At 49.1% G+C, this 140,633-nt stretch overlaps 5 protein-coding genes and 1 long non-coding RNA gene across 10 annotated transcripts; 4 read left to right on the top strand and 2 right to left on the bottom strand.

Annotated features, from left to right (window-relative positions):
- The first annotated feature begins 24,873 nt into the window (after window positions 1-24,873).
- Window positions 24,874-37,499, top strand: LPAR4 (lysophosphatidic acid receptor 4). 2 transcript variants are annotated; one of them, XM_069015087.1, is made up of 2 exons: window positions 24,874-25,347; window positions 35,831-37,499. In XM_069015087.1, exon 2 carries the CDS (start codon window positions 35,984-35,986, stop codon window positions 37,028-37,030), a length of 1,047 nt encoding a protein of 348 aa, XP_068871188.1. In that variant the 5' UTR covers window positions 24,874-25,347; window positions 35,831-35,983; the 3' UTR covers window positions 37,031-37,499. The 2 variants fall into 2 exon arrangements, with proteins under 2 accessions (XP_068871188.1, XP_068871189.1); XM_069015088.1 differs by lacking the exon at window positions 24,874-25,347 and adding an exon at window positions 25,792-26,294.
- An 8,581-nt stretch (window positions 37,500-46,080) lies between these two features.
- LOC138110341 (uncharacterized) lies at window positions 46,081-57,079 on the bottom strand. The gene is made up of 3 exons (XR_011150896.1): window positions 56,953-57,079; window positions 46,959-47,072; window positions 46,081-46,628 (listed from the first exon to the last, which is right to left on the bottom strand). It is a non-coding gene; the product is annotated as an uncharacterized lncRNA (long non-coding RNA).
- Window positions 57,080-62,985: 5,906 nt separating this feature from the next.
- On the top strand, window positions 62,986-75,138 carry LOC138110339 (putative P2Y purinoceptor 10). 2 transcript variants are annotated; one of them, XM_069015085.1, is made up of 2 exons: window positions 62,986-63,170; window positions 71,901-75,138. In XM_069015085.1, the coding sequence occupies exons 1-2, from the start codon at window positions 63,131-63,133 to the stop codon at window positions 72,923-72,925; spliced, it is 1,065 nt and encodes a 354-aa protein (XP_068871186.1). In that variant the 5' UTR covers window positions 62,986-63,130; the 3' UTR covers window positions 72,926-75,138. The 2 variants fall into 2 exon arrangements, with proteins under 2 accessions (XP_068871186.1, XP_068871187.1); XM_069015086.1 differs by lacking the exon at window positions 62,986-63,170 and adding an exon at window positions 66,250-66,734.
- Window positions 75,139-78,679: 3,541 nt separating this feature from the next.
- LOC138110188 (putative P2Y purinoceptor 10) lies at window positions 78,680-84,228 on the top strand. The gene is made up of 2 exons (XM_069014898.1): window positions 78,680-78,828; window positions 82,049-84,228. The coding sequence occupies exon 2, from the start codon at window positions 82,099-82,101 to the stop codon at window positions 83,212-83,214; it is 1,116 nt and encodes a 371-aa protein (XP_068870999.1). The 5' UTR covers window positions 78,680-78,828; window positions 82,049-82,098; the 3' UTR covers window positions 83,215-84,228.
- Window positions 84,229-89,049: 4,821 nt separating this feature from the next.
- Window positions 89,050-97,320, top strand: GPR174 (G protein-coupled receptor 174). Of its 3 annotated transcripts, none has more exons than XM_069015082.1 (3): window positions 89,050-89,114; window positions 90,491-90,560; window positions 93,153-97,320. In XM_069015082.1, the coding sequence occupies exon 3, from the start codon at window positions 93,534-93,536 to the stop codon at window positions 94,506-94,508; it is 975 nt and encodes a 324-aa protein (XP_068871183.1). In that variant the 5' UTR covers window positions 89,050-89,114; window positions 90,491-90,560; window positions 93,153-93,533; the 3' UTR covers window positions 94,509-97,320. The 3 variants fall into 3 exon arrangements, with proteins under 3 accessions (XP_068871183.1, XP_068871182.1, XP_068871185.1); XM_069015081.1 differs by lacking the exon at window positions 89,050-89,114 and adding an exon at window positions 89,250-89,343; XM_069015084.1 differs by lacking the exons at window positions 89,050-89,114; window positions 90,491-90,560 and adding an exon at window positions 92,814-92,931.
- Window positions 97,321-104,541: 7,221 nt separating this feature from the next.
- ITM2A (integral membrane protein 2A) lies at window positions 104,542-114,305 on the bottom strand. The gene is made up of 6 exons (XM_069015080.1): window positions 114,162-114,305; window positions 110,492-110,623; window positions 110,086-110,274; window positions 108,913-109,023; window positions 107,674-107,824; window positions 104,542-105,619 (listed from the first exon to the last, which is right to left on the bottom strand). Exons 1-6 carry the CDS (start codon window positions 114,243-114,245, stop codon window positions 105,531-105,533), a joined length of 756 nt encoding a protein of 251 aa, XP_068871181.1. The 5' UTR covers window positions 114,246-114,305; the 3' UTR covers window positions 104,542-105,530.
- Between the last annotated feature and the right edge of the window lie 26,328 nt (window positions 114,306-140,633).

Raw genomic sequence — 140,633 nt, 5'->3', positions numbered from 1 at the left:
GTCCCTGCTGGGAGCAGCTGGGGTTTGTGGCAGTGGTCAGGCTTAAAGGGAAGGAGATGCTCCACAAGGAAATTCCGGGTAAGAACAGCAGGCTTGGAGAGATCTGCACATCTGGGACACTCAAAGCACTTTGCAGTCAAGGACAGACCCTCCATGCCCTTTGTTTACATCCTCATCAGAAGTTTCCAAATCCCTGAAATAAAGAGGGCTTCTCTATAGCTCAACTAAAACACATGAGCTATTTTTATTTTCCACTTGGATACGATTCCCTGCGTGGTTTTGGCTAGCTCCTGGTGCTTGATGTAGCTGTGGCTGGGGAGTTAGGTCATTCTCTGAAAAAGAGTTCATAGTCTGCTTTTTGCCAAGAGCTTGGAATCACAAAATCATGGAATGGTTTGGGTGGGAAAGGATCCTTAAAGTTCCTCTAACCTACCCCCTGCCATGGGCAGGGACACCTTCCACAATCCCAGGGTGTTCCAAGTCCTGTCCAACCTGGCCTTAGACACTTCCAGGGATGCAGCCACAGCTTCTCTGGGCACCCTGTGTTTATCTTGGAGCTATTTCCTGCACCAAACCCCCCAATCCATCCTCTCCAGAACCACAAAAGCCTTTTCTGGGGTGCAGGGAGAGACACCCATCACTGCAAGAGGGAATTCCAATGGAAGCACGGATGGGCAGGACACAGCTGGCATGGGGCAGCTGCAGGAAGGCATTTCCCTATCACAAGAGGCTCTCCCAGGACATTTGTGTGAACTGGATTTGTGTAAACTTTGCCTCTTGGAAGAAAAGTTGTTTAGATTTCACTGCTTGTAAGTGAGTGTCAGCCAGGATTTGCATCACTGCGGCAGCACCATGTGAGCAGAAAGGTGAAATGAAAGGATTTTCGGAACAGATACATAATGGTGCCCATGAGAGGGAAATTCCCGTGTCATAGGAATGACCAAAATCCTTAAATTACATGGCTGAGGTTACACAGCATGTTTACCTTACTTAATGATTAAGGCAAGAAGGGAACTTTTCTCCTACTTTTTCTGGGAAGCCTCTTTCAAAGGAAGTTTGATAATAATCCAGGGAGAAGGAAAGATTGGGACAGGAAGGTGTTTTTCTACAACTAAGTCATTCTTAGAGATGAGTTTTCTGAAGCACCGATAATCCAAACACTTGGATTTAGACCTCACACAACTCACAGAGCAGGCTGAACTGAGGAGATGGGTTTGCTGCCTGCAGTAAATGACGGTGTAGAAGACATTGAATGTTTTTGGGAAACATTGCTCTTTTGAGATCAAAATTCCGGAAAATTAGGGGCAGTTTGGTTTCTTCTAACAGATGCTGGCTCCATTTGCTCGAATTCACAGCTGTTTCTCCAAATGCCATTTAAAGGACCTACGGGGCTGTTTAATAACGAAACCAAGCGCTCTTGAAAGTGCAAGAAGGTGTTTGGCCCCGGGCTGGGAGCAGTGAGCGGCCCCGGCCACCCCAAGGACACGCCGTGTCTGACGCGTCCCGTCTGGGGGGTTCTGGCTCTGGGTCCTGTTCGCTGCATCGCTCCTGGCCCCGCTCCTGGCCCCGCTCCTGGCCCCGCTCCTGGCCCCGCTCCTGGCCCGGGATCGCCGCTCTCGCTTGCACATCGTGCCCTCTGCTGGGCCAGAGATGGAGCAAACCAGCCCTGAGGAAAGTCCTGCTTGGCTCTGGCACCTGCCGGAGACTTCGGACAAAAGCAGGCAGGCACAGGACGGGGGGAGCGGTTTTGGGATGAAGGAGAACAGGGTTAGATGGGATATTGGGAACGAATTCTCCCCTGTGAGGGTGGGGAGGCCCTGGCACAGGGTGCCCAGAGAAGCTGTGGCTGCCCCTGGATCCCTGGCAGTGTCCAAGGCCAGGCTGGACGGGGCTTGGAGCAACCTGGGATAGTGGAAGGTGCCCCTGCCCATGGCAGGGGTGGGAGTGGATGGGATTTAAGGTCCCTTCCCAAGGGATCAATCTGTGACAATGTGGCACAGGAGGCAGCAGGTCATGGCCAGCTCCACATCTGATCTCCAAATACACCTTTCAGTGCCCACACAATTCCCCTTTATTCAGACCTGGTTTTGGGACCTCTCCCTTGCACGGTGCAGCTGTGCCAAATAAATCCCCCAGGGGCTGTTTGTCCACTCCTCTGCCCCCCAGGACGGTTTGAGCCAGGACGAGCCATTGCCACACGGAGTCAGCCAGAGCCCTGCACTGCTCTGCAACCCTCTGGCCCAGCCTCTGGTCCTGCTGGAGGTATCCTGGATGCATATCTTACAGCAGAATTAGGGAAAACGGGATTGTGGGTGCAGGGGTGGCTCTGGAGGCTGTTGCTGGAGAGCTGAGCTTTGTGTTCAGGCACACAGGGCTGCGAGGATGTGACAGGGATGGACAAGGACTGTCACTGGGGGTGACACATTGAACATTTTGATTCCATCCTTTCCCTCACACTGACCCCCATGCTTTCCTGAAACTAGGCTGGACAGGCATCCAAACCAGAAGCATCTGCTTCTCCTTTTGGCGTCAGCAGTGTAAATAAATTGCATTTGTGATGTTTGGATTCCATAAATCTATTGCTCTTGGCTTCTCCCTGAGCGTGCTGAGGAGCAGAGGGATGGAGTCCCGGGCTGTGATCTGTCTCCAGGCACACTGAAGTTTGTTTACAGAGCCGGGTGACCATGGGGAAGTGTGGGACCCTGCCTGTCCCTCACAGGAACTGTCGGGGACAGGCAGGGTTTCCCTCAGCCCTTTGCAGAAGCAGCTCCTGGAACAGCAGCTGGAGCTCCCAGGGGCTGCTACTCCCAGTGCCCAGTTGCCACTGGCCACCATGGAATGGTTCTGTTGGAAAGGACTTTAAAGGTCGCCTAATCCAACCCCCTCCATGGGCTGGGACACCTTCCACGAGACCAGGCTGCTCCAAGGGCCGTCCATCACCTTCCCGTGCAGCTCCAACCTCATCACCCTGGGCTGCCTCCTCTGGCACATTCCCCAGCCCAACTCGTGCTGTTGCCACGGTGGGGAGCCAGAATCCTTCAGGAAGGGCTTTGTCTGTCCAGCACAGCCCTGTTCCCAGAGTGGGCTAAATCCCTCCTGGAATTCAGAAATGATGATCTGGGGCACCCGACCTCTTGCCAGCTCCAAGCCCTGGCAGGGCTGAGTTTGTTCCTGTTTGCTGCAAGGCTGCGTTTGGTGGAAAACCCAGCACCTCGCTGGTTTAAAACTCAGAGCAGATGCATCACCACAGGAGGTACCAAACAATTACTTAAAACTGATTTTAGTGAATTTCTTTTTTCTTTTATTTTTTAAAACAGTGGGGTAGGAATATATTTTCCCTCAACTTTGCTGGGTGAGGCATGAAAACTCTCCAGCTTCTGCCCCCAAGGATGTTCTCATGGGCATGAAAACACTGAAAAAAGGCATTTTCCTTGTAAACACCGTGGTTTGCTGGAATTCACCCCAGAACAGAACCCCTGCTGAAGTGAAGAGGTCACACTATAAGCAGATACTTTACCATGGTTTACATTTTCAGATGGAGGAAGATGCAGAAGCACAGGAGATTTTCCTCTGCCTGCTAAACAAAACCAGGGGATGTGAATCCCAGTGGACACTGACCTCAGGGCTCCACTCAGGGCTGGTTTGGGGATCTCCAGGGCTTGGGGACCTCCAGGGCTTGCAGACCTTGATCCCACCTTGCCCCAGTTCTGCTCCTTGTTACTTTCCTTAAAATCCCCGACACCTTGTAGACATCAGAGCCATGACCTGGCAGCTTTTTTCCAGTCTCCTTTCCTCATGATGGGCTGTTTGCCCAGGTAACTCCAAGGAAGAGGAGGAGGAGGAGAAGGAGGAGGAGGAGGAGGAGAAGGAAGGGATGCAAATCCCATTTTCCTTCTGGGCTGGAAGGTGGGTTACACTTCAGACCACCCCACCTGAGCCTGGGAGTATTTTCTACCCAGTTTTCAGTCTTAGGGCTCCAAACCTCACTGCTGATCACCTACATGAGAAAATGCAGATTTGCCTGTTCCGTGGCTGATCCAAGATGCAGGAGAAGCTCAGCCCCAGGAACACAGAGATACTGCTGTGTGGAGGGGTGTTGTTCCAAGGGCAAGCTTTGCCCAAGGAGATAAACAACAAAGAATGGGAAAAACATCAAAAGGAGAGGGATTTTCTATGCAGAAAGTGGGCTTTTCTCCGACGAGGCTGCAGTGAGAATGAGAGGGAGGAGGCACCAGGAGCCTCGTGGAGCTGCTGGCCTTGCATCCAGGCAAAATCTGCTCCTCACTGAGGTCAAAAGTTGTATTTGCTTTTGTGAAAAGCCTCGGAGCTGCAGCTCCTTAATCCAAGAGCAACAACCCCGCATGTCCCGGGGAGGAGGAGGAGGGAGAGCTTTTCAGGCCGAAAGTGGGATGGAATAACTGCAAACCCCCACTCATGCAACCCGCCCCTCCCAGCAGGGTGAAGCTGCCAGGACCTGCTGTGCCAGGGCTCAGAGGCAGCTGCCAGGACCTGCCGTGCCAGGACTGAGATGTTTTCATGCCAACCGGTGCCAAAGGCCAAGGAATCAGGGATTTGTGACACCAAGGCTGGATGCTTGACCACAAGGAGCTGCTCTCCCGGGAATCCCAATGCTCCAGAGGTGGATCCAGGGCTCAAAGGCTGAACCACAGCTTGGGATCTGATTGCTCCATGTGCACAGAGGAGGGGCTGGGAAAATGCTTAAAGTCCATCAGCTAGAAAGGTGGGAAAACACCTCAAATTGGAACTACAGAATGGCTTCAGCCTCCTTTCAGGTTCCTGAGAAATTTCAGGCTCATCTTGCTCTTTTTCCCCATCTTCCTTTGTGTGGAAGGCAGCTGACATTAGTCCTTTAATTATTTGGGTGTAAAAGACTCAATAACCTGTTTTAAAGTGATTTTTGAATTCAATTATCTGCACGTTTCATTGACGAGGCAGGAGGCCCAGAAAGCAGCTGAAAGAAGGAAGGCATTTTTGAATACCTACATGGACAGAGAGCAGAGATGAAAAGCAGATGTTGGAGGCAGCTGCATAAAACAAATATTGAGGAGGCCAGAGAAGAGATCATAAAGAAATAATATCCCCTGTGATGCTTCCCCAGAACCATCTCTATTGCTGGTTAGAGAAGGTTTTTTGGCAGACAGGTTTTAATCCAGTCAGGATTTATCTGGTCAGGTTTTTAGGCAGACTGGTTTTTATCCAGTCAGGTTTTTAGGCAGTCAGGTTTTTAGGCAGTCAGGTTTTTAGGCAGACAGGTTTTTAGGCAGTGAGGTTTTTAGGAAGTCAGGTTTTTAGGCAGTCAGGTTTTTAGGCAGACAGGTTTTTAGGCAGACAGGTTTTTAGGCAGTCAGTCAGGTTTTATCCAGTCAGGTTTTTATCCAGTCAGGTTTTTAGGCAGACAGATTTTTAGGCAGTCAGTCAGGTTTTTAGGCAGACAGGTTTTTAGGCAGTCAGGTTTTTATCCAGTCAGGCTTTTAGGCAGACAGGTTTTTAGGCAGACAGGTTTCTAGGCAGACGGGTTTTTATCCAGTCAGGTTTTTAGGCAGTCAGGTTTTTAGGCAGATAGGTTTTTATCCAGTCAGGTTTTTAGGCAGTCAGGTTTTTAGGCAGATAGGTTTTTATCCAGTCAGGTTTTTAGGCAGTCAGGTTTTTTTTTAGGCAGACAGGTTTCTAGGCAGTCAGTCAGGCTTTTAGGCAGACAGGTTTTTAGGAAGTCAGGTTTCTAGGCAGACAGGTTTTTATCCAGTCAGGTTTCTAGGCAGTCAGGTTTTTTTTTTTTAGGCAGTCAGGTTTTTTTTTAGGCAGACAGGTTTCTAGGCAGACAGGTTTTTATCCAGTCAGGTTTTTAGGCAGTTGGGTGTTTAGGTTTTTGCCTCTCTCCTAAAGCTCTGCCAGTTTGTAGCCACATCAATACCCCAAAACTGCCAAGAGCCCCAAAAGGCATCAGATCTCCATCCTCCTCTGGGGCTGGGTGATGGCTCCACCTGCTAAATCTTGGGAATCTCACCCTCTCCCCTCACTCTTCTCCCCTCACTCCATGGGATGTGCTCATGTGAATTATGGCCTCCCTGAATTTTCATTAAGGGCAAGGAAATGAAAGAAGAAAAGAATCCCAACTTCTACTCTTTTCTTCCCTGGGAAGCAGAAAAAAAGCCAGAAAGGGGGAAAGAAGGGATTAATTAGTTGCAAAATAAAAAAATCTTTGTTTTCTCTACAAAGCAAGCCATGTTTTGTAACCTTTCTCATTAAATCACTCAAGATTATTGCTGCTGTTGATTAATTATGAGCAGACACCTCCAGGCAGCCCTTCCCTGCCCTTCGTCAGAGGCCACTCTGGTGGTGACAGTGGCAGATGTCACACCCACACCATGTCCTGCCCTTCTCCCCTGCTCAGTGCCCTTCTCCCTGTCACAGAGCCAACCAGGAATGCCCACACTTGGGAGGAAATTGTCCCCACATTGTCCCCACAGCCAGTGGTCCATTAGGATGGGGCACGTTGCCCTCTAAACCCCAGCCCAGACTCATGGAATCATTTAAGCTGGAAAAGCCCTCTGAGATAATCAAGTCCAACCATTCCCCCAGCACTGCCAAGCCCACCCCTGACCCATGTCCCCAGGTGCCACATGCACATGGCTCTTAAATCCCTCAGGAATGGAGACTCCACCTCTGCCCTGGGCAGCCTCTGCCAAAGCCTGACCACCTTTTTTCATGGAAAACCCAAGGGGAATGAAACCCAGCCCAGCCCTATAACGGGGATAATGCCCAATGCTTCCAGAGGCTTTGGAGTTTCACTGTAAATCACCTGCAGAAATCAAAATTAGGGCTTGGAAGGAAATAAAAATGACCGGTTTTGGTCAGATTCAATTCTTTTCTGGCTGATAATGCTCCCTTGCTCTCACAAATGGAGCACAAATGTCTCATCTGTTCAAAATCCAACTTTGGAAAGTTCTGTTTGCTCCTTCCTCTGAGCAAATCAGAATTCCCAATCAGACAAACCATAAGTTCATCCTTTGAGCATTTTTCATCAATCTCCACCCTCAGTGCAGAGCTGGCACAGGCCTGATGCAAACTCCAACCTCATTTAAGCTCCCTCAGCTCCTTCCTCAAGCAAAGTGATGGTGAAAGGGTATCACAGAAAGATCTTAATTCCTTTTTCCCAAGTATGAAATTGAGAAAAGATAAAACCAAGCTGTGGCAAGATCCAGCCTTGCTCAGGCCTTATTATTCCACTGTTGATTAAGGCCTGACCCAAACCACCAAGGAGCTCTTGCCCTGCCTTGGAGAGGCTTTCACTGCAAAGTGATTCCCCACAGCTGGGTGTGAAGAAAGGAAAAATCCACTTTTCTCTCAATTTGTCCCATTTGCCTTCCCCAGCCCTATGGATGTTCCCAGAGAGGGAACGTGCCCTAAGCACGAGGGGCCATCAGGCCTTCCCCTGCTTCATCCAGGCCTGTCTAAGGTCTACAGATGGTTTCAGCCCAGATTTAATACAAAACTCAGCAATAAAACCATTTTTCCCTAATAATTAAAACATATAATAATCACAATCCTGCTGCAGAGATTAAATCCATTAAATTAAAGTAAATTAAATACTGCTGCTGGTGATTAAACACATCCTGAGACACTTGGTCCTACTCAATATAAACAAAACTTTAGTCAAGTTCCTGAGCCACAAAAGTGCTTGTCAAGGCAGGTTTCTCTTTGACACAACTGCTGAAGATGACACATTTCCTTGTCTGCAAGCATTCTCCAAAGAGAAAACTTCAGGCAATGAAAATATTTTGGCATTTCACCAAGTATTTAAAATATTTAACAGTGACCTTGAGAATTAGACAAGGATCCAGTTAAAGCTCTGGTTTAAGGAAAAAAATAGGACAAAAATATGTTTCCTTGCAGAATCTGGTCCTGATGTGTGTTTACTGCAGAGCTTATCTCAGCTATGCTCTGGACACAATGAAAATGAGCTTAAAAACAAAGGAAAAGGAAACAAGTTTAACTCCTTGTCTTAGAACTACCCTGGGACCCAGGGAATTAATTGAATTTCCAGAACACCTGATCACTTCCTTCCAAAGAGTCAAACAGTTGCTCAGAACAAGGAGAGGGACTAAATCTTATGCTGATGAAGGAATGGGAATTTTTTATTAATGGAAAGGATCTGTGTGGCTCATTGCTGGCCCAGTAAATGAATCGTGGGTCTGCCTTGGACAAGACCACTCCAGGCAATCCCAAGGGAATATTTCAAAGGCATCAGCTCCTGTACTTTGTGGATGAGGGTAAAGTGGAACAGCCCAAAGATGAGACCATCTCTGCTGGGTGCATTTCTCTGCCATTTATTATTTCTAAACAAAAGTACAACCTCAGCCCATTTTAGGCTGATTTTGCACAAAGAGTGGAACTTAAGAGGTGTGTGCTGCCCTGGGTGCTGCTGAGATGCGTTGTCTGTGTGGTAAAACTGCTCCTTTCCTCTTTTATCAACCTGAAAAACAACCCCTGGAGCACCAGGTGTTTCTTCTGCCTGGGTTTTGTGGTCCAACAGACCAAGGGTTTTTGGTGGGGAGATCCCCTAAGTCCTCACACACCTGTGTGACTCTGTACTCAGTGTGTGTCCCCCTTTCATGCTGAGAAGCTGGCTCACCTCTTCTTCCCATGTTATGGGGTTCTACCACGTTTCCTTGTACCTCTTAGCAGGTGCATCCCTGGAGGGAGAACCCCCACAACATTCCCAGGGGGTGAAGCTGGGCTTGGTTAAACGCCAAGGAAATGGGGGTGTCTCCAAGGTGGAAAGCACAGAACAGGGAAAGAGGATGGATGTGATGGCCCTGGGTACTCTGTGCTTTGACCTCTGCTACCATTTTGTGGATTATTAACTGACAGTTCCTAAGTTATTTCCCATAAACCCAGGAATTAGAAAGGAAAACAGAACCATCTCATTTTTGCCAGCACATGGAGATTTGTTTCAGACTCTGCATTTAGGTTTAGCTTTTCACATTGAGGGGATTTTCCCCAGCTCCCAATCACTCAGTGGTGCTCTTCCCATAAATTAATGCATTTAGGAAGTGCCCAAAAGCTCCTAGACTTCCAGCCACCAAGAAAAATAAAAAATAATTTAAGTTGTAATTGCCACAAAATGCCCTTTGTGTGTTTAGAAGACGAGTGGCACTTGGGGACATGGTTTAGTGGTGGCCTTGGCAGCGCTGGGTTAATGACAGAAATTAGAGAATTCATTAAAGAAACCTCTAAACTCAACAATATCTTTTTTATTATCTTGTACCTCTTTGGAGGCTGTAGGAAACCACGTAATGGATCAACACTCCAAGTATTATTCAAACAAAGATCAAAACAAGCACTCCAGACCTAAAGAGCACATCCAAAGTTATGCAAACAATTCCAAGGAGATCCAGCCATGCCAGCAGCCCTGCCAGGGGGGTGCTCTTCAACTGAGAAGGGTTTGGGGTAAGTTGGGTCAAAAAGAGGTAGAAAAGGAAAAAAGTTGGTAGAACTTAATTGAGGTTCAAGACCTGAAACTGGGTGAGATCCACCCAAGCTCCCAGCAGGATTCCTCACCATCTTCATAATTCCATATTTTCAGTCTTACAAACCCAGTTTGGACAGGGCTTTGCACAACCTGGGATAGTGGAAGGTGTCCCTGCCCATGGCAGAGGGTGGCACTGGATGAGCTTTAAGTTCCCTTCCAACCCAAACCATTCTGTGATTCCATGATTCTTATTTTCCTTTTATTTCCATAAAGCACGTGCATGCTCTGCATTTATTTTCTCCCAGATGTGCGTTATTTTTCAGCTCATTGGGTGTGTTAATGGTTACTGTTGTCAATAACAGGGTTTCCAAACAATTTCTGGATGATTTTGTGAACTGGCTGCCAGCTGGACAGAACGTGGAGCCGAGCTCCAACTTTCTAGTAAATGTTTGTCAAAGAAAATGAGATTTCTTAAGAGATGTGGAAAGTTATTCTAAGATTTTCATTGATTTTCCCCTCTATCCTCAATTTTGGCATCAGACATGGATCCACCAGGACTTGCTGATGGATGGCAGGACATGGAGGGTCACAAAGAATGTGCTCAAGACCAAAGCCACCCCGGGCATCGCTCAGCGAATGAGAAGTGACACAAAGACTGCACAGAGCAGGCAAAGACTGTGCTTATCTTGGTTATTAAAGCCACACATTTATCATCAGGAGAAAATCACTAATTCCCAGCTCCAGGGGTGTGGAGAGGAGCTGGTGCTCTCCCTGCAGCTGGCAAAGCCGGCGGGTCCAACGTGCCAAACACGTTCCCCTCATGCTGGGAGATAAAGCTCACGTTGAGGGAGCACAAACAACAAGGACCAGCCACACAAGGCTCCGTTAATCACTTCCATGTGCCCATTATTAGCTGGGAAGGCTGAAAGGGAGGGAGAGATCAAGCAGGACTAGACTGATTCAGACTTTTCAGCAGCAACACTATGGATCTTTATTAAATCCAGAGTGTGTGAGCTGGGCTGGCACCTGCTCCGCTGCCGTGGGCAGGATGAGCATCCATGTGCCGGAGAAGGATGCACGAAATCATCCCAGCCCTGGAGTACATCCATGGGCTGAGACCTACAGCCACCCAAAATCGGAGAGCTCTCTGCCCCCAGGAGGTTGTCCCTTGTCCCAGCCAAGCTGTTGTGTTCTGGCGCGGCTCCGCCACATCCGTCACTCCTACAGGGAGCCAACACCCGGACAACAAGAACTGACTGGGAGCAGCTCAGTGAGGCCAAACCACCCCACTGCTGGTTGTCAGTGCAGCTCTGCCCTGCACAGTGACGTGCAAGCACAAGGCAATGCTCTCTTCAAGCTATTCCAGCAATTTATCCCTTAGGAAAAATGTATCACCCGGAAAACCACCAGTGTTTGCTGCAGCTGTGGGGCCAGCTCTGGGAAGCGCTTTATGGCTCTGCATAAGTATTTGGGTTTCTGCTCTCTCCATGTTTCCATCAGCCTGCTAATCACCCTGTAAAACCAGGAATTCCTGCTTTGAGGAGATAATGAACCCACCCCGAGCAGCTGCAGGGTATCAAACATGGCAAAGACACCCAGTGCTCGGAGGCAGCTGCCCAGTGTTCCTGCTTCCCATGGAGGTATTTGCTCCACATGAGGCAGAAGAAGAGGTAAATGAAGATCTAAAGCAAGCAATGTCCATTTGCTGTTTCCTGATTTAATTTAGCGTGGACCTGGCACAGTCCAACTTGTTCAGGAGTTTGGGTGAGCTCCTTGCTTTGCACCATCTCTGCTGAGAAGTGACTGGTTCCCATATTTCAGGTAAAAATCTCCTGTGGCATCACAGCACAGGTGAGGATATGGGATCATGGAACGGTTTGGATGGGAAGTGACCTGAAAGATTGTCCATTTCCAACCCCCTGCTATGGGCAGGGACGCCTTCCCCTATCCCAGATTGCTCCAAGCTCCATCCAGCCTGGCCTTGGAGACTTCCAGGGATCCAGGGGCAACCACAACTTCTCTGGGCAACCTGCTCCAGGGCCTCCCCACCCTCACAGCCAAGAATTCCTTCCTGATATCCAACTTAAATCTAACTTTCTTCATCCTAAAACCATTCCCCCATGTCCTGTCCCTCCATCCCTCACCCAAAGTCTCTCTCCAGCTCTCTTGGAGCCCCTTCAGGCCCTGGAAGGAAGGTTGCTCATACATTTATTAATTTAGGGGGAGATACGTCCGTGAGACCAAGCTACACGTTTGCGTTAGAGAGGCCTCCAAGCTAAAATTGCAGGAATAGTTAAGGAGTTGCACAACCACATTGTATGAAAAGCAGGAGAGCACATTTGCAGTGACCCTCAGGAGACAGAGTTTGGCAAAGCACTCAGTGCTCTTGGTGAAATAAAACATGCCCTGCAATCCTTTTGCTGATGATATCAAGTGTAATATTCAATGGTCTTCAGAGGCTGAAAGCTGCTCTGCTGCTTTTGGATTAAAATGAATCGATTCGACTTTAAATTAACAGCAGATGACTTGTGGGAATGTCTATTCCCATATTTACAGCTTTGCACTAGGTTTTTTTCTTTAAAAGTGTTAGAGCTGAGGGCAGCCAGCATTCCCTGGAGCTCCAGGTAGGCAACAAAACCCATCATGACCAACATCCAGCTTGGCCATCTCAAGGCAGCACCACCCCAACCCCCCAAATTTAGAAGTGCAGGCTTAAAAATAAGCAGATGCTCAGCTTCTGCCAAGGGCTGGGTGTGACTGAGCATGTGCTGGAATGTTTTGCTGACTCCAAGCCCTGCTCTGGCAGAGGTCAGGTATTTATAGCACAGGTGATCCAGCTGACCCAGCACTTCCTAAAATGCTGGCGGATCTGGGAGCTGCCAAGAGCAGCAGGAGTTCCTCAGGCTGGGATGAGGGAGTCAGGGCTGTGTCCTGCTCACCCACTCCCTGCAGCAGGGACCTTCCAGACCATCTCATTCCAGCTCCCTGCAATGGGCAGGGAACCCTCAACCGGACCAGGCTGATTGAAACCTCTTGGCTTGGATTTTCACTGGGGCAAGGTCAGGGAAGGGTTGTCCCCCACCATTCCATCACCTCCTGCCTCAGTCATTCCCAAATTATTCATTCCCACATGGTTTCAGACCTGCACCTGCCAGAGTCCATCTCAGGCTGCTTTGAATCCCATCCCAGCAGCATCAGGCTTAGGGATGCTCCTGTGGTGCCACAGCTTCACCTGGCTCCAGCCCTTCCTTAGCCAAATTCCTGCTCGACCGTGTCCAAGGACTGAAATAACCCAGCAGAACTCCCTGGCAGCTCTGCAGGGAGGGTTTTATGCTCCTTGCACTGCCTGTTGTGCAACCTGGAACTTCTACACTTGCAGGGGCGAGCAGGTGACATCTCCCACTGCCCCTGGCCCCAGAGGGCAGGAATTTACTGAGCATCCACACAACATTGTGGGCCCAATCCAAGTTTCACAGAATCACTGAGGGTGGAAAAGCCCTCCAGGATCACCAGCTCCAACCTGTGACCGATCCCCACCTTGTCCCCAGCCCAGAGCACCGAGTGCCACGTCCAGACCTTCCTTGGACACCTCCAGGGATGGGGGCTCCATCACCTCCCTGGGCAGCCCCTTCCAATGCCTGACCACCCTTTCCATCGAGAAATTCCTCCTGCTGTCCAACATGAATCTCCCCTTTTTCTCAGGCCACAACAATTGAAGGCAGGTAGCACCTCTTGGCTACCCTGCCTGTCCTGCTCATCCACAGGCTCCCCGCTGCTCCTGGCAGCTCTGAGACCCCTGGACACCCCCACCACTGAGCCAGGAAAGTCACCAAGGGCATTTTATCATCACAAAGGCACCTGTGGGCTATACGTGGGTGATGACACTCATGGTTGAGGACAGCAGCACAGTCTGTTCTCTCTCCTGGCATTCCGTGCCTGCCCACAGGGTTTGTGCTCCCTGCCCTCGGCACGGCGGCTGGCAAAGCAACCAGAGGCAAGGCAGGAAGAGCTCCTGCTCTCCATGGCAACATCCAGCAAACTCTGGGAGCTGGGGCGGCTGCCAGAGCTCCGTGGGCTCGAATGGTTTGCAGGACGTGACCTGGGCTCCTGGGCGAATTCCAGGGATGCCCAGAGCGCGTCCTGCCTGTGCAGGGACACCTGGGCTGGACAGAGTCCCTCAGTGTGGGAACAGAGCAGGGCTGGCACAGCACAGCCTCCCCTGCTTCATTACTCGTCAGAGTTAATTAGCACAGGATGAGCTGCCTTGTTAGCAGCAGCTCCAGCCCTGGCACTGCCAGGGGACGCAGGAACCCATCATGGCACTGGGAATATCTGGAGAGTTTGTTTCTAACACAAGGCCATGTTTGCAAAAGCAAACATTCAAATGAACACAAATCTCCCAGGAATCAGAGAGTCGTGGGATCACTAAGGTTGGGAAAGCCCTCTAAGATCATCGAGTCCACCTGTTAATCTAAAACTGCCACTTCACTACTAAACCATGTCCCAAAGTGCCACACCCACACGTTTTTTGAATGCTTCCAGGGATGAGGACTCCCTGGTCAGCCTATTCCAAAGCCTGACCACCCTTTCCATGAAGAAATTTTCCCTAATATCCAAATTAAATCTTCCCTGGCACAGCCTGAGGCCGTTCCCTCTCCTCCTGTCCCTGTTCCCTGGGAGCAGAGCCCGACCCCCCCGGCTGCCCCCTCCTGTCAGGGACTTGTGCAGAGCCACAAGGTCCCCCCTGAGCCTCCTTTGCTCCAGGCTGAGCCCCTTTCCCAGCTCCCTCAGCCACTCCTGGTGCTCCAGCCCCTTCCCCAGCTCCGTTCCCTTCCCTGGACACTCTCCAGTCCTTCCATGTCTTTCTCATCATGTGAGGGGCCCTGACACTGCTGTGAGCCTGTAAAAATGTGTTAAACTACCTGCCTTCCACTAATATAAAAAGCCAGGAAAAAAGCTCCTGGAGAAGTCTAAGTTTACCTGAAAATCAAGCCAAACAGGTTTTTCTCCCCTTTTTTTGCGTGCTGCTGTCATGAAACAAGTTTGAATGTGGAGGTATCAAGTTCACAGCAGTTTAAAAGTTAAACGTGGCCTGGAAAAGCAGAGCTTTCTAAAAGCTTTCATTGAGCCTTGTTTTCCCCTGCGCCGTCTCCCCGCTTGTGGCACGGGAGGCCTTCCACAAGTGCTCTATTCATGGGGACCCTGGCCACCAGAGCCCCTAAAATTGTTGGGCCAGCCCCAGTGGCTCAGCCTCATTAAAGGGTTTGTGTTTGGGGACGTGCTGTGGGTGCTTTCATCTCCCAGACTCTGCTCGGGTTATTTTTACCTGTCAGGTTGGAGAGCTGAGCCTTGGCCTGGCCACTTCTCCGTGCCCTGGGTGTTTGTGGAGCTCAGCCCAGAGCCAGAGCAGCCTCAGTGCTTAATACAGCTCCAGAATCCTCCCAGATGAAGGAAAACTCACCCAAATAAGCAAAGCCAAAGGTGCATGGGCTGAGGGAAAGCCTGGGGACAGAAGGCAGCCACCAGCCCATCTGCTCCTGGTGGTGCCAAGGGGAGCTCTGCTGGGCAGAGATTTTGCTGTATTTATGTTCCATGGCTCATTCTGTAGGGTTTTTATATTGTTTGTGCTGGTTTGAGTAGCATTCCCTTCTGCTTCTTCCCCAGGAACTTCTCCCTGGGAGACAAGGGAGCAGAAACTTCCTTTCTCCCTTTCAGCTTCCAACCTCCCTTCAGCGAGCAGGGGCACAGGCATTGTCCTCTGTGCTTCTGCCAGGCTGAGGACAGCTCTGCCTGGAGCTGGGAATCACATACCACTCCCCCAGAGACCTCTCTTCCCAGCTCTGCTCCCTGAAGGTGCCTTTCCCTGGATTCTGGCCCTGCAGCTATGCCAGGCTTGGTGCCAGATGATTTATTTTTGCCTGTGGATCTCTGGAACAAAGACAAGCCACGTGCCAGGAGCACAGGTTGAGGTTTTCCAGGTGAGGAGCTTGCCCCAGCCAGGCTGCTCCCAGTGCTTCCCTGGGGCTACAGGGATCCTGAACGTGCTTCCTGTTCTTAATGTGTTCAGACAACTCCAGGAGTGACACAAACAGGCACTGAAATCAGTGGGGAGAATTGTGACCTGCATCTCAAACCTCTTTTTCTCTGCACTCCAAAGGTCAGTGATAACAGCTCCCAAATTTAATTTAAAATGTCATTTTTTCAGCTTGACCCAAGAATCTGCATTACTGTCATTTGAGGAACCCTTTGACCCCTGGCAAGTTAAAAAACCCTCTGAACTAGAGAAACTCTTTCTTTACAAAGACTTAGGCAGGTTTTCAAGCTCTGTTTTTCATCCTGTGCACCAGAACAGAGTGGCAGCTTGTGGAGAAAACGGTATGAAGAAAATATAGAGAAAACATAGAGAAAATATATTTTCTGGTGCAAAAACCCTGCAGACAACAGAAACTGTGGCATTTCTGAGTTTTGGAGGGCTCTGTTTGCAGCCTAAATCAAATTCACTGCTCCCTCAGACACCAGGTAGGACACAAATTCTACATGACAGTGTGTGAAATCATTGTTATTTGTAGAAAAAACTTGTACAAGCCAACAAAATGGTCTCAAATCCTCATTTGAGCCAAGGCAGCTATGTAAAATATATATATTTTTTTTTTTACAAAACCCTCCTCATCTTTTACCAAGGGGTTCCTACCACACCTGAGCTCTTGCCTGGGCTGTGCAAATCCGATAATCGAGGCTCAAACCCCGATTTTTCAGTGTAAGATGGGTGGGGAACCATTGATTTGAATCCCAAACAGCACAAAGAGTTGCCAGTTGTCCTTATCCTAATCCATGGATGTGGATAAAGCTACATCATCCCCTGGCAAGGCCAAGGGACACACAGCAAGCCAGGGAGCCTTTGGGAGTTATCCCAAACTTTGGGAACGTGAATGCCCACCTGCCAATGATAAGACTCAGGCTCTGGTTGTGACAACTCCAGGATGTGCTCCTTGTGCAAAGCTTTCCCTCAGAACAGAACAAAGGGAATCCCAAGGAATATTCAGGAATCTCACAAGAGGAAATACACACTTTTACAGTCGGGTTTCCCCTTGTTTTCTCTAATCCAACACCAAAATCTTCCATTAAGATTTCTACAAGTCTTTTTCTGGGGGCTGAGTGTGTAAAATGCTGCTTGTATCTGTTCTGCCTGCCGTAAATTTGGTCAAAACAGTAAATTGGGATTCCCTACTGGATCCTGCCCTGGGCAGAGGAAAAGCCTCGTGGGCTACCTGGCTACCCCCAGCACGTGGGATGACAAACACGGCAATGACGTCTGGACTGGGAAAAAGAAAACATCAGGAAATGTCAGAGAGCAGCAGCTGGTAAATCCATACGTAGGAAAACAAACAAGGCCAAGCTTTGATTGTCCAAGTTCACAGCAGAGGTTACTTTACCTTGGCAGAGCCACATCCACGACTTTCGGCTCGGAATTCCTTCGGCAGAGCTAAGCAAAACCATGTGTTCTCCTGGAACCAGGGGAAAGTTTAACTCCAGCACTGGGCAAAGGCAGGGCTGGAGCAAAGGAGGCTCAGGGGGGACCTTGTGGCTCTGCACAACTCCCTGACAGGAGGGGGCAGCCGGGGGGGTCGGGCTCTGCTCCCAGGGAACAGGGACAGGAGGAGAGGGAACGGCCTCAGGCTGGGCCAGGGGAGGTTCGTGTTGGACATCAGGAGGAATTTCTTCATGGAAAGGGTGGTCAGGCACTGGAAGGGGCTGCCCAGGGAGGTTTGGAATCCTCATCCCTTGGACACATCCCTTGGAGGTGTCCAAGGAAGATCTGAACTTGGCACTCAGTGCTCTGGGCTGGGGACAAGGTGGGGATGGGGCACAGCTTGGACTCGATGGCCTTGGAGGGCTTTTCCACCCTCAGTGATTGTGTGCATTTGGGAGAAGTTCAGTAGGATTTTGGGAAATGGCAGGAGGGGTGTTTTGGGAAAGCTAAAGAGAAAAGAAAGAGGCAAAATAAGGTTTGCAGAAGAGGTGTAACAAGGACTTGACAGAGAAGGGTGAGGCTCTGGCAACTCCTGCTGGTCAGAAAAACGTGGGATCAAAGCAGTGTTTAGGGAGGATCTGCTCCTTTTCAAAGTGCTCCAAGGAACCAAGCTCAGGGAAACTGAGAGTGGTGAACTCTGTGACCAGGGACCTGCCACATATCCGTGCTATTTAAAGATGTGTCAGGGTTAGGATAAATATAGGATCTGCTGGGCATGGTCTGACAAGTCACCTTGAGTTCTCATGGGAATATTTATTGTAAGCTTCAGCTGAGTGTAGCCACAGCCAGAGCTCCCAAGGGAAAACCTCCCTGTGCCGCCATGGAAAGCTGCCCTGCTCGGGCTGGAGCTGGCCCAGCACCCAGGAACACCTCCAGCACTTGTCCCACTGCCCTGCACCTCTCCCAGGGGACACAGCACAGAGACAAAGGCCACTCATGGTCCTTTTGCAGGAGATGGGGTGACAGTCCCGAGGACCTGGACAAATTCCAGGCTATTTAATTGCTTTCTGTCTCCCTGAATTCCTCCAGTGCTTCCCTTTGGGCGTGCTGGTTTCTGCTTCCTGTCCTGGATCCCAGTGCAGCCGGAGCCCGACCCCTCCAGGCACGGAGTGAGAGCTGCTGGAAGGTGCTGCCTTGATTGGGAACTCATTGTATTCCAGCCCTGCGAGGAAAATCCATCTGCAGCTCCTGGGGAGCTCCTGGGCTGGGATCTGCCTTCAGCTCTGCCTTCAGCACTGACAGGGGTCGGCACAACCCAGCAGCCTCCACATCCCATCCTGCTCTGATCCCACCTGGAGTCCAACTGGGGACCAACTGCGGTGTCTTGGAGCCCACCAGGCACTTTGCTCCCTGACCTTCCCAACCCTGCCCAGGACAGGCTGGGGAAGTCTGGAATTGGGCCATTTGGAAGCTTTTTGGCTGCATGAGGTTAATCCAAGCCTTTTCCAACAGATCCAGAGTAGCTCCATCAAAACTTCAGCAAACCCTCAGCCGTGGCTGCATCACTGCCCAGCTGAAAATGGGGACAATCCTCCCAAATTTCTTCTTGCTGAGCAGCAGATCTGTGCTGTGACAGGGCAGGGATGGGAAGGGGATGGATGAAGGATCCTCAAGCCCACAGGACACACTCCAGGGCAGCAGGTCCCATGGAGCTTGGGCTGCAGGTGCTGTTATAAACAAGAAAAGCATCCTATTACTCCCCATTCCACAGCCAGTTTGGCTTGGGGGAGTCCAGCATGATTAATAATTCGTGAAATTGCATTGCAAGAAACAAGAAACCAGCAGGAAAGTCTCTAATCAGAGTCTGTAAGACTAGAGGGGTTGATTTGCCTCAGTCTATTCACTCCAGTCGATACAACCACTATTAAATGTTGAGTGAAATCCTTGCTTTACGTAAATCCTCTCCCAGAGGAAAAGCAAGACAGTGAAGGAGGGAAGACACGAACCCAGGAGAAAATCCTGTATTGCCTCCAATCACAGGAGGTGCAGTTGTCCTTCCCTGGCCACTTAGTGGTGATAAAATGGGAGTGCCATGAATTATGAGTGAGGGTCTCATGTTTCATGGAGAGCTGCTCCCTGGAGCGGGGATGTGACGGGGCAGCCACACCTTCCCCAGGCTTGGAAGGACATCAGGAGTCAACAGAGGAAAGGTAAAAGGAAAAAAATAGAGGCATTGCCCTGTTGGGGTTGCTTTCCTCTTTAAAACAAAGCTCTGGTAACAAAGGGAAATGTTATACAAGGAATTCCAGCCTTATCTGGAGAGCTCCTGGACAGGGTGGCCTTTCCCTGGCATGGTGAAGCTGCTCGTCCCTCAATGTCAAATGCTTTTAGGAAAGCAGCTTTTATTTGATTTATCTCCTGGGTTTCTGTGCTTGTTGCTCTATTTCCAACCCGGTGGCCCTGCAGGAGCGCCTCCTGTCAGGGGATCCTGGTGGGACACCAGTCAGCCTGGGCAGGAATTCTGGGTCATGAATTACAAGCTTTGGGATGAATCTGAACTTCAGGCTGGATTTCCAGTGGATGCCAAGTGTTTGTTACAGGCTGGAGAAGGGAGGGCCGGGAGGAAGAAGGTCAGGTCCTGGTGTACCAGGGTTGGGGGTGTGAGGGCTCCCTGATGAGCACTTTGGGGTCATTTTGGAGCCATTCTCAAGGAAATGCTTATCTGCATCTTCCAGGGGTATGGAGCAAACCCAGAGCAGGCAGCCTTGACTGCTTTGCCAAAAGCTTAATTGCAATTAGTGAGGCGAGGCCAAAGTCCCAGCAACAACTGGAGAGCAGGAGTGAGGTGGTGGTGGCTTAACTCGAATAAACCTGCTTGGATTTGCATAACACTGGGAGTTTGTGCCCCAGCAGAGCTCGGGCTGGACAAGATTAGCTTTGCTAATAAGCTTTGCTGATGCAAGTCTTACAAGAGAGGCACAATTTGGGCATTTGACCCTGGCTGGGCACAATCACAGAGCTCCCTGTGAGCCCTGGGCTCCAAACTGCCTCATTTTGGGGTTAAGATACAGAATCCCAGACTGGTTTGGGTGGGAAGAAGCCTAAAGCTCACACAGTCCCACCTCCTGCCACGGGCAGGGACGCCTTCCATTAGCCCAGGTTGCTCCAACCTGGCCTTGGACATTTCCAGGGATGAGGTAACCACAGCTTCTCTGAGCAGTCTGCGCCAGGGTCTCCCCACCTCCCTCCTTTGCAAGAAATCTCCAATCTGTGACTCCAACCCGGTCACTTACAGACATTATTAACACACCAGCAATGCTGTGCTCCCTAAGGATTGAGAATTCCCCCTGCCTGTGCTGAAGGATTTCTCTCCATGACATGCACACCATGGTTTTGTCTGGTTTTCCATTATTCAGCCCATGTGGCTTTTACCACTTCCCTTGGGAGCCTCCAGCGAAGCCCAGTCTCTGCATTGTTCCAAACATTTCCTGATATTCAGCTGCTTCTTCCTTCTATTCATGCCCAGCAGAATTGTGCTCCTGCCTGGCTGTGCCCTCGATTGTTTGGGGTGCTCCCAGCCCTTTGAAACTGGGAGTTTTTGCTGTCAGAACACGGAACAAATTCCCTGACTTCTCATGTCCTTGGGGTTTGTTGACATTTAATCTCCCTCTGTGCTCTCACCCAGGAGCAGCAGCCAGCCCTGGGCTCGTCCTCTGTTGGTGTCTTCTCCCTTCATTTCTGCCCTGTGGTGGCTCTTCCTGCCTGTCTGGTTCTCCATCCTTCCCAATGTTTTTGTGAAACTCGTTTTCCTCTATGAAAACACTAGCACTTGCTCATGTCATGTTCCATTTCACAGCCTCAGCCAGGGCAGCTGTGAGGGATGAAATGTGGATATGGGACCTCGTGCTGGCACTGACAGCTTGGGTTGGGAGGGACCCTAAGGATCATCCAGTTCCAACCCCTCTGCCATGGGCAGGATCACCTTCCAATCCACTATCCCTGCCTAAAACCAGGCTCCACCATGTCTGGACTAGGAGCTGTCACCAGGATTCAGAAAAAAAGCAATAAACCAACTCTATTTCCCCCGATTTTCATTAAAACCCTGCTCTGCAGAATGGGGACACAAAGGGAAATGTTTTGGTGTCCCCGTGGACACTGTCAGGCAGGAGCAATGTCACATCTTAGGAATCGGGCTCTGCCCAGCTGGAGTGGGCGGGCTCTGCTGGAAAACACCTGCTCCATTTTCCAGGGATCAGATTTCGGAGTGCCTGGATCCTCCTGTCAAAACAGGATCTGTCCCAGCAGAACTGGGGAAAAGGAGCCAACAAACCCAGATCCCACAGCAAATATGGACACAGCGAGTTTCTGAACTCATTCTGGAGGAGGGAATAACCAGGAATTTCTTTCCTGGATGCGGTTTCTGCAGGGAGACATCGCAGGCTTGACGTGGTCATGCTTGGAAATCGCTCCATGTCATGGGAAAGATGAGGTATGAGTGGGAAGTCTGCAAAGTTAATCCCTTCTCCATCAACAAGAGAAATTAAAGGCTCTGAAACAACTTAGACAACCTTGGAAGAGCCGGACTAAACTCCTGTAGGACATGGGAAGCAAAGGAGCGAGCAGTGCTGGAGACTGGGAGAGGACTCTGTCCTGAGGGATGACTCTCCTGGCTTATTGGGGATAAAATAAAAGTGAAGGTTGAGGACAAAATGGGAGGTTTGGAGGGATATTCGAGTCCAAGCCTTGGTGCCAGCAGAGCTTTGGATTCGCCTGACCCAGCAAACAGCACAAACTTTTATTTTACCTTTTCCCCAATTTCAGCAGCTCATGATCCTGCCTTTGCTTGAGTGCATTAAATACAGAAAGGCCTAAACATTTGGAGAAGAAAGATCCTGGCATCCATTGGCAAAAAGTCCTCTTGGATAGGAAAGTAATGGAACGTTAAGTGCTGATAAATAAACAAACCAGGATTTTTAAATGAGGCCTTTTTAAAATTGCAAGGGGACGGATTCAAATGGGCACTTGCCTTTTGTTTTTCTTCTTTGTCATCTCTCTGCAGCACTTAAAATTATTTAAAAATTCTTCTAAATGCTTATTTAAAAACCCCCAAAACTGAAAAGATTATGCTTTGCACTTCCATTTGATTCCAAAGGGATTTTTGGATGCTGTGTTATAAAACTTTTTGCAAAAGGTTTCGAATGGAAGCCCTGACAAGCCACAGAATATTAGGAAATCCCACAGCATTAATGAGCTCTTGTAGGGTTAGAGAATCATGGAATCGTGGAATGGTTTGGGTTGAAGGGACCTTAAAGCTCATCCAGCTCCACTCCCTGCCATGAGCAGGGACACCTTCCACTATCCCAGGGTGCTCCAAGCCCCGTCCAGCCTCGTTCTGCTCAGGATTTTTCCTTTAAAATCTTTTCCAGCACTGACTGTGGTTCCTGTAAAGTGAATTTTTTTCTCTTTTCCCCCAGGACAATGCTACTATTACTGATTTTTTCCTTTAGTTTTCCTGGGAAAACCCTCAATGAAACACCCCATTCAAACACAATTAAACCTGTTGGTTTAATCACCCCAGCAATGATCCTTTGGGGTCACCCAGACACTAAACATTATTCCACAGGAGTTGTGGTCCTAAAGCTGATGCCTTAAAAGTATGAGACCTTTAGAAGCTGCGTCACAGGATGAGAAACGAGACAGAATATCGTGGATGCATTGCAGACAGGAAAAAATTCCCAATACAACAATTTGAGGCACAAAGTTGATGTTTTGGGCTCATGGGGGTACCCCCTTCCCCAGGCAGGGTTCCTAAACCACTCAGATGCCACAAAGCCCCCCCTGGATGCTCCATTTGTGCCCCAGCATCCTGTTCATGGATTCTATGGATGGAAGGCTCCATGGAAGCCTCAGGATGAACCAAAGCCATGCAATATTTAAGGCTCAAATGACAAATGAATTCTGCTGGTGCAGGAAAGCACAGGAAGGGAAGGAGCAATAAAGGAACAAAGTTAATGCCTTGATCATGTATATTCCAGGGGCCTTCAAATGCCAGCTGGATTTGGGTTCCGCTCTTTGGCTCCTTGGAGGGCTCCTAAGTGCCCTGAGGTAGGAAAATTGGCACAAGAAAGCCTCAATTGACTGAAAATACCTACTGAGGTTTGACAGCAGAAGAATTAAATGTTAATCACCAGGAAATGCAAAATGTTCATTTTCCGGGCAAAATTATCCCATAAATTCAGGTGTTCCTGCCTGGCTGAAATCAATAGGAATTGCACATCCCAGTCCCAAAGCCACTCCAGCACTGACACAACCAGAGACAGCCCAGAAGTATCATTTCTGTGGGGTTTCTGTGCACGGGCAGCAAATTCTGCAAAGAGGGGGTAAAACTTCTGCTTCAACACTTTGTGCCTTCTCAGCAGCCACGCTTCCCAATGAGATAACAGCCCAGTTTCCCTTGTTTTCCAAAATAACTCCAGATTACTGATGTCCTGCCAATGTTTTAACAAGGAGAGTTCACTAAATCCCACCCTGTCCCAAGTCTAGGGCGAACACCATGGGATCAGGGTGGGGACACCAAATGGGTAGTGCAGAGATGAAGAGCCCAGGAGGCTGCTCCTTGTTTTTCCATTTTAAAGCAAACACTTTTCTGTAACTGGAACCAAGAAGAGAGGCAGCCTCCTCCTTTCTTCATGTTTGGCAAATAAACCTCTCTTAAGGGCACTGTGTTGGAAATGTTTGTACTTGATTTATTTAAAAAAAAAATTCACAGAGTGGGTTGATAGCACAACATTTGGCCTGTTCACGGGAGAAGGGTAAAGGCATCCATGCAATCCTTTGAGTGCTTGGAGGGCAGCAGGAGTATGTTGCTCTGGGGATGTTTTCTTTCTCATCAAGGCCAAAAATCTTTTGTTCCATAGTGAAAAAGTTGGAATTTAAATTTTTTTTTGTGATCTCTAAAGGTTGGAGAGCAGCATTATGGCTGAACCTATAGATTGCACTTTTCCAGCTTTCTAGTGTTGGCTGTAGCAGGAAAAATGCTCCTTTTAAAAGAAAAAAAAAAAAATCCTAAACCAAGTGGGGACTGAATAACCTGCTCAGTACAACTCCTGCCAACCACACACAGGTGTGAAGTTGGAATCACTACGGTGGTTTAAGAAGGATGGACTCCACAAAGGGCGTAGATCCCATTCCCAATCTCCTGTAACATTTTGAGGAGTTGTTCTCCCAGCCCTTGAAGTTCCCAACAGCTGAAGACTTTTGTCAGGAGAGTTTAATTAAACCAATAACTGCGGAGAGAAAGCTAACATCCCAGCCAGGCACAGCTGCCTGGGTCCGTTCCAGCAGCAGCAAAGTTGGCACAACCACCACATTCTGCCTAAATTCTGTAAGAGGCACAGAAGTTTTGGGTTAAGATTTATGCTGTATTTAATCTTTAAGGAGCCATCAGTCTCCTTTCTAATGGGTTTGCCCAGCCCGGGCAGTTTTGCAGCTCAGACTCAAGATGTTAATCTGTGAAAAGGTTTCAGTGAGCTCATCCTAATCTGTGGCAGCACACCCAGCTCCCAACATTCTTTTTTCCCTAAAAAACGCTTCCAAACGCCGCGGTGTTGGTCAATGGGTCCCCACTGAGCTCTCACCCTCGCATGAGAATGGGTGTGAAGAGCAGCCGCATCTCCCCAGGGATCAGCATTTCCATGCAGCCTCCTGGAAATGCCCACAAGCCACGAAACCGGGTTTCTGGATAAGTTTACTGGCGATACTGGTGGGTTTTCCACCCTGAGCCTTCTGCCAGCCCCTACACTCAGTGACAGCGATGCCTTTGGCCGCCCCGCCACCATTCCCCCACATTTTCTGCCTCTTTTGTGACTAAACAAATAGAATGGACCTTTGCCCATCGGGAGCAGGAAACATCTGCACCGCCACCGTTCTCGCTCCGAATCCACGCTCCTGCTTTTGTGTTTCGTTAAACCGAGAGCTCGCAGAGGCTGGGGTTTAGCAGCCTGGAGCTGCTGGGCTGTTACATGAGATATTCAGGAAGTTATTTGCATGGAGGATAAAAGCCTGTGGCAGCAGCCGGGCGCGCTGCAGAGGCGACTCAGCCACGGTGGCCACCAGCCCCAGGAATTACACCCATCCCAGCCTCACAATGAGTTGTTTACTGGCCTTGGCTGCCTGTGGGAAGAGCCAAGGAGAGCGGAGGAAGAGGAGAGACAAACACAATGCGAGCGAGACGCGTTAGGGGGAGGCTGGGCTTTAGCAGCAGCCCCGGGATTTCAGCCCTATGGAAGCAGAGAGAGCTGAAAAGGGAATAAAATGAACCATCCGCCGCCTCGCTCCTGCTGCCAGAAGAGCCTCGTCCCTACCTGAAGGGCTGATATCGAAGGTAAGAGGGGGAAATGACCAGTTTTTAGGCAGAGGGCAGATTCACCGCGCGGCGCTCGGGGGCAGCTCCCAGGCAGACGCAGCCACGCTTCCCTGAGTATTTGTAATTACGGCCCTGGAGAAGGAAAGCTGACCGGTTTTCCAGCAGGAATCTAGCGCTTTCAGGGCAAGAGCTCAGACTGTTCCAGTCAGCTCATTTGAGAAGATTTAAAACAAAACAACAACCCCCAGCCTAACAAACAGCGCCTTTCTAAATCTGCTTAGGGAGATATTTTCTTTTCACGGCCAGCTTTGCTCTGCAGCTTCCCAGCGCTTTCCCGATCCTCAGCTCCCCCCTCTGCTCCTCACTTTTTTTAATTGGAAGGCAAAACAATTACTGCCGCGGGAAGGAAAATCCGAGCTTTGAGGAGCTTTTCCCGGCTCCTTCCCATCGGGCACGCTCTCCCAGGCTGGGTCCCCCGGCTAATTGCTCAGGAAATCCGCGCTGCTCATTGTCGGGCTGTCCTTAAGCTGCTAATTCCGAACTGGGAGAGGCTCTGGAAGGGAATCCATGGATAGAGCCCCGCGAGAGGGACCCAGCGGAGACCCGGGGCGGGGCGGGCTCCGGCGCTAATAACACATCCCTGTCCAATGGAAAGCGTTTCCTATGGAGACCCCCAGGAGTTCCCCCTGCCCACAGCCCCTGCCCAGACATTGGGCCCATTCTTGCGTCCCGTTTTCCCAAGACGCGATGGCAGCAGCGCTCGGCAGCCCCGATCCCGCTTGGAACAAAGGCCGGGCAGCTGCCACCCAGCGCGGAGTTTGAGGATGAGCGGCTGAACTTGGACAAAGTGGGATTTTCCGCGTGGGAATAACGCGGCTCGTGTCCCAGGGACACAAAGGATCGCTGCGGGCTGTCAGGGAGGGATCCCGTGGAAGCACCGAGCCGCGGGAATGGTGGCGGTCCCGGTAAGTCCCTGCTCTCCCCTTCCCGAGGCAGGAAAAGCGGCCGGATTTCATGGCAGCTCCGGGAGGGGGTTCTGGAAGCTGAAGGCTCGGATGGATGTGGGGGATGAACCCAGCCGGGTTTCACTGGAGATCAGCGGTGTTTTCCCTGCGCTGGCAGCTCCCACTCCTCCCGCTCCAGCCCTGCCATGGCTGGGGCTGCTCAAAGGCAGAAAGATGAGCTCCAACTTTTGGGAAAGTAATTCCTGTGTGAGCTACTCCTCCAGTCGCATGGAAATGGTTCTAACTCCCACCGTAGTTCTCCATTCCCATCGAGATTCTCGTTGTGGCACTGCAGGTGACAAGTTTAGGACTTTTCTCTCCTGTTGTTTGTTGTGTGTTTGTGAAAACGGTCCCTTGGTTACAGCTTTCTTTTGTACTTGGAGTCAGTGTCATAAAGACACTTTAAGCTTAAAAAGGAGTTGGGTATAAATGTGGCATAAATTAGACTTTCACCTTCGTTTAATGGAGGGCTGGTTCCTACAAACTCTATTAAAAATTAGGAATTAAGTTATAAATATTATACTGAAGACCTTAAAAATTTATTTAATCACTTCGGCTTTCATTCATGGCCAAAATCTACTCCTGTAAAGCAGCAAAATTCAATGAGAAAAATTCAAAGACAGCTCTAAAAAACCGGGAGTCAGAAGTAAAATGAACGATGAACAACATAATTTAAAGATTTGGCTGTTTGGAAGAGAGAGGCTTTAACACGATATAAGCACATGGCAGAAGAATTTGCAGGAAGAGTTCGGAGGTTTTAATGACAATCCCAAATCATTGCTTGAGAGGAGACAATTGTGTGTGGTTTTTGTATTGCTGCCCTATAGGAACAGAACAGTCAAATCCAGAGGGTGGGAAGTGCAAAGTTCACAGCGATAAGGACATTCCCCCCCTTGTAGTACTTTTCCATCTTCTTGCCCTTAGGAGCATTCCCTAAAAACAAAACAGGCAGGAAACCCTGGTACTTTGGGGGGTTCAAAGCCTCTGAGTTTTAAAAGTGTCAGGACAACCCACCAACGCTTATGTCCAAAAGGGAGACAGAGGAGTCCTTCAGCTTTCTTCGAATAAAGGGAGAGAGTCCACTGGGCACACGCCCGCGGGGTTTTCTCTCTCGAGGTTTCGGAGGGCACAGCCTCCCTTTTATCCCAAACTCCCGGCCGCATGTTGCAGTCTTCGTTTCCCCCTTGCCTGAGGTACCAGGAAGGTGCAGCCTTCCCGAACCGCCCATCCCATATTCCCCCTTGAACCTACTGCTTTACCCCAAAGTTCAGAAGTCCAGCCTTGTGCAGACCCGTGCCTGTTTCAGGAGCCAGGCTGTCTGGGCCCGGTAAGGAACCTGCTGCCCCAAGAAAGTAGAGGCACTAAGACCCATTTCAAAGACCTTAACTCCCATCAAACTGTTTGTAAAGACATCGGCACAGATCTTTCCTCTCAAAAGAAAGTCCTGAAACACATGGGAGGGAGGAAGGGAATGGGACAGGAGGCTGAACAAACATTTCACTGGAATCCTTTGAGGCTAAAAATGAGAATCCTCCTCAACTGATAAAAATCGATGTCCTCCAAATTCCAGGGTCGGGAGCTCAGCTCCACACGGACAAACACAACAAATGCCCCAATTCCCCACTCACCTTCATTTAGGGCATTGCAATGAGGCACAGAACTGCAAAGCTGGGGTTGCTGAGGAACAGGGATGGAAACATTCCCTGGGCAGGGGGAGGATGCTCTCCCAGCTGGAAGATGGATCCCTCCTCCAGCTGTGACCTCACGGCTGGAGCACAAGAGCAGGAATTAAGGCAGTTTTATCCAAAGCTTGGGCCAGATCCTGGGGACAGGGTGCACCGTTGGAGGGGACGTGGCAAAGCAATTTGGGATTCTGTCACTGTGGCACTTGGAGCCATCTGGATGGATGCCATGTCCGTGATCCACGGGTGCCAGCTGCCCCTCACCCTGCTTAAGGCTTATTTGGGATTTGGGGCTCTATTTCCCAATGTCTAAGCGTTACTGGCCAGGGCTGTGTGGCTGGAGCGGCGTTCCCATCCTGACGGAGCTCCAGGATCCCAAAGGAGCCGTCCCCACGGGATGGGCTGGGTGGGGATGCTCCTGGAGCACTCAGCCACCCTCAGCAGGTCTTCCCAGGTCAAGTGTGCGTGCAGAGCCTCACTCTGTTCCTCCACACGTTGCTCCTCCTCCCTAAATAAGGATCCGATTTAGTCCCGGGGAAGGGGAGCCACCACCTTCCACAGAAGGGAAATTCTCTGCCTGAAAAGAGGAGCTCTTTATTCCCAGAGCAGACAGTGGCTCTGCGAGGCTTCCTCCTGCACCAGCTCCCAGCTCAGCCCCATAAAAGGGGTAAAGATCCACCCTGCTCCGGAGCCAGACCAGCCTGAGCTGACCCTGGCTGCAGGGAAGTGTGCTGGATCCTTTGTAAGGGGTTTGGTTGGTAGGAAAAGGAAAATCTCTTTGTCTTGGCAAGTGAAATTAAGGGACATTCATCAGTCTCTGAGCCCCGAGACAAAGGTGTGTTCTGGCAGCAGAGCAGATCCTGTCTCTGGACAAAACATGAGCTCATCAGGCTGTGAGACCCTGTAATGCTGTAAACACACAGCCACAACAGACCTCTTCTTTTCCTCCTATAATATTCCCATTTTCCTTTCTTGAACCTGCAGACAATCCACCCTTTTCCTCCCCAGCATGTGTTTTACAGAGGGATATAACCATATTTAGCAGGAAAAGCAGCATCCAACCCTTGCACGATGCCAAAATGTCATTGCCTTGCCCTCATCTCATCATTAGAAATCTGATTTCTAAGAAGCAGAAACACTGCTGGGTGTCTGAGATTGGATATTTCTGCATTGTGGAGTCATTTCTTATTTTAACACTTTACAGAAAAAGCCAGGTTGGACAAGGCTTGGAGCACCCTCTGGACGCTGTCTCTGCCCATGGCAGGGATGGAACAGGATGAGCTCTAAGTTCCCTTCCAAACCAAACCATCCTGGGATTCTACAGTCCCCAGAACTTCCCCTTTTCCTCACAGGACAAAGCCATTTAAGAGAATAAAACCCTATTAGATCAGCCCCCTGCAGTAAATAAACGCAGGGCTCAGGTCCCTCAAGGTCCCAAACACAGATTGTGTCCAGCCCCATGGAAGGACTGGCCCAGCACCCAGAGGAATCCAGACACAGCCCTTCCAGCCAGGCCACCTTGCCAAGGTGAAATCGGTGTTTGTGCTGCTGTGCTGGCACCTTCTTGCTACGAGGGAAGGGGAAAAGTCCATGATTTTTGGCTAATCAGAGGAGAAAGTTCAGCTCTCCCATTTCAGCCAAGGGAGTGCAGAGGATCCAGCCCAATGGGATGAGGATGGGGTGACAGGAGAGCTCCATGTGGCTCAGAGGAGCTGAGGAAAGGCAACAAGGAGCCAAAAAGCCAAGGAATGGCCAAGGAGCCACTGGAAATTGTGTCAGGGAAAGCGAAGAAAGGCAGCTTGTTGGGCAGGCTGCTGACTGGGAACCTTTTGGAACTGTGAGCAAATAAACCCAGGCCTGTTGTTGGAGTCCCCAGTGGCTCAGGGAAACAGGAGTCGCTTATTTTTTATGTTGGTTTTTTTTTTTTTTCTTAGCCACGCTTTGTAAAGAGCCAGGGCTACATCAAGGACGCAGCAACCTCCACCACAAACATTATTCCTGGGTGAAAACAACCTGGTCAGACAGGGTAACTTTGCTTTTCAGCACTTCATCAGCTTTTCTTTGCATCTAAATCTTCTCCATTGAAGCCAGCGCTGCCATTATCCAGCAATGCCCCTTCAGTGAGAGACCTGGCGCTCCAAACAAGCGGCATTCCCGCACTCCTCCAGCACCAAAGGCCGAGCAAAAAGCCCCTCTTACAAGTGTTAAATAATGCAAACTTCGCTGGGAAGCTTGGGGTGGATTCCATTGTTTCCTGGCTGCGGCCCAGCCCCTCCGGAGGCTGCTGGGGATGGGGAAAGGCAGAGCACGCCAAGGGTTAAAGGGTGATGTAAATGGAGAGAGACATTCTCAGTGCAAACAAAAAGAGAGTCATGCCCTGAGGATCAGTGGCTGAATATGGGGTAAGGCAGTTCACGATTCTCTTCTGAAGGAAACATTTTAATTAGCTCAATCCAAAACAGATACAGCCCAGAGAAGGCACCACGAGCAGGAAATGCTTTGTAAGTCTCAGAGGACAGTGAGGAGACAACGGCGGTGCTGAGCAATTAAAAACAAAAAACAAAAAAAAAAAAAAAAAAAAAAAAAAAAAAAAAAAAAGGGAAAAGAATAAAGGAGAGCGCCTTTAGGGTTCGGCCTAAAGGAGAGGCTCAGGTTTCCTTCCCTGCTCCATCCTGGAGAGGAATTCGTGCACGACAGAGAGGAGCTGTTGAACTTGGAGGGGTGTGAGGGTCCCCAAGAGCCAAAGCCAGCTCAGAGCGGGGACGGGAGCGGCCGGTGGCTCCCGCCTCATCCCGGCGCATCCCTGCGCTCACTCCCGGCTGAGGGAGAGCCGATGCCTCCTCAAGCGGTCCCATGTTTGGGGTTTTTCGCTCACAGAGGACTGGAAAGCAGCTGCTGAAACCTGACTGAGGCGAGTAACTCCCAACCCCACCTTCCCACAGGTACAGGAGACTTTGTCGCACCCGCAGCAAGGGCTGGGGAGTGCCAGGCCGGGTGACACTGAGCACAATAAGTGTCAAAGCCATGAATAAGAGCCTTCCTGCCTTGGCTTTTATGCTAATCACCCGCGAACGTCCCCTTTCCCCGGCATACCGGCCGGGCATTCACTCCGATAAACCAGGCAAGAATGGCCCTTTGAAGCTCCACAAACCTCCGTGGACTTCAAAGTCCCACTTCTGTCTGCTCCTTTCCTACTGTTCTCCAATACATCATTTAGGATTAGGAAATGAAAGAGATTAAAGCATTTCTCCTTTCCAGAGTTTCGGATCGTCAATAGAGCTTTGTTTACAGGCAGCTGCTCCGCTTCCCACCCTCTAATCCCAGCCTTTCCCTGCTCCTACCGCACTGGGCAAGAAAACAGGCGAAGGTTACTGGGAATCTGCGAGGAGTTTCGGGGAGGATGGAGCGCTCACAGGCACTCAGCGAGCTGAGCCAACCCCAAAACTGGTGTCCCAAGCTATTTCCCATCCCTCCACCTTTCTCTGGAGAAGCCAGATCCAGCATCACCTACTCCAGCTGGTCCAGCTTTCCATAAACCCACACAGCTGACCCTGGGAGAACAGAGGCAGCATCACTGTGCAGCCCCAGCTCCTGCCCTGGCAGCCTCCGGACAGGGAAAAATCATCCACCAGATTGCCCCAAACTGGAGGCTTGTCCTTAAAGCTGCTTCCAGTTCACGCTCTCTGAGCCCTCTGTGACCAAACCCAACTTTTATTGAAAAAAGAAAGTAGAAGTAAGTGCAAATTCCATTGCAGGAACTGAGATGTTTAATTTTTTCAGGCAGAAAAAGGGTTTTTTTTAATATAATAGTTCTGATTTTATCTATTCAAACAATAGCAGTTTAATCTCATTTTATCTCTAGTCAGCAGTCTGGAAGAACCCAAGTCCTACAGCCTTACACAGAATTATCATCTCTGCAAAAATCTGCCAAAAACCCAAACATCTCCCCCCACAAACCCTCTTTTTGAGCCTTCTGCCTAATTAAAGTGGACCGAAGGAAGTAAATAAACCCCAAGAAATTGCAGAGCAGAGTTTGTTGTAAAGCTGTAACCCTGGGCTCCGTGGTGGGAGTAAGTTACACATCCCACAGGCATTGTAGCAGTGGGGTGAGGAGCAGGGAGCTGCAAACCCTGGAGTGAATGGAGTTCTTGTCAGGAGAAGGCAGAAATAAAGCTCTTGCTGTGCCCCAGGAAAATCCCAATTTATTTCCAAGGTCAGGAGCTGAGACCCTATGAAAACACAAAGGGTGGTGCCACAACCTGGAACAAAACCCAGAGAAACCTCCCCAAACCCCACTGTCCTGCAGGCTTTGGCTTCTCTACCTATAAACCTTTGTTTCTCAAGATTTAAGAGATAACCTGAATACACACCGTGATAATCCAGCAAAGATCCTTCAGCTTTGGGAGGTTTTCCCATCAGGGCTGTGCCAGCCCTCCCAAAGCCAGTGTTCAGTGGTTTAAATGAACACACAGGATGTCCCTCACGTCCAGACTGATAAAGATCCACTCATCTGACATCTCACATGACTAAAAAGAAAATGTGACGATGCCAAAAATGCCAGGCCCAAACTCTGTGCTGGTTTTTCTGACCTCAGTTTGCTGCACGTGTGGAGAACGGGATCAGTGCGGAGCAGGAAGAATGGGATAATGACAGGGGCTGGTTTTAAATTTGTTTTTTCCCTGCAGTAATTCCTGTTCTAACAAACAGTTGCTCTGGATGGAGCTGCAGTCTGGCAGTTTGGAGGTGTCTTGGGGTGCTGGGAGGAGGAAATACAAGAACTGTAAACAGGATGCTCAAGGCACCATAGGAAATAACACCAAGTTTTCCTCTCTTTTCAGTCCATGGAGGATGGGATACTTGTGCAATAAAAGAGTAAATCCTCTGCTGAACCTCACTCTGAATAACAGGGTTATGTGAGGGATGGCTGCTGGAGGTTTGCTTGTACCACCCCTGCCAGGAGAGAGAATATTCTGAATTTTATCACATTAAACAGGGGGTTTATTCTGTTACATTCCTCCCCTCCTGGACTCACCCGCAGTTTAAATATAGGATCTAAAGCTTTGCCCTGCCTGAAATATAAAGAAAACCCCTTTGTCATCCTGTATTTACTTAACTTTCAAAAATATATTGCTTTATTTTCCCAGCAAGGCAACAGCAGTGGTGACCGTGGTGTCCATGAAGAGCATCCCACTGCTTTAATCCATGGTGGAAAGGAAGGAAAGGGAATTTTACACTCGGAAAACTCAATCTGTGGACTCATCCTACAGAATTTAAAGCACATGGCTGGGTTTCAAAGCCACTTGTCAGCTTGTTTAAACACCTCAGGGTTCCATAGGTAAACAAGCCAGGCTGTATTTTAAAGCCCATAAGTTAACTAGACAATTGCTGGCAGACAATTCCCAGAGATTAGACACTGGAAAAAACGGGATTTGACCTTGGGGCTGTCTGGAGCAGAGCAGGGAGAAAAGAATCAGGTGATGAAGCATCTTTTTTCCTGTGTGAGGAGTATCTGGGTCAGGCTACAGGCAACGAGCACTTGGTCAGGAGCAAAGGTGAGAGTTCCAAAGGCACCTTCCACACCTGGGTCTTGAGGAGCTGCCAAAACCCAGGCCAGGTTGGAAAGCAGGGTTTCCATCGGGCTCCCAGGCTGTGTGAGGTTTCAAAGGACACCCAACCCCTCTGAGATCTGCACAGCAGGACCCAGAGTGAAGCCTGGACCAGGAGAGTGTGGCACACCTGGGGTTCACACACCCAGGGAGTCACATTCCAGCATAAGCACAAACTCTCCTGATGGAGATAACAGGGAGTGTCTGCACTGGGAGGGAGCTCCAAGGATTTAATGCTTTAGGCTGAGGGTTAAGCCAAGGCTCGGCTATTCCTGTTGGAGCTCGTGAGCTTTCCAATCCAACTTAGCTCTTGTTTAAAGGCATTTAACGTTCAGGCAAGACCTTTCCTTACTTACACCACCACAGAGCTAAAGAAAGCGAGTTCAATCCCACATTTGAGATTTTACTCCTGTCCTTCTCATAAATTTAAATATTTGTTATCTTTATTTAGCTTGTTTCCCACTAAAGTTCATCTAACCATGAATTTAGAAGAAAAACACTTCCACAGGAGGGACCTTTGAGGTCCAACTCATCTTTTTGGATGTCCAAAGGTTGAAATAATTTGAAAGTCATTTGTGTGGGCATCCTCCTTTCCTGCCACTTCGCCAGGTGCAAAGGTAAGGTGCTGCCTGCTCCCAGGGTCACAGCATCAGTTTTTGGGAAGCCTGTAGTTCTCCAGGCGTTCCCAGGTGAGGAACTTGCCCCTTCCACCCAGCAAAGCCATGGCTAGTCCAGCTTTCCCAGCACTTGCCATTTTACCAGCAAGACTGACAGCTTGCATGTGAGAACAATGGTCAGCATGAGCTTTCCCAGGAGGAAAACATATGGAAAACATCTGATTTTGATCGTTTGCACCACAGATTATCCCGAATCCATGCTTTCTTCTCCATTCTGTTTGTTTATATGTTGCCATTACAACCTTTAACACAACTAGTGACAGGTTTGGAGCTGAAACTCCTCTGTCAGGGCATGACTGTGGAAAGGATCCCACTCTTCACAAGGGTTTCGCCTCCAAATTATTCCCAGTTGTAGCTCCTAAATTTCTTAGATTACAAGGAGATTCCAAACTGGTTCATATTTGGTTGGCTGGAGTTTGTAAGGAAAAGGTCTTTCCCTTCATGACCCAATTTTGCTCCACATTTCCAAGAAGTGCTGATCCAACTCACAAACGAGGAGACTTTCCAAGGCAATATCCTCACAGGAATTAAAAACACTTAAAGTAGCTGGGAGAGATGAGCCAGGCAGTTCAGGAAGCACCTATGTCCAAGTAAAAACATGCTCCCTTCAACTCCACCTGTCTCCAAACCTTGTTGAGCTGGGACAAAATCTCGTTAAGAGTGTAGTCCATGAGATTTCCCAAATTTCACATTCCAAACCTCAACAAAGATCAGGAATGAAAAGCAGCTGTTGGTACAGCTTAGAGGAATCTTTCTCGGGAAGGTTTTACACTTGCAAAAAAATCCCTCTTGGAAGTAATACCATATTTGCAGACATTTTTAAGGGGAAAAAAAGTGAACGTGGCTTTGGGAAGTGTTTTTGATAAACATTTCTGAGGTACAACTGTTTTCTACTTTGGAAAACGTGTAAAGATGCTCCTACTTTCAAGTAGAAAAAAAGGCAAAGCAGCTCTTTGTTATCATAGATTTTGTGGATTTAAAAAATACTTTTGCATCAAAAAAGGTTGAAAACGCATAGAACTTTCCTTTGTGCACAGTTTAAAGCAAACACTAAAACTTTCAGCTTTTCTCCTCCTGTTACAGGTTTAGGGGAATATTTCAGATATTTCATTCTGTTAAATTTCTTTCCAAACACACTGGGCCAATTCCATCTCAGATTTTAAACAAAAACCTTTCCAAGGGGAAAGTTGGAATTACCATAGAATGGTTTGGCTTGGAAGGGACCTTAAAGCCCCTCTTGTTCCACCCCCTGCCGTGGACAGGGACACCTTCCATTGACCAGGCTGCTCAGAGCAATCACTCTCCTTCAAACAGGAGGATGAGGGAGTGATGGAAAGAAAGGCAAGGCCAAATTCAGTAAATTCTGTCTTCAACTGTGAAAAATCCCAACAATAGTGGAATTTGTAAATTACTCGCTTGAAAACTAAATCCTGCTCTTGTTTGCACATCCGTTGACTTGGGAATTTCTCGTGCACAGCCACTTTGGGTGACAGGTTCAGGACTGATGGCAGTTCTCTCTCTCTCTCCTTCAGGATGAAAGGATCCATGAGGGAGATGCGGTAGGAAGGAGACCAGCCACCTCCCTGGAATGTGTTCCTTCGGGAAGGGACGAGCTCCCTGCCTTATTTTATGGATGTCACTGAAGTAGACTTTGAAAGCCTTTGGAAGCCCATCCCAGACTTGGCATGGGAAACCACAGCAACAACCATACCTGCCTGACAGATGATTCCTTCAAGTACAACCTGTACGGAGCCGTGTACAGCGTGGTCTTCATCCTCGGCTTGATCACAAACTGCGCCTCCCTCTTTGTTTTCCTCTTCCGGATGAAGATGCGGAGCGAGACGGCCATTTTCATGACCAACCTGGCCATTTCAGACTTGCTTTTCGTGTTCACTTTGCCCTTTAAGATTTTTTACAACTTCAACAGGCACTGGCCCTTCGGGGACAGCCTGTGCAAGATCTCGGGCACGGCGTTCCTCACCAACATCTACGGGAGCATGCTGTTCCTCACCTGCATCAGCGTGGATCGCTTCCTGGCCATCGTGTATCCCTTCCGCTCCCGCACCATCCGCACCAGGAGGAATTCTGCCATCGTCTGTGCCGGCGTTTGGATCCTGGTCCTCAGCGGCGGAATTTCAGCCTCGCTGTTCTCCACGACCAACGTGTCCAACACCAGCACCACCTGTTTCGAAGGGTTCTCCAAAAGGATCTGGAAAACCTACCTGTCCAAGATCACCATATTTATTGAGGTGGTGGGATTCATCATCCCTCTGCTGCTCAACCTCACGTGCTCCTCGCTGGTTCTCCGGACTTTACGGAAGCCGGCCACCCTGTCCCAGATTGGGACGAACAAGGAGAAAGTGCTGAAGATGATCATTGTGCACGTGGCCATTTTCGTCGTGTGCTTTGTCCCCTACAACTCCATCCTGTTCCTGTACGCGCTCGTGCGCTCCCAGGCCATTGCCAACTGCTCCCTGGAGAGGTTTGCCAGGACCATGTATCCCATCACGTTGTGCATCGCCACCCTCAACTGCTGCTTTGACCCCTTCATCTACTACTTCACCTCTGAGTCCTTCCAGAAGTCCTTCAACATCAAAACCCAGATCAAAATGGATTCTCTTTTCAAGACGGAGATGCCGCTCACAAAGACGGCGCTGCCGGCGCCGCAGGATGAGATCAGTGATCAGGCCATCACCAACGGAGGAGATCCCACTTCTGAATCCCATTTCTAGGGAGATGTTTACACAGGGAGTTATCCCCCATTAACTCCTGATTAACACCACGTGGCAAAGAGCTGTTCCAGAAAATGGGGGTTCACACGTGGGGTTAATGAAGAAAAGCTGCTGGGGGATGGCAGATCCTCACACTGGGATGGTCCCTTCATATTCCACAGGTGAACACAAAATATCAAAATCCCAATGGATCTCCCTTTGGAGATTATGGGTAGGCAACACATGCATCAGCTCAGGAGGGAACAGAACAACTTCTTTAACCAGAAGATGCCAACATTTGGCATTTTTCCCCCTCAGCAGTTGACATGGGACCAGTTGGGAAATAGCAAATGTCATTTTCTTAGAGATTCCTGCCAATATTTCCTGCCTTCTGGAGGTGCATCCTCATCCTCATATGTTAACTCAGTAACTTCCCACAATATGTATGTTTGCTTTCAAAGGCATAATAAAAGCTTGTGGCTTTCCCTTACTCCACTGCCAGAGTGTAGAGCCTGGTTTTCCTAGAGACTGGAATTTATGGAGAGGTTTGAAGTGTAAATAACTGTTTAGCAATTAGGCAGAAGAGTTGCTTGGTGATGGCAAAGATAAGAAAAAAAAAGATAACTAATACTACAGTTTTGAAATCTGAAGTTTCATTTTTATCAGATTAAGCTGTCGTTTAATTTATTTGATTATTTTTAATGCCACGTCTGGGGAGGAGTAAAGAGCTCATTAATGATCTGTCGCACCTGGGCTTTTATATCCCAGGGAATTATATGACTATTTCTGGGAAGGGCTGGGCTGTAAGGTCAGCTGGAGAAGCACCTGAAACCCCAGAGTTCTTCCAAGGGCAGAGCTCCCATATGGAACTGAGGCAGCTGAAGGCCCAGGAGTGCTGATCCCACTGAAATACGGACAAGTGGTGTCAGAGCACCCAATTAGGGGATGATCTGTGATTTTTTAATGGGTTTTTAGGGCCTCAAAGTAACTCAAAAACCAATTTTCTGCACTCTTTTCTTAGCTGGTTACAGCAATATTGTCTTGTTTTCCAATTAATTTATTACCTTTCCTTTTAGAGATTACAGAAATATATGGAAAATTAATTATTTGTATGTGTTGCATTTTACCACCTGGTTCCTTTCTCCAGCTCTTGGCTCATGTTTGAAGCTCTACAGCCCTTCCCAGGCTGGGTCATTCTTAAGTGTAAGACACAGAAATGAGGAGAACAATTTAATTTGAAAAAAATATAAAGTTACAAGTTGTTAGCTCAGCAATCTACATTTCCACGGTAAAGCTACTTCTAGGACTGTATTGCCAAAAAAAGAGACAAATTATTAATTGGACAGATTTTTTCCACTCAACTCTATTTTAAGTCTCTCTGATGAAGCCTCGTGAGATACGAGAGCAACACCTCAAATGTGATCATTTAAAGCAACAGAGGTTTAAGTGTGAGAAGAATTCAGCTGTAAAATGTTAATGCTTCCAAGGGAATATTTATTTAGCACTGCATTCACTTTGAATAAAGAAGTCAGTGGCTTACCAAGGCTGGGAGACCCCAGAAATTATTCTGTTTCAGCCCTAAAATGTCACTTATTGAAAAAAAAGCTTATGATCAACCCATTATACACAGAGAGCACGAGAGTAGCCCAAATACTCTGTTTCAGCTCTGAGTTACAACAGTATTTACTGGAAACTTGCACACAGGACTGGCCTGGGAGGCTTTTCTGGACATTGAGCCCTCAGAGAACAGCACTTTGGAGCAGAAAAAAGTGAAAACAAGGAGAGATCACTGGGAAAAGGTGGTGGAATGAGGTCGATGTGGTGGGACAAGGGACAGGCACTGACAGGGAGCTTGTCAGCAGCTGGGAAAGGTTAACCTCCAGCCCAGGGGCTGAGCTGGGCTTTAGGAAGGAGCAATATTTGCCATTTAACCAGAGGCAGTGTCAGGCAGTGCACTGCCCCTTTTCCTGCCCGTGCCCCTTTCCTGCTTGACCCAAACTCTTCAGAGGGGTTTTTAAAATCCATATTTGCTTTGGCTGATGAGCCCATCTCAACCCTTGCCATGAAATGTGTGTATTTCAGAGCAGTCGTTCCTGTAACGTCAGCTCAAAAGGCAAAGTGAGGGATTAGCCAGGCTTCCCTACAGACAGAGCTCTCCCTACGGAACAAATCCTTCACCCCATGGCAAACAGGAGGGTTGGGGAACCATCAACAGCTCTGACACACCCCAAACCCTGTGAGAAATGGGGCACCCTATCCCAACACCCTGCCAGGAACTGGACTTAATGAGACACAAGCTGTGTTTTTAGGGATGAGAGAGAGAAGGGAAAGAGCAGGAAGAGTTCACTAACAAGCTCCATTTCTAGAGGTGGGAGAGGGAAGGAATGAGAGTGAGAAGGATCTGCTAAAAAACTGAGGGTGCGTTTAGAACCACAGAATATCCTGAGCTGGAAGTGACCCACAGGGATCATGGAAGCCCAGCTCCTGGCCCTGCAGAGGACAGCCCCAAGAATCCCACCTAGGCCTAAAAACACATCTTCTTATTCACAAGAAAAATATCTGGAACATGAGAAAATGCTCTTCTCTGAGGCAAACCCCTGATTAATTCAGATTTACAAAGAGATGAGAAACCTGTTTACACTCAGCTTGCTCTCAGTGGGCAAAATCCAACTGCCAGCTTGGAAATCTTATTTTAAAGCTGCTGTTTCCACTTGCAAAGCAAGAAGAGATCCCAGGGTTTGTGGGATTTGGGAGCTTTGTGGGACAGGGCTATTCTCGTGTCTGGTGGCTGTGGAATCTCTCATTTCCAGAGCCCTGAGACACCTTCTGCTCTGGGTGTGCTCCACGGGCCTTCCTCTGGTTAAATCCAAGGGAAGAAAGAAAAATCCAGGCTAGAAACCACTGTCTGGCCTTCTGAAGGAAATGTTAAAAGAGAGGAGGGAAAGAACTGCCTGGGACTGGACAAGCTCCAGGCTCCACATCCATGGCCTGCCTGTAATCCCAGCATAATGGGTGTCTTTTTGGGAGCCAAACCTGTGCCAACGCTTACAAATTTCTGTTTGCAGTTTTATGGGGCAAGAGCTGTGGTGGATATTCTCACATAAAATGTAATCCTATCATCCTGTGCCAAAATGCCAACTGAAAAGATCCATTATTTTGTAATTTAAGACCTCATAAATTATATGGAGATCACATGATGACTGACACTCACATCTGCCTGGGACAGGTCTTGACTAATCTGTTTTTTTCTAGGTCAGGTACACTGAGTACACACTCCATGGTTTGTGGATAAATAACCAATTATGCATTCAGAGAGAGGAAAAGTCATTTTTCAGATGTCAGCAAAGCCAAGCTGGGAGGAGAGGGTGGCAGGAAAATGGATTCCCAGTTTTTCTGGCTGAGGGGCAGCTGAGTGTTCCTCCCCCCCTACGAAAGGCTGCTGTCAGCAAGGACAACGCCTCAACTTCAAGCTTAAAAACAAAATCAAATGAATTAAAAGTCACTGCCTTTAGCTGAGGCTGAGACGGGACCCAGAGATCCTAAACAAACATTAATCATGGATTTCCTTGCTCCCAGCCAGCTCCCTGTTCCCATTCCCCAGTCCTCCCACAACATTCGCTCACCAGCTTTGCAACCCATTGCCCAGCTGGAAAAGCTGCAGCTCCAAAAGGCTCCTGAGCCCAAACCCACCCTGGCGTGCCCACACCTGGTGAAATTCTGTGCCAGTCTAAGCTGTCACGACAGTGGCAAGCACGGCCCTGTTCCACAGTCCCAGGGAAGCTCCTCTCGGTGCCACCACGGGCCCTAGGATGGGTGAAAGGTGCCAAGTCCCGCGTAAATCTTGGGTAAATCTTGTGTAAATCTCCAGCAGCTTTGCACAATCGGCGCAAACTACCCAGAATTACATCTAAGAAACACAAGGGCAAAGAGGCAGCACAAGTCATGTATAAAAGCCATGGATTAGCTCTTGGGTGAGCCAGAGGGATGGAAGGTTCCTGTGCTGCACGCACACATCAGCCAGCCAGCCTCTACTCCTCCTATCCCTGCTCCCTGCATGGATCCAGCCTTGAAATCCCTCTAAAACTATCCCTGGGAAGTTTTTTGTTGGTTCTCCCTGGAGTTCTGCATGGATGAGGGAGGGAGGCTCTGCTCCCTACCCAGCACAAAGACACGGATGACCCAGGAGGAATTCCCATGTGCCAGAGAGATACAGCACTTCTGATAACCTTCCCAAAAGCCCCCACAGACATCCCATGCCATTCCCAGCAGGAAGGGTTGCTGTCCACAGGCAGGAAATTGTCCCCTCAGGGACAGCAGTGGCTCCTGTGAAAGTGTCCTTTGGTGTGACCTGCTGGCCACAGGGAACCCTCAGCACAGGATAACCCCAAAGCTTTGCTGTGCCAAAGAGCCTTGGGGCAGGATTTAGGGACAGGAACAAAGCAGCCCTCACTTCACTAAGCAGGTTTTGGTGCTCAGCGTTAACTGAGGAAGAAGGCAGAGCTGTTCTCCATGGATTAGCAGCCCAAGCCTTGTTTCCCCTGTAATTCCAGGAAAGCTGGAATTTTTATTTCTGAATGCTGACCTCAGAGCCCAGGCTGGGTCTGAGCTGTGCACTCACCCTCTGACACTCCAAGGACCATAAATCACCCTTAGAATCATGGAATTAAGGTTGGAAAGACCTCCAAGATCATCAAGTCCAACCATGAACCCAACCCCACCATGTTCACCACAAACCCATGTCCCTGGGTGCCACATCCACACGTGTTCTGAACACTTCCAGGGGCCTCCACTACTTCCCACTGTTTCAATGCTTGACAGCCCTTTCTGTGAAAAAATGTTCCTAATATCCATTCTAAACTTCCCCTGGCACAACTTGAGGCCATTCCCTCTCATCCTGTTACGGTATTTGTACATAACCTGTATCTCCATGGAATTCTGTCCCATTGAGATGCCACTTGGAGAAAATTAAGTTTGTTGGAGATTCAAGCACTCAAAGAGCTTAGAAAGTGAGGAAGATCTACCCAAAACATCTTTGAGTGGTCAAAGATCCTTTTCTCTGAGCACAGATTCCAACCATGGGCATCTCCTCCCTTTCCTGTTTGTTCTGTCAGGATCTGGGTATGATTAAAGGCTCGTTCTGCCTGATGTGAAATCCCTGGAAGTGTCCAAGGCCAGGCTGGACAGGGCTTGGAGCAACCTGGGATAGTGGGAGGTGTCCCTGCCCATGGTCTTTAGGGTCAATTCCAACCCAAACCATTCCATGATTTAAGACAGTGATTTTAAGCCCTATAAAATGTGCACATTTCACAGCAAAACATGGAGCTATTCCTGGTTTTTTCCTCTGGAAAACATCACTTCACTTAAAACTGGCATTTAACGCTGCTGGCTGTTCTTGATTTTAATTCTTAAATTTAATTTCCATGCAAAACACCAGGACACTCACACCCCTAAAACACTGGGGCAAGCAAGGAGGGCGGTGGTTTCTTTTTGGGATCACTTGGCATATGTTTTCCAAGAAAACTGTCCAGTTCCTAAGAAAAACCTGGGCTGGCTTTTCCCTGCCTGAGGGATTTGAGCAATGTAAATATTGTATAGAAGTGCCAACGCCCATGTTTTGCACTGTTTGCTCTTTTCTGTATCTCTGTGGATGTGTGTGGATCATGAAAAAGGAAAGTTTTTTCCGGAAAAACAGAACGTGTGAGTGTGCTCATTTACCCTGACTTACATAAATACACAATATTAGCTGGAATAACATTTAAATTTCACTTTCTCTGCAGCCCTCTCAAATCCTGAGTACATCCAGCACACATGCAGATTTTCCTGGAAACTCTCAGCAAGGAAACTGGTCATTCCTTTTTCTTGGTTTGTACAAATCCCCCCATTTCTTCCATCATTAACCCAAATCACCTCTGCAGTCATGGAATACTTTCTTGGAACTCATTCCCTAGATCACTTCCCAGACCACAACACACAGAAAAAGCCAAAGCAGTTGCACTGAACCTGTTTTAATTTCTATTTCCCCAAGTTCCCATCTTTCCTGCCCAGGATGACACATTGCTAATGGAATAAAATTACCTTAAAAATATCTTTTGACCACTGGAAGGGCTGTGCTGCTTCCAAAGCTGGTCTCATGTGTTATCCCTGGAAGTGAGGTGGAATAAAAGCCCTCTCAGCACCACAGAGAATTGAAACCTTACTCAAGGAGTCTGAGAACCTCACAGACAACACTGAATTAGCAGCAGATCCCCAGGGGAGGTGTTATTTTTTGTCCTAAATCAATATTAGCTGCATTAGGGAGCTGAGGAAAGTGCTGTAGAAGAGATGTCTCAGATCTCCTGCTGCACAGATGAAGAGTCTGGGGAAATAATTTACAAATTTTACATAGGTCACACAAAGAAAAAATGATCCTGTTTAAACAGTGGCATGGTGGCATTAGTAACATTATAAACTCTGGGTGCTCTGTAACAGCCCATTACACACTGAAAGCCTGGACTAAAGAAAAGCCCCCCAAAATAAAGCTTGGTGTAAGCCCAGGCCGTGATCCAGCAAGGCCAGGTGTTGATTGTGCAGCTCCAGGGAATATTTTGTTACTTATAACATGATCAGCACCACTCAGAGCTCGAGGTCTCAGCAGAGCTGAGATTTGCTCACACAACTGCAGAGCCATCAGAACCCAAATTTCCAGCACACGGGCAAAACGTCCTCTTAAAACCAGGATTAAGCCAGGCCTGGAATTGGCTGAAAGGCCCAGGAAGGGATTTGAGACCTTGCTTCATTTTCAGGTTTGGACAGGAAAAAGGTTCAGATTTATTAAAGGGCAAATTTCAGTCCTAAGTCCAACAATCACATCCTGGAATACCGGGAGGAGGAATTTTCTCTTTCTGGCTTAGGGCTGCAGTTTTCCCCCTGGCACAGGGAGAGCTGGAGGCCACAGACAGGGGGCCAAAGGATCCCACTGAAGTTCCTGCACTCACCTCCAGATTCTGCATGGCAAATGATACCATTTGAAAAGCTCCTTCCCTCAGGGTTACTCAGGAGAACAATTTGGAGTTTTCCAACCCCATTCCCACTTGTGAGAGATGACATGGATGATGGAACCACCCCAATCCAAAGAAAAAGGGAATATTGGGGAAATTTGTCATGGTTTAGGCATAAAAGTAGCTTTTTGGCAATTCCTGCATTTTCCCATCTATTTCCTCTTCATTCCAAACCAGCTGAGCAGTGAGGGATCACAGTAGGATTGAGGATGGGGACATACCCATAAAACACTGTCCTGCCACAGCCACTCCTTCCCAAATATTTATCCTACAATTCCCCCTTTAAACACAACTCCTGGTTGTTCATTGATACTCTCTAAATCCAAGGCTCACAGGACATTTGTTCCTCTCTTTTTTTGGTGGGGGGAGGACAATGACCTTGATTTTGGAGGCTGCCATCCTTTCTCCTCTCCACATCCACCTCTGGCTCCCCCATTGCCTTGAGCTGTTCAACACCTGCTTGGGAGGGCACGTTGTCCCCCGAATCTCTGCAATACAAGTTCAAATCAAATGGAACTCTAATTTCCACCACCTCCCCCCAAATAAGGTTTATTTTATTATTAACCAGGATCTTTTAACCAGGATCCTGGGAACAGCTTTATCCCATCCATCCCTGTGCTCCACAGAGAAGGTGTCCATAGAGGGAGGACAGTGGAAACTTCTAAGCCAACTTTGCAGCCTCACAGAGCCCCTCTCCAGAACAAACAGCAGGGACATGCTGAAGGTGGACTTTTATTTCCATGTGAAGTCTTAAATCCAACTCCTAAACATTGAAACTCCCTGGCTGACACCAGCAGCCCCTCAAAGCCTCCTCATCCTCATAGACCTGTGGTTTAAATGAGAATTAAAGGGTGATTCCCACACTATTTCATCTCTTACTCCCATTTTTATTGCATTATCTGAACCTGTTTGGGTTTGCACTCCAGCCCTCACAAGAGCAGAATTCTTTCTGCTAATGGAGCACCTTGTCCTTGGGAAAGGAATGAAAAACACTGCTAAAAACATCATTTAGTTTTTGGGAGCCAACAGCTGAGGAGAGACAGTTATCTCTGCATTCCTGTTAGACAAAGCAGGACAGATTGTGGGGATCAGTCACAAGGCAAAGAGGGAAAAAATAATCAGGATAACCCCTGCCCAGCAGTGAGAACAAGTGCCTGAATTCCTGGGAAGTCCTTGACTTGCCATGGCCTTCAGCCAGACTGGGGCTAATGTTAAAAATGCAGGACTGGGCATTTTGGCTATTGAGGGATTTGAAATCACACATGGATTTTTCTGCTACCAAAACTTCACCAGAAATGCTATAAGGTTTTCCCACCCCTATGGATGATGGCCTGCAAGCACATCCTTGTTGTATCCCTGCCTGTCTCCGACTGCATGCAGTGCTGGAAGAGCCAAAAGGGCAGAAAGGGAAGCAGGAAGGAGCCCAGGATAACTCCATGTGCATCTCCAGGAACCAATTCAGGGAATTCTAGAAGGAGTAGCTCGTCCTACAAAGGAAGGTGAGGATACGGGGACATGGTTTATGGTCGTGCTCTTGGCAGTGCTGGGTTAACGGCTGGACTCGATCTCAGATGTCTTTTCCAACCTAAACAATTCCACGATTTGGAAGGAGGAAGGCTGAGGGAGAGGAGGGAGGCTGTGTGCTGGAATTAGATCATAAATTTCTTCAAATAACTCATGGACCTGAATCTTCCACAGGGGTCAGCTCCCCTTGCCAAGCTGGCCAGGTGCCCAGCAGCTCACACCTGAACCTGATCCTGCCTCAGCACAGCTCCACGTTTCATAAATCCAGGGATTTCTGGCCAGGGAACAGGGCTGAGCTCACACAGCCCCGCTGTTTCCATTCAGAGCTTGGCTCACACCTGGCCAGCCCCGAGCAGAGCAGCCCCAACATCTGCAGGAGCCCCCAGCCCCAAAACCTCAGGTGCTTTTCAAAGACTGCAACAGTGTTTTGATTACAAACAGGACTTTTTTAATCAGAAGAAGCTGGGAGCTTGTTCTGCAAACAAGTTTTATTGTCTTTAACTGGAGGTTTTTTCGTCAACATCTTACACTGGAGGAGAGAAAAAAATCCCAGTGCATTGCCAAAGCCATTCCCCCTCTCCTGTGAGTCACAGGTTTGACCCAGCCTGGTGGGGCAGGAGCCATCTGACAACAATGGGAGTCTGGCACTTTGCATCCCAGAGTTAAACGAGCGCACGGGCCCTAAAAATAAACCCTGCTAAGCTGCTGGAGCTGTATTTTCCTACCAAATTTCCTGCTGAGCCGATCCAACCATCATTTGATCACATGGATAGACCTCCTTGGTTATAGGCAGGGAGATTTAATTAGGAAGGAAGGAAGCAAGCAGGGAATTCCTGTTCGGGTTTTTTCTTTTTTGAGAGGGGAGCAGGAGGGAAGAACAAATGAGACAAAAGGAATTACGAGCAATGGACACATTTTCCTGGCATTGGGGCTGCTGCAGAGTAAAGGACGCTGTGAAACATCTCCTTCCTCCTCCGGGGGCTCTCTTTCCTTCCTTCCCTTCATCCAGCATGGTTTAAATAAAGAAACATCTGCAGCAACTCCCCAACAGATGAGCCCTAATCAGGGAAAGATAAATATGAGTATCTGGGATGTGTACGGAGGTGTAGGATGCCAAGGGGCTTTGTGGGAATTGGGTGCCAAGTCACTTGAGCTGCAGATTAGAACTGGCAGGGATTCCATGGAGCCTGGCCCCAGGAAAATGTGCTGCAGGACAGCCAGCCATGGGAATACTCACAGGAAAGGACACACTGAGGTACCACAGCTCAACAAGGACTTCTGGGTACAAGGAAAATGCTACAAATGGATCTACATCGCAGAGGGATGGAAAAATCCCTGATTAGGCAGAGAAACCTATGGTGTGTGGAGTGGACAAGAGCTGGAATTACCCTTGAGTTCAGGATCTCATCTCACATGTGGGAGCTCTCAGAAGCAGCTCTGTGCAATCTTTCCATCTCTGTATTTAGGGAGAATCCAAGAGTTCCCACTCTGACTGCAGCTGTCTGGGAAACAAGAGCTGTTAAAATCCCCATCCCAGCCAAAGGTGGTCCCTGGAAGCTTTACAGAAGGAGGCAGGTTGGACAGGCCTTGGAGCAACCTGGGCTCTGGAAGTGTCCCTGCCCATGGAACGAGATGGGCTTTAAGGCCCCATTCATCCCCAGCCATCCTGGGATCCTCTAAGGGGGACACATGCTCTGCTCCATATGGATGTGCCTGATGCTTCCCATCTTGGGAGCAGCAGCCTGTGCACTCTCCCTGATTCCTGCAGAGCCCCTTGGCTGAGCTGTCTCATCCTTACAAATGACCTTTATCTGGTAACAGAGATCACCCCAGAGCTCTCTCCCTGCTCCAAACAGGAAATCCCAAGCCAGCACCACGCAGGCTCGGAGCAAACAGGGACTTTGCCAGCAGCAGGATTTTCACACCTCTGCTGGGCTGCCCTTTCCCTTTGCTCTCCTGCTCAGTATTTCAGGGCAAAATGGACAACGCGGGAGATTTAAAGCAGTTCCCAATAAAACCAGCTCCGTTTCACAGCTCCAGCAGGAAAATCTCCTCTGCTGAGGCTGAACAGGCACTTGCAGCTGGAGCAGGGGGAGACCAATGGCTACAACAGGATCTATTTTTCCTGGCTTTGTCTCACTCGGCTGCTCCAGAAAGCAACCTAAGGGCTCTAGGCAAGGAGCAGAGATCAAATTCACTTCCTTTCCTTGCAGGGTTTGAAGTGAGAGATCCTATTCCACAGCGCTCTCTTAGGAAAACATATCCTGCATATTTTTACTCCTTTTTTTCCTCCCCCTCTCTTTTTTCCTTTTTGCAGTAAGCTCTGGATGAAGCCCAGAGCCAGGCCTGGTGTCTGTCTGGATCAGTGACATGCACTGGATGAGCTGAGCCTGTCCCAGTTTGAAGGATGCATTCCCAGGAAGAATTCAGCTCATTTTTGGGCTCTGGGAGAGGCCTGCAGGCACCTCCTGGAGCTGCTGAAAGCTGTGGCTCAGCTTTGTAACACCCTCTAAGCCAGACCTGAGGGGGGTTTATCACACCCAGGCAGATTGGGCAGCTCAAGGTCACATCTTGCTCTTCCTGGAACAGCAGAGCCCAACCACAGCCTCACACCAGGGAAAAAAAAAAATCCTCCCACCTCAGTTATTTCTCTGTTTTTTCATCACTTTGTTCTTCCCAAACCTCCACCTGCCCAGGTAACACTGGAGCTCAGCATCCCAACATCCCCCAAGGGATCTCAGAGGCTGCCACTTAATTCCTCAGGAAAAAAAAGGTGGCAGCAAGTGCAGATTTCTGATCCTGCAATAGGAAGGAAGCTCCATCCCCGCATGGAAATGAACATTTTAATTAAGGAAACACAGGATCAATCGAAACACAAGGGGATGCAAATAATTCAGGGGTTGAACTGTGTGCTAGCCAGCAAGCCCCAGTGGTATTTTGGAGACCATCCTAAGAAAAAGGCTGTTTATTCTCAGCTCCATAGCGACCAAAAATCACTCGTGTGAGCTCTGCTTGTCCTGCAGCCAGCCTGGTGTCTCCAGCAGGAAATCAGGGGAGGAATTTTGATTACAAGCGATCACTGCTGAAGATGTGTATTCAGATAAAAAAGACTTTTCATCCAGTCCCCTTTGTTTCTCGATTCACAGTCAAACTCTGATCCTATGGCAAGTTGGAATTCCCATAGCAACTCTTTTAAAGCAGGAAAAGCTGGCAAGGGGGAAAGGGCATTATTTAAATAGCTGATTACTGACTTCTGCAGCAAAGCTGCTGCCAAACACCCAAGAACAACTTCTTTTTAAGCTTGGGCTAAAAGTAAAAACCCTTCTAAGGTGAACATCCAATGTGAAAATCCTTCCTTTTAGGAGCTGCACATTCTTGGTCTGCTCCCACTGCCTGTGTATCCACACATCGCTCAACACTCGTGCTTCCTAATGCAAGAGGAGAAATGGCAATGGAAATCTTCCTGGTGAAGATGCAGGGCAAGAGAGGAAATGAGGATTTATTTTCAAGGGAATCTTGCAGAAATACTTTTAATTAGTCTTCTCTGCCCTAGTCCCTGATGTCAAAGCAGTTATTTTTTGTAGTCCCGCTGAGGGACAGAGGAAGGGCCAGGGCAGGTTGCTGACAGAAATCTGATTTCCCTTTAAAGAATCCAGATTTTCTCCATTAATTGGAGGGCTGGAATTTGTACTGATTGTTTAGAAATACGCAGAAAAGAAGAAAACCAACCCACGCTGCTGCCCAAATTCATTTGGTTTTGAACACAGCCCAGCAGTGGCCTCAGCTCAGAGCTGTGCCACAGGACTGGTGTGACCCCAGCACAGCCTTCAGAGGGATCCTGAAGCCATCCCCAAATCCCGAGGGATGAAGCAGCCTTAAGGAGCTCTGCTGAGTGGCCCTGAGCTGTCAGGACTTGGAAGCAGCGCTGGCTCAGGGCTCAGCCCAGCCCTTCCCCACAGTCTGGGTTTCTCCCAAACCATGGAAATGACATGGACAATTTTCCCTCAAAACAACAACAACTTCCCCGGACACGGAGCTGTACAACCAAGCCAGAAATCCACACCTCCAGAGTCTGCAGATTCCTGCACTTTGGATACCTGGAGCACCAAACCACCCCTGCACCTGCACAGGGCCTCCTGCACAGGGGCTTTCATGGACACACTGGTGACAATCCTGTTCTTCCCCTCCAAAAACCCAGCTCAAGTCAAATCCAGCAGTGGGAAGGAGGCTGTGAACATCCAGCTGGGCCCTGGGGGTCATTCTGGGTGGCCACAGACCCAACCACAGCCATCAGCCTGCCTGGCCTCGAGATGCCAAACCAGCACTGCCACATTGGATTTGGTGTTGGAGCTCAAGACGAGCTCTGAAATGATTTCAAAATAGCAACACTTTGATTTCTTGTCACTCTCAGTGTTTCTCTTTGGGCTTTGACACTCTGGGGCACATTTCAAGTGAGAACTGAGGTTGAAATACCTTGTACAGGCTCGGGGTTAACTCGGCACACTCCCATGTGCCTTCACCAGTTCCCTCATGTCACTGGGATGGCTCAGGAGACACCACAACAAACAGAAATGCAAATTATCCCATCTCAGATAAGACTCTGGAACAGGAGCCACCTTTTCTTCCAGCTTCCATGAACAACTCAAACATGGCACACCCAAAATGGGTCTTTGCATGCTCAGCAAGGGGCTCTGACTCCTCACCTGTGATCCAAGGGGCTCACAGGGAGTGGGATGTGATCAGGGATCTGTGGGCAGGTGATGCTCCTGGAACACCGCAGGGCTGATCAGCCGCGGTCAGGCTGGAAGGTCATCCCAACCCTTCCTTCTGTGGTCTGGAGTGGGACCCTGGGAAGGAACAGGTTCATCAGGAGCCTGTGTTTGTGCCCTGGGGGCACAGGGATGGCACCTGCTCCAGGCAGGTCCTGTTCACAGTGCCTTAGGGCTCTTTTCAAGGTAGGAGCAGCCTTAGTTCTGCCTTTCCAGCATCCACCTGCCCTTGGAAATCCACCTGGATGTTGCCTGGCACCTGCTGCTCCCCAAACATCTCCTCAACCTACCCTGAGCTTGGTTTTACCAGCTAAACGTGATACCCTGTGTGAAAAGTCATAGGCTGGGATCAGCTAAGATGGGCTGAAGGCTTTACCTAATTAAAAAATAGAGGAGACAGAGTTCAAAGTCCTTCTGCGATCCCAAGGGAATGGAGGATACAAGGAACAATGGATAGAGATGAAAAGAGGATGTGCAGACAGCTGGGGGAAAGACATGAAGGGGTAAAAATAAAGAGATAAAAGGAAGATTCTAAGAACTAGAGGGAAGGAGAGAGCTGCCTAGGAGCAAATATAACAAGGCAGAAGAGGAAGGTGATGTAGGACAGATCGGAAAGAAAACCCCTAAACAAAGCATAAAACACAAAATAAACCAGCATGAGTCACGTTGTCATAGTCAGCCCATCTATCACATGCTGAAACTGCCTCTCCCAGGCACCAGGCAAAGGGCACAGGCTCTGAGGTCCAGAATCACTGATGATATCACCTCCTACACAGACGTTTCTCAGCCCAAAAAGCACCCACACCCCACCAGCCCATCCTGTTCTCTGCTGCAGAAATGACTGTGCTGGGGTAACGAGGCAGGAATTAAAAACACAGCAGTGCCTCTGCCAAAAACCAACAACGTCCAGCTTTTGGGGGGATTTTGGGCTACAGGGGCAAGCCAAAACCTCCCACCACTGCTTCCTAAATAATTCCCAGGCACAAGGCAGTGAGACCCTGGCACAGCTCTGCTAAGCAGAACGCTACTGAGCTGCTGCTACTACAAGTTTACAACCCCCCTCCTCATTAAAGTGATTGAGTTTACTCAGACTCCACAGAGCAGATTGCTGGGGAGGCAACTGCTGATTTACTTGGAGGTCGCTCAGGGCTGAGGCAGCTCCCTTGCTCAGCAGCATCCCCAGACCCCATTTTCTGCAGGATCCTTTTCCTGAAGACTTCCTGGACCTGGTTGCTGCGCAGCCCCACAGCCCCCATCCCACCTCTAAACTCCTCAGGATCCAGATCTCCTGGATCCATTAGGAGGGCTCTGACAGCCAAGGATGGGTGAGTGAGTGACTGACACCCCACTCCCACCCAAACCTCCTTCCCTGCAACTCCCCCAGACTCAGCAGCACCCAGGGAGTTGCTTCCACGGAGAAGGGGCTGCTCCCTAACCCCAGCTCCTGCCAGTCACCCTCTCCAAGGATTTTCTCCTGCTTTCTGCTCTGCAAAGCTTCAGGAGGTGACGAGTCATAATCCCACTGCTTAGAGATGCTGATTTCCCCCCTCCCTGTTGTGCATGCTGCAGTCTGCAGGTGAGGGGTGCACCACACCTAGACTTAGAAAAGGAGGGATTTTTCAGGGCTGTGTCTTGTGCTTTCCAGCAAATCAAACTCCTATTCCCCAAAGCACAGCATATTGAATTGGCAGATTACACAGCAAAACAAGAAATTAATGTTAAACCTTAGAAACCAGGACTCTTGGAGACCCCTTTTAGCAATGATGGGAAGGAGGTTTTGGCAAGTTTCAATCGATATTTTTTCCCACCCAGGGGACTGGAAGGTGGCCAGGGCTCCGGGGGAGCACTGGGGCTTTGTTTGCCTCAGTTCCCAGCCCTTGCTGTCATTAGAACCTGGGCCTCATTAATTAACCTTTTCAGGGTGGAAAGTGCTGTGCTGAGACCTGGATTCCAACATCCTGGGGTTTTCAGGACTCTCCCCAAGGCAGGCACAAATCCCTGCTGGCTTTCCCAAAGGACAGCTCTCAAAACTCCGCTGTCCTTTCCTTTTTTAAGGCAGTTTTTGTAAAAGTCTGATCCCTGAAGGTGCCAAAGGATGCTCCTCGATTTTACCCATGCGATGATTTGGCTTCTGAGCACAAGGAGATCTTTCTCCAGGGATAAATAATTCCATCCACACCATCAGTTCTTCTCTAGGGTTTAGAAAAGCAGGAATATGCTCTTTACAGAGCTTATTTTCCCACTCTTCTGCTAGAAAGCATTATTTATTCACAGTTAGGTAAATGTGTGCACTCAGGGACAAAAATCTCAGGGACAAAAATCTCACTTTTAAGCCTTGAATTTCACAGGCTTTTTGCCTCCTATTTCAGTCACCTTGAAAGGGTGAATCCAAGGTGCTCCCAAATTCCTTAATCTGATTGCTTGGCTTTCTGGACCAAAAACATTGAAGGGAGCAGAGCTTCAATTGCAGCCCAATTAAAGAAAAGAGCCACTTCTTGTGGGGTTTTTTCCTGTGTGAAGTTCAGCGCATCACAAAATTGTTATATGTATAAAAAAGACAACAAGAAATGTTAAATGAGAAGGAAAGGGGTGCAGAAACTGTGAAGAACATAAATGTGGGTGTAAGAAACCGCATTTTAGGGGAGGGGAATCCATTATAACAAAATGGTGTCTTTATTAGGGCTTGTTCATTTAAGTCCTAAATTATACTTTCAAATGCAGAAATGGCACAAGAGAAGCAACATGAAACAAGCTCTCGGTAGCTGCAGGCTATGAAATCTCAATGAAAATCTGCTGAGTGATACCCAGGGACCTGCTCAGAGTTTAGAGAGCACCAGAGGGCAGCCGTGGGACACGAAAAACCTCCTCGGAACTCAGGGGAACCAGGAAAACACGGCACAAAGAGCTGCCTTCCGTAAATTCATCCCCTGACAGAAAAAAAACTGAGGGTATTTTGCAGGAAAAGCATCCACATGAGCCCTGTAAGTAGAAGGAAGATAAGGAAAAAAGAATTCATGAGGGCTCTTCAAAACCAGCTCATCCAAAAGCTGCTTATCCCAGGCAGCCTGAGATGCTGCAAATCCTCTGCCATTTATTCACATCTCTCCCCCTCCAGCTGCTTTGAGGGTCCTGTTCCCCTGGGACATCTTTATCCCAGCACTGACAGATTCCTTGGATGAAAGGTTTGTTATTCCCGTGCCAGGAATGGCTTTTGCCACGGCAGTGCCCTGAGCTCCAGGGTGAGTGTCAGTCAAAGCCCGGCGTTATCTGCACAGGGGAAGCCCCATCCTGCACAAATCCCACTGGGACTCAAAGCCACAGGCACAGCCCCAGGAGGAAACTCAGCAGTGTCAGGGATAAGGGCAGAAATTAATTAAAGGGGGAAAATAAGGGATGGATTGCATTTTTATAAGGGAAAGGGAGAGATTAAGGCACAGGGGAATAAATCCTTCCTTTATCTCTTACAGGCTACTGCAGAGGAAAGGATTAGAATTAGAGAGTCCTGGAATGGTTTGGGTTGGATGAGACCTTAAAGATGATCCCATCCCACCCCTGCCATGGGCAGGGACACCTTCCACTATCCCAGGTTGCTCCAAGCCCTGTCCAACCCGGCCTTGGATACTTGCAGGGATCCATGGGCAGCCACAGCTTCCCTGAGCAACCTGTGCCAGGGCCTCAGCACCCTCACAGGCAGGAATTCCTTCCCAATATCCCATCTAAACCTTCCCTTCTTCAGCTTAAAGCCATTCCCCCTTGTCCAAAATCCCTCTCTCTCTTGGGGCTCCCTTTAGGCACTAGAAGGGGCTCTAAGATCTTCCCTGGAGCTTCTCATCTCCAGGCTGGACACACCCAACACTTTCAGCCTGCCCAAGTTTGTTTTTAGGAGTTTGTTTTCCACAACTCCCACAATTACCTGGTGCAAGCAGCACTGAGGTACCTGCTGCCATCCCACATCCAGAGGGAAAACACTCCAGGAAAGAAAAGGAACTTTTAAGCAGCTCAGAGTGGGGGTGAGAACAGCTCTGCTGTGCAAGCCCTTCAGCTCATCCTGGAACATCAGCTACTCACTGGCACCAGTGTTTGGTGTGGATTTATTGCTCCAAGCAGCTCAGGTTGTTTGTCCAAACAAGATCTAAAATGTCCCTACAGAAGGAAAGTTTCCCCCCAGCAACACTGCTGTACTTCCTCAGGATGTGGAGCAAACCCTCCCCTCAAATGGCACCGAGAGAATCCACAGAAGGATGGTCAGAGCACAAAAAACCACCCAGAGCTACCCTAAATCCAATTATTAACCCACTCATCACCCAAACTCCTCTTCTCCTGCCATCCCCATCCTGGGTCAGACCTGAGGCTGAGGCTCAGGTGTGGAACAAACCCCAGCTGGGCCCATTTTCCACCTTCCTTCCCACCACTTTCCCTCCTTGCCATGAGAAATTGCTCATGGATCTCAAATTGCTTCAAAGCTGCAGTTCAGAGTCACCCCTTGGCACTGAGGTGGCAGAGCCACAATGCCACAGGAAGCAGTGTCGAAATTCTGGGAAGGAGTGGGAGACCCTAAAAATCCAGGTGCTGTTTTTAGTGACTTTCCTCATGAACCCCTTTATCCAGGGTGTCCTTGCCCTCAAAGGAACCCAAGTTCCCTTGGTCATTAGAACAGACTTTTCAAACCATTACAAACAGTTTATGGACATAAAAAGGGCAAACTTTTGCTATCTTCACAATTCCCCGGTAAATCAGGAACATCCCTAGCAGACACAGCCTGAAAATCATCCCATTTCCCATGGAAAGATGATGTGAAACCCTGACCTTCAAAGCTGAAGTGGCTAAAAGTACAGAAAACCCCAAACCAACACATCAAAAACACCTGTTAAAGTGTCACCCCAAGCAAAGTTATTTCTCCTTTGAGGTTTACAGAACAAAACACTGTCTCCTCCCCACTCTCACACCATCTGGAAAGTTATTTAATTCTAAATTGAAAGCATTGATAATGACATTGGATGTCCCAGATAAATTCTGGGAGATGAATTGTGTCATGGAGTCTCCTGGGTTGGAAAGGATCCCATTATCAGCACCCCTTGAAATCTATTTTTAATTAAACCAGCAGCTGTAGAAAAGAAGGAGAACGGGAGAAATGAAGCACTTGCTGAGAGAAATTTTCCCTTAAACACCCCAGGTTTGTATTTACTGCTAAAAGAAATTCAGGTTGGATAGAAAAAGTGTCAGACCAAAATTGGGGAAAGTGCTTTGTATCAAAATTCCATCAGGTTCTTTGTTTCCATAAAACATCTTCTCCTCTCAAATCTCAGTAACAACTCCTGCTTTCCCTACACCTTTTCACTCTTGTTTTCGTTTCAGTGAGAAAATACTCAAAGTTCATTTAAAACCAGCTCAAGTGGAGGGGTTTTTTTTGTGATTATTTTGTTGCTTTTGGTATTTTTAACAATGAGCATTTTCTTCTATTTCTTCCCCACCTCCATTTTATTCCCAGCTCCACATCCTTAGACTCCTGCATTAAAAACTCAAGACAGGATTCAGATTTTAACAGCACATTTGCAACGTTTTATATGGATAAATTCCTTCATTTCATTGCTTTCCAGTAGCTGATACCTTCCAGCCTGGGGCAAATAAGGGCTTACAGAAATTTTACTATCTCAAGTGGAACTGAAGCTGATTGTTACAAATAGTCCCATAATGAGGTTAAAAGGGCCATAAATCTTCACAAAGTCAAGTTCCTTCCTGCTCTGAAGGCACATTTTCAGCAAGGGAAAGTCTATTTAGGCAGAGCTTGGAGCTGAAAAAGAAACTTAAAATAGCAAGTCCCAAGAAGCTAAAAATTCATTGTCAGAGAAATTATTTACCCTGGAAATACAAGTGTCTGAATTTGGGATGAACTCCAGGGAGCAAGAAATGGGTGCTCGGGAAGAAGGGGGAGCCACATCACCCTGTTATTGGGGGGGTTCATGCTTGAAAAGGAAAAAAAAAAAAGCAGGATAGACCCTGGATTAAAGGAGAAGGGGCCCTGCTTTGACTTTCATGCCAGATGTGCCAGGTCAGAGCAAAAAAGGATTTTGGGAGCTCATGGAAAGGGAAATTGAGGAGCTGAAGTTGTAAGAGATTTTCCTTTTCCCTGGGAACACATGGGAAGCACCAACACCTTGTCAAGCCCTGCATCCATTCCAAATCCTAACATTTCCCCCTCTAACACCGGCCTCAAAGCCTACCAATCCATTATTTGCTCCAACAGCCTCCTTTGGGAGGAAGCAGCTCTCCAGGCACCCTCAGGAATTTGGGTATGACCTCGGGCTGAGCAGGAGGCTGCCAGGGAACACGAGGGTGGATGGGATCCACGGATAACCCTGGCACAGGGAACACCCTCATCCCTCAGCTGAAATCCTCCTGGAGGAGCAGCTCATCCCATCAACAATCCCAGCCAGGACAAGCACAGCCCAGGGTCCATCCAGGCATTCCAGGCAGGAATAAAAGGAAACAGGGCCAGGACTGGAGACAAGGCTACAACAGGACCCCAAAACTTCCCCCAAGAGCCAGGGTCAAAACCCAGCCTGGAAACAAATTGAAATGTGCATCCAAGGGCTCATCCCAGAGGGAAAATTACCTGCATGGGGATGGTCTGTGCTGGAGGCAGGGTCAGAGCCAAGCATGCCCAAAGCAAGGAAGGGGATGAAGGGTCCAGGCTGAGCTTAAATGGAACCGTGGGCAGGCGTGGGGAGCCCCAGGTGAGGCTGCTCAGGGCCATCAGTGGGTATTGAGGTGGCAAATATTTATGTGGAACAGCTGCTGAACGTCCCTGCAGGGGGCTGGGCAGCTCTGCAGCTTCCAGACTTTTCCACAAGAACACACTGGGTCACTCCTACACAAACTTCCATCCTTCCAGCAGCCCCCTCAAAATCTTCCTTTTGCTGCAAACCAGTGTCCTGTCTGCAAGTCGAGTTCTCTTTCCTCTCCTTGCCACCACCCTGACTGCTGATTCCAGGCTGGGAATGTGCTCCTGTGGATCCAGGACTGGTCCTTTCCCTCCAGCAGATCCCTGCTGGGCTCCTCCAAGCCCAGGGCAGGATGTGTCTGGGGATGGGCCCAGGGACTGAAGTTTGGGGTTGGAAGCACAGAAATAGGGAGAGCTCTCAGGATTCATCCCTGCTTCCCTCCCTAGACGGAACAGGGAACGGATTGAGAACCTGCTGCTGTTCCAGAGGGAAGGATTTGGGACTGCTGTGGTCTTTAGGAAGGTTAAAAGACCCCAAAATCTGTGAGGATGTTTTGGGGCCTGTGATGTGGCCCAGGGTGCATCCACTCCTGGGGTGCAGGAAGGGGACTGAGCTCTGCACAGGGAGGGCTCTCAGCAGGACAGGCAGCCCCAAAACAAAGCCAAGCCAGCGGAGGCATGAGGGGCTGAGGACAAAGGGACCAAGACCAACATGAGGAATTAGAAGAATTAAGAAGTATCTTAGCCTTTGCTGTTTCTTCATCCTCTCTGTGAAACAGAGCTCACCCCATCGCGCCACCCGCTGGGCTGAGCCCATGAAAGGCCACGAGGCACTCAAATAATTAATCAGAGTCGTTATCTACTACCCCAACACTTCTGTCACAGCTCGGTGGCCTGCAGACCTGGGGAGCTAATGACAGTTTAGCCACAGCTGCACGAAACCAGAAGAGGCTGAGAGCCTGCACGCAAAGCTGCAGAAATATCCCCCCACCTCTGCTCTGGGTGCTCCTGCGGCCCCTGCTTGGTGCTGAGCACTCCGAGGGAAAAGGTTCTGCAGCAGCTGCAGCACAGGGACACGTGGGATTTGTGTCCTGTGGGATTTGTGTCCCGTGGGATTTGTGTCCCATGGGATTATCCAACACGCCAGGGTTGGTTTGGGTTCTGGTCAGGGCTGTCACGCTCCAGTCAAACACATCAAAATGAGCAGTGGGGAGGAAAGGCCAAATTTATATAAAGGGACAGAATTCCCAACTTGCCACTCCAAAGGGAGTATTTCCTGAAGGAATGGGAAACCCCAGGGAATTCAGGCAGGCTCCTGTGCCAGTCTCAGCAGCCTTTTGCCTGAATTTACTCTTTTGTTTAGGAAAAGGCATTTTCCCCTCCAAGCCATCTTTGGTGACCTCCATGGGGAAATCCTTTGGTGTCTTCCCTGGTCACCAGCTTTCCATGAGCAAGGACACTCCCAGACACTCAGGCTGAAGCTGGACAAAGGACTTGGGATTCTCAGGAGTGGTTTTGCTAAGAGAAGAAACAACTTGACAGCAAGTAATGGGCATTTCCTGCACCTGACCCTGTGTCTGTCACTGCTCAGGGGCCGTGGTGACACTGGGTCCCTCCCTCCACCTGCCAGCCAGGACTGCTCAGGACACGATTATCCCTTTCCTACACCTCTCCCACGGCAGCATCTTCCAGCACTTCTTGCTTTTCTGGGCTGTCTGAGCACCCGCAGCTGGTGAAGCTGCTCAGCCTCTGGTGCTCGCTCTGGAAGGTCCCTCCTGCCCCGGGCGCTGCTCTCCCCGGGGAAGGCACAGCTCCCCTTCCTCCGGAGCATCTGTGAGGCTGCTGACAAAAGGCAGGATATCGTTTTCCTGAAGCCTGATGGCTCTGGCTCTGCAGAAATCTAATTAATGCATGTTAATGAGGCTAATTCTAAATCCCTGATCCAGCGACTGCCCAGTGCTTCTTCCAGACTTCAGTTCTCCTTCCAGCTAGAAAGAAAGGAAGAAAAAGGAATTAGCAGAGCTGATCTTTGCATCTTGACACTGTTACAGTTTCAGTGATGTCTAAACCACAAACCAGCAGTCTCCTTTTTTTTCCCCTCCACCTGTACAAGAATTCTCAGAAATAAAATTATTGCATCATGAATTTATGAGCTGCAGCTCTTCCAGACAAGGTGCTTGGTCATGCAGTGACTACAAAGGTTTTTTATCCAGACACAAAAATGATGAGGCATCCTGGGAAAAGGAGAGATGGGGCTGAACTAGGTGGAAGAGGAACCTGAGAGTTGCTGACGAATCTGGGAAACACCTGGGTTCTGCTTATGAAGAGACAACAGGAAAAAACCCAACCCCCAAGCATTTTATGTAAACTCAGCAAGCAAAAAAACCAAACCAGACCCAAACAAAAAACCCAAAGCCCCAATAACTCAGCCTGAAATGAGAAAGTGAGAACTGCAGCTCTAATTCACAGATGATTATAATTTCCCAGTCAGAGCCCAGTGCAAACTGGGATTAGCTATGGCCTGATTTATGGGGGAATCATAGGACTGTTGTGGATTCTTCCACTGGTTTCAGAGGGAAGGGAAAGGAGGAACTTTGCTTTTAGTCTAAAATTAGACTCTTTAAGAAGCCAGTTCTGAACTGCTTGTCTCTCTCACTTTTCACTGAGATGTTCTATGTGTGGAGCCTCCCCTATGCTCCATTTTCTCCACAGAACTTAAAGGTGGAGGAGTTATCCCAATCCCAAAAGCCTCTTCTTGATCTCCCAAGTGGATTCTCAAAGGTTCTCATTTGAAAGCAGCAAGATTTGAGACTTCCAAGCCAATTAAAACTCTTTGGAAGCTGATGGGATATTTGTTTTCTGCAGGGAGGAAAGACTGCTGGGATCTGGTGCCTTAAGGAGGTATCTCAGCTAAACTGCAGATTGATTGTGGGATGTGTCTGCAGGAAACATCCCTTAAAATGGGGTTTTGCCAGTTAAAGTTTGGATTTAGCCCCAGTGAAGTTGTGGTACTGGTTCAAGGGGGGGTGGAACTGGAAGTTGTGGTTTCCCTCTCCGAGTACAATTGGAATATGGGGGGAAATCAATTTAGACTGACTCAAAGGCAGCAAATATTCCTTCTCCCAGCTCCTGAATCTGGGAATACATGGTTGGAAACATCCATTTAGAATAAATTGCTTACTAACTGATACCCCCTGTTCAGAAACACTATCCAAGGAATTGGTAGTTTGATACAATCCACATTATTGATAGCAAATTAAATTTAAAAGTGAGACAATAAGGAAAAAAAATTGGAGAAACAGGGTGTAGCTTAACGGTTGTTTAATCCCAGAATCTGAAGGATTCTGTCTGCAAGACTGGAATGCTGCAAACATAACTTAGATATGATCGTGCTGCATTTCCTCCCCAGGTGTCAGAGAAAACTGAGGAGTGAAAGACAAATCTGAAAGAGAAAACAGAAACAAGGGGCGAACCTAAACACAGAGCTACAGGAGAAACCGTCAGAACACAAAGCAAAATCCAACAGGGCCAACAAATCTTGGCTGCCAAGGAAATCTTGACTCTTCTGTCCAAAAGAACTCTTTAAGAGTAAAGACTTACTCATCCTTTCCAACACCTAGCTGGATTTAACACCCTTGTGTTGATTCCAGCTGGGATGTGAGCGAAGGACAGCGCTCTCCGAGATGGGAAGCAGGCTCCAGGAGCTGCTGGCTCCTGCTCTGCTCCTCCCACCAGCTCCAGGAGACAAATCCACCTTGTGGGATGCCACAGCTCCTTCCCAGCTCTCCTTTGCCTGTTGCTGAGAACTTGCTGGACTGAAGGTCTTCAGCTGTACCTCTGGAGGGCAAAAAGCTGGAGTTTGTGACTGGTGGGGTTCAGCTTCAGCAGAATCCAGGCACATCCAGGCACTTGGAGCAGGACTAAGAGCTGACAAAAGATCTTTGTAAGGCAAAATCCCCCAAACAGATGATGCTGAGCTAATGTTTCTCAGGAAGAGCTGAGATCAAGCTGTTCCATCAACATCTGCACGCATCATTGCACCTCTGCTGTTGGGCAGGGAAACCAAACCAGCTCCCAGGATTTTGTCCTGCTCATTTAGAATCCTGGGAAGCAGGGGTAGAGCAAAATCATCTCATGGCTTTTCATTATTCCAATCAGCCAGTGGAATCTGGGCTGTGGATGTTGTGATTTGTCGGTGCTGCCAGTGTTTCTGATCTTATTGAAATGATAAAATGTCTCATGAGGCTGTTCTCTCCCAGGAATCATTTTCCTCAGAGTCCTTCTCCAGCCAGGAGCACCCAGAGCAGACCTGAGACACAAGTGCTGCTGTTGATCTCTTGCTGTCAGCTGTTGATGGTATTGAATTAAATTTTTGCTCTGAGCAGATTTACATCTTAGGCCCAGGCCTAAGCCTGTGTCCGTGTTTGTAACACACCCTACACGTGTCCTCTCTGGCAGCTGACTGGTTCCAAATCCGGGCTGGACAGGAATTTGAGCAACCATGTCTAGGTGGGCACCTGGAAGGTGTCCCTGCCCATGACAGGGGGTTGGAGGAGATGAGATTTAAGGTCCCCTCCAGCCCAAACAGTCCTGTGATTCAAAGAATAAAACCTGACAAGAATGAGGTCTGGCCTGGCCTTGGACAGTTCCAGGGATCCAGGGGCAGCCACAGCTTCTCTGGGCACCCTGTGCCAGGGCCTCCCCACCCTCACAGGGATTTCCTCCCAATATCCTATCTAAAAGTCTCCTAACTTTTAAATGCAATCAAGTTTTCTCTTTGCTGGAGTCTTTGCTGCTGTTCCCAGATGAATTGAAAGGGGAAGCAGAGCCTCATGAAGAAAATGTCATGAAGAACATGACTGGGGTTGATCATATTCGTTGGGAGGGGGTTTTCCGGTCTTGGGAATTCCCCGTGGAGTTCATTGGGTTTGCGTTCCAGTTCTCTTGAGCATTCTCACACTTCTCTTTGTAGCCTTCATGGGAAGGCTGCACCTGTGTCACAGATGATATTTGGGACATTGGCTTTCAGATCATGGAATCCCAGGATGGTTTGGGATGTGTCCAAGGTCACACCATGGATCTCACACTTGTCTGCCACTACAGAGGGGTGAGTCACCTGTGGGTGAGAGGTGACAGAATTCCAGGAGATAGTTCCAGGCTGAGTTGGTTCCCTGAGCCTGATGTTCCAGCACCAGAAGATCCTTTTGCTGGAAGCTCTAAATTAACAAATATAACCTTTACATTTAGTTGGATCTGAGCACGTTGTGCTGATGATTCTCCTCTCGGAAAACGGAACAATGCCTTTGGCATAAAGCTCCAGAAGGAACACAAACAATGCACTCAATTCCCTGTGCACGTAAGGAAAAGGAATTTCATGTGCCAGCCTGTGGCAGCTGCTCCAGGGTAACTCACCACTACAAAGACCCCCTTGGGAAGAGAACTTTTGCAAAGAAATTAAACTGGGCAAAGAAATTAAAACCACCTCAGGCAAAACTAAGAGTTCATTTTCCTCCCCAGGTCCCTCTCCCTCAAAATTTTCATTTCTCCCCTCCAGAAAGGCTGCTGGAATCTGTCTGTCAAGGGATTCTGAGCTGCAAGGGATGAAGGAGAAGTTTCAGCAAAGAAAACCAATGATCATTTTTAGCATCAGCTGCATGGAAAATACTGCTCAGAGGCTCTGCTTGGCTAGAGGGGAAGATATATTTTCTCCTTTTTAGTTCCTGCTAAAAACCAGAATTTAGGAAGTAAAGAACTCTGTCAAAGAGCAATGGGTCCGACAGGCAAATCCTTGTGGCCGGCGTTGGCAAACCCCGGATCTGCCATTGGAAAAGCTCCTCGGACTCTCATCCAGCTCCAGGGACTCAAGGTGCTCAGCTGCTCTCAATGAAATCCGGGCTGAGCTTCCAAGGGTTTGGGCACCCCCACTTGAGAGCATTCCAAGATCTCCTTTCTCTTTCTGCTGTCAGGGAGGAATATTTTCGTTTCTTTAGGAACCCTTGGTGTGAACGTTTTCAGCTCGTTACTTATCCCCAATTCCAAGAGCCCACGGAAGGGAACGGCTGTCGTGGGAATGCAGGGATGGGCTGAGACACAGCTACCCGGCGGCTCTGGTAGGAAAAGCTGCTGTTTTGAATTAAAAATCGATTTCTTTGGAATAGAATCAGCCTCTCTTTTGGACAGGAGGAACGTGTGTGTCTGTACTGGGGGCAGAGGAAATCGTTAACGACGTGAGTTAACGACGTGGTGCAATTGTAGCTGTGTAACAGTAGAGAGAGTGGCACTAATGAGCAATGATACTTCAGTGGCCAGCAAATGCAGGTAATTAGAAGTCATTTCTCACAGAACACAGTTCTGACTTTTTGCATGTGCCTCCTGCTCCTTTTTGTTGCAAGAGAAAAAATGATTATCAACTTGAGACCCAAAAAGAGAAACAAAAGTGCAGAATTTTGAAATGTTTGTCATTCTCTGTTCCTCCTTCTGTTATCTGATTTATTAGAATAAACAACACCGTTATTTAATTTAACCTCCACCCATCCATTTCACTTGCCTTTAAATAATCCTTTAAATTCTCCATAGGAAGAATCACAGAACCAGGATACAATTATTTATTTTCTCCTTGTCAGAGTAAAACTTTTGACAAAACGTAGATAAATTTCTTGGTGTGATCTTTTGTTGAATATCTGCTTTTCCACACTCCAAAGGCTCGAGTTGACAGCAAAAGAAATTCGACATTAAATCTAAATCTTTCTGTTATTTATTGGCTGCTCCATCCAATATTATTATTATTATTATTATTTATTGGATGGCCCATCCTTGGAAGTGTTCGAGGCCAGGTTGGACAGGGCTTGGAGCAGCCTGGGATAGTGGAAGGTGTCCCTGCCCATGGCAGGGGGTGGAGCTGGATGGTCTTTGGGGTCACTTCCCATCCAAATATCCTGGGATTCTGTGATTTTAGACAAATTTTAATAATTACGTACTGTTATGAATATTAATACATCAATAATACTATACAATGTACTACATTAATATTGTATATATACTAAATAAAACATTTCCATAAATTACATCCCTATCTCAATAATAATTTAGCAATGCAGCTGCTTTTCCTCCGGCTCCCACTGAAGGGCTGTAATTTGTTTTACAGGAGGGTTTTTTGTCCTTATTTGATTTCTCCCCTTGTAGATGGGGAAAACCTCTAAAAAACCAGCTACAAATATTCTATGGACTTACCACAAAAAAGCCACAGAGCAGCAGCTTAATTCTGGATTTGGGGAAAGAACTTGGAAAGGAAACAGAATCATGGAAAAGGCATGGAAACTTCTTTCTCTTTGGGATCATCACACCTCAAACCCAGCTCCTCAGCAGCAAACAGGCAAAGGTGGAGCTATTTTTTTGAGTTAAAACCATGGTATTGCTCAGGCATCTGTCACACGATGATGGCACTGAAGTCCGGGTGGCCTTGCAGGAGCCAAGCTCTCCTTTAATCCAGGTAATTGTGGTAATGAATACTTCTGGGAAGCCATGACCCAGAGGAGGAAGAGCGTTGGCTGCACAAATCGAAGTTTTACCCTCATAATGAGGGCAGAGAGCTCTGTAGGGAAATTCCTTCATACCCAGCCTAACTGTCTGCAAAGTCTCCAAGCAGTTGTGGTTTATCAGCAGAAAAAGCCACTTCCTGAGCCCTTGTCTGCAGGATAACTGATAAACCACGCCAGCAAACAGGGCTCCGATCCTTGGGCTGCTCCAGTCCCTTTCCAGCTCTGAGGTGCTGCACAGGTCACCCAGAGCTTTGGGACTGTTTGTAATTCCCAGCAGAGCCTTCCAAAAGCCCAGCCAGCAAAAGTCCTTCTGCTTGAGGTGGGAAAATGTGCTCCCCACTCTGCAACTGCACCTGTTTAAGGAAGAAGGAATTCAGCAGGATATTCTGCAGGTGCAATGAGTTGCGTTTTTAAATTTCCTGCATGGCCCTAAAACTCTCATGTAACAACCTGCCCCAAACCAGAGAAATTTATGGCCATGGGGAAGGGCAGGAATGGCAGCTGCATCTTTTCCCTCTCCTATTTGTTACAAGGATTCTGGCTTTTGCTCAGATCAGTCATGTCTGTCCTAGATGGAGGTTCATGCAGAGAAGAGCATCTGCACAAGAGCTGAAAATGAGGGTGGGGAGGCCCTGGCACAGGTTCCCAGAGAAGCTGTGGCTGCCCCTGGATCCCTGGAATTGTCCAAGGCCAGGTTGGAACAGGGCTTGGAGCAGCCTGGGACAGTGGAAGGTGTCCCTGCCCATGGCAGGGGGTGGAACAAGATAAGCTTTAAACTCCTTTGCATTCCAAACCATGCCATGATTCTGTGATTCTCTGAGTGTTTTTCTGCGGATGCTGGTGGGGTCAGTCAGGGAAATGCTGTTCCCAAATTCTCAGCTTGCCGGGCTGCAGAGTTCTATGATTTTATGTGAAAGACAATTTTGTGATTGGATAAATTCCAGCAAATATGTTTCCATTGCTGAGGAAAAAAAAAAATCAGCTAAACAGGATGTGCTGATAAACACTGCAGCACCAGCCAGAACCTCACTATTGCTTTGCACAAGCCCATATAAATAATTCTAAAATAAATGCCTGGCAAGCTCCCAACTTCTACCAACCTCCTTTGACAACTCATGGAAATGATACCATCTGGAAAGCACAGCGCTGCATTTTAGGGAGTGCTCATATGGAATTTTCTGAATGAGAGCCATCAGTTTTGTTTCTGAGGTTTCTGAGCTGTCAGACATCAACACTTACATTGTCCCACATCAGGCAGGAGCTGCTATGACGTTTGACTTCACACTCTCAAACCACCATAGAGTTCAGCTGGTGAGGACAGGGACAGTTGAGTGCTGAGAGCCAGAGAGGCAAAGCAGGGAAGATTCCTGGTGGCTTCCTGAAAATCCAAACAGTGAGATCCTCCAAGGGGGTAAAGCTGTAGCCCCAGCTGTGTATTTATCCCCTGGGATCAGGTGAGGCTGGATCTGTGCCCCTTCCTTGAAGCAATGTCAGAAGTGCCACCCTTGGGCATTGCTGGCAGAGAGATCCAGCGAGTGTAAACTGAGCTGGAAACTTATTTAGTTCAGCAGAAATGTCAGGCAAGGCTCACACTGTGCTAAAAAAAGCTATTGGGAAGTCGGGCCTCAGCCGCAGGAGGATTGAGCAGGAGCAGAGCACCCAGCAGGTCCCCAGCCCCGGGGGCAGGAGGGGACAGCAGGGCTGAGCTGCCAGGCAGGAGCAGGCAGAAACCTCGGGAGCGTTTCCATGGTCTGCTCAGAGCTGTGCTTGGAGAGGAGGAAGAGTTGGAGGGAAGGAAGAGCTGGAGAGGAGGAAGGGGTGCCCTGCGCCCAGCTCCACTTGGGATCTTCCCAGTGGGTGCCGAGCCAACCTGGCAGAGACACCGGACAGAAAACACCTGGGACAAAGGCACATAACCCCGTTTTGGGGTCATTGTGGGGACACCTGAGCAGGACTGAGCTGGCAGGGCTGGGAGCAGAGAGGGGCAGGGCTGGAGCGCCGGCAAAAGCAGCACCTTTTGTGGCACCTCGTGATGTCACCCAGGTCCCCTCGCTCGTGTAAACAGCGGCGCAGGGGACATTCCACTTCCTCCTGAGCGCTCACTCGGCTGCGCTGAGCACGGCTGTGCCTGCAAAGGTAAGGCTGCTTCAAACCCTCTCCTTGGGGTCCAGAACGGCGCCCGTGCTGCTTCCTGCAGAAGCCTCCCTCTCCCCGGGCTTTTCCTTAGGGGGTGGCTCTTGCCAGGAGATTTGTGGCACTTGGAGCCCTGCAGCAGCGGCAGCCGCTGCTCTCCTCGTGTGCCAGCGCTCTGGGTGAACACATGGAGGAGTTCAAACAGCGGCTGCTGCGCCTGCAAAAACACAAATGTCAGGCGTGGGCAATTAGCGGCGCTCCAACTGTTCCCCGGTGTCATTAATAGCGATAATTTCCTTCTTTCGCCGGATTCCTCCGGGAATATATTTTATTTTAAAGTCGTACTTGACAGTAAGGGTAATGTGCAAATCTGTTTTTTCCAACGGTGATTTATGTTGCCATAAAATAAAATCCATGTGCTGCCCATCTTTGTGCCATCCAGAGCTCTGTGAGTGAGCAGCGACAGGAGGAAATTAATACTAGTGAGGGGACACAAGATGACAAAAAGAGCAGGATTGCTTGGACTTGTTTTTGCTAATGAGAATCCTGAAGTGGTTTTAATTCCTAATTCAGACTGCAGTCACTGCTCTGGGTTAAAACTTAACTTCGTGGGCTGAAGGTTTTAAACTTGACTTCATGGGCTGAAGGTTTTAAACTTCATGGGCTGAAGGTTTTGAGCTTGACTTCACGGGCTGCAGGTTTGCAGCTGTACTTTGTAAAAGGTGCTTTTCTGCTGGCTTTGCTTTCATCTGCACCAGCAGCTCAGCTCTGCTGGGAGCCCAGCAAACAGCCCGTGGGGGTGGTCACAGACAGGATTTAGAGTGGGTGGCCCTTGAAACCGAGATTTCTGCAAGTGGATCAAGAGGGAATCTCTCAGAAGGTGCGTCAGGGTGTCAGGATCTGCAGGAGGGGATTCCTCAGCAGGCTGGAGCAGGAGCTGTGCGGGGACAGTGGGTTCTTTTCAAGGGCGTGTTTTTGGGGTCAAGTAAAAGTGCTGGGATTTTGGCCCCGGTGCCAGCATCATCAGCCATGGCAACTACATCCCATGATGGAAGTGCATCTGTGGGACAGCCCTTGCCCAGCCTGGAGGCAGTGCTCTGAGGGGGCTGTTGGTGTCTCTGCTGGAGCTGCAGGGAGGAGCTCCAGCAGTGCTGCAGAAAAAAATACCGCAGACAACCCAGACCCGCTCTTTTTCTCTGAAAGAAAACCAAAAAAAGCACATTTAGCCGTAGAAAGTTCCACTGAGTGCAGAGGTGCCACCCTGGTGTCATGGCCATGCACTGAGGACAGAGCATGGAGATGTTTGTGCTCCAATCAAATCAATTAACCTGGCTCTGATGGGCACCTCAGACAGGTCCAGGACTGTGGAATGACATCCCTGTGATTCTCAGCCTATCCAGATGAACATCTTTTTCCTAGAAATGCCATGCTTAGCTTCCAAAGCTCCAGTAATTACACACTCACTTCTTATATCCTTACTGCAACAGTATCAGAGATCTAGAATCTCACAAAAATATAAAAAATAGTGGTTGGATCTCAGCGTGTTTATTTGCTACCAATTGTAAAAAAAATCCCATTCTGAAAGCAATGTTGCAGTGGGAGCTGCCTGTCTGCAAGATGTAAATGAGCACTGATGAAATCTACTGGAGCTTTTCATACCCACCACGAAGTAAAGGACATTGGAGATGTAATTTTAGGACCCTCAGCAGCATCTCGAGTGTTTGCTTTTGTGCACAGGTGGGAAGAGAAGGGGTTGCTGTGGGATTAAGCCTCAGCCTGAGCCAAAGTGAGAGGAAAGGCAGAAATGCAGTAGTTTTGTGGTGTCCTGTGTGTGTCTGGGTGCATTTTGTTTAAAGAGATGGTTTAATCTCGTTATGCTTTTATGGCTTTGTAATGAAATCATTCATCCTCAGAAAGCGCCCTGCTGATGAGCCAGCAGACACCACCCCTGTGCATATTAATTGTGTTACTGTATTAATTGTGTGCGCTGCCAGCCAGGTCACCCTGCTCAGACCCTGAGTTCCCTGAATGCAGAGAGGGATTTTCTGACTCCAGGGCATCCACCTCCTGTTCCCTGAGTTAGATCTGCTGGGTTGGTGGGGCTGGGACATCACCTGCAGGGTGGGTTTTGTAACCTCTTGGCTCCAAGGTTCGCCACAGCTCCATGATCTCCATCAAAGTGCAGCTTTTCAGGACTCTTCTACCTGCAAATTGAATCATAGAATCATTTAGGTTGGAAAAGACCTTTAAAGATCATCAGCAAAGATACCAGCAACCAGGCCCACTCCTGGGAGCAGTTTCTTCCCTAACATCAGTTATTCAGCAATGCTGGATGTTTTCCGTTTGGGATCTTCCTAAATGATGGCAACATGGACTCATCAGAGCTCCTACTGCTGCCACTCAGACAACACTTGGGGTGAGAAAAATAGCTTAGAGGGCAAAGAAATGAAATTTGGATGAACTCTGACACCTTGTGGACAATTAGCAGACGAAGGTGATAGACAAGGGGGAAGTTCTCCATGCTCTGGGCTCCCCCAGGGCCTCAGGCTCCTGCCTGGGCAGGGTTTGTCCCACCAGAGAGCCAAGACTGAGCTCTAGGATGGAGTGTGTGCCCTCAGCATCACCCCCGAGTTCCAGGGACACATCCCGGACACGGCAGTTTGCCCAAAAACCTCTGTTCAGAGCCCAGTTTGAGTCAGCAGCCCTTCACCCCATTATCTCAATTGTCCTTAGTGTCACATGAGACCTAAGTCACAGAAGCACAGAATATTCTGGGTGGGAAGGGACTAAGTAAGGCCTAACTGTATTTAAGGACCTTGCTAAGCACATTGGTTTCTGTCACTCATTGGACTGAAGAACAAGCACACACCGGGCAGCATTTAATTAGATAATTAATTATAAAAGTGTCTTTAAAATATAACATTTTGCAGATGTACCTAATCCTGCGTGGTTGTAATGGCCATCTACCAGCTGTGTCTGGAGGGGCAGCAGGCAGGCCATCCAGCTTTGATATCCAAGGAAATCCAGGCACACGGGGACTTGGAAAATGCTTTCTTGGCAAATGGGGAGGTGACCCGAAGGGACAGAAGGTGCAGTGGGCAGTGCTCTTACCAGAGACAATGGCAGCAGGTGGCCATGGCCAGCTGGACAACAGCTGGAAAGGGATGAAACCTCCCGAGCAGCAGAAATTCACAGCTCTCCCAGGAAATGGGGTGCAACCCACACCCACCACTCTGGGGGGAGGAACACCCCAGTGCTCAGCTCCATTCCCTCTTCACTCCCTGTCCCGACAACTCCAGGATGGAGAGCAGGAGGCCTCCAGTGCTGCTTCTCAGGGGAGATAAATCCATGAGCCAGATGAATCTTTCTCCTGTGTTTCCAGCACAGTTCATGCCTCTTCTCTCCTCATGGGCCTGTTTTGGCCTCATGGCAGGAGCAAGGCTGTGGTGTCCTGGGATGGGGCTGCTGGGGAACACGGAGCAGAGCATCTTGTCCCAGAGCTCTGTGTGGGGAGGGGGACTGGGAGGGAGCTGGAGGGACAAAACCAGCTCTGAGGGCCTGGGATCCAGCATTTTGGTGAGGGAAGGGGATGAGCCAGAGAGTTTCCTGAGGGCGACACTTCCCCGATGCTCGGAGCAGCTGGAGCTGCTAAAGCTGGGGCTGCTGCAGGAGATAAACACACAGACCTGGATTTTTGAAGGCTGTGGGAACATGAAAGAGAAGCTGAGAAAGAAAAGCAAGAATCTGTTTGGGGAGCTTGCAGGAGCAGCCACCAGGCCCTGCTCACTGCCCATGTCCCATGTGAGACCTTGCCGTGTCTGGGCGTTTTGGGGGCCGAATCCCAACCCTTCCATGGCAGCCTGGAGCAGTGTCTGGATGAGCTGCCAAATGCAAGCACCACAACGATTAAGAGGCTGAAAACCCAGCTATTTGTGCTCTGTGCCACTGAGAGCTCTAAACTCAACGCTTTTGGTAACACGAAGGAAAAAGCTTTAGTGACAGGGTAGGAGTTACTAATTTCTACCTACAGAGACAGTTCTTCTGGCAAATGCCCCTTGCAGGAAATGAGTCAGAGGAGTGAATCAGTGTCTGCAGTGCCACATGAAGCTGATTTTCAGTTTTAACTGTTATATTCAACACGGGAGGGAATCAGCGTAATGAGAATTATAACCCTAGGAGGAAACCCCCGATAAACCCCAACTCCTCCTGCCTGTGTCGCCTTACTGAGGACAAGTTGCCAAGCTTACTGGTCCCAGTTACAAAAGCTGGCAAAAGAAAGGTGGCCCAACAGTTCAACACGTGGCATTTTGCTGATGGCTGAGAGGCAGAAATTGGCAGTGCCTAAAAAATAAAATTATCTGACGGAAAAAAGAGTCAGACTGAGGCTGCCATGGTGATGAGAAATAGAAGTTGGTGGCGTGAGCAGGTCTCTGTGTGTTCCATCAGCCTAAATACATTAACAGAACACTTCAGGAGCACTGGTTGTGTTTGTAACAGTCACATTTTCCAAACCCACTCCCTGCTACTCTTTTCCATGTGGTTTGTGCCCATAATGCCAGAGAAAGTGGGTCCATTAGGTCCTCAGAGGGGCTCAGGAGACCTGTTCCCCACATAATGCCCAACACAGCCCAACGTATCCCTGGAAGTGCTCAAGCCCAGGTTGGATGGGGCTTGGAGCAGCCTGGGACAGTGGAAGGTGTCCCTGCCCGTGGCAGGGGGTGGGACTGGATGGGCTTTAAGGTTCCCTCCAACCCAAATCATTCCATGATTCAGTGCTTGGCACCCACACTCTGGTCGTTGGGCCATGACCATGATGGAGGCTGGGATATGGCCCAGCTTTCATCCATGTATTCCAGCTCCCAGAGACCAAACCACAGGAGACCTAGAGGAGATGGCCAAAGGACAGGCAGCTTGTCCTGCTGCCCCGTGATCAGTGTGGCACAGCTTCACTGCTGCTCCTGGGACTGACACACCAGGAATGGTCTCCCACATCTGTGGGAACAGTAGGATTCCTGACAGGGTGGCTCTGAACACGATACCAGGATGTTTCATGCAGACACCATTCCCAAACCTCTGCTTTGTGCCAGACAGCCAAATGGGAAATGCAGACGGGAGTATTGACAACTCTTGCAGTGCCTTTGCCTTCACAGCCCATTTTCCTCTCCACAGGAATGACCCACCTGCCCTACACCACCACAGCCTCTTCCAGCAACCCAGTCATGACCCAGAGCAACCAGAGCTGCTCCTCTCCCGACAACTCCTTCAAGTCCACCCTCTACGCCACCACCTACACCCTCATCTTCATCCCGGGGCTGCTGGCCAACAGCGCTGCCCTGTGGGTCCTGTGCCGCTTCATCAGCCGGAAGAGCAAAGCCGTCATCTTCATGATCAACCTGGCCGTGGCCGACCTGGCCCACGTCCTCTCACTGCCCCTGCGCATCTACTACTACATCAACCACACCTGGCCCTTCGGGGATGTCCTGTGCTTGCTGTGCTTCTACCTGAAGTACCTCAACATGTACGCCAGCATCTGCTTCCTCACCTGCATCAGCATCCAGCGCTACGTCTTCCTGTACCACCCCTTCCGAGCCAAGGGCTGGAAGCGCCGCTACGACGTGGCCATCAGCGCCCTGGTGTGGCTCCTGGTGGGGGTAGCCTGCGTGCCCTTCCCCATCATGAGGAGCCACGGGCTGGAAAAAAACACCAACTCCTGCTTTGCCGACCTGCAGGTGAAGCCGATCGACAGCAAGGTGGGCACGGTGCTGATGACCGGCACCGCCGAGCTCCTGGGCTTCGTGGGCCCGCTCGTCATCATCTTATACTGCACTTGGAAAACCAGAGACTCCATCCTGGGCTTCCACATCCCGCAGGAAAACAGCGGGGAGAGGAGGAAGGCCCTCAGGATGGTTTCCATGTGTGCCATTGTGTTCTGTGTGTGTTTTGCTCCCTACCACATCAACTTCTTCTTCTACATGTTGGTGAAGGAGAAAGTCATCACCGACTGCTTCCTGAGCACCATCACGCTCTACACCCAGCCCTTCTGCCTGAGCCTCGCCAGCTTTGACTGCTGCTTGGATCCCATCATCTACTTCTTCATGACTTCTGAGTTCCAGGAACAGATTTCCAGGCACAGCAGCATGGCCATCCGGAGCCGGCTCATGAGCAAAGAGAGCGCCTCGTCAATGAAGGAATGACAAGAAAGCCACCTGGAAAAAATGAAGGTATTTGATATGAAATCTGAGACTGGTCTGGGATACTCCATTACCAACTCTGTTGTGGAAGATCCTGCAGGTTTATCCAGGGGGATTTTGTGGCAGTGGAATTTTTTCAGTGTACAGAAGATAAAACTCCATCTAAGACTGGTATGTTGGAATCTGGTGAGTCACCCAGCTGGTGTGACCGTACCCCCACTGTGCCACCCACACCTGACCTCGCTGGACTAGAAAACACACAGGAGGGAGTGACAAAACTTTTACTGGGAAATGGTGGAAATGTCCCAGACTTTTCTTCTATTTTCCCAGTTCCAGGCTCTATGCTCAAGCCAGAGACAATCCCACATCCATACACTGACGTCTGCTGAAGGATCTTCTCTGGGAAAACCACACAAGAACCTGAAACTGGCCAGTGGCAACCAAAGGACATTGGGGGCTGTGGACAGGTGAAGGTGTGCAGCTGGGTTCCATGAGCTCCTGGGTTTAGTGCATCCCACTGGTCACCAGTGACCTCTGTTCTCCCTTTCCCTCTGCTCCCCCTCCCGCTCTGCTCCTCCTTTCCCTCCTCACCCAGCTCTGTTTGCTCCCTAATTGCTGACACATCCCAGAATTTGCACCTGCAGCTGGTGCAAGACCCTCTGCAAGACAAATTCTCCTCAAACATCCAGAGAGTGGCACCTTCCCTTGCTCCAGGTGACTTTCTTCCCCTCCAAGCTGGCAAGGGGGACATGAGTAGGTGGCTTTTGCCTTTGGACCCCTTGGGGCAGGACTGTGGTGGTCCTGGGGTCAGTGCAGGTGGGTTTGATGGTGCTAGTGGTACCTCACTCTCCTCTGTGTGTGGTCCAGAGGTACCTGAGATGAATCTGCCCCAAAAAAGCTCAGCTCAACCCATTCAGTTGATACAACTTTTAAAAAAGAGAGGAGTCCTTGGCCAAGGTGATTTCACTGATAGAGCAGAAGTTACATTCATAAATTATTGTGATTTTTTTTTCCACCAGGTCCTGTAGTGATCTTAATGTTTACATTTTTAGGTAGCTATGCAAAGCAGCGACAAGGAAGGATTAATTTACCCCTTATTTTTAATTAGTTACAGCTCTTCAGCTGAGTCCACCCACTCTGTAACTTCAAGCGTATCTCATGATACCTGGGGATGGATTTGGCTGAACAGTCACCAATTTATTGCCTTTGGAAATCTATTTTCAAAAGAATGTGGACAGTTTGTACAGCCTTGCAACAAAACCAGAAGAAATACCAGAAACACTTGCTATGTGTATTTTAACTCCAGCCACTCAATTCCACTGAGTTACATCTTAGCTCAGCCAAATATTTCCTGTATGTTGTGTTTTCCCACTTCTCTGTTTTACAAAAAAATGGGGAAAAGCCAAGAATTAAGGTTTAAACAACCATTTCCCTGGAGTTTCTCTAAAAGGCAACAACACCTATTACACACAATAAGCTCTCATAGTTCTCCTCCCAGGTGTGAGAAGAAGATTTTGGGCTGAGTAGGACACACTGGAGTCGATGGAAATGTTCTCTCTGATGTCACTGGCACAATAAACGTTTATGCTCTGCAAGGAGCCCCCTTCCAAAGGGGTGGATGCTCACGGACAGAGTTAACCTCACACAGTTCAACTGTTGTCAGTTCAGCAGTCTCTCATAAGCTACACTCTGTATAAAGTTGTCAGGGCATGACACTTCAGTTTCAGTGCTTGTTTTGAGGATTTTTATAGACCTTGCTCAGCCACCACGTGCCTGGGAGCTGTTTCCTGTCCCTTCACTTTCGAACCCTTCTCCCTTGATCAGGTGAAAACAAGCTGAGGGCACTTACGGGAACTCTGTAGCTCATTCTGTGGGTTTTACTTCCCAAGAACTGATGCTCAAAAAAATAAAGGCTGTTTTGCAAACATCAGCTGAGTTTTGTAGTCATCACTGGTACCTGGAAAACTGTTTGGGATCAGCTCCTCCTGGGATCAGGGTTCAAGCAATGGAGAGCAACTTTTATTATTCTTTAACAGATTTGTTGCTTGTTTTTACTCTGAATAGTGGTTATTTATTTCATTTTTAAACCTGCCACACTTGTATTAGATTTAGGAGTACTTTGAGGATGGGAAGGTGTCCTGGATAGTGGAAGATGGACATGGCGTGGGAATACCTGCTCCAGCTGCTGAGTGTCCAGGAGCAACAGTGGCTCTCGTGCCCATAATCTTAGCATGGATTTGGTGTTTCCATCAGGGATAACATTCTCCATCTCCAGGATGGCATCCCCAAGCACCTCAGCTGCCCCCATTTTCCTGCCTCACTCACCCTCTGAACTCCCTTAGGCTCCCCAAAATGCTCCTTTTCCATACTGCAGCCCCAGCCTGTGAAGAAAGGTCACACACTCAACACTTTCAGTCCTATGGTGTTCAGGGACCACACAACTGCGACTAAAGCTCTCTTCTGGTGTGGGGGAAAGTGCCCTGGTTTTGGTTGGGGCAGAGCTAAACCACCTCTGTGGGGTTCAGCTGCCAGATGGGATTAAACCACCAGAGAAAGTCAGTCAGGCTGGGCCAGCCTAGAGAGCAACAGCTCAGAGCAAAGAGAGATCAGGGAAAACCTGCACTTTTCCAAAAGTTCAAGATGATCCATTTGGCCTCCACAAACCCCAGGGTCTTTAGTTCAGGTCTTCCAAAACCTCAGCGTGCATGTCAAGAGAAGAACAGGCATTGCAGTGAGGAGGAGAGTATTCCAGCTGCCTTCCCAGCTGGCTGGTGCTGGATCTGACCCAGGCCCTGGGCTGCAGGGGCTGCTTTGCCTCACACAGTCAGAGGCACAACAAGCCTGGCTCAAGTTCCTGTAATTCACCCCATTTCCTGTGACCAAAAAACATGTTTATTATTTTGACAAGAGGAAATATAATTTCATGATGTTGCTCCTGGATTATCTCTCATGCTGGTCCCGCTGCTCAGACTCACCAGTAGGAAAAAACTTTTCCTCCTTCTTGGGCAGACAAAAAAAGCTGTTTTAACAGGGATGCCACAGAAAGGCAGAGTCCAACCAAATCAAGAGGTTGGGTACAGCTCCACAGGTGTGTGAAGATGGATCTGAAGGGCTCCTGGGGCTGGAGCATCTCACCCTGAAGGGAACTGCTCAGGATGGAGATGTGGTGAGGTCTCCAAGCCACCTGCACCGGCACAGTGCCTGTCCCCAAGGCACAGCCCTGGGCAAACACATTTCTTTTCCTCTAGAGCATGAGCCATTCAGCTTTTAACAGAAGCAAATGTGTTTCTCTGCAGTGCCACCCCATCCTAACCAGGAGCAGAGGTCTGGTATCTCCTCTCCTGCTTGAAAGGGCCCTCCCGTGCATGACAACAAACATATTTGGAAGGAACTCCCGAGGGATTTAAAGCCTTTTTGCAGCTTCTGGTTGTGAGCTGCAGGATCTTGCAGTACCTCTTGCTTTCCTTAAATGAAAGTACCAGCTCTCTGCCCGGAGGAAAACCAAAATATGCTGGAAAAGCAGGATAACGACTCCACAGCCACTTCAAAACCGTGAAACCACTTCATCACTCTTAAAAGATTTTGGGGATGACTGGTGCATTTTAACCGAAAATGCTGGGGTTGTGGATTAGACAAAGGCTTAGCCCAAAAAACTAAGGGAGGGATTGACAATTGCTTGCTGTAAAATAAATTGGAGCTTCCCAAAATGCTGTCCCTGCAGAGAGCTCTGTGTGACAGCGAGAGGACAATGAGCTGGGGGCTCACCCGGCCCCGCTCAGCTCCCTGCACAAGGGTGAAGCCGCTTTGTGTGAACAAGCCTCCTCCTCCTCCCCCGCTTTTCATACATCCTTCAGGTGCATCCTGTCAGATATTCTCAATGCTGAGCACTTGAGAGATGCTGATCATCTGCGTTTGGCCTCCCGCCCACAGGATACCAGGCTGCAGGAGAAGAGACTTTATCTGGAGGCCTTAGATAAAGTCTCACAGTTATTAAAAAAGTTATTTAAAATTCCTTTGTGCCTTCTACCTTTGAAAGCAGAACGTTGCCAAGTGTGAAAGGCACGTTAGTGTTGGGGATGAGTAAGAGAAACAGAAATGCTAAACAAAAACTTGCCCAGGTTGAAAGAAGAAAGGAGAGGTTGACCCCTGTGTGTTGAAGGATGAGCCTTGAGGTTTGTTAGTCCCTCAGATTTTCATGGCCAGGAATGTTGTGATCTTCTGCAAAAGTTGTCCAAAAGCCAAGGAGCAGAGGAAGGGCTCAGCTTGGCTACAAACCCCTCGCTTGGGTCTGACATCCACTGGTCTCTCCTTCCCCAGCAGCACAGCTGGAAACAAACACCTAAAAATAGGGCTCAGGGATGGCTGGATACACTGCTGCAGACACAGAAATAGGATGTCCCAGGCAGGATATCCTGATAAAACAGCCCCTTCTCTCTGGGATTAACCTCTGCCCTGTGGAGAGGGATGGGGCACAGTGCCAGCCTCCCTTCTGTGCTCTGTGAATGCTCCACAAACACACGAGCGCCGCTCCTTCTTCCCAGGATCAGCACCAGCTGCTGGAAGAGATGCACAGGAAGAAAACCGGGAGTGATAAACAGCTTTTACATGTCCCAAATCCTCTGAGATGAGAGCCATGGGGATTTAGGGTGCCCAGAGAAGCTGTGGCTGCCCCATCCCTGGAAGTGTCCAAGGCTGGACAGGGCTTGGAACAACCTGGGATAGCAGGAGGTGTCCATGCCCATGGCAGGGACGCTGGAATCAGAGAGTCTTTAAGGTCCCCAATCCAAGTGACTCTCAGATTCCATGATTTCTTGGCACAAGGAGACCTGGCAGCTGAGTGGGTGGCAGAGCTCTGATCCCAGCCCCTGAGTTACCCCTGGTAACTAAAGGTTTTAAAAGCTTCCTCCCTTTGTTTCTCTTCCACCATTCTGTTCCTGTTAATTTTGTGAGGTCACAGAGCCATTTACAAAAAATGGAGTAAGAATATTTCTATTTTTATATCACCTCCAGGAAGGGAAAGTTGCCAGCAGCCAAATTATCTGTCCAAGCCCTGGGCCATGAGCTGCGACCCTGCAGATCAGGTAAAACTGCTCAGCTGGAAAAGAGGCAGCTCAGAAGAAGTCACACCATGAAGTAACACCACTTGTTCAGCCACACAGGAAGGAGGTCACGCTCAGCAGGCAGAAAAACAGCTAAAAACCCTATATATGTGCATAGATACAGGACGGGAATTAAAGGGGACAAAAAGAAAAAGATCGGGAATGATGCACATCATGGTTTCTTTAAACAACAGTATTTTGGGAAAATCTCCACCTTAAACCATCTCATTATTTCAGGAATAAAGTCCAAACCCTCCAGCTTTAGCCTGCAGCCTTGATAGTCTGAGGCTAACCAAGCTTCCAAGAAAATGAGGGAAAATTACTCCCTTCCAGTAACTTACACTGGCAGAGTGCTCGGTTTTCCTTCAGCGAGCGCTTATTGGGAGGTTACTTCTGTATTTTACAGCTCTTCCCAGGCACAGTGACCGTGGAGAGCAGCGGGAGCAGCCGGAGGGAAGGGCACCATCCCCTCCCACAGCCCCTGTGCCCAGAGGCGACAGAAATCCATGGTCTCCATCCCTGGGCACTGGCACCAAACGACGTCATCGCCTTCCCAGCGGCTTTAACGTCATTAACTGCACACGTTTGGTGTGGAGAAGAGAAACAAAATACAGGATTTCCTGTTCTGCAGCCACTGGACCGGGCTGCAGATGCCGGCAGGATTCCAGCGCTCCGAAAACATGTGGAAGTTAAGCGAGGAGGCGCTGGGACTGCTGAGAAAATCAGTGGGAAATAAAAGCAGGACGCTGGCTGCTCCTGCTCCCTAGCACGGCTATGACCCCCCCGGAGCATGGGAAGCACAGGAAGGTGAGTGGCATTTCTGCTCTTTTCTTCAGGGGACTGAAACCGGCGCAGTTTTAGCAACTTTATCACTTCTTTGTAGTTCTCCAAGAGATGGTATCGGGCAGGAGCTGGTGCAACATCCTCAGCCGCTACTGCTGTGCCCACAAATTTGTCTCCGAGGGTGGGTGAGGGGAGTCGGTGCCTAGGGCAGGCTGTGGTGTGGGGGAGGACGTGGGGAGAGGCTGTTTTAGCCAAAACCCCTCAATTTTGTCCTGACAGAGGCTGCCGCAAGCGACCAGCTCTATTTACGCATTTCCTATTAGTGCCTAGATTAAACAAACAAAATCATTCCTTACAACTCCAGTGCCAGAGAACTCCATGACTTAAACCAAGACCCTATTTCAAGCCATAAGTGGATGATTTTTTTTTTTTTAATATTTTCCCAAGCCTGCTTTTCCCACCAGCATCCCAGCACTGCAGGAAGGCAGCTCTGCCCGCATCCCCCAGCTTGGAGGGCTCTCCCCAGCCGTGCCTGGAGTTCAGCTTTAGCCTCTTTAGCCTGCGTTGTCCAAGCAGCCCATGGAAAAGATGAGGGCGAGTTTGCCAATGGATCGGGAGCAGTAAATGCAGGAACAGCCCTGTGGTGTGGGGCTGGGTGGGGCACAGGCTGATTCACAGGAGCCGGGCGGTTTCCAGCACTGACAGCCGCATTCGCCTCCAGGAACAGGCACTGCTCCGACGCACTCCAAAAATCAAGCCCGGGTGCTCCAAGAGCTGCCTTGGCCTCCTAATTAATTGCAGCGTTATTTGATGTTTAATGAATGGCGGGGCTGCATCCACAGCCAGTGCTCTGACTCCTCGGGCACTGATCCTGGGCTCCCTTCTGGAATTTCAGCTGATTAAAGCTCAGCTTTGCCAAAAAAAACCATCCCCTGCTCCTGCCTGTGTTTAAATCCATGCGTGGATGAAATGGGAAAATAATCAAGGAATGGCAGGAATATTTTATTTGTAAAATATTTTAAAATTTAAGATTTATAAAGTCGCTGGACAAAACTCTGGCCGGAGCCCATAGGAGTGTCTCTGTCCTGACACCACCAGCAGAGCAGGGGGAAGCTGGAGGGACTTGGGGAAAAGGGAAAACTGAAAAACAATAAAACTTTTACAACTCCACCTTCCCAGGAATTGTTGTAGTGAACAAGCCCGGCCTGACCCCAGCCCAGGGTGGGGCTCTGCTGCTTTCCTGCCAGTGCCCTCCAAAGCGCTGCCACCCAAAGCTGTGTCGGGTACCAGGAGTGCCACCCGGCCCTCCCACCAGGAACAGGCACTCCTGTGCTCCCAGGGAAAGTCGAAATACATGGGAAAAACCAGCAGGGAGGCTCCCCATGGAAGAGGTGTAGGATCTGGGCTGAGTTGCTTGGCAGGGACACCAGGGGCTCTGTGACTCTTGCCATGAGCCCACACCAAGTGCCACCTCTGTCACTGGACAGCTGTGACAAGAGCTGGGAACATCTGCATTCCCCACACTCCCTGGCAGTTTTCCCTCTCTTTCCTGCAGGGATGTGAAGATCAAGTCCTGCCACCCCTTTCCCAGGGTCAAACAGACAAGTCCCCCATGGATTTTCAGGCAGATGAGGAGCACAGGGACACTGCCGGGACCAAGGAGCTGTTTCCCAGTATTCCCTCAGCACAGATGTCCCCTCTTCCCTGCCTTTCCCAACTCCCTGGAGCAATCACAAACCTCTGGCACAGTTGGCAACCGAGAGGGGCCTTCACCCAGCAGCCCCAGCTCCACTCCAGCCTTGCTTTGCTTGCAGCCAAAGCCTGGAAGAGCAAGGAAAAGCAAGAAGGCACTTTGGGAAGGGCTCAGTTTGGAAAGCAGGGTGTGAGCACTGACCCTCCTCACACCAGAGCTGAGCATGGGGGGCAGGCAGCCGAGAGGCCAGGGCTGTATTTTAGATATTTATCTGCACATAAAAATATAAAATATCTAAAATAATGATTTCTTTCTGAACCTGAAAACATGGTAAGCCCACCAAAGAGCTGCCCAGGTGAGGAGGAGCAGGATGCAGGAGACTGCATCCTGTACCTTGAAGCATTGGCATGGATTCGCTCCTGGAAATCCATCCGTGTGACAAACTCTGGCTCAGGGCTCTGGGAAACAGCACCATGGCTGCTTCTTAATTAATTACCACTGCTGAGGGGCTGGGTGACAGTGACAGGAGGTGCTGAGGGCTCTGCCAGCCCCAGCTCCAGGCAGGGAAGGGCAGGGCAGGCTGCCCACCCCTCACAGGCTCCATTTCCAAGGGGAAAATCCCACTGCATCCCCTGGGTTTATATCCTGCTGCTGCCAAATCCCCTCTTCCCAAAAGAACAGATTGTTTCCCATGGGATCTGCTCATGAATGACAAAATCCATCCCTTCTCCAGAGAGCAGCAGGAGCACCTGAACTCCCCGTGACCCACTAATAAATCCCCTCAGCACTGGGTGAGCTGGGATGGGTAAATGGACGAGAAGAATTTCTACTTTAACTAGAAGGGAGGTGTATTTATCTCCCTGCATGTCCTGAGCAGTTGCTGAAGGATAATTCCTGCTGCTGAGGGATAATTCCTGCTGCCCCAGCGCGATGCCTGCACAATGTGCCGGGAGTGCCGGAATTGAGTTAGCAGGACCAGCAGAGCAACTGGCGTGTGCTTGGCCAGTTATTAACTTATAAATCCAGCCTTAACTCTGGAGCCAGAGCTGATGGATCCGTCTGCAGCTGTCCCCAGCCTCAGCTGCCTGCGGATGTTAATTACTGCCTTTGCTGCCGATTCACATCACATCCCTGCACGGATCTGCAAAGACAGTGCCTAAATCCATTTCAAATCCCTATTTATTTACAGTCCAGCTGAAATTGCTCATAGATGTAGAGCACCAATTTGACAGAGTGTGATGGAAAACTTGATGAATTAAAAGTGGTCCTGGAAAACCCAGGGAGCTGCAGAAGCTCTCTGGCAATAAAGGGAGGGATGTTACAGAGCTCAGTGTGTTCACTGTAATTGGGGCATCTCACGAGATCCCACAGAGCACCTCTGCAAGGAGAGGGTGGAGGATGCCTGGAATCCCTCCCTGGGAGGGGGGTCCCTCTTCCCCACATTCACATTGACTTGCACACACACCCCCACACATCTTACTCTTCTGTCCTAAAGCACATTTACTCTGTGGAGAGATTTTGGCTTTACAGCACCTTTTTTACCCACTCCAGAACGCCTCCCCCTGCCGTGACCGTCCCATGAGCGAAGAGACCCGGCCAGGATGGAGAGCAACGTGTCCTCCGGGAACTGTTCTGACCCCCAGATGTCCTTCCAGTCCACCCTCTACGCCACCACCTACACCCTCATCTTCATCCCAGGGCTGCTGGCCAACAGCGCTGCCCTGTGGGTCCTGTGCCGCTTCATCAGCCGGAAGAGCAAAGCCGTCATCTTCATGATCAACCTGGCCGTGGCCGACCTGGCCCACGTCCTCTCACTGCCCCTGCGGACCTACTACTACATCAACCACACCTGGCCCTTCGGGAGCTTCCTGTGCCAGGTGTGCTTCTACCTGAAGTACCTCAACATGTACGCCAGCATCTGCTTCCTCACCTGCATCAGCATCCAGCGGTACCTGTTCCTGCTGCACCCCTTCCGAGCCAAGGGCTGGAAGCGCCGCTACGACGTGGCCATCAGCGCCCTGGTGTGGCTCCTGGTGGGGGCCGCCTGCCTGCCCCTCATCATCGTCAGGAGCCCAGCCCTGTCCAACTCCATCAACAGCTGCTTCTCGGACCTTGGCGTGAAGCAGCTCAGCCCAGGGGCCGCCATCGCGCTGGTGACGGTGGCAGAGCTGTTCGGCTTCGTCATCCCCTTCGGCACCATCGCCTGGTGCACGTGGAGGATGTGGCATTCCCTGCGGGACGGCCCCACGGCGCTGCAGGACGCCGGCGAGAAGCGGAAGGCCCTGAGGATGGTCCTCATGTGCGCCGCTGTCTTCTTCATCTGCTTCACCCCCTACCACATCAACTTCCCCTTCTTCATGATGGTGATCGAGAACATCATCCGGGACTGCGCCGTGCACCGGAGCGCGCTGCGCTTCCACCCCATCTCCCTGTGCCTGGCCAGCCTCAACTGCTGCCTGGACCCTGTCCTCTACTACTTCATGACCTCCGAGTTCCAGGCGCAGCTGCTGCGCCACGGCTGCGTGGCCCTGCGAGCCCGGCTCCCGCCCCGCCGGAGCAGCGCCTCAGGCACCGACACTGCCCACGACATCCGCGTCAGGAAGAGGAATCTCCCTCGCCTCAACTTCTGGTCTCTTCCCAAGTTCTTTGGCCAAATAAACAGCATGGACATCCCCCCCGTGCCGCCCGACGAGCTGCTGCTGGAGTCCATCTCGTGAGCATCAGCCAGCCCTGTCCGTGCGGGGGCTTCCCAGAGCTGCAGTGAGGACTGGGGCACTCTCCACTTGTCCTCGTGTGCCGCAGGTGCCAGGACCCGATCCATAAGGACGTTGTGATGCCAAAAGGTTTGATGGTTGTGTTGTTGCTGCTGGGGACTGTTGCCTTCTATCCCCTCAAAAGCTGTTGTTGATGCCGAAGTTCCTCCTGTGCTGAACTGCAGTGGGTTCAGGTGCCTCATTTCAGGTGTTTCAGTGCTTCTGCATATTTGCCATTTTTGGGAATCCTTGTGAATCCCAAGCTGTGAGTGAGTGGCTCAGCCTTGGCACAGCTCTGGGAATTCCAGCCCTGATCCCGGGTACCTACAGCCACTGTCACCTGGAGCATCCACCACGCTCACACAAGGCTCTGGATCAGGATGGTTCATTATCTCCTCGTAAACTGAACCTTTTTCCACTACAAAAATTCCATTGCCTGGGTCCGATCCAGCCTAATCCAGACTGCACGACTATAACTGTACCAAGCAGAGAGTATTAACCTATACCACATCAGTGTTACAGGGAGAGTTCAAACAAACTGGGCTCAGCTCATGCTGCTGGAAAAGGCACCCAGAGCTGAGCAAAGGGATCCACCTGGCTCCTGGGAGCTGCAGGTGCTCGGCTGATTACAGGGGATCAATATTTGGAAGACAAATTGTGTTAGATACGCCACGAGCAAAGAGGGAGATGTGACACCTCCCAGGGCACATTAACTCACATTAGAGCTCTGGTGTGAGCTGCAAAAACAGGGACCTGTCGTTGGTGTCTCTTGTGTTGTTGGGAGTCTTGTGTTATTTGTCATGTTGCTGACGCATGTGGTTGCACATTAAGATGTTATCCAAACCTTCAGTTTTGCTTTCAACACCAAAAACTATCCCAACCCTCGCTGGGTACAGAGAAAATTTACAAAACCGACTCCAGTACACCCTGAAAGCTTCAAACCCTGAGGAAATAAAAATGATCCCAATGTGTATTTGACCTTCAGGAGTATTATTTTAAGTGCTTAGAAATATTTTGCCCCACATCTGCTCTTAGAGCAGGGACACAATTTGGGGGGGACACCCCAGTTTGGGGCTCAGAGAGGCCTCGAACAGTGGCCTGTGCAGGGGTTCTGAGGTCTCCTCCTCCCAAAAAACCCTCAGGGAATTTTATAAGTAAACATAGGCAGAGAGGGATTGATAGAAAACAGCTTTTCCCATGATTGCATGCACATTTCCACCCCGCGCAGCATTTCTGGGAAGCACGGAATGGGTGGTGGTTTGCCCTCACAGTGCTGAGGCTGGATGGGGGGAGACCAGATGGGAGATCCAGACAAACTGGAGGAATTTTCTTTGGTACTTAAAGCGTGCCAGAGACAGGCAGCAAACCCCGGCAACAGGCAGCAAACGCCGGGAACAGGCAGAAAAGCCGCTGCCCTGAGGCTCATTCTGTCCCAAATCTCCTCCTCCTCTCACAAAAAATATAAATAACAAAAGGCCATGTTTTCCTTGTTTGCTGGGGGGGGGGGGGGGGGGGGGGGGTTGGAAAAAGAGCTTTCAGGGCTGGAAAAATGCTGTTTCAGATGGCCCAAACCCAGCAGCGGGCAGAGGCAAAACAGGAAACCCAAGGAAACCTCACCGATGCCGGGACTGGCTCCAGGCAGCTCCCACAGACAGGACAAGCCACAGCAGCAGGATCTTCACCAGGAGTGTGGCTTTTCCCGGGTGTTTTAGGAATGGCACAACCCCGAAAAGCTGGGCTGGGCATCCAGGTGGCCCTCAGTGACCAGAGACAGGTCATTTATAAGCCCCCCTGAGCAACAGCAAATCCTGGATTGTGGCTCCAGCTTCACTGGCAGCACCAGCTCCAGGTTTCCCAGGAGCTCCAGTTCCCACTGGGATTTTGCCAGGTTGTTTTCAGATTGCTTTTCTGACATTTCTGCAACACAGCTTGCCCTTTCCAAACAGAGCACAGGAAAGAGAAAGCAAACCCAAAACTCTCACTAATCTGTCACGTGGAGACTCAACATCAAACCCTCCCTCGGGCTGTGCCTGCCCCAGGCACGGGAAATGCAGCGGAAGAATCCCTCGCTGGGTTGGACACCTGGATAGCAGGGATTCTGCTGGGTTTTCTGTAAACCAGTCCCTGAAGAAATATCCTTTTCCGGTACTAACTGGTGCTTCCTGCCCTTCCAATGCCTGCCAGCCTCCTGTTTTATCAGTCACAGGGTCATCATGGCATGGTTTGCGTTGGGAGAGACCTCACAGCTCATCCCATTCCACCCCCTGCCATGGGCAGGGGCACCTTCCACCGTCCCAGGTTGCTCCAAGGCCCGTCCAGCCTGGCCTTGGACACTTCCACGGATCCAGGGGCAGCCACAGCTTCTCTGGGCACCCTGTGCCAGGGCCTCCCCACCCTCACAGGGAACAATTTTTTCCCAAGATCCCATCTAACTCTACACTTACATATCCCTAAAATTATGCAGTACTTGGGAGTATCCAAGCTGTCCCTTGCACGGCACATTTTAGGGCCCCACAGGGAGGGATGGAAGCTGCTTTTCTCCTTGCTAAAAATACCTTTATCCTCCCTCCATGACCACATGCTCTCAGTCCAGTCCCAAATTTTTGCCTCTGGAAATCCCAATTTTGCCTCTGGAAAACCACTCAGCCTCTGCAGAGTCCTCACCACCGAGCTTCAGACTCCTTTCCTGATTTTTGGCACCACTGCTGGCAAGGAGCAGCTCCTCCACCCACCCACCTCGTGCTGGAGAGGGGAAGTGCTGTCCCTGGCAAGGGAACAAACACCAACAGCTCCAATCCTGAGCACAACTCCAACGCACGGAAAGTGAATTTTGCTGCTTCAAACCCAGCCGAGCCAGGGAGAGGTTCTCCAAGCCAAGGAGCCGTTTTCCAGACAGCCATGATTTCATCAGATCCCAATCCAATTTTTTATTCATGTGCTCAGCCAGCAACACCCTGCAAAGCCCAAGTTTGGGGTGTGGTGGGACAGCACTGTGTGACGGCCCCAGGTGTGTCCATCAGCCCCTCCCATGCTCCAGGGTCCTGTTCAGGGCACAGGGGAGAGGATTTGGGAATTTTGCGTGGATGCCGTGGCAGTGTTCAGCACTGGGAGGGTGCTCAGCATTCCAAGGAGCAGCCAAAGCCTCATCCCTGCACAGCCAGCACGTCCTTCCCAGCAGGCGCTGCCACGCTATCGCTCAGCCCTGCTCCTTCTGCGGGGATTTTTTGGTTTTTAAGGAGAATTCCCTGCTGCAGGCACACAGGGCAGGAAAATCCAGCAGTTTTTAGCCCTCAGCCTGGTGTCAGCAGCACGGCTGCATCCCTGGCTCCACGCGAGCCCTGCTGATGCCGGGAGCTGCATCCATGGACCTGCGCCTGCTCCCCGTTTCCAGACACGTGCCCTTCCCCTGGGACAGCCCCAGCCGTGCCGAGAGCAGACAGACAACCTCTTCCCAGGAATTATTTCTATTAAAGACAGGCAGTGCAGCTCAGAAGGACCTGAGCTGGTTCTCTCTGGGGATCTCCTACAAGGTCACGAAGCACAAGCTTAAATAAACTGAGAACTTCCAATTCTTATAAGATAAAAATGTAAGTAAAGATAAAAATATAACAATCTTAAAAATTTACTTTATGCGGCAAAATAATTGCTTTGGGATTTGGTGCCCAGCTCCAAGACCTCCTGATTTTTAGTGGCTTCAACTACAGCAGGATTGGGAGGTCCAGCCAGGGTTTTTCCTGGGGATAGCAGAACTCAGAGACTGGCACTTGCCTGCTGGTAAAGGCACCCTCAGTTCCCACCCCACACCCCAGGAACACTCCCAGAGTGATGGGAAATGGGATGGATGCTGGTGGCAGCGCCCATGGAGCGTGGCACCAGCAAAACTGGATTTGGGGGTGCTCTGCAAGGTGGTTTTGAAACAAAACCCCCCTCAGCACCATGCATCCACTCACTGCCCTGAGCTCAGGCTCTGCCTTGCCATAACCGGCTGGCTGCTGTGGAAACGGAAGTGAAACGGAGCATCCATCACATGCCAGAGGGGGAAAAGCAAAGGAGCCCATCCCTGAGCCCACGTGCTGCTCAGCCCCAGGGGTTTGGTGATTCCTGGACTGGCCTCAATTTTGTTGTCTATTAAAGTCACCTCCAAACCATCCCCCTCGATCCTTGTGGGAGGCAGGGAGGTGCCAGTGTCACACAGGGAAATGCTGGTGGGGCAGGGGGAGCATCACACAACTCTGGGGAGAGGGAGAGGAAATAAATGAGAGCACGGCAGAGGCAGCTGCTGGGAGGTGCTGGGAAAGTTTCACATCCCAGATCCTGCTGAAATTAGGGAAACAGCCCTGGTCTGACATGAGCTGAGGCAGCATCCTCCATGGAGAGCTCTGTGAGACCACAACACCAACGACCCCCCTACACCCCAACCCCCCTGCTGCCAGCCCAAAAAGCATCAGGCCAAAACCCAGCCCTGCACCACGGGGACAGCTCTGACCAGAAGATCCTACAGTGCTGAAAGCTTTGGCTCCCACATTAATTAAAACTCATCAAATCAGCAGCAGCTTCAGAATAAAGCTGGAAGCTTTAACCAGCAGGAGCATCAGCTGCTGGAACAGGCACAGGGCTGCATTTTTCAGAGATGGGATCCACAGAGCCTTAGAGAGGGGCTGGGCCACCACAGGGTGACAAACCCTGTGCTCTGCAAGGCTGTAAGAGCCATCAACCTCCTGTAAACCACCATAAAAAGGAGTGTAAAGAGCTACAGAGCCTAAGTTGGAATTGTGATATGAATAAATCAATGGTGCTTTAAAGGAGCAGGTGTAATGTAATGTAATGTATGTATAATGTATAATATATAATATATGTATGCTGCTCTCCTGGGAAGGTGCGTAAGAAAAATGAATAAATGCAAATTTTAAAAGTTGCAAATCTCTTCAGAACTTCTCCAGAAATGTTTTTAAAAGTCACTTTTTCAGATTAAGCAACTGAATCGTTGCTCCCTCTTGATCTTAACAAGAACTCTTGATGTTTCGTGAGCTGGAGTCCTCCGCCGGATAAGCAGAGAAGAGCTCCTTTTCAAACTCAAAGCGCAGCCAGCTCTGCCCTCTGCCGATGGCCGGGGACCACGATGGCCCAGGGATGTGGCCGTGGGTGACACCACTTCATGGCACGTTTGGAACAGGAGAGCCCTTGGAGCTCACCCTGGTTTGCTCCATGAGAGCTGCGGGAATCCCCTGAATAAGGTAATAATGACCAAGGAGAACTCGCTGCTTTTGGGGGGCCCAAACCTGCCCACGATCAGCCTCGGGGGGACCCTAAAGCCCCCCAAAGCACCGGGAGCAGGGACTGCAGCACAGGGGTGGGAACATCCAGGCGAGAGGGAAGGAGCCTTTCCCAGCAAGCTGCGGAAGGAAAATAATGGATGAATCCTCTCATTCCCTCGGCCTCAGCTCCGTGCCCGTCACAGAGGGGCTCTGCCAGCGGGTCCCTGTCCCCGGGAGCTGAGGGGTCAAGCCCCCCTAACCCCCACCCCCGGCAGCAGGACCAGCTGCTGGGGTGACACCAACCTCACAGCGACAGCTCCCAAAACACCCCGAGACCACGACAGCAGCCGAAACACCCCGAGGCCATCAGCACCTTTACGAACATCTGTAAAACCGCAAAAAGAGAAGGAAAGCGGGCGATGCCAGGCAGGATCCGGGGCAGGGACACCCCAAAGCGGTGCCGCGGGCCCCGCCGTGCCCGTCCCGCTCCCCACGGCGCAGCCGCTCCCCGCAGTTGCACTTTTGCTTTGCGCGGCGAGGGAGGGACCCGCCCGGGGAGCTGCTGCAGCCCCGCGGGGACACACGGCAGCAGCCCCCGGGACAGCAAAGGTAGGGCTGAACTCCTCCGTCCCGGCCACCTTCGGCTCAGGCCGGGCGGGTTAAATTGGGCTTTTTTCGATTGTTGTGCCCTAGGTTTGGCGCGGCTCCTCCGGGAGTGCTGAGAGGGGATGGGACGGCCCGGGGACAGCGAGGGGGGTCCTGCCTTCACCACAGACCTGGTGCGACTCCCAGAGTAAATGGGTAGAAGGGAGGCGATTCAGAGTCAGCCCAGCTATAGGTAAGGAGCTAATAATTCATTTATTGAAGAGCTCCTGTGTGTGCCTATGGGACGCTCTGAGCATCTGAGGGAGAGGAGGGGGATGGCTGGAGCTAAAACACCCAGCCTTGAAGATTGAAACTGTTTTCTGCTACCATTGAGTGAGCAGCTGAATTTAAGGATCAACCCCAACTCCAGCGATTCTCAGCCTCTGGAAACCCAGCACTACCTGGGATGGGACTCGACTGTAAGGGGCCTCTGAGGCCACTCAGCCCCATCCCCCCAGCATAGGGATAACTGACCCCATTCCCACGGCTCCGGGTTTTCCTTGGGTTTGTCTCCCTCTATTTGTCCCACGAGTTTTCCCAAGTGGCCTATTCCTCACAAGTGGCACCACGCTGATTTTCCACGGGCCAATTTCCATCTAATTACAAGAACCAGGGAGGAAGAAGACAGGGTTATCACAGCACAGGGATACGGCTGTGCATCCCTGGGGGGCATGTGCTGAGGGTTTGAGGGGATAACTCACGACTTTGGTGCCAGGAACATCTTCCAGGGACATCAGGGTTTGCCAGGAAGGGAGAAGGACGGTGGGGGATTAGGCTGACACACAGCACTGCTGCTCCGGGTTATTTTCCCTTCTTAACCAGGATAAATATTAACAAAGGAGGACAAGAGCTTTTGCAAAGGATTAAAAGGCAAAAGCAGAGTATTTCACATGGCATTAAACCAGAGCATTTATCTTTTTCAGGCATATTCTTGGAATATAGTTAGCACAGCAAGGGGCAACCTCGCTCCTATGGAGAAAGATCTAAATCCCAAATATCTACCAGGAAACTACTTCAAGGCAGAGAAGCCTCTTCCTCTGTCATTTGTTAAAAAAACAAAAAGCCAACCCCATGCAATATTCAGTTTCTGGTTTTATCACTTCTATTTTCAGTTCATACTTTGTAAATTCTACTTCCTGCCAAAGCAGGACAGCAGCACTTCAGGTGTGCCAGAGAACAGAGTGGGCACTGGGAGAAGCCCAGCCCACCCCTGGGCCAGCTGTCCCCTCCCCACAGGGCCCCTTTGGAGGGACAGAGCCACCCTCACCCCACCTCCACTCACACAGGAAACTGAATTTCCATTTGATGTTTCCTCAGTGCATGTTCTGCTTTTATTTTAGGTTGTGGAGGAGAAGAAGGGAAAACACAAGAGAGGCAGCAGGCACAACCCGGCCCAGCTCCCTCAGGAGGGTAAGTGAGCAGGGAACACCAGGGTGCTGCTGCTGTGCCCCAGCCACCGGTTTTATGTGTTCTTAAAACACCCCCCACACTGAACACTGGGAGACTGAGCACCCCCAGCTCACCTGGGCCAGCAGCAAGGGCAGGGCTTGGTGGAGGATCCATCCAGGCTGGTCCCTCACTGGCTCTGGGGAGGAGCAGGAGGCGTTGGCAGATCCCAGCTCTGAGAGGGCTCCAGGCACGAGGCTGCAGGAGGGACAGCACCCACAAACCGAGCCCAGCCAAGAGCTGCTTTCAAACCCTCTTCCCCCCAGCTGGGTTTAGGAGCTGCTGTGGGTTAAACCCCCCAGGATTTGCTAAGGAGGATCCACATTGGCCTGGACACCTCTAACCAGCCTCAGGCGAGGAGCCTGAGCTCTGCTGAGGGTGTGGGAGCAGCCCCTCATCCTGGTCACAGGTGGGCTCTGTCCCACACCCCCAGCTCCTGAGGGGGCTTTCATGGAGCAGAGGGATACACGGCTGCCTTCCAGCACACGGAAAATGCTTTACCCAGGATGTGCCCAGCTCTCACCAGCTGATTTTAGGCTGGCTGCAACCCTTACCTACTGTTCTGACTCATTAGGCACAAATCTTCATCCAGTGCCCTGATTTGGGGGGTACCCATGGAAAAATCAGGGGGAAAAGCTGCTCAGGGGAAGAAGGAGGCTGTGCCTGTGGAGAGCCTCTCACCCACCCCCTCGCAGTGAGGGGAAGCAAGCACAGAGCACGCAAACCCAAATTTCCTCTTTCTGGAGATTTTTTTAGCATCCTGCTGGTGTTTTACACAGCACATGGGGCTGAACTCTGTGATGTTGCTGCTTGGAATTTCCAAAGCACCGTTTTTCACATTGCTGTGTTTTTACACCCCCTCCCCAGCTCCAAGGGTGCCTCTGGGTGCCCAGGCTGAGCCCCCTCGCTGCTCCTCACCTTCAGCTGGGCCTTGGGGACCCCTCGTGCCACAGGGACAGGCAGAAAGTGCTGCAAGTGCCTCCCTGCCCCAGGGCCTGGCTGGAGGGAGCAGGGAATGGAGTTCCAGCAAAGCTGCTGTGCAGTGGGGATGGGGAAGGGCAGGAGCTGGGGGGCAGCAGGAAAAATAAGATGTGCACATGTGGAAGGGCTGAGGCTGCACCTTGTCCTTCCCCTTGTGTGTGCCATGGCCCAGAGATGGAGTTGAGGTGAGTTTTCCCACATGGGAATGCGGCCGGAGGAAAAGGAGCATGATTGAGTCTTCCTGAGTGGGTGACAGGAGCCCTTGCCAACAGGAGAGGAAAGACAAGCTAGTAGAAATTAATAAGAAAAATTCCTAAAATAAAAATATGATAAATTGTCACTTCTGAAGCATAACAGGATTATTTCACAAGCTATTTTACTCCACTGGTTGGGTTAGATGCTCCCTCTCTAGAAGGAAGGAAGACATCTCAGTCTCCTTGGCGAGTGAAAATACAAAAGTAGACATGTTTCCTTTTGTAGCAGATTTTCTGTTTCCACTCAAAACTACTTCAAAGTTTCAGTGCCAGCACGTGTTGAACACCATTAATAAGTGTTCACATTTTGTACCTCAGCACTGGAAAAAAACCCAGCAGGGACTGCAGCAGATGTCATTTTACCTTTTAAATTAAAATTTTAAAAATTAAATTTAAAAAATTGAAACGTTTTAAATCAAGTAAATGTGCCTTTGGCATCTGGGATGGTACCTATGAACTTCTCCCACTTAGAGCTGGAGGATAATCCTTCACGTGGAAGCCAAAGAAAAACCTGAGAGGGTCTGGGAGGAGATCTGAATTTCCTCTAGATTTATCAGATCTGGCTGAGGTTTTTGTGTCTGACACATTCAGATAACGTCACCAGTTTGGCCTGCAAACAATTTTAAATAAAATCCACCTCCAGCCTCCTTAGTACCGGTTCTGGTATTACCAACAGCCGCAGACGATGGGTAAGGACAGGCTTAGAAAAAGCAGCTGTGAGAAACTCGAATTGGATGAAATGCAGGGTAGTTCTGCAAAGGATGATTCATGTCCTATTTATAAAAGCAAAATCAAAAAGTTGACCCTGGTTTGGTGAAAGCCACTGACCTGGGACTTCCACCCACAGTGAGACAGCGGCGGTGGCTGCAGCGGGGCAAAGGTTTGGGTGCACATGTGTTACATGAGCACATTTCCTTCTGTCGTCTGCAGCTGGGGAGGGCGGGAACCTCCAGAGGGCTTTTCCCAGGAAGCCAGGGGATGTTCCCCTCAGGAGTTTGTGGGAAGTGAGAGTATCCCCAGCGAGGGAGGCGGGTCCGGCGCTCACCAGAGCATCTCAGCACTGACCACGTGCTTGGACACAGGAAGAGCAACACCCCCAGGTTTGTAGCACAAAATGAACACAATTTCTATTTATTGGTGGTTTTGCACCTCCACTGGACAGGGCAGGTGCTTGCTGGGCAGCAGAAGAGCCGATCCCCACCAAAGCCACACAGTTTTCTGCTGGAGAGATGCTCCAGCTCCTTCCAGTTCTCCCATAACTCTTGCTCTGTTCCACCCCCGTCTCCCAACAATGCTCCAACTGCACCTTTCTGTCTTCCAGCTGCGGGGCTGCGTCAATTGTTGAACCCCTGTGCTGAGAGAAGAGGCTGAAATGCCACCCAAAAGGTGACAGAGGCACAGCTCCGGTGAGGAAGTGTCCACTTGGGCACAGGGCAATGCTTTTCCCAGTGTGGATCCCTCCTGCTCATCCTGCAAGTGACCCCAGCGAGCTCTGACCCAGAGCATGAGCAGGGCACGAGGGCAGGACTTGAATTAACTCCCCCGACGCCAAAGCTCCCCACGATGAGCCGGTGAGCAGAGCCTCCCACACGGATTCCAGGGCTGGACTGTTCCCTTTGGATCCTGAGGCCACCCTGGCTGCAGGACAGGCAGGATGGACGTGTTATGATGCCGGGGCTGACCACAGAGCTGGAGCACAACCATGAGCAACAGCTCCAATTGCAGTGAGACAGACCTCAAGGCCTACTACGCTGTCACCTACACCATGATCCTGATCCCCGGGCTCATCGGGAACACCCTGGCCTTGTGGGTCTTCTATGGATACATGAGAGAGACTAAAAGGGCCGTGATATTTATGATCAATTTAGCCATTGCTGACTTATCACAGGTGCTGTCCTTGCCCTTGAGGATTTTTTACTACCTGACGGGCACGTGGGAGTTCGGAGGAGGCCTCTGCATGCTCTGCTTCTACCTGAAGTACGTCAATATGTACGCCAGCATCTACTTCTTGGTGTGCATCAGCGTGAGGAGGTACCTGTTCCTCATGCACCCCTTCAAATTCAGCGACTGCAGGCGTATCTGCGATGTCTACATCAGCATCGTGGGCTGGGTCGTGGTCTGTGTGGGCTGCCTGCCTTTCCCACTCCTCAGGCTGCACCAGGATGATAAAAACACCTGTTTCGTGGATCTTCCCATCAAGAAACTCGACCTCCCCACCTCCATCACACTGATGACCTTAGGGGAGTTGGTGGGGTTTGTGACCCCCCTGCTCATCATCCTGTACTGCTCCTGGAAGACAGTCTTATCACTAAAGGAGAGGAACTCTGCTTCCCGGGATCTGGGAGAGAAGAAAAAGGCTTTAAAGATGATCCTCACCTGCGCCCTGGTGTTCCTGATTTGCTTTGCACCTTATCACATCAGCTTCCCGCTGGATTTCTTTGTAAAAACCAGGCAGATCCAGGAGGGCTGCGTGCAGATCTCGGTGTTCCACGCCGTGGCTTTGTGCCTGGCCAGCCTCAACTCCTGCGTGGATCCCGTCATCTACTACTTCACCACGGATGAGTTCAGGAGACGCCTCTCCAGGCAGGATCTGCAGGACAGCACCCAGCTCCAGCCCCTCAGCTACGGCAGGAAGCACTCCAGGGATGTGCTCGGGGAGGACACCACGGAATACTAGAGCTGCCCTTCCCAAACAGCTGCCAGCACTCCCAATATTCATTAAATTTTGGCCTTTGCCACAATTTTTTCCCTCAGGACGCTGCGAACAACAACTCAAACTTCTGCTGTCAGTGAGGGTTGGAATAAATGAACAATCCCTCCCGCAAAAAAACCCCAAACCTGACTAAAAATGTGTTGATTTAATATTTCAGTTGCAAATTTTCACTTAATACAAACAGGAGCATTTCTGTTCCTCAGCTGGGCAGCAGGAGGTCACGGACCCATGGCAGAGGTGACACCGTGCCCCACTGTGACCCATGGCATCACCCAGCCATGCCCTGATCAGCAAGAAACAGCAAAGATTCGAGGTCTTGCTGTGCAGAAAGAATTTGATCCTAAAAAGTACTGGATGCCACAATATTCTGTTCCTGAAGCACAAGACAATCCAGCAGAGACTGCTTCTCCAGAAATTGCCCAGAGCCTGCTCCAGCCATGCTGAGCATGGAGTGAGGAGCAGAAGGTGGCCCCAAAGGACTTCCCATTTAAATAATTAATGAAGCCTCATTTTGGGGTGCAGCAAATGCCATCACCCCAAATCACACAGTCAGTGAAGCTTCCACACACTATTTTTGTGCCGTCAGTTCCCACTTCTGTATGGAAAGAAGGGTTGGAGCCATGCCATGAGTATTGAACCATGGGGTTGTGAATTTTGAACCATGGGGTTGTGGATTTTGAACCACGGGGTTTTGCATGGAGGGCATTTATTCAAGCCAGGTGTCCATCAAGCCTTTCACGTCCTCTTTTCACCAAAAACGGGGCAAATTATTTCCCTTTCGCTGATAACTGACCTACAGCCATCACATCCACTCCTCATCAACAGCAGCAGGATTCAAACAGAGGATCCAAACTTTTCCGAAGTTTGCTGTAATGGGAACTCCCTGGAAGCAGAGTCAAAGGTGCCACAAGAGATTTTTAAGAAAGGCTCAAACATGGATGTATTTTTAATAATATTTGCTTTAAATTCAAACCACAGAACCTTCGGGCTTGACTTTGGTATTTCGTTTGCACCTTCTTGTAAAATGCTATTTTTCTGTGAACATTGGAAACTTTACATTTGGAAGCGTAAAATACTGTGACAGTATTGTTTTTTATTTATGCAAATGTTGTTTTATAATTTATATAAGGGACATACACATGGTAGGAAAATGATGTGAAGGTGATGTTCCTGTCAGAACACAGGAAGTTTTCTTTTTCTTTTCAAAAACTCTTTCACATAATAAAAGAAAACTCCACCACCTCTTCCCTACAGGAATCTGAGCCGGTGCCTGATGGCTGAGCAAGCACTGATAATTCATGGAAACCACAAAGCACATGCAGAGTAATGAAAAAAATATTTATTTTTGTATTTCCTGTTGTATATAATAAAATAATCATTTCTAAAAAACGTTTTTTAAATGTAATTCGTGGCTCCTTCTCCCCCCTGCATCACCAATACACACGAACATGTGGCAGCACCTGGATTTGATGCCTCTTGAGCACCTGCAGAACATTTTAGATGCTTTTCTGAAATGATTTTACCCTTCTTCTTGCACTGGCGAGAAAAGCCAAGGGACAGGTTTCCCAAGATAATGGGAATTCCTCCAGCTGCAAGAATCCAGCCCATCGCTGTCCTTTCTGGCCACCGTGGGAGGGGAGCAGGGTGGCCCTGTCCAACCCCCCCAAAGTCACTTTTAGCTCTTGAGGGGAAAAAGCTGTTACATAAAGTGGTGTCAGAAGTTCAGAAATCGTTCAGTGAGAGAAACCTCAGGCAGCTGAAGTTTTCCACCCAGAAAATCCCGTGGGTGCAGCAGCGCCTTCCCCTCCTGCCACGGCAACGGGGTTTATTCAAATGAGCGTTAATTATCTCTTTTTACGGGAAGTTGGTGCAATGGCCGGCGTTGGTGACACGAGACAAATTCAGGGGACACCGCCCTGCCCTCCCCCAGGGCACCTCTGCTCCAGGTGGGATCTGCTGGGGCCACACTGAGGTCTCACAAACCCCTGGTGATGCTGCTACCAACACCTGGAGAATCAAGATACTCCTCAGATTACCAGGAGGTGGATTTTCATGACATGCGTATTTTTTTCCATGCCTCTGTATTTTCAGTGTCTCAGGATCCACGAGCTGGACTCAGTGATCCTTGGGAGTCCCTTCCAACTCAGAATATTCTGTGAATCGCTAAAATAATCTGAATAATCTGGTCTGCAGCACTGGAATGGGAATCTATGAATGAGAATGTAACCGAGAATAAAAACCCCCAAACCCCAAAATATCCCCTTTATACTGCAGGAAGGGTTTCCTCTGGTCGCAGCCCTCCCCCAGGGCGTTGTTATCACCGAGCAGCAAAGCACTGAGGTCTCTGCCAGTGCCCTCACCAGGCTGGCTCTGTGCTGAAGTGACAAGCGGCTTTTGGGCACAGAACCAGGTTTAATTCGTGCTGGGCCAAAAGGAAAGCCATTGTGGCAAGGGCGCAGCCTCAGGGGTGGTTTGAGGGATGCCCGGGGAGCTCGAGCTGTTCAGAACCAGCAGAGAGTGCTCTGGGAGGCACAAGGTGCGTGAGGGCGGCAGGGTCAGGGGGAAGCAGAGCCCCGGCTCCGCTCCGACCCTGCCCCGCTTCCATCGCGTCCCCCGCGCCGCCAGCCCAGCACCAGCTGCACAACCTCTCCCCGCCCTCGGGCACCGCCTCTTCCCGTGCCGCCGTCCCCGTGAGAACAGACACAGCGGCTCCCCTGCGGCTTTTTGGGAGCCTGCTGAGGCTGAGCGCTGCCCCTGCACGGGAGGCTGGCACGGCGAGCGGCGAGCGCAGCCCGCTGGCATCAGAGCCCACCCCGCTGGCATCAGAGCCCACCCCCTGCCTGGCCACCAGCCTGCACCCCCGCTGATCCCCGAGCTCTGGGGCTCATGAATTCCCTGGTTTAGTTCCATGTCGTTGCTGCTCTGAGCCACCCCACGACGGCACCTTTGGGTGTCCCTCCCTCCTGCTTCCCTTTTCACCTCCTCTGCGGGATTTGTGCCCCAGCCTCGGGGGAGGTGACGCCTCACAACGCTCAGAATCCCCGAGCTGGGAGCGGGGCCACGTGTCCTCCAACATTTCCAGTGCCCTCTGCATCCTCTGCCATCACCGCGAGCCATCCATGGAATCCCAAAGATCCCCTTTCACCATGAAAGGGGCTGATTTACAGCTTCTCTTACCAAAGCAGAATTTTTGTCCCCTCACGCATCTTTTACCAGCACTGTTTTATTTGCTGTTTTGTCACATGGTTGCTCAACATCCTGAGCAGAGTCCCCGTTTCTCTGTAACTCGTTAGATTTTCCTGCTGGGGTTAAGGCAGATTTGGCACATTTTACTGCACTGCTTACTTCCTTTTCACTTTGCTGTTAAAAATGAGCCTCAGCCCCAGCTCGTTGGGTGTAAATAAACACACAGAGCACCCCTGGCACTGCTGGACTTGCTCCTCAGATCTCAGTAACCAAAAACAACCTCCAGAGAGTGACCCAAATATGAGCCCACCCCATCGAATACAAAACCAAAAAGCTAAAATCTTGTCAGAGATGTTTTGATAAAGACCATGACCAAAAATAAGCCAGACCCATCAGGGCAGTGCCTGGTTCATGCTGCCAGTTATATCAGGATAGAGGAGCTGCAGCCTTTGGGGTGATAAACTCTGAGAATTTGATCTACATGATCTACAGCTGTGGCCAAAAAAAATCTGATTTAGAAGAAAAGATTTGGTTATGTAAAGCCATGAGAACAAAATAACGGTGATAAAATGTAGTAATGTCACTGCCTCAGAGGGGAAGGCCTGGTTCTGGTTCGTGCTTCCAGCTCTGCTCTTGCACCTTAGGTCAGACCAAGCCAGTCAGGGCCAGTGTTTGGTCTGGGCTCCACAGAGGTGCCACCATGAGGTTAAAGGGAGGGAAAGACTGAAGATCCTTGGAGGTCAGGTACCTCCATGGTCACCATGTGGTAGAGCTCCAGTTGTCAAGATGATAATTTTTGATGCCATTTTGCTCAAGTTTCCTTCTACTCCCACTTTTTTTCCCCTGAATTCAGGGAAGAAAATGAAAAGCCCAAGCAACCAGCAAAGGCAGGATGAACACAACGATGTAATCGAGTGCCATAAGGAATTGTGAGCATGAACCACTCTTAACTCATCTCCCATTTTCCCAGTGGCCCAACAGTGCTGTGAAAAGGGAATATCTTGGTGAGGCTCCAGCTCATGGAGGTCATGGCTTTTACCACCCACAATGTGCAGCTTTGCCTCCCCATTTGTGCTCCCACAAGTCCCAGGGAAAAAAAACCCTTATTTTAAAGATTTTAACCCACCCAAACTCTGATTTTGGCTGACTCGTTTCCCTCATGTGCTGTCAGACCAGCAGTCCTGTGATCAGTGCCATTATGTGGGACAAATCCACAGTCACAGGACACTGGATATTAAAGGACACACAAAAGTCAGCACAGCTCCAGAGAAAGTTCCCAGGAGACCTGAGTGAAACAGAAGCTGAAACTCAGAGAGCTCTGAGGTTCTGGTTGAATGAGAAGTTTCTTATTTAAGTGAATCAACACAAATCATCCAAGCCCACAGCCCAGCCTGTTCCTGCTGCTTAACAGCCTAAAAATCCTAAAGCGGCACCATCCCAAACCCAAAAAGAACAGCAGCACTGCCCACGTTGGTGTCATGCTGCTCTTTGAGTTCCTTCACCCAGAATTTCTCCCTCTGGGCTCATCTGCCTCAGCCCATGAGTCTCTCATGGAACTTCAAATCCCTGGTGAGATCTGGTTCAAATCATCACCATGCTCTGCCATAAATCCCAGCTCTGCAGTGAGGACACATCTTGCCTTCGAGCACAAGAGGGTTCTGGTTGTTTTTTTCAAAGAAAATATAAATGAAAACACAAAAACCCAAGAAAAGAAAATGATATGAAGAAAGCAGAACGAAGAGTTTTGTGGAGGGACACCATCAGCTGCACTGAGAAACAACAAATACTGGGAGTCTGCAAAAGGATAAATGCCCATGTCATCCAATACATCTGCAAATGGGATATTTATTGGAGAAACACAAAGTGTTCCTGGTCCAGGAACCTGGTCGAGTGGGAGGTGAACTGGCAGGGGGTTGGAACTAGATGGGCTTTAAGGTTCCTTCCAACCCAAACCATTCTGGGATTCTAAAGGCTGGAAAGATCTGGAGCTCACTTTTTACTCAGACAGCCACAAATCAAAGGTCTTGATCCAGGGGGAAAACAGAGCCAGCAGGCAGCAATCCTGGGGCAAGTTGTGCTCAGCCACCTCTACCAGTGCAGCCTCACCACAGCAAACCCTTGGAGATGGGTGGGAAGAGAAGGAGCCGTGGCTCTGGAGCATCCTCCAGGGATCCAGCAGTGCCCTGCGACTCCTCACGGGAGCGGTGAGGGGAGCAAGAGGACTCGTCCCCACAGGAAGGCAGCTCACAGTGAGGCACAGACGGATCTGATAAGCACAGAGCCTTCCTGTGCCCCGGGGCTGCTCATGGGTGGGAAGTAGCAGCAGCTCTGCTCACCACGGAAGTGTCAGCCCTGGGTTGTGTGAAAGTCTGATCCTCCTGCCTGTTTGGGGTTTTTTTGTCATGATATGAGGCAAAGCTGTAACTGCTTCCAGCTTCAGGCTGGGTGACAACGAACACTGGTAAAGGAAGTGTGGTCTGAAGTGGGGCTTCTACATCACTCTTATTTTTAAAAAAAGTAAGGCTTAGTTATGACAAAGGGCTGAGAACATGAGATGACAAAAGCTACGATCCCCAAGGGCAGAGAATCCGAAGCAGTGAATTACTTATCACCAAGTGACCACTGAGATCATCACCCCACAGAACCACACAGCCTCCACAGCCCTTCCCTCCCAAGGGATTTTGGGGCACCAGGTGGAAGGCATAGGTTTATCCATAGAACCATGGAATGGCTTGGGTGAGAAGGGACCTTTAAGGTAATCTCATTCCACCCCCTTGCCATGAGCAGGGACACCTTCCACTAGCCCAGGTTGCTCCAAACCCATCCAACCTGGCTTTGGACACTGCCAGGGATCCAGGGGCAGCCACAGCTTCTCTGGGCACCCTGTGCCAGGGCTTCCCCACCCTCACAGGGAAGGATTTCTTCCCAATATCCCTCTTAAACCTTCTCCATGCATGGATCTGTTTGTGATGAATCCCACTGCTGACACTCTCATTCCAGAATAAAAGCACTGGGTTCCACACCAACAAGGGATTAGGTCTGTAGGAAGGAAGTTCCATGTTCCAGAATCAGGTGTCCACCCATGGATTTAACCCACAACAGCTTCAAACATCAACAAGCCCTAAAACGGAACAGCAGCTCAGGAGAACCCAAACATTTCTGCAAGACACAAACCACCATCCACAGTGAGAATGAGTCTGCAGACAGGAAACTCACTTTTGCATCTGTTCAGGTGGAATTCAGGGCTGTCACAGCACAAAAAGAGAGAATACACATTTAAGTAAACAGAATAGTTGAACTATAAGAAATAATTTCCTTGGGAGGTGGAGTGGTAGGTGGAAAGCCTCTAATTACTCTCAAGACAGGAAATACACCCATCCTATTGCCTAGGTAATATCACAAATATATACTCATAATGAAGAAATAATGTTAATGCAATAATGTCACTGTAATTATCCGTATTGTAATTATTTTGGTGGCAGCCTGGAAGCTTCAATCAGTGCTGGCATTTGGGCTCTGTGCCACAGCTGGCAGCAGAGCCATCCCCCACCCGGCCTGGAATGAGGACAGGCAAAGCAGCTTTAATCCCTCCAAGCCTGACCTCGAGCTCAGCCCTCCCAGGGGGGTAATTCACATACGAAGTGGAGGTTTTGGGGGCTGCACCCCATTTATCTGGTCCTGCACAGCTCTGCTGAGGCCCCACCTGCAGTGCTGTGTCCAGTGCTGGTGTCCCCAACATCAGAAGGACAGGGAGCTGTTGGAATGAGTCCAGAGGAGGCCAAGTTTTTATGTGGACTGCAGCACATCCCCTTTGCAGACAGGCTGGGAGAGCTGGGGCTGCTCAGCCTACAGAAAGGAAGGTTCTGGAGGAAGAGACCTTCCAGTGTCTGAGGGACTACAAGGAGGCTGGAGAGGGACTGTTCATCAGGAAGCAGTGACAGGACAAGGGGCGTTGGGTTCGCACTGAGAGATGGGAAATTCAGATACACAGAAGAAATTCTTCCCTGGCACAGGGTGCCCAGAGCAGCTGTGGCTGCCCCTGGATCCCTGGAAGTGTCCAAGGCCAGGTTGGACGGGGCTTGGAGCACCCTGGGATAGGGAAGATGTCCCTGCCCATGGCAGGGGGTGGCACTGGATGGGCTCTAAGGTCCCTTGCAACCCAAACATCCTGGGATTCTGGGACACGAGTTCTCCTCAGGTCCAGGCTGTTCAGTGCTGAGATTTCAGCCATCACTGACCCCAGACTCTGCTGAGCACAGCTGGATTTTGGGGAGTTTTCCCAAGAACTCATCAAGTCCACAGGAGCCAGCCCAGTCTTGCTGGAGTCCCAGCAGGCTCTTTGCCCCCCAGACCCCTGCACAGACCCTGGGAGTGCTGCTGTGCGTGGGAGGTGACAGTTTCTCACTGCCACACCGAGCACAGCTGTGCTGCAACAGGCTGCAGCACAGAGCTGAGCTTACGGCCAGAAAAGCCTGGTTTAGACAAGCAGTTTAACAAGTCTGAGGTGCTAAAGCTCCTTTTCATACCAGCCTGAGGCCTCAGGGGGTTTTTCAAAGGTCTCCACACTACCCCTATTTTTTTTTCTCCAGATCTTCACCTCAAGATATTTATAGATGCAAAGAGGTTCAATTTTTATAGATTTTTATCAACAGTAAGGCTGGAGGAGACTGAAGTTCTAATTTAGACTATTACATACTCTAATGGAAGAGTCTGTCACCACAGCCACCCACACCTCAGCAGTCACACAGAGCAGCAGGTTCTGTAAAGGGCAACAGCATCTCCTCCAAGAACCAAAACCAACTGTGTTCTTAACAATGATTTCTCATGTGCTTTTCTGGTTAGAAGAACCCCAAACGAACCCACGTCATGCTGCAAGAGGAAATACGCAAAGCACTGCATTGCCAGCTTCACGCTGATAGAGGTATTTAAAACTTACATCTAATTTTTAATTTATAGGGTCAGAAAATGAACCTGCCAGCTCCCCCAACGAAGCAGTCCGAAGTGCCTGCAGAGATCCTGCCGGTTGTGCCGTGCCCACAGGATGCTTTTGCAGTAAACACAGATGTAAATGAAACTCTTACAGTAAATGAGTTTGCATTTGCATCCCGGCAGTGTCACGCCCTCAGTCACCACACCCATGCCTTCAGAACAGTTCTACTCAGATATTAACAGGGTTTTACACAGTTACAGCTCTATTATAAAAATGTTCCTTACTATAGACACAAACTAAGCCAAGACACGAAGCACCAGCTGGAGGAAGCTTTGATCAAACCATTTTTAGGTTTAATTTTGGTAAAATAGCTGAAAAACTCTGTTGGATGAATGCACCAAGTTTTTACCAGTTACACACACTTTACACCCAAGTGTTTGCTGCCTGTGCCATCTACTGGTGCAAAGGACTCCTCCAACTCGTGCTCCCTCCTGCTTCGACAGCCCAGCTGAACACAGCAGCTGCTCAAAGCCAAACACAGCATTAGAAGATCCCAGGAGTACCTGAAAATTCCAATATTTTGGCTTGGACACCCAGCCCCAGCCTAAAACGCTTAGGGATAGGTAACAAGCCCAGCAGAGCACACGTGTGACCAAATCCAGCTCCCTGCTCACCTCAGAGCAGGTGAGAACAATCTGTTCCTGCTGTCCCTGGCTCCCTGCCTGGAACATCCAATAACATCTTAAAGAACTGACTTCACTTCGTTCCAAAGGTATAGAAAGTGTTCCAGCCCATGTGGAAGCAGGTCCAGCATTCCTGGCTGGAGGTGCATCCACTGCATGGACACTGAGCTGGAAAGAGCAACTCCTGGGGTTTATTTTCCATATAATCACACCTCACTGCTACAAGCAGATGCTTCTTGCTCTCCACAACCAACACATCTCCAAGTCCTTCCACTCAAGGTTACAAAAAGAACCGATCCTGGTTATCCTCCCATCCAATCCAGAGGAGGAGGAAATCACCCCTTGTCCAAAGGCACAAAGTCTGGAGGAAAAACTTCCCAGCACAGCTGCTTCTCCCAGTAACACCCTGTGAGGGAAGGAAACCTGGCTCACAGCGACAGGAATTAGAGCTTTCTACAGCATTTTATTTCATTATACACTTCAATTTACTGAAATACTCTCCTACACACCCTATTTTAGAGCCAAAGCTCTGGTTTTGGGACACATCCTTGGGGGAAGAGCTGTGTTAGTTTCTGTGCTAAAATTCCTGTGTTCTCCTTTCTCCTGCAGTTTCCTGGGCAATGACAGAGCAGCAACTCCTACAGGCACCTCTCCCTCCCCACCCCTCTCTGTGCGGAAATCCTGCTGCTTTCCTTCCAGCTGCACAATCCCAGGCACTTTCCAGGAAAGCCACAAGGGTTCAGCAACACTTTAGCTCGAAGCCCCAGCAGTTTCAGGGCAGGACTCCCCTGTCTGAGCTTCCAGCAAAGCTCAGGGTCAGAGCTAAACATTCATTAACCTCTGCCTATCCCGATGTGCTGAACAGCCCCTCATTAACACCCATGAACAGCCTGGGACAGGCAAACCTTCAATCACAGCCTCATCACCAGCAATATTCAAATGAATTGTAAATACATCCTGCCCTTGCAGTGAACACCCCCAGAGCTGCTCCTGGGGGATGCTGTTTGGAGAGAGCCCCTCTGTTCCTCGAGCTTGTCTGGCACCACAAAGCATTTCCACAGCACCAGAAGACGAAATTCAGCTTCACAAGCTCAAAAAGAAGTTAAGATGGGTAAGAGAAGAGCACTGCATGCTGCCCCAGGCCCACAGCATCACCTCCCTCACCTCTGAGCACCAGGAAGTCACACAAACACCGAAGTTTTAGAGAAACATTTATTATAGGGTTGCAGAATTTATGCCAATATAAAGTCCCTTAATAAAACTCTCAGGTTTATCAACTGCAGGACACTAACTCTTCATTCTCTTTAGACTGCAGCTTTCCAAAAAAAGGGAACAATGCTCTGACTGCAGCAATAGTGCTACTTGCTCATAAAAAGTTGATCTAAAAAGTTTATATAAGCCCAAGTAGTTTAAGTTTACAACTACAGTCACGTTCACAAGTGAGCTATACCAGAACAGACCCTGGAAATAGGAAGTTACAGGATAAACCAAGTCATAACCAAAAATACTGACAAGCTTTAAGAGCAACTCTATCTGAATCTAACAACTAAATGCCACAAAACCAAACTAAGGGAGAAGAACTCAACGTAAGCTCAGGGAAGGTTCCAAATATACATACGAATTCAATACAGTAATTGCACAAAAAGAAATAGGGTAGTGTTAAAGGTTTCTGATCACTGAGCTTGGATTTTACATGCTGCACACATGGTCGTTAAAATAAACCTTTAATGAGCCGGATCAGGAAGGTTTTTGAGCCAGGATACGGAGTGCAGAGCTATTCTACAGAACTACACAAGATGTGCAAACCACAGATTATTAATATTAATCATTCTGTGAAAGTTAAGGTGAACATAACTGGTTCCAGCCAAGGAACTGGTTAACATTTTTATATATATATATTTTTCTGCCATTCCCAGATTACACTAAATCAAACACATTCAACAGATAAACTGATATTAGCTTTCTAAAAAAACCTTACTCAAATTTAAGTTTTACATGAGACAATTAAAAAGTTATACCAAGGATCAACGAAAGCTGAAATGGTGACTTTGTCTTCTGAAATACAAGCAATACACAGAAAATGCATAAGGCTTTTGATTATCACTGCACGGTTTAATTGCAGAAGTCGATGTCTAATGCTGACTTCTCCAGGAAGGTGTGACCTGGTCACCTCCCATCCATCACCTTTCACTGTTGACAGATCTTTGTCTCAACCACGAAAGAGTTTTCAAAGTGTCTGATTGAGTGACAGTTCTCCGCTGCCCGTTTCTGCACACCTGGGGACGAGAGACAAGAGGCTGAGTGAAGGGATCCACAGCCCAGAGCAAGCATTGCCAGCTGCCATCATTACAAGACACAATCATTCAGTGCATTGTGTTTCTCCAGCCAGGAACTGCCACCAGAGCCTGCTATGGGCTTGTTTTCCATCCCAAATCCTTAGCCCAACGTGCATTTGCACAGGGTGTGCTTTGCAGAGCACTTCACCTTGGGAGGATTTACCTCACTCTAGTTCTTCCTAACACTATTAGAGTGATTTTTCTCTATTTCAGGACATGCCAGCACTGGGTCTGACCCAGGCAGTTTACCTGTGTCAGCTGTGGCTCAGTAAGAGACAAGAACACAGCAGTCCTACCATCAAAGAGCTGCTCTCCTCAATCACTTCCATTTACAGTAATTCAGAGAAGATTTAGCTTGTTTAATTAGAAGAGAATTGTTCAGAGTACGCAAGAGAAGCACCACCTCTTTACCTAACCCCAGCAGGGCACTGCTTTGGTTTATTAACACGTAAAATCCCGGCTGTCCTTCAATTCAAAGGCATCAGGATGGAGGTGAAGTTTCCAATGCCTACCCAACAGGATAACCTGGGTTCCTCCTATGCCTCCAAGTTACAACTCCAAGGAATTGCCACAGCACCTGAGGTCAGTTTGATCTAACAGATGAACACACAAATTCCACAAAAGCTGAGAGCCAAGGCAGCACCAGCAAAATGAGAAGAAATGAGAAGACTTTCCCAGAGAAGTTCCAGGAGTTTATCCATTGCAGTCTCATTTCTGTGACATGGCTCATACACTGTGTGCTAGAAATGAGGTGGGGAAGGCAAGGCAAGACTTGCCCCTGAACAATTTTCTCCTCACTTTGATTAGATTTCCCACCCTCTCCCCTCCACAGGCAAACAGGGAGAGTTACAGCACAGCAGCTGTACCAGGAAGCATTTTCCATTTACCAGAATCCTTTTGTGCAAGTGCTCTGCAGGAATCTTTTGCTCTGTGGCAAAGATGTCAACAGCGTGTTAGAGCAGGATGATTTCAGGGAACATCATAAACACTCTTCACAGGGCTGTCTATAGACACAGCAGCTGTCAATTTAGCCTTGTTCCCAAAATCATCCTCACACCAGCTCAGTCACACGCCTCTGCCTCCCATGAGGACAGCATTTAGTGTTCCTTCATGTGCCCTACACAGAACCCCTTTGCTGCTCCCACAGAGGGAGCCTTCCTTCCATCCACAACAGGATGTTGTGTGCAGCAAGCAGCAGATGTGGCTCCTGATGCTGCAACTGGGCTGAGGAAACTCTTGCCTAAGAGCTTGGCAACCAAACCAGAGCACAGAGTCCTGACAAACCAAACATTTGCATTCTGAAAGGCTCTAACTGACAAAGGGTTAGCTTGCTGTGTTTGGTGGAAGCAGCAAACATGAAATGCCTTGAGCTGCACTGAAGCAAAACTCACAGCACCAGATTTCTGTCCCCCAGGCCTCGTCCCAGTAGGTCGGAGCACAGACACCTCAGCTCAGTCCCTGTCACAGAGTGGCAGGAGCACACAGGCAATAAAGAACCAGAGCTCAGCAGCTCCTCTGGAGTGTTCTTCCTCTTTCAGAGAGGAAGTCTGGGATGTCCGGAGCTCACTGTTCAATTACGTTTTTTTTCAGAGCAAGTAAATCAGAAGAAAATGTTTTTATTTGGTGCTCCTGTAACCCAGTTTTAGATAGGACAGGGACAGAATGAGCTGTGCCTACAGAGACTCACATTATCTGATGGATTATATGGATTTTGGGGTCAAACTAACTTTTAAGTTCAACAAAAGATGGAACAGAAACAGACTTAAATTTGGTTCGGGCATGTAGCCTGTAATTGTGTAACTGAAACTTTTTCAGCATGTTCAAATGACACTTCACATTCAGACATGAAGGCAGGGGAAATACCCAGCAGGATCAGGAGTAGCCTCAGCTTCTGCTGAGCACTCAGATTCCCAAGACTAAAAACTCCCCAGGTTTAAGTATTTACCCCTTCCCTAGTTAAACAATACCTTTGCTTTTTCCAGAGGGGAACTTACCCATGATTTGGTCTCTGCGCTGAAGCCTGAAGGTCTCTTTTCCCACACAGAGCTGGTAGATGAAGATGCCCAGATCAGACACGTTATCAATCTCCTCTGTAACCACCATCTCCTCACGCACCAGGTACGTCTGGGGCAGGTAAGAGCCAGTCTGGAAGAGACAAAACCTGCAGGTACAGACTGCTGCTTACCACTACATTTTACTCTTTGCTTTGGAAGGGATTCAAGCAGCAGAGTTCAGCTTTCCTGATTTTTAATACCAAGATATGCTGAGCTCAACCAGTCGCATACCAGGGAAGTTAAAAACTGACAGAGGCCGTTTCAAACAGCTGCAGTTACATCCAAACAAAGCACAATTAACCTCAACTCTGCAAGCCTCACGTGAAGCAAATGTAAATAGAACCTGGTCAGGTTTATCTGTACACAAAATTTGCAGCTAGAAGAGAAACAAAGTATTGCGAAAGACTCCAGGTTTGAGGCAATGTATTTCTAATATAAAAAAGGCAGGGCAACCTACAAAAGGCTTCATCAGATGCTCCCAGCACTACTGAGACAGCTTCCTACCCCTCAACTCCTAGAACAGGGGCAGGGACATACACTTACAGCTGATCTTCATGGAGCTAAAAAAAATACTGCAACAAGCTAAACAGACCAGTGGCCTCTAGAACCAGATGTAAGAGAGTCAATGATTTTTTTTAAAAGTCCATTTGACACATGATAGCCAAGTATTGCATTTAAGTGGGAAGCAGCAACAAGCTCTGTTAACTTGACCCACAAATCATCTTGGAAAAACACCAGTTTTAGTCACTGAAGAGTCAAATGCTTGTGGTGATCTCATAACCGCAGCGCCAATAACTGGGGAACAAGTTCACATTGTTCTTTTCAGCAAAACCCTCACGGGGCGACCGAGCTTGCTGGGAGTAACTCTCAGGTTTAGGCTTTCAATGATATTTGGAGCTTTATCAAATTCCTTTCTAACAGCTAAATTTAGCCTTATCTGCTGGTTGCTTTCAGCTCTCATAAAGCCAGGTATTAATAAGAGCATTAGGCATGAATCTACTCAACATAATATACACTGACAGCTGGCCTTAACTTCAGTGCAGTGACTGAGCTGGGGGATTATGGACTCTGATGGAGGGAGGACTGTTCTAGCAAGGGCCTGAAGTTCAGGAGCAGCACCCAGCACTCTTAGCAAAAGGCAGCCTGTCAGCAGAACCCAGCAGCAAAGCTCCCACATACCGCCAGCTTGGCGAAGAGATCCATCAGATTCCTTGGAGGCATGACTATGGAAGTGTTCAGCGGGATCACGTAGCAGTTCCCCAGCTGCAGGTCGAGATACGCTGTCAAAAGCTGTTTTAAAAACAAGTTTTCAGTTAGTTGGGGGCCTTTGATTAGCAGAACACAATTCTACCAGGAGCAAGGCAAGCTAAAAAAGCTGGGTATCACTCACAGCTACTACAGAAGTGATGCATTCAGGAACTGCTCCGTTTAAGAACTGAACTGTTACCACTTTGGTAAACCAAGTGGTTACAGCAATAGTTTAAAAAACTTTCACAGATAAGAGAAAGCTGAATAGAAAAGCAGCTTCTGCCATAATTGTAAAGGAGTACAGTTTGTACTAACACAGAGGAAGTATTTGGGAGTATGATCTCATAACTGAAAACGTCTAATTAAGCACAGTACAAACAAAAGGTATCCAGCTGCCGATAACAATTGCTCCCTTTAAATAGTTCTTCAGGAAAAGTGTTAGTCCCTACAATACTCTCATCAGCATTACCACTGAGCACAAGAACTGCAGCAACTAGAATTATCTGTTTATTCTATCTGCATTGCCAAGGCTGGATTTACAACCAACCTCTGAGAGCTTTTACAGCTGACTGAGGATAAATGTTAACACTATCAACACAACTTTAATAAAAAAGTCAAATGAAAGCCATCCTCTCCTCTTCGCCTTACACAAACTCCATGCAACCACACAGCATTGTCAGGTTCCAAGTTTCAGCTGCTTGAAGAGATTTTTCAATGCCCTTCTCCAAGACCCCCACCTGTTTGCAATTCTACATTTTGCTGTGACATTGTGCTGCATCCTCAGTCCCTTAACTCACATTTATGATGTTCTCCATTTACATGGGATTCTTGACCAAACAGCAAGCGGCACTTCCAGATATCCCACAGGTACCAGTAGAGTTGCATAGCACTGAGATGCATTTTTCTGGGAAACATCAGAGTTCCTACCCACAGTGACTGTACCACCACTGCAGAGTTAATCCCACTGTTACAGAGTTCACAGGGTCAGCTGTGTCACACTAAAAGCCAAGCAGCACTCGCGCTGACAGCGAGCTTTAAAGCCCCGAGCGCAATCCCCGAGCTGTGTGTGCCTGTCCTGGCCCCGGCTGTGCCCCGGACACTGACCCTGTCGAAGTCGTGCACGATGGCGGCGGGGTCGCTGTCGGAGAACTTGGGGACGGGCACATCGATGATGGCGATGTTGTCGTCCTCGCGGATGTCGGCCTCCTCGGCAATGGGCAGGAAGTACGGCTCCACCGCGCGCTCCCGGCCCTCGTTCTCAAAGTAGCACATCTCCCCACGGTACACCTTGTGCTGGGACACGAGCAAGGGCAGTTACCTCACAGCAAACCAGCTCCTAACACTGCATTTCAGTCTGCCGAGACTGAGCGCAGCTCCGTCACACCCAAAAGACAAACAGTCTTCATGGCCCCGCGATCCTTCTTTCCCCTTCATCTTTCCAGTCTAGTGATAACCCATTTACACCTTTTTTAATCAATGCTGTTTAAATAAAAAAGAACTCTCAAATTACCTTTGGCATGAAGTACTTGTAGATGCAGGCTCCACCCACAACAACCCCTGCCAAAATGAACGCCAGGCCCAGCAGAGTCAAGAGACATCTTCCAGATGAGTTTTCAGCCCTGTGTGTGGCAACTTCTGGGTCCTTTAAATAAAGAAAGGTGAGAACTTAGAAAGGGCAGCTGCTCTGAATTTAAAGTGAGTTGTTATCAACTGCTTCACTTTGACCCACCATCTTCTACTTCTTCTAGGTGCAGGAATTACAAGTCAACATCATAAAATAAGAAAACACTCACGTTACTGCATCAGATTAAGATCAGTTTTCAAACAGCACCAAGAGTATTTTCTGAGTTAGAGGATGTTTTCTGGACAAACCTTTGTCCAGGAACTATTTCAATTGTAAGAAACTTAAATAACTGTAACAAAAGATACTGTGCTGCAGCCACGTTCTAGTACAAGAAAGCAGGATTTGTAGATCAAGGTCATTAAAGGTACACAGTGTCTTCAGGCCTCTTGGTAAAGCCTCTTTCCCCTCCCCCTCTCGCTATCACTTGCATTAACATTACTTTTCCTCCCAAAGCTGGATTAACAGAAGAAGCCAAGATGCAACTTTGTCTCTTGGCTGGGGAACAGACAACTGACACGAGTCACCAGGTTTTGGAACTTTTAATATGCACAAGCAAAGTCCATTATGAAAGAAAACCACTCGTCAGCTTAAACACAGCTTCTAATTATGCCAAATGAAAACAAGTCCCTGTGGCACATCCTACCCTGCAGCCTCAAAATAACCTCTCTCCTACCCAAATCCCAGGAAGTTTTGTTTCCAACAGCCTGAAACTTCCCTCTTTAGCTCAGCAGCTTGTTTTCCCCCACCCAGTGTTCTCTCAAACAAAGATGACTGCACCCAAAGGAAACTACTCTCAGGTGGTGGTGAGTTGTGCAATCCTCACTGCAAAGGCAGAGGTGGTGTCTGAAAGGAAAGTTTAACCCTCCAGAGCTCCTGCAGCATCTTCCCAGACTTCCAGCTGCAAGGCTCAGGCAAGCCAAGTGAAGAGAACAGCAAAAGTACTGTCAAATACTAAACAATCAGAAGACACATTCCCTCCTGGAATCACACACTGGGCTTGAGTCTTTAAAAGGAAAAAACAAAACACAAAAACAACCACCAAACCCAAAATGTTTAGATAACCTCTATATTTGGTCAAGAATGTCCCTTTAATGATTCCTGACTCCAGGATTTAATAGCTTGCTTTCAAGATCTGCTCTTTGTCCTGGTCAGGAAGGAAGAAAATTGGATTTCACAGTAAAAGAGCTTTTCCTTTGAGGTGTTCCCAGAATCAGTGGCTGGGCTGGGCACAGCAGCTTCCATGGCCTTTCTTTATTTGGGTCCTGCAGAACACAACACATTTAATGACCTGTGCTCCCAACAAGCGCCAGCATTATCACCGAGGCTGCAATATTTCCATGCTCAGCAAGATGCAGCAGCATAAAAGTCAAAGCCATCAGTTATGCAAGCACTGAAACAAACCCCAAGCTGTTTTGTGAAAGTCAATACTCCCACATTCCACTCGCGCATCCTCCAAACACAAAAATGTTGGTTCAGCAGGACACAAGCTGCTACAATTGGCATGTGAAGCATTTGTTAAAAAAGAAACAAACTACAAAAACAAAGCCAAACCCTGGTTTCAAGTCAGAATGATGCCACATTTCCATGGCACTGTGTGAAAATCATCTTTCAGGGTTAAGCAGCTGTAAGATGGAGATTAATTCTGTTCTCTCTATGCTCACCTGCACCTTGGAGGTCCTTACTCATCCAGCCTGTCCCTACTTGAACACACCAGTCTGCACCAGTTTTGGCACTCCAGCCATCCCCGTGCAGGGATGATGTCGACATCTAATTAGCTACACTTGCACTACACCTATTTCAAACAAAGCAAAGGTGGTTCAGCATATTAAGCAGCAATGTGGGCAGCTGAACCTGAGAGGGAAGAGTTGACAGAGCTGCTAAGAGAACACAATAGGAAGATTTTGCTCCAGCAGGTTACAAAACCTCTGCACAAAAGTAACAGATAAAAGTCATCAAAAACCTACAAAGAAAATGCAGTTCTAAGCCATAACAAGCAAAGAAAACGAGGGATAAGAGACAAGAAGAAAAATCACTTGTTTTAACACTGCTGACAGCCCCAAAGAACCTGCAGGGAGAATATTCTGCAAGCTCAAGGGTTTTGTGCAGATACTCCAGGGGACTTTTATTGTGCTGTTTCAGCCAACATTAGCCTTTAAGCTTGTTTGCTCTGCACAAATATTCCGGCAAAAAAAGACATTAACAACCACTCCAACAAGTCTGTCTTGGAGTAAAATTATGAACTTGATGTTTACACGCAATTTCAAGCCCTGAAGCCAGAGTGAAGAGTTGTTAAAAACCCGAGTACGTGTGTGCAAACACACAGGATATTCCAAATTGAGAGGAGCAGCTCTCATGAGAACACAAAAAGGGGTGCGTTTATTAGAACTATTCCAGTCAGAGCTTTCACAGTACAGGGCTAGTAAATGTATGTACAACCAGTTGTCTCAGGAGTAGCTGAGGAGTTTGTCGCACAAGAAATTGGCCAGGCTAATGACATCTTCAAATTTTAAATCCTTTATCTACTCTGTTTTCCTACTTTCTCTCTTTTTGATCCTGTAATTCAGTGCTACTATATTAAATGTGCACATATCAAGCTCTGACAGCTCAGAAGAGTGCACTGAGCAGGAAAATCACTCTGCATCCCTTCTCCTTCCAAAGGGGGGCTATTTCAGGTGAGGCTGTGTAGGCTGGAAGGGAAGCTGCTTTCCTGATTACAGCTTAGAAGGGAAAAAAAAAAAAGAAAGAACTAGAGCCCAACTCCGCAAATTTTGTTGTTTTAAAAATTTTCTTACTTTCCAATTACAAATAAACTCAGCTTATGCCATCTTCCCCGTCTAGAACCACTGATGTATTTACCTACAGGCTGAGCTTCTCCATCTGCCTAAAACGCAAGACACCTTCCAAACAAATTTCCCACAAATTGGGAAAGTTCCACTCAAGCCAGCGACGCGCAGCTCGCTGGGAAGGAAAAGCCAACCACAGGGTGCTAGCCTGGGTTTCTATTTAAAACCCTTTATGGCAGGTTTCTTAATTTAAGCGCGACACCGACGCCTCACCGCAGCTGCCGGGAGGCTCCGAGCGCCGCCGGGAGCGGAGGACGAGCCTCAGCCCGCTTTGTTTGCCTGGAAGGCGCCGGCCGAGCGCTGCCCACGCCGGGGGGGAGCTCTCCCTGCGCTCCCCCGGCCGGCCCAGGGCCGAGCTGGGAGCTTTAAAGCGCCGTCAGGAAACGCGGCGCTGGCACGGGCCCAACTCGAGATAAACACCCGGTGCCGGCGCTGGCCCGGGGGTGTCACGGGACATCGCACCGCGACGGGGCTGCGGAGAGGGACAACACCGCGGCACCAGGGCCCCGCAGCCTCTCGCGGCTGAGGGGAGACGCTCCCGCAGCCCCGGGCAGGGCGCGGCGGGGCAGCCGCCACAGGAGCGCGAGCCCCGCGGCCGCCGCCGCCTCCCCCGGCCGCGAGAAAATGGCGGCGGCTTCGTCTCCTCGCGCCCCCCCCTCACACCCGCCCCGCTCCTCCCGCCGCCGCTGGCCAGGACACCCTTGTGCCCGCACCTTGTCGGCCACCAGCGCCTCGGCCGCCTCCTTTTTGGGCTCATCCTTGAGGGCGAAGGGCGAGTTGAAGGCGATCTTCACCATGGCGCCGGCGCTGCTGCCGCGTCCCGGAGCGGCAGCGGGGACAGCGCGGAGGGCGGGGCGGGGTCTGCGATGGCCGCGCCCCCTCCAGCCCCGCCCACGGGCCCGCGGGAGCGCCCCCTGCCGGCCGCGCCGCCGCACGGCTCCGTTTCCCCCCCACCCCGCACCTCGCCTCAGGCGCCGGGAGCTGATCCCGACGTGGCGTGACGGGATCAGAGAGGCTGGAAAAGCCCTCCGAGACCATCGAGTCCAACCTGTGACCGATCCCCACCTTGTCACCAGCCCAGAGCACCGAGTGCCACGTCCAGACCTTCCTTGGACACCCCCAGGGATGGGGACTCCACCACCTCCCTGGGCAGCCCCTGCCAAGGCCTGAGCGCCCTTTCCATGCAAAAATGCCTCCTGATGTCCAACCTGGCCCTCCCCTGGTGCAGCCTGAGGCCGTTCCCTCTCCTCCTGTCCCTGTTCCCTGGGAACAGAGCCCGATCCCCCCGGCTGCCCCCTCCTGTCAGGGAGTTGTGCAGAGCCACAAGGTCCCCCCTGAGTCTCCTTTGCTCCAGGCTGAGCCCCTTTCCCAGCTCCCTCAGCCGCTCCTGGTGCTCTCTGGGCACCTGTCCCAGTGCCCTGCCCCCTCCATGGAAAGAAATTCTTCCTCGTGTTGACGTGGAACTTCTTATGGTTTGGTTTATGGCCATTGCTCCTTGTCCTGTCACTCGCACCACTGAACAGAGCCTGGCACCATCGTCTGGCACCCCTTGGAGATACTGGTATGGATTGCTGAGATCCTCTCCCAGTCTTCCCTTCTCCGGACTAATCAAGCCCAGCCTCCACAGCTTCTCCTCATCAGGGAGATGCTCCAGACTCCTCATCACCTTTGTGGCCTCCACTGGGCCGTCTCCAGCAGTTCCTTGTCTTTCTTGTCCTCAAGAAGCCCAGATCTGGGCACAGCCCTCCAGATGTGCCTCAGAAGGGAGAATGAAACACTTAATGAATTAGACTGTGTGAAACAATCTGCTCCTTCATATGGATGGAAATCTGTGTCCGTCTCGCTAGAATTTGACTTTACAGCTCTACAAAGAAATCTGGTTTGAATCTGGTGCCCACACTATGGAACCCTCCCTCGCAGACAGCCGTAATTAAACAGAGCTGAACACTTATGCAAATATTGCAATAAGTAATTCTTCTAAGTGTAAACAACATGCAGTGTGTATTCCAGCATTCAAAGCATGTTCCTGTTATTCCACAGATGGAATACACTGTGTTTCCTTTCAAGATCATAGGTTTGATATTGCTGCCTTTCATGTTCGTAAGAATTTTGACTTTGACTTCAGTCAGAGAAGAACAAAGTGTTTTATGTCTATTTAGCCTGACTTGGTCTAGTAACAGAAAACACTCTAACTTCATTTTACCAAGAAACCAGTGAAAAATCAATTTTCATACTTCCTAGCTTTAGCATGTTGGGAATAAGTCAAGCTCTACTCTCAAAGTCCCTGGAACACAGATTTAGGACAAATTAAAAAGTTTCCTGTATGGCCAATGCAATATTTGTACTCTCCAAACTGGCAGTTGATAAATGCTATGAATAATTTCTGGTATCTTAATCTAATGTAATTACTTCATGCTTAAACAAATTGACTTTATCTTCCAATTACCTAACACCTTTATTTGAAAAACAAGACAGAAATAAAACTAGAATAAAACACAAATAGACCCTTGCTTTTTATCAAGACCAGTGGCTGTACATCCCAGCTGCCTCTCTGTCCATGTTCTGTTGCAAGGGGTGGACACACCTGGAAATATTGTGCTCAGAAAATAAAAAAGTTAAAGAATAGAAGAGTTTTTTTATATTTGTCTTCACTCAAATTCACAAAACTGGAACTTTCATAAGAGTTGTTATGGATTTCTTTTTAATGTGCATTTCTGTAGTGTTTGTGACAATAATCTGTCTTAACATGTTCAAAACTTATTTAAAATCTGCAGTGTCTGGAGGAAAGTAGTTCCAATATCATCAGACAATTTTACACAGCTGATGCTGGCAGTTCAGCCAGTACCAACTCCTTCCAAACACATCTCCTCCTGCAATAATCAGAGTGTGTTTTGTAGAATACCAGGTTGGGAAGACATAAGAAAACTCAGGGTTTTTTTCCATCTAGACATCATCAGGCTGTTTGACTGAATAAATATCAGAATACTCCATGGGTGATTTCCCCACTTCACCCCTAAAATGCTTTTTCACCTTAGTCCTGGCCCAGTTTTCTGTCAGGCTTTTGCCATATACTGATTGCAGTTAGGCCTGGAAATCTCAAGCCATCTAAAGAAGTCATATCACTTCTTCTTTTGAATTCTGCAATATTTCTGCTTTTCTTTACTATTAGAATACTCTGGGGTTAATTTACTGGTATTTATTCTGAAATCGTCTTTATCACCTTGGCAGGCAAGAGATTATCCCCGGATGCTTAATTATCTTTTCAATCCTTCTGGTGTCTGTAAAGTTAAAGCAACACTGCTTAAAAGAAAAATGACAAATACATGGAGCAAGTTGTCTTAGAGATGGGAGAAATTTGGCCAAAAAAAAAAAAAAAAGAAAGAACTGGAATGCGGTGGTGGCTGTGATTCTGTTACCTTTACCCACAGAGAACAGAACTGTTTTTCTTAGAAGTGCCACTAAAGCCCAACGCCTCCCTTTTAGCAGTAGTGATGACATAAGGAGCCCAGACAGTCTAAGAATATTAAAGACCAGGCTTTGGAAGGTGAGGTTGTACCTTGTATTGCACCAGGCAGTGACTCAGCAGATAATCCCACTGGAAGCTCTTTTTTGAGCAATCCTGAATTAATTTTTAACATGTAGGAGTTTTTTAACTCTTCTCATACACTTTTAAAAAACTCCAGCCTTAAGATGTGTTCACATTTATTCTATCTCCTCTTTTTTTTATGCCAGGAGAACCCTTCCTTACCTTCTGGGAACAATGGGATGTTCTGTTTATCCTAGTTTTTGAAGTATTCTCACACTTGGAAGTAGAAGGTGCTGTGTGTGTGCATAATCCCGACTCGTGTATCTTGTCCTGGCTCAAACAGAGCTGGGAGGAGGAGGAGGCTGCAGGCTGGCAGGACATGTGAGCACATGTTCTGCATTTCAATGGTCACTCACAGCTCCTTAAACCTGATTAAGTGTTTTGTTAGACCTAAATCCATGCACAGAGTTCAGCACTGAAGTGTAAATTCACTTAGCTGAGTTTCACACCCTCACTGGCACTGCAGGAGCTCACAGGGACAAGGACTCCCAGAGCTCCAACCTGGACTCAAGGTGTAAAGAAACAGTAATTAATACAAGTAATAATTAACAGTTTTAAGTATACACTTTATCCAGCAGTTGGGTTTTTTATGAGCAGTGTAATTACTGACAGAAGTGCCATTAAAGTGAACAAGTGTGTCAAGCAGGGCTGTTAAAAATGAAAGAGAAATGACAAACTCTCTCCAAAAGACCTTCTCCCAGTTTGACATTTTATATTTATCTAGATGTCTGAAATTCTGCTTTTTGCCTCCAGTCCTTTCCCAGCTCTCTTGCTAAGCATTCCTCCTTCACCACCTCCTCCTGTTTTCCCTCACTCTCTAGTTCTGGTATTCCATCTCCATTCCTTCCCTAATCAGTGACCTGGGACCTCTTTTACCTTTCTACCTTTTTCCTAAGGCTGTTGATACTGAATCCATCTGGATTTCAGACCACAAAACTGCAAAACTGGGAGCTGCCAGTGTAAACGTTTGCAGAGGAAAGTTTTCCCACCAAATTTGGGCCCTTGAGTGGGGATCTGTGTGTCTGGAGAGGAAATGCTCCTCTGCCTTCCCCTGCTGCCTGGCAGGCTTTTCTCCACTGCAGCAGTGTTAGATTAGGATCTGTGGCAAAGAAAACACACATTACTCACTTCTACTGATGCCTTGTTACAAAACGCTACAACAGGAATGTTGGTTACGTGGAAAGTTGCCTATTTCCATGCAGGGAGAAGTCAGGAGTCCCTTTTCTCTGCAGTGTCCAGCTGTGGGAGGGATGAGAAGAGGGAGCCTGAAGAACAGAGATCCTGTTGATGTGGTCAGGTCAGTGTTGAGGAGACCTCGCTTCCCACACAGCTATTGCCTCACAGAGCAGAATTCCACAAGAAATTCCAGTCCTCTGGAACATCTGCCAAGTGAGCAGCACGCCCAGAGCGATCAGCAGCCCCAGAGAATGGAAGGGCCAAATGCGCCTGTGGTGTAACTGCAGTGAGGCAAGCAGAGATCTGTCAGGAACCCAGAGTCCTGGCAGGTCTGTAACAACATTGCCACACTCTGCTGCTGGAGGAAACCCAACAATCGCTCAAAGCTCAAAGTGTCTTCTGCTGAACTGGCCAAAAAGACAGTTTTGGACAGAGATTCGTGTTTGCCTTGGCACTGAGGGGTGGCATCCGGGATTCCCCCATTTTCCTTTCAGGCAGGCTTACCCCCAAACCCACTCCAGGAGTTCTCCCTCTGGCCAGGCGGGCTGGCAGAGGCTCAGCTCTTCCTGGGGCTGTCATAGGGGAGGACCCCCAGACCGGGTTTGTTTTTGTTTGAATGGGGGCTGTTACCTGTTGGACACCCTAAACGGGCAAGTGCTGAAGAAAACCCGCCCCTTCATCCTTGGCATTCTTCCTGTCTGCTCATCCCTACTTGAGCAGGAACTTCAGTGGCCCTGCCATCCTGCTGGAATGCTGCACATCAGGAGAGCCCACACCTCCACATGCAGCCTCCTCTCAAACAGCCCAGGCTTGGCTCTGCTGGGACCAAGTCATGTTTGAGCTCAGTTTAGTGATGAGTGTGGACGTGGGGATGTCTTGTTTGGCTGTGCTGTCCAAAACACGATGCTGTCCCTGCCCTGGGCCGGGTGAGGATGTTCCCAGATGCACAGGGCTGTGCTGGCAGAGGTCCCCAGTGCCCTGGCAGAACTCTGCAGTGACTGGTGAAGCTTGTTCAGCTTGTTCCCTGTGGGTTTGCTCTGCCCCTGTCGATAGGGCTGTGCACACAAGGACAGCTCTTTCCTGCCTTAATGGAAGTAGTACCTATAGAGTTGGTGCTCCTGGGCTTGGAAAGGTTTGCTGGGAGCTCACACATGAATTTAACATCCATTAAGTCTTCCAGTGAGTCACAGGATCATTAAGGTTGAAAAGACCTCCAAGATCATCAAGCCCAACCTTTGACCGAGCACCATCATGTCAAATAGACAATAGCACTGAGTGCCACGTACAGTCATTTCTTGAAGACCTCCAGGGATGGGGACTTCACCACCTCCCTGTGCAGCCCCTTCCAATGCCTGACCACCCTTTCCATGAAGAAATTCCTCCTGATATCCATTCCTCCTGATGTCCAACCTGACACAGCTTGAGGCTGTTCCTCTTGTCCTGTCCCTGTTCCCTGGGAGCAGAGCCCGATCCCCCCCCCCCCCCCCAGCTGCCCCCTCCTGTCAGGGAGTTGTGGAGAGTGAGGAGGTCCCTTCTGAGCCTCCTTTGCTCCAGGCTGAGCCCCCTTTCCAGCTCCCTCAGCTGCTCCTGGTGCTCCAGCCCCTTCCCCAGCTCTGTTGCCCAAAGATGCAGGTCTGGGAACAGCCAAAGAAAGGAGAGCCCTGCCTCAGTCTTTTTACATCCGTGTGTGTTCTGTGCACACCACCTGCATATGGAGCAGCTCCATCTGTTAATATGACATTAATGAAGGATTTATGGCCAGACCACATTCCAGCTGGAGAATTTCCTTATGTACAAGATGCTGTAATTAGGCACCACTAAGAGGCTGTAGAAGGTTTTGGAGCAGGGGTGAAAAAACCTTCTGAAACCAGAAGGTTTTTGGTCACAGGTGAATCTTTCAAGGACTTTAGCAGAGCTCTGTGCACCATCCAGAACTGAATCCAAACTGGGATTGGGAGTATCCAGTGAGTAAAAAAGGAATAATTCAATTATAGAGATGCCTTTTCTACAAACTTCATTAACACTGACAGAAATCAACCCTGGACTGTGACTAAGAACATGTTACCAATTTTTGTAGCCAGCTTTTACCTGAAGAAATAATACAAACTGTAAAAATAAGAATTACTGATGGAAAATGAAGCTGCCTTCACCCTCATCTACTCCTGTGGGTGCTTTTTATTTAGAATACAGGTGTCCCTTTTCATCTGCGCAGAGCCTGTCAAAAATAGCAATCCTGCCGAACACCTGTGCTAACAGAGCTGGAGTACAAATCTTGTCAGTTAAAGAGATTTATGGGGGTTTTTGTGAAGCTGTGCAGGTTTTCTGTTGAGCAGCAGAGGTGGCAGTGGTCTCCTGTGCTGATGTTTATCTGTCAGCCGAGGTCTGCCAGCTCCGAGAGGCAAAGCCTCAGCAGAGTGGTGTCTGCTGCTGGGGACGGGGCCAGCTGGGGGGGTGACACTGCCAAGCCTGGCCCGTGCTTCCTCTTCTCAATGCAGAGAGCAGGAAGCCTCTGATCTGAGCCACGAGCTTCCTCTGTGCAGCGCAGGCAGGAACAGACGTGGTCACACACACGCACAGGCACAGCACAGCCTTACTGAAACCAGGTTTAATCCACGTATGAAATACTGTGTTGAAACAGACCTTAAGAAACACGTTAAAAGTTTTTATGTCCTACTTTGGAGAAGACGCCTTTTAATTTGAAGGAAAAGCAAAACTACTGCCCACACCATTGTTCCAGAGCACAGGTTTCAGTGCAGGAGGTGTTGTCTGTTCACAGCACAGATACCAACGCATGGTACGGGAAATAACCTGTGGTTCTTTCGTTTCCTGTTCCAAAAAATCTCTTCACAGTGAGGAGACACCTGGTGATGTTACAAGGCTTTGATGGGACCCGTGCTGCTGTATTTGAATGTGTTGACTCTCCAGCAGACAGCAGAGCAAACAGCATTTGTATTTTGAAGGGTTGGAATGAAGAAATCCCCCCAAAATCAGTGGTTTTCTTCTATTGCATTTTAGTATGAAACCTCCCAGTTCAAAAGAAAGTTCAAGGAAAGCAATTGAGGGCATATTGAAATCTTCCCAAGTGAACATTAAAGACATGCATTGGCCTGAATTTAAGATCACAGAAACATGGAAGAGAATGTTGGAAGAGAATTCTTTTGGTTTTTAGCCCAACCTCCCACTCAAAGCAGAACCATCACCAGCATTAGATTTGGTTTTGTGCAGCTGAATCTTGGAAAACACCACGGATGGAGACTCCCCAGCCTCCCTGGGTAACCTCCTCCAGCACTACACTACCTTCCTACTGGCTTTTTTTCCCTGAGGTCCAATCTGTGTCTCCCAAGCCACAATTTGTGTCCATGTTCACTCTTTGGCCTCCTCTTCTTCAGGGAACAATGGTTAAATAAAATGTTTTGAGCCTCTGGTTTATATAATTAATATTTAAAAATTAAAAATCAACTGTATGATGGACTGATGGGAATAGTCACACCCACAGCCCTATGTTCCATTCCTAAAGAACCTTCCAGTTTCCAGTGTAGTGGAGGAAATCGTGTTCCCACTGCCCCATTTCTAACCCCTGGCTGTTCCCCTGCCACTCAACTGAGGGTACAGGATGAAGGGTTCCCAGCAATGTGACCTTTTGGCCAAGTAAACAAATCCCTGTTTTCTGCAATTTAGAAATTACTTTAAAATTTGGCAGCTCTTTTGAAGTGTCCATCATTTCCACACTCAGAGCTGTTTCTTCAAGGTGGCAACACAGCCATCCCAAAGGAAGAACCATGCCAAGGGGCAGGAGGAAGTGTTTACTTCCACTTCTCCAGGGATTGCATCAGAGATACAGTTCTAGGCAGTTCTGGTGCAATGTTTGGGTAAACCAGAACTAAATTATGGCCCAGCTTTGATAACCTCAAATGGCCCATGTGAGAGTAATCTCAGAATCCTTGTGCTGGGAATTCCCACAGGATCATTTTCCCTAAAGACTCTTTACAGACTCTCCTCTTGGGATTTCTGATATTTCCAGAGAAATTAGAGCTGCTTCCACTGCTGCCTTTGCTGCCGTGTGAAGTGGGATCCTCATCCTTGTCAGGCTCAGCAGGAAAATGAGTTCAGTCTCAGCACTGCCTGAGTGCCCCCTGGGGCTGCCAGGGGAACAATGACCTTATTTCTGGGTTATTTTCTCCTCCTTCTTCCCAGGTGGATATTCCCATTAGTGAAGGACATGACCTCCCCTGCCGTGTCCCCCTTACTCGGTGTCACACTGGAGGCCTGGAGATGGGGCCATCTTGAATCCAAATTTAACCATTCTCCTAAAATTCACCTGCTTGCAGTCAGCAGAGTTGGATGGTGTTTTCTGATAGGAAAAGATGCCACAGAAATTAATACAGCCTTAGCAGTTCTTCCACTTAAATCCTGTATTCCTACAGGGAATAATAAATACACAGTAAGATATATCCTTGGAACTGCCTGCTTCAGTTTCTTGGATGAGCTGCTTTCTTGCCTTAATTAGCAGAGCTGGGTCCTGTTCCTTTCAAGACTTATTGAAAATTAATCTCAGCTGAGGCAGTTTCTCTTCAATTCCTGCATGAGAGGCCAATGTGCATCCCCAGTCCTGGTTTCCAGCACGGATACGTTGGAATTGGTCATTCCACTACACTGTTCTTTCCTAATGAAGTGGCTCCCTGGGTTTTAATTAGTCTGGACAGCGAGACAGGAGGGATTGGAAGGTGGTGGGCAAGGGATGGAGCTGGGGAGACAAGGAAAACAAGAGGTATGAGAGGGAAAGAGGTGCGGGGCAGTGCTGGGAAAAGACAGAAGGAAGTATTGCCATGATTTAAAATCCAGTGTTCCTTAAAAATATTCTACCCTTTGGAGTACTCTGGAGAGCTTAGAGCTCCTTCCAATGCCTAAATAGGCTCCAAGACAGCTGGAGAGGGACTTTGGACAAGCAATGGAGGGACAGGACACAGGGAATGGCTTCCACTGCCAGAGAGCAGGGATGGGTGGGATATTGGGAAAGAAGTGTTCCCTGTGAGGGTGGAGAGGCCCTGGCACGGGTTGCCCAGAGAAGCTGCCCCATCCCTGGAAGTGTCCAAGGCCAGGCTGGGTGGAGTTTTGAACAGCCATTCCATGATTCCATGATTCAGAGATCCATTCTGGGCAAGTCACTGCAGCCATGAGGGAGCCCTGGTCTGAGGGCAGTTCCACAGCTCTGTTTATTCTCAGGAAGTGTGTGCTCTCCAGCTGAGCACATCCCTGTCTCCTTGCGTTCCTGTCTGTCTGAGGAACACTGACATTTTCAATTAGAAAACAGAAAAAAGGAGCAAAATCTTTTGCCATGCCTGGAAGTGAAGGTTTGGGCACAGCAAGTCACAGTTTACAATTTCTTTTTGTTTTTAAAGAAGCTGGTACAAGAAAGCCCACGAAAGGGTGTGGGCCTTTTATCTGCAGAAGGCAAAGCCCTCTCCAAGGGTGGGGTTCTCAAGAGAGGGATTGCTCAGCCCTGGAGCTGCCGAGGGCTGGAGAGGCTGCAGGAAGCCTGCCTGATCCTGCCTGTCCATGTGCTTCCCAGCCTCAGCAGGCTCCTGGACTTGTGCTCTTGGCTAGGGATAGTCAGGGACTGGGGAATATTCCACACAAAATCCTGGCCAGGAAAACAGCAGCAGTCTGGACTGCTGGAAAGATGTGGGCAGCTCCAGAGCGCTGGGAAGCTTGGAGTGCTGACATCCAGGGTCAGGCTGACCCTGGCAGTGGATGTGCTGATCCAACCTCTCATTCCCTCTGCTCAGACTGCATTTCAGGCCTTTGCTGCTCCCCTCTGATCTAGAGATAATCCCACACTGGTTTGGATTCAAGGGGACCTTACAGAGCATCTCATCCTCCCCCTTGCCACCAGCAGGGACACCTTCCCCTATCCCAAGCTGCTCCAAGCCCCATCCAACCTCGCCTTAGACACTGCCAGGGATCCAGGGGCAGCCACAGCTGCTCTGGGCACCCTGTGCCAGGGCCTCACACCCTCACAGGGAACAATTTCCTCCTAATATTCAATTTAATGTGATCCCAAGGGTGAAATTCAGCAGAGACACTCTTGATCCATGAGCAGGACCATTCCTTTGGGATCCATGAACCAAAGGAGACAGAAGGCCAGAGGGATGGGGATGCCAAGAAATCTTCTTGCAGGAATGATGCCTAAATCCACCCATTTGTGTTGTTTTTCCTGTAAACCCCCTTTCAGAGAATTCTCTAGAAGAGAATTCTCTAGAGCTCAGATGCCCTCATCAAAAAATCCAAACCTCACTTCTTTTCCCAGTTTTTCCAGAATAATTTCAACTAGAAAATGAAAACAACCCTCCAGGAAAGTACTGTGTGAAACAAAAAGGCCAGAGGGAAGTGAAATCAGGAGAGAGATGAAATTTGTACAACTCAGGCTTTATATTTTGGGGAAGTGCTTGTTGGCAAGGGGCAGGGAGGAAGATCTTGCTGCGAGGGCTGACTCAAATTCTGCTGCTGATATCGAATCCTGGAACTCAGTGCAACATTTTCATGGATCATTTTCCACTGCACTTCAGAAATAACTGTGGCTTACATAATTAGGGGATTTTGCAGAAGTAAATGTGAACCAAGAGATGAATAAGGAGAAGAAAAGGCTGTGACTTCCCAAATATCCTTCTTTTGTCCCCATTCATGCCTCAGCTTTCCCACAAAGTGCCCTTTCTTCTCCATCTCCTCCCTCCCAGGTAATATCACCTGGTTTGGAGCATGAATTCTTATGACAGAAGAAAAGCTGCATTGTTCAATGTCTTCCTCCTCTGAGTTATGCCAATGGCACCTATTTTGACAGAGTCTTCGTAGTTTCCTCATATCTGACTAATTAGAGCTGATGAAAACCATGATTCATTAAAAAAACACAGATAATCATCTGAGCAAATCCAAACTCCGTCTTCAAATGAGGCTGAATGGTCTTAAATACCCATCAAACCTCAAAGAAATGATTTAATCTCAAGGCTCCATCTTGTGGCAAAGTAAAGCAAAGTCATGATTGGGAAATTAATATTTGTTCTTCCTGAATATTTGTTTTTCCTTAATATTTGTTCTTCCTTAATTTCCCCCGCTTCTTCTTTAATAACCTCATGGATGTGTTTGCTCATGTACAGGAAAAGTTTAATTTAATGCCCTTGAAAACCTAGAGCAGCACTCAGAGCTGTGGTAATTCTGAAATATCCCGAGTTTCCCAAATTTCTGAGTGTCCATGTCCAGTATGATCGTGCTTGGGTGTATTTGTATTAAAGATCTCTTGTAAAAGGGTAGAGTTTGGCATTCATTTTTGTCTGGAATCTCTCATGGAGCTTCTTTAACTCCTTCATTCCAAATTGCACCAATGGTGCAAAGCAGAGAAAAAGTGTTATAATTACAGGAAAGATTTTTCATCAGCTAGAAATTCTGATTGAAAAGATGCTTTACAAGGGGCAAGGGTTTACCTGGTGTTTGATCAGGTGATTAAAAAACCATAGAATCATTAAGGTTGGAAAAGACTTCCAAGATCATCAAGTCCAACCTTCAATCAAATCCCACCACTAAACCCCATCACCAAGGGCCACATCTGCTTGATTTTTGAACTCTTCCAAGGATGGGGACTCCACCACCTCCCTGGGCAGCACTTCCTGTGCCTGACCATTCTTCCAGGGAGAAAATTTTTCCTGCTGTCCAACCTGAGCCTCCCCTGGCACAGTTTGAGGCCGTTTCCTCTCCTCCTGTCCCTGTTCCCTGGGAGCAGAGCCCGACCCCCCCGGCTGCCCCCTCCTGTCAGGGACTTGTGCAGAGCCACAAGGTCCCCCCTGAGCCTCCTTTGCTCCAGGCTGAGCCCCTTTCCCAGCTCCCTCAGCCTCTCCTGGGGCTCCAGCCCCTTCCCCAGCTCCATTCCCTTCTCTGAACACACTCCAGCCCCTGAAATCCTCTGTCCCCAAGGCCATGTCCCTCACCCTGGAGTGGGACAGGCAGCCCTGGCCTGGCCAGATAAAGCCCTTCCACCCGGGGCTGGGCAGGAAGGGGAGCAGCTGCTCCTTATCTGCCTTCCTGCAGCTCCCCCAGTGCGTCAGCTTTTTTTTTATTATATTGATAAATATAAAGCTGTTTTTTAGCAAGCAGGAGCTGGCAAGCTTCCAGGAGGGTGTCCTGGGCAGGAGAGACAGCACCCGTGGGTGCTTCCTGCCTGCTCATCCACCTTATCCCGCCAGGGATCTCTGGAAGCGCCAGGTGAAGGGAGCAGCTCCTGGGTTGGGCTGTTGCAGCTGGTAGTTTTATCCTGGGACATTTTTTACAAGGGCAAGGAATGACAGGATGGGGGGAATGGCTTCACACTGACAAAGTTCAGAGTTAGGTGGGATTTTGGGAAGGAATCCTTCCTTGTGAGAGTGGGGAGGCCCTGGCACAGGGTGCCCAGAGCAGCTGTGGCTGCCCCTGGATCCCTGGCAGTGTCCAAGGCCAGGTTGGACACTGGGGCTTGGAGCAGCCTGGGATAGGGAAGGTGTGGAATGAGATGATCTTTAAGGTCCTTTCCAACCCAAACCCTCCTATGGTTCCATGATTCTATGAAAATGATTGTTTCTCTTTAGTGTCCCAGGGAGCAAGGCATCTCCCAAAAAATTTCTCAGGTCCCCATGTTGGGTATCTCACTGATAACAGCTCCCAGGCTGCTTATCAGTGGAGTGCCAACATTCCTGCCTTCCTGTGCCCACCTGAACTGGTGTCTGTGAGGGCTTTTGCCTTTGCTAAACACGTGGAGAACAATTGCCATTTGAGGGGGGTAATTGGAGTGCTCCAGAAGCATTTAACAATTGGAATATCATTCTGCTCCATGGCTTTTTATTTCTTCCTGTTCCAGCTACAATGTCATTCCCTAATGAATGCAGCATGGGCCGGGATTAGGTTTAAAGAAGTATTTTCCTGTTGCTGTTCCCTACATGTTGGTCGCACCCTTAATGATCTTCCTAGGAAATATTTACTTTGAGGACTTTGCTTCTAAGTTCTCCAAGTGATCAAAACCAGGCAAGGCATGGCTTGCTCTCCTATGACTTCAGTTTTTCCTGGAAAGAAACGGGAACAAAAAAAATTCTTATTTCCAAAATTAATGCGAATCAGCTTGAAAATCATCTTGTCCCAATAAATGAACACTCATTTCTTTCTCGGGCAGGCTGATATTGGCTATTAAGGGGAGAGAAACTCTGGGAAGAATGAGCACTTGTTGGCAGGATGGGCCTTCTGTGAGTGGCCCCAGTGAGAAATCCCAGCCAGGGGTGCCAGGATCGCTCTGGAGCTGAAGTTTGGGAGGCAGTTTGGGGAAATCAGCAGCCCAGAGGTTGCTGACCGGGATACTGCCACGTCCAGTCCTTCCTTGGACACTCCACCACCTCCCTGGGCAGCCTCTTGCAATGCTTGACCGCCCTTTCCATGGAGAAATTCCTCCTGATGTTCCAGAGGATGCTGCACTGAGCCTTTCAAGAGATCCCTCTGCTCTTTGCAATATATTTGCAGTTTAATTCTGTCTGATTGTCAATAAACCCACAGGACATAATTACACCCCCAAATTCCCCAGACTTGAAAGCCTGACTGTCCCTCCCTTGTTCTCCACGAGCTGTAACTCAATGCAAACCCCTCTGTCTCTCTCCATTTTCCAGTTCTTTCATTCATTCCTGCTGAGTAATTAAAAATGGCTTCTAAATAAACAGCGGGGATGATTTCCGAAATGTTCTGTATTTCCTTGCAGGGCTGGGACTTCTGTCATTGGCCCACTTAAGTAGTTTTGAAAGATTGTATACAGGTTCTTTTTACAATGTATTTGAAGTTTGTAATCCTGCTTAAACACACAAAAATAGGAAGGATTAACAAACTGCCACGCTGAGGCCAAAAGAAGACAGAGCTAAAAGCAATCAAGGAGCAGCCTATCAGATCCATGAAATAAATTGGGGGAAAAGTGGAAAACTGTCAACAAAAATAATATGTTATGGATCCTCAAGCCTTTGTGTTTATGCTAGAGGAAGCCTAAAATAATCTGTGGTTTCTGATGCTTGATTTAGTTTTCCACAAGCCTAATTAACACCAGATTAAGTTTGCTGCCACTATAGGTTATTGCTTAGACTGACAAATCCTGGCTGTTTATTTGTTTCCTAAGAAAATGACTGGAGGCAATAACAGCATGACACAGTCAATAAGGGTGAAAACAATGCTGTAATATTCATTTTTAGAAACTTCATCTTCAGGAGAAACCCCCTTGACTTTCCGTATTAAATTCTGGCCCCAGAGTTTTTACAAAGGGAAAAATCCCATTGATTGATTGTCCCCTTGATTTAAGACACAGCCCTGTGAATTTAAGCTAAAAACTATGGATTTGCTGCAGTAGATGGGTTTTTCCAGATGTTTCAAGCAACCCACGTGCTCAGGGCCCTGGCCAGGTGCAGGCCAGGGGCTCATGGAATGGAACTGAACAAGGCAGAGACTTAGAAAGAGAAAATCCCTCTGTTGGAATCGACCCCTAGTGTGGGTTATTTCTATGGAAAATATCCCAGAGTGGCATCAGCCGTTCTGAGACCCCGTCAGTACAAATGTCACGACATCAGGATTGAACCTGATACCCAGAAACAGGGATAGGACACAGGGATAGAAACAGGGAAGGGCTGTCCATTGTCAGAGAGCTGGGTTAGATGGGATATTGGGGAGAAACTCCTGCCTGAGAGGGTGGGGAGGCCCTGGCACAGGGTGCCCAGAGAAGCTGTGGCTGCCCCTGGATCCCTGGAAGTGTCCAAAGCCAGGTTGGAAAACTTGGAGCAACCTGGTCTGGTGGCCCTCTGATGCTTTTGGGGGCTGCACTGGGCTCCTGGCCGACCCTCATCCTCCAAAGCAATCATCCAGGCTGAGGGAACAGATTCTCTTGGGATGACTGAAATGTGGACATGGACATGGATGAACAAGTCAGAAAAATATAGATTTTCCTGCAAGGCAGAGCCAGCACAGCCACTGAGTTTTCATCCTTGAATCTTCATTTCCCTCCAAAGCAAAGCCCTAAATCCCCTTGTCTTGGTGCTGACCTGAACCCGGATTATTTCTGGGAAGGCTGAACAGAGGATGTGCCTGTTCAGTGGCACAGCTGGGAGAGAAGCAGAAATTCCAGAGCCAGCCCAAATGTCTGATGATAAGGGGCAAATATCAGCACTTGTGGCTTCCTGCTCTTTTGTGCTCTCCCAAAAACCCCTGACAGCAGCGGCTCATGGAGTGTGGCCCTGGCTGAGAGGAGCCCACCCACGGGACAGCTCCCACCTTTCCTGCTGGCCAGGAGGTGTGGAGGTGTCACCTTGGATCATCCAAGGATTGTCAGGGGCTCACGGTCCTGCCTCGTGCCTGCTCAGAGTATCTCAGAGTTAGTGCTGTGTCAGAACTCACCTTTTAAAGGACTTTTTTGCAGCAGACCCCCCCCTTCCATATTTCTGTGCCAAACTGATTTGTGCCCGGGGCAGCCCCAGGCTCCCTCTGGTGCCACCGTCCTGCCCCAGCCACCTGAGCAGAAAAGGACCGGACTTACAGGAAAAGGATGAAAAGTTCTCTTTTCTTCTAACATTTATCTAGAAACCTCCCTGAAAAAGCCCTCGCTGTGTTTAAGGTGCACTTGGGGAGCAGTTTTCCAGTGCTGCAGTTCATCATGCCCCGAAATATTGTTAATTTCGGTGTTTAGTGAGTCCGGCAGGCCCGGGCTGTGGAGCCATTTGGATTCAATCACGCACTTCCATCGCTCCTCAGCCCGGATTCCTCGACCAACTGCGCGAGGATTTATCGTTTGCGAGCTGTAAGGGAATTACTCCGGGTAACCCAATCCCGGGAGAGGCCGGGCAGGAATGATGCCTTTCCAGGGCTGGGACTGGGGCTGCGCTGTGTCCACAGGTGCCTCCCTTTCCTGGAGGTTTAAATCACGCACAGTGCAACTTGCATTAAAAGAGGAGGGTGATTATTTAGGAATGGCTTTCCGAGGGAAATGAGCGATGTCCTGAGTGGGTGCTGCGGAGCTTTTCCCTCAAATATATGTCCTTGGAGGCTGCGTTTTCCTGCTCTTCGCCCTCCCCCTTGGCTCCTAAGCCGCTCTCCGTGGCCACGTCACAGCAATTCCCCTCCTTTCCAGCTGCTGCATCCCGGCCCGGAGCGGGAGCGCACGGCTCCTGCTGCTTCCCGGAGGCTGCGGCAGCTCTGGCACAGCTCAGAGGACACAGCAGCACCCAAATCCCACCAAAATCTGTGCTTTGGAAAGCCCGGCTCCTCCGGCTGCCTCTGCTGAATATGGAATGTTTTGGTTCAGCGGAGCCACAGAGTCAGAGGGGTTTCCCTGGATGCACCCGTGCGTTGTAAATCCCATCCCATCCCATCCCATCCCATCTGCCACGGAGGACAGGGCTGCTCGGGGCAGGGGCAGTCCCCATTTCCCCACTTTCTTTTATCTTTCCCCACTTCCTTTTATCTTTCCCCACTTCCTTTCCTTTTTCCCCGTTTCGCTTTCCCCATTTCCTTTTCCCCCTCTTCCTTTCTTTTTCCTTCACTTCTGTCTCCTCAATTCCTTTATTTTCCTGCTTTTCCCTTTCCCCATTTCCCTTCTTTTCCCCCTGCTTCCCTTTCCCTGCTTCCTGCCTTTCCCCCCGTTTCCCTTTCCCTTCTTTTCCCCCTGCTTCCCTTTCCCTGCTTCCTGTCTTTTTCCCCGTTTCCCTTTCCCCATTTTCCTTTCCCCATTTTCTTTTTCCCCACCTTCCTCTGCCCCCTTCCTTTCTTTTTCCCCTTTCCCCTTTTCCCTATCCCCATTTCCTTTCTTTCCCCCCCACTTCCCTTTCTTCGCTTCCCTTCCTTTCCCCCCATTTCTCTTTCCCCGCTTCCCTCTCCAGGGAGCCCTCCCTGCCGGGGCAGCGAGGTTGGAGCAGCTGATCCCAGGGTGGTCCCTTCCATGTGGCCGAGGTCGGGACGTGCCCCCGGGCTTCTCCCATCACCTCGGAGCCCCCCCGTGCTGTCACTTGTGCCAGGGCTTTGCCACGAGGTGGCTTTAAGATAAAGGGGATTTGAGGGATATTCGGCTAAATCCTAAATCCAGGTCAAAGTTCCTTCTTCTGCTAAGCCCCCTCAGTCTTATCCCTGGATCACGGTGCCTGAGAGAGGGATTCAGGTGCTCGTGAGCATCAGGAGGTCAGCGATGCCTCAGGTAAAACTGTGTTCCAGAGTGACGGATTTGATGGGATAACATCCCACAGAGACCGTTCCTACAGCTCTCCCAACCCAGTGTCACTTGTTCCCTGCCACCCATCCCACAGAATGATCCTTATGCTCAGCCCTGCTCCGTTAATTGCCATGGAAATTTGATAATTTCATCCTAAAGGAGAGTTGAGGAAAACTCAGGAAGAGCTCCGATTACTGAAAACTGGAAAAAATTAATCTTGATTAAAGCACTTCCCCCAGGAAAATCGGGACCTCCTGAACCCAGCCGAGGGCTGATTGCTCTCCGAGCTGGGATGTGCCCACTTTGTCCCAAACACCTTGGAAAAAGGAGGAAAATTCCCTCCAGAGGTGGAATTTAGTGGGCTCTTGGCTTCATCCTGCTCAGGGAAAGTGCCGAAAGAGGGATATTTCCCTCCCAAAGTGTGACGGGATGGTCCCATCAGCACCCGCCGGGCTTCCCAGGAGATAAAATCGGGGTGGGGCAGTGCCAACAGAAGGAGAAAAGAGGAGATGGACCCTGTTTGTTTGGCACTGTTGAGACAAGGAGGAAAAAGTCCTTTCCCAAAGCCAGCACAGGGTGGATTTGGTTGATCCTGGGGAGGGAAAGGAGGACTGGGATAGGAAGGGCTGAACCTGGAATTTGAATTGAAGACCAAACTGCTTCGCTTCTTTTATTTTCTTCTTATTTTCTCTTATTTCAATCCATTTTAATTTAATCAAATTTTTATTTTTACTTTATTTCCTTTTATTTCAACTTTTATTTCATTCGTTGGCTGATTACTTTTTATTTGAATTTCTTTTAATCTAACTTTTTTATTCAATTCGATTTTTAGTTTACTCAGTAACCTCTCCATGTGGATTTTGCTACTCAGCACCATGACTTGGTTCCTATTGAACATGCTCAAAGGAGAAGATAAAGCCCAGGTGCTGCCTATCCCAGGCAGCTCCCATTGTCCAGCTCATCCAGCACCTCTCCAGCTTGGATCCCTCTGGTTGCTTCCCACAGGACCATTTGTGGCGGAGCCAGGAGGGATTTAAGGCCATGCAAAGGTGTCACTGGTGGCCTTGGCCGTGCTGGGGACAGCTGGTGACACCACCACTGCCCTGGGAGCCTGTGCTGGGACAGGACAACCCTTTGAGGGGAGAAATTTTCCCTCATATCCAACTAAGCCTCCCCTGGCGCAACTTGAGGCCGTTTCCTCCTGTCTTTGATGTTACCTGGGAGGAGAGGCCAACACCCAGCAGGAGGTTGTGGAGATCCCGGCATCCCAGAATCCATGAGGTTGGAAAAGACCTCCAAGATTGAGTCTCCAGCCTGCTCAGAGCCCTGAGTGCCACATCCAGGAAATAAAATCCGTCCCCTCTTCACGTCCATGACGTGGCTGATGCTCCACACTTGGCCCTCGAGGTGTCCCATCCCTCTGGCACCTTCCCACCCTCATCCCACTGCTGCCACTCACCCTAAAGGACTCCAGGGGGGCCACGGCCGCTCCCCTGGACCTCATTATCCCATTGACAGCAGTCCATATCTCCCTGGCCAGGAATGTATTTACTCCTGGGCACATAAGAAATTCATTTCCCAAATTGAATTATCTGCCTCGGGAGATTGGGGGTTTTGATTGTGTCGCTGCACTTCGGAGAGCGACTGAAAATTGATAAAAGCCAGATGGGAAGCGGAAACAGTCATTTCATGACTCCTTAAACGTTTCACTTGGTTAACCCTTGGATTGCACCGGGCTTGGAGTGTGGAAGCAATTTGTTGGGGAGTTCTCGGGATGCAAAGTGGGCTGGGAGTGCTCACCAGGGAAAGGAGTCCCTGCAAGGGAGGAAAAAAGATTTAGGACAGAGATGTTTCCCCATGGGAGTTGTTCAGCCAGAAGGATTCCAAAAGAATGGGACAAAATCCCAGCTGAAGGGTGTTTGGGTCCAGGGAATATTCCCAAAGGTGTGGGATGAGCAGTAAATCCCTCAGGCAGCCCTGGATGTGGGGAAGGCAAAGCCCAGAGTGCAAATGCCCGGCAGAGGCCAGGAAGAGGAGTTTCTTTTCTTTGGGAGTGCTTCAATCAGCAGAAAATCAGGGAAGAGAGGAAACATGTGAGGGAGGAATGGTTTCCCAGGCTGCTGGTTCTTGGGAACGCAAGTCTGGCACTGTGGATTGTGCTGGGAAGACTCCCCAGCACCTGTGAATGGAGCAAACCCAGAGACTCACTGTATTCCTCTGATCTGCCCTTTAAATTAACCTTTTGTAGGATTTTTATATCATTTTTTTAGGATTATTTTCCACTGGAGTGTTTTCCCTGTACTCCCACGGACCACACATGGCACAAACTCCCAGCTCGGCCCAGCAGGACTCAGCACTAAACCCAAACCTTTCCAAAGTATCTGCCAGTGCAATTAAAACCCTCAAATTCCCTAATAATTAAGGAAGAACCCGACACAAGCAGCCCATCTTTGGGATCTGCAGCTGGAGCAGGGAGCGGATTCCGGGGCACATCTGCATCGAATCCCAACTCCGGCTCTGGGAGCAATAACCTCGCAGGTGCTGGGCTGGGATGTCTCCCTGCATCCCAAATCCTCGCCAGATCCTTTCCCTCCGTGAGAAGCCTCCGAAATTAAATTGCCTTTAATTGGTTTAGGGTTCTGCTCCTGCCGCTGTTGCATCTTGGAAGCTGGAAAAGGCTCCAGCCTGGAATTCTTTACGACCTCAGTTTCCACTTCATTCATACTTTCCAAGCTGGTTTCCTGTTTTCCTGTTGCCAAAAACACATTTCGGCAAAGGGGCAAATTATTTCATATTCCAAGTGTTGGAAACCATTGTTTCAGCCCAGAAATCTGGGGAAGGCTGAAGCTTCTCTATCAGCAGACCCTGTGGTGATCCTTGTTTTCCCAGAAGATGGATTTTTATCCCCAGTTTTTGGCACAGGGAGGGAGCCCGACGCTGGTGTTCCTCCCTGGATTTTGGATCCAGAACTCCAGTATCAGGGCTGATATTTTTTAGGTCCCACAAAAGTGGGGTTTCTATTTTTATCAGCTCCAAAATATTTCATCATAGAGCAAAACAGGGAAGCTGGGAAAGGGCAGGGAAAGGGCTCTGGGATCGGGAAGTCTCGCTCTGCTCCTTCCAGGGCTCAGTTCAGGAGAAAAAAATCTGTGGTGTTGGGAAAGGCCATGAAAGGAAAAATCCTTTTACTGGGGCAGAAAGCCAAGGGGACTTCTCCAGTTCCTCATCTCCCATCCTGACCCTTTCCCACGTTTTTAAGCCGTTATCCTGCCCATGCCAGGACCATTCCTGCTCCGAAGTCCCGGGGATGAAAACAGGGGAATGAAGAGCCTGAAGTCCCCAAAATCTGCTGCTTCAAACTCAGAGGGATGTTGGGATTATTTTAATAATATCCATCATAATTAATAATATTTAATAGTCCCGTTGGGATGGTTTTCCCTGGGGAGATGCTGGTGGAGTGGCTCATGGGTGTCAGATCCCTGGAAAATAAAAAATAATGGATTTCCAAATCCCTCCAGGTCAGGCTGGGTCAGGTCAGGGATTGGAGAAAACCAACATTTTCATTTAGCTGATTTTTTTTTTTAATGTAGGAAAAAAGGGAAATTATTTAAATTTCCTCAGGAGCAGCCACAAACCATCATTGGAAGGAAAAGCTGGGAAAGAGAAAGGCAGGATATTCCAGGAATATTTTACATGGGAATACTCAGCTGGGGCTGTCTGGGAGAGGGTAGAGGGAGATTCCCTTCTCCTGCCCTTTGGAGCAGGAATTTGGATCCACAAGGAAAACCAAAAGGAGGAAATCAGAGTTTTCCAAAGCTGTGTTCCTCGGATCTCCTGGTTCCGTGCAGCTCCAGGAGCTTGGGAAGTGGTTTTGCAGTGGATGAAGCAATTCCTGCCAGGACAGGGGGAGAATCAGCTGTGGAGTAAGGGAAATAAAATAAAATAAAATAAAATAAAATAAAATAAAATAAAATAAAATAAAATAAAATAAAATAAAATAAAGAAATAATAAAGTAAAATACAATACAATACAATAATGTAAAATCGATAAATAATAAAATAAAATAAAATAAAATAAAATAAAATAAAATAAAATAAAATAAAATAAAATAAAATAAAACAAAATAAAATAAAACAAAATAAAATAGATAAATAATGAAGTAAGATAAACAAAATAAAATGCAACAACATAAAATAAAGTAAAGTAAAATAAAATAAAATAAAATAAAATAAAATAAAATAAAGAAATAATAAAGTCAAACACAATAAAATAAAATAAAATGTGAAAAGGAAAAGTACAAGAAAATAAAATAATAAAATAAAAATAAATTAAGTAGATTAACTATCCTAAAATAACATAAAATCAAAGAAATATAATTAATTATCGAATCAAGGAGCGAGTGATGGAGTTTGCTGGTCAGACAGATCCTAAAAATGTAATATTAAGATTTAGGGCTGATTTGGTCCAGGTCTAACCCAAAACTGATGCTCCTTCCCCTCCTCCAGCCTACTGCAATGATCAGCTTCAATTACAACCAGCAAAACAATCAATAAAATGATCAGAAAAATAATAATCAATAAAGTGATCAGAAAAATAATAATCAAAACTTAGAGGAAATTTAGAGGAAAAGACAGAGAAAGTCCAGGGTGATCCCAGGGTGTTCCAGGGTAAGTTTTGTCTGAATAATTAAATTGAATGGAGTTAATTCAGATTCACACTGGGAAGCGCAGAGTCAGGAAGAAAAGGACATAAAATAAGGATGGGGAGAGGGAGAAAAGGGGAATAATTTTAATTAAAAAGAGAAGAATTATCAAAAAAAAGCTGCCACAATATGGATGCATTTTAGGAAAAATCTGGGAAGTAACGATCACCATTTTTATCGCAGGATACTCCTGGTAATTACTGCCGATGGAATTGGATGAACAAGTCATTTTATACAAATATTCTGGTTTGACATGGAACCAATGAAAATTGATGTTTAAAAAGAAACAACAAACGGGTGATTTTAAAAGAATTATTTTATTGAATTTTGACTGAGGGAAGGAGGGGGAAGGGGAGAACTGAGCTCTCCCAGCCCCATCCGAGCTCCCTTGGCCGCTGTGGCTTCACTCATCCCCCCAGGTCGCCATTCCCTGGATGCAGCCACATCCGTGTGCCTGTGAAAGTACTAAACCACTCACTTGGGAATTAAATCAGGAATATTTCCTTGCCCTTTGATTTTTTGTTGCGTGGCTTCAAACACATCATTGAGGAGCGGGATCATATTAACGATGATTTTCTGAAATGTGAATTAAATAATAACCAGAGTTAAATAAACCCTGGGAGTCAGCAGCTCTTCGAGGTGAATTTTCTCCTTCATACTCCAGGAAAATCATTAATTTTCTGTATTTTCCAGTAAAACACAGCACAGAAACTGGGAAGGAGCTTGAGGTCTGTCCCTGCTTTGTGTCACCGTGAGAGGGGTCGGCAGCTCCAGTCCCATCCTGATCCCGATGCCAGCGATGCCATTGGCACTGCTGGGAATAATTTTGTTTAAGATTAGAATTTACAGTTCTATTTATTAGGGCATCTTGTATAAAATATTTTCCTTTTAGGAAAATAAAAGAGGGAGAAAATGACTCCCCTTCACCCTGCTGGAGTTTCAGAGGAAATTCCATGTTCCCACTCGAGAGCATCCACAAGAGAAAACAGGGAGGGAGAAATCCTTGTTTCTGATCATAAAAATAACTCAGTGTGGTGTTGCCTCCCCCGGGCTGAGCGGGATGGGATGGGATGGGATGGGATGGGATGGGCTGCCTTTGGGATTCACTGGAAAATTGTATTTACTCGAAAACAGTAAACCAGAGGATTTTATATTTCCATCGAGCATCCCAAGAAACCGGGAACGGACCGAGCGTGTGATCCAGGGAAACGTGTGGGATGCTGCAGGGAAATAAACCGGTTTCTGGCAGGACCGGGAGGCTGAGGAAAAGCAGGGACTCGCCTCCAGATGGCAGGAGGGAGGCTTGGATCGGCTGTAGGGAAACCTCCGCGCTCCCAAGATGTGCGCGGGGCTGGTACCACCCGGCAGGCCGGGGTCTGCACCCCCAAAATCCCAGTGTCAGCACCCCCAAATCCCAGTGTTAATATCCCCCAAATTCCAGTGTTAATATCCCCCAAACCCCAGTGTTACCACTCCCAAATCCCAGTGTCAGCATCCCCAAATCCCTGTGTTATCGACCCCAAACCCCTGAACTACCATGCCCCAAACCCCGGTGTTAGCACCCCAAAATCCCAATGTTAGCACCCTAAACCCCTGTACAAACATCCCCAAATCCCAGTGCCAGCACCCACAGCTTGGAAAAGCCCCTGAGATCCCGAGTCCAACCACTCCCAGCACTGCCAAGGCCACCAGTGCCCCGTGTCCCCAGGGGCCACACCCACATGGATTTTACAGCCCTCCAGGGATGGGATCTCCACCCCTGCCCCGGGTGGCTGTGCCAGGGCTGGACAACCCTTTTCCTGAAGAAATTTTTCTTAATATCCATTCTAAAGCTCTGTCTTCTTCCAGGGAACAGGACCTGGATGCTGATGTTGAATATCAAGCTGTGAAGGGAAGAGGTTTTTGGAAGTGAATTAATTAATAGGGGATGAGGGGAACCCCATTATTAACCCTTAAAAGCCTCTTTCACCCAGCCCCTGGTGCCAAGCAAAGGAGGTGAAGCTGCTTTTTGTGGGGTGGCTCGTGCAGGAACTGAACTTGAACTGGCAGACGTTGGGTTTAGGTGGGATATTGGGAAGGAATTCCTGCCTGTGAGGGTGGGGAGGCCCTGGCACAGGGTGCCCAGAGAAGCTGTGGCTGCCCCTGGATCCCTGGAAGTGTCCAAGGCCAGGCTGGACGGGGTTTGGAGCAACCTGGGACAGTGGAAGATGTACAAGGTTTAGAACTGGATGGGATTTACAGCCATTCCCTACCCAAACCATCCTGGGATTTTATCTGGGAGCAGATCCAGGTGCCCGGGCAAAACTGAGTCACATTTGCACAACTGCTTGCCAGGAAAGCAAATTGCACATGGCAAGGGTTCGGTTCCAGTTCATAGCTGAGGAGAAAAAGACCAAACAAACACCTCCTGCACGGGAAGGGTTCACTTCAAATCTGGAGAACTCCAAATTGAGCAGCTTGATGAGCGTTGGCTTCCTGGTGTCCAGAATCCCAACGCTGAACTCTCCAGGAGCGGATTTGACCACGAAGGATGGAGGAATCGCTAATCCCCACTCATCCCACATCCTCTCCCATCGGAAGGCCCGGCCTGGGAGTGTTGTCTCATTTGTTATTAATAACATCCATGGTGTGCACCCAAGCCGAGCCTCATTCCATGTGTCCGGTGTTTGGGCATAGTGTGCCACGGCCCATCTGGGCCTCGTTTGAAGCCCCTCGCAGTCGCAGGGGTCCATGTGCAACTGATAAAGGCCAATTTGGGGTGGCTGCGAGGGGGGGGCACCTCTCTCCAGGCCGATCCAAGAAGGACGCCCTATATGTTTTGGAAGTGCTAAACCCCAGGGAAATTACTTCATCCAAACCCGCTCCAGACCCCAGTAATGAAGGCTGTGATGTAGCCAGTGTTCACCCATGTTGACTTTACAGTACTGGAATTAATCCATGTGCATTGCAGCTCGGTGAAATCATTTCCAGCCCGTAGCAGCTCCGGGGCTGACTTCATCCTTGCAGCCCCAGATGCAGATCCTCGGAGTCGGGGAAATCAGGGAGAGGCTGCTCCCTGCGCTCATTCCTGGGGATGTCAAATTGTCCTGGGGACCGTTCGGATCTCCCAGCTCCGTGTGGCTTCTCAGGGTTCTGCTCATCTGCTCTCGTGGCCGTGCTTCCCGCAGGGCTGGAGACAGGGATTTGCTGCTCCCTCCATGAGATTATTCCATTTTAACCCCTATAAAAATCCCAGTAATCTCACCATGACCGCGGCTTGCCCAGGGTGCAAATTCCAGCCGATGCTGTTGGCCGTGTCCAGAGTTTCCTTGGGAAGGGGGTATGCAAGCACCGGGCTTTCCTCACTGCCACAAATCCCACAGCCCTCATCCTGGCAATCTTTGTGTCCTTTACACATGGACACTCTGGGTATTTTTGTGCTGTTCCGACCACCGAAATTCGAGTGATGGGGTGTCCTGGCTGCGAGTGCCCTGCTGGGAGCTCATCCCAGCTCCAGGGTGTGGGCTCAGAGGAGCTGAGGAAAGCACAGATCCCTCCAGGTCTGCACGTGCAATCCACTGCCCAGCCCCATTCCCTTTCCTTTTCCTTCATCCCTATTCTTTATTGCCATTTTCTCAGTAAAAATGCAGCTGCCTTTTCCTGGGCAGTGCTCCCTCCCTTATCTAAGTGAGAATAAGGAGCTCCTGCAAAGTGAGCACCACCCCAGACCCGGAGTTTGGTGCTGTTTCATCAATCCAATAAAGCCGAAATCCCGTGGGGATGGATCCTGCCTGCCCAAGCTCTCCCTCGCTCCGTGCCTGCTGCCGGAGGCTTCAGGGGGATGCTCTGGGGACCTCCAGCAACTCCCACAGCAGGAGAGTGCCCAAATCAGGCAGATCTGGTGAACAGGGAAATTAATGGGAATTCCTGGATACTCAGCTTTCGGAGGAACTTCCTGAGCTGTTTAAAGGCTCTGTGGCAGCAAGATTTTAAAACATCTCTGGGGGTAATTCCTTAGATAAGGGAGAGAGCTCTGGACACTGCTGTGGGCATTCCAGGATGTCCCTTGGAATAGTACAGGGTGTAGGGAAAGTGCAAAATGTGAGCATCCAAAAGGATTTATCAATCCTTGTATTTTTTGCCGGGCTATTTGCTGTCTTACCTAACCCCTGTCATGTAATTGAATTAAGTTTGTTTAATTTCTTTCTTTAAAAAAAATGCATCTGGGACTGGTAAACTTAATTAAAAAGAAACATTGTTAAGCAGCCTGATACAGCCATAATTTGATTTAAAGTACTGGATGATACCAACATTATAAATGTAAAGTGATATGGCTTTTTTGGGGGGGGGAAAAGGGACCTAAGTGAACTTAAAATCCTTCTTCATTTGAGCCAGGGTTAATTGCGAAGGCTTTCTTTCTCCTGTTCTGTGGCTGTAGGGCTTTTCTGAGTGGGGGAAGGAATATTCCCTCCTCAGACAAAGGATTGCTGGATCGTTTGTGCTCTGC

This window comes from Aphelocoma coerulescens, chromosome 4A (assembly GCF_041296385.1).
Source record: "Aphelocoma coerulescens isolate FSJ_1873_10779 chromosome 4A, UR_Acoe_1.0, whole genome shotgun sequence".
Classification (NCBI taxonomy): domain Eukaryota; kingdom Metazoa; phylum Chordata; class Aves; order Passeriformes; family Corvidae; genus Aphelocoma; species Aphelocoma coerulescens.
Note: the sequence above shows the minus strand (reverse complement) of the source record. Positions and strands in the feature narration are given on the sequence as shown.

Coding starts and splice junctions, on each gene's coding strand:
- GPR174 (XM_069015082.1), top strand. CDS start 93,534: ATGAGCAACAGCTCCAATTGCAGTGAGACAGACCTCAAGGCCTACTAC.
- LOC138110188 (XM_069014898.1), top strand. CDS start 82,099: ATGGAGAGCAACGTGTCCTCCGGGAACTGTTCTGACCCCCAGATGTCC.
- ITM2A (XM_069015080.1), bottom strand. CDS start 114,245: ATGGTGAAGATCGCCTTCAACTCGCCCTTCGCCCTCAAGGATGAGCCC. Junction 110,624..114,161: donor AGGCGCTGGTGGCCGACAAG/GTGCGGGCACAA, acceptor CTTTATTTAAAG/GACCCAGAAGTTGCCACACA. Junction 109,024..110,085: donor TCGTGCACGACTTCGACAGG/GTCAGTGTCCGG, acceptor TTTTTAAAACAG/CTTTTGACAGCGTATCTCGA.
- LPAR4 (XM_069015087.1), top strand. CDS start 35,984: ATGGGAAACCACAGCAACAACCATACCTGCCTGACAGATGATTCCTTC.
- LOC138110339 (XM_069015085.1), top strand. CDS start 63,131: ATGCAGGGATGGGCTGAGACACAGCTACCCGGCGGCTCTG. Junction 63,171..71,900: donor ACAGCTACCCGGCGGCTCTG/GTAGGAAAAGCT, acceptor TCCTCTCCACAG/GAATGACCCACCTGCCCTAC.